The sequence below is a fragment of the Eschrichtius robustus genome, chromosome 12 (assembly GCF_028021215.1).
Source record: "Eschrichtius robustus isolate mEscRob2 chromosome 12, mEscRob2.pri, whole genome shotgun sequence".
In the NCBI taxonomy this organism is placed as follows: domain Eukaryota; kingdom Metazoa; phylum Chordata; class Mammalia; order Artiodactyla; family Eschrichtiidae; genus Eschrichtius; species Eschrichtius robustus.
The window spans coordinates 92940193-93084371 of record NC_090835.1 but is presented as its reverse complement, the minus strand read 5'-3'; positions in this window follow the sequence as shown (position 1 = coordinate 93084371).

Here is a 144179-nt window from a genome sequence, read left to right as displayed (position 1 = left end):
AGCCAGATTAGAAGGGAATCAGAGCACTTCCACAGCCCTTCTGTGTCCATGATTCTTTCTTCTGGGAGCCTCATGGCCGGGGATTCTGTAGTCTGGCTTTACTTTCCATGGCCACTCTAGGTAGTCTTTGTAGGATTTGTTCAGCCCAACACTTTTCTTTCTCCAACTATTTTTTCCAAAGCTGAATGAAACTGCTAGATTTATCAAGACATCTTGGGCTGCTTGAGAGAGAGAAGTAGACAATTCTGACTGTCTGTGTGTATGTCTTTCTGTTTCTCTAACTCTCTTCTGTATCTTCAACTGCTGGTTGAACTGTGAAATACTCAATCATTTGATTTGTCTACAAGGTACTAACCAACCACTGAGACAAATTTTCTTATTCTGCTGAATTGACATTAATGTTTATATATAGATATAGATGTACATGTACATATGGATAGCTAGAGATACTTGGGAATGAGTGAACTAGCTGGTTTCAGCACTACGATGATGTTACTAATGCCGAAAGTGTAATGGTGACAACTCCCACCCAGGCTTTTCATTCTGCCTTTGTCTAATTACTATAAACTCTTGAAGCAAATCCAAGTGATTGAGTGATTTGTTATTCTACTACTCATTTGTTCTTTGCCATTAAATTTGAAACAGTTATACTAAATATCTATACCAGTCTACATTTGAAAGCTTCTAAGCTAGGTGTTCCTAGCCTTTTTTGTTTAGTTTCTGTGGGCCTGAAATGTTTAACTAAGATCCCAGATGTTTACAAAGTGCCAAGGAGAAGAGCCCCACGAAGGGGAGAAGCATGCAGTTGCTACATGATAATTGTATATTGCTGTGGGTCTTCTGCCATGTATTTAGCTAATCTTCACTATTTAGATAAATATTTTGGGCTTTGATCCTGCCCCAGTGAGGAATAGAATCATTGATCTTTGATCTGCTCATCTAACTTCTGATTTTTAACTTCACAGAGTTCAGTGTAGTGATGCGCTCTCAGTCTGCATTATGCACAATTTCCAGCAACAAGTTGTCAGAACTGTGGCACAACTCCCTTTCCCGATGGTCCATCTTGCAATTGGACTATATTACTGTCCTATCTGATTGTCTATGCCAAAGTGGCTCTTCCTCATTGGAATGATTGATAACTAAATTTCTTTGCAGACACAGGGATATATCTAAAATCAACTGGACTCACAATCAACAGATACAGTGTATAGTAACAGAAAGAAAATTATAAGGATTTAGGTGAAACTGGTGTAAGTTTAAACCATAGACAATGAAAATAAACCTCCATAATATCTCATAATGAGTTCCTAGAAATAAAAAAGATAAACTATTTTTACTAATTTGAATTCAAATATACAATGTATAAATTAAATATATCATCATTGTTTATAATTATTTTAAATCTTTTTCACTAACTCTAATTTCTTTTAGAAATTTTTAAATTAAAAAATAATTACCATAGTTTTAAAAGATTATTCATGCTTCTTTTTTAAAACTAAGCAACCTGAAGTATAAGAAGCATCATAAATCAATCAACAAAAAAGACCTCAAATCCAAACACCCAGAAATAGCTGACTGACATTTCATGCCTGTCATTCCAGACATCTGTCTTATATGTAACACACAAATGGTCCTGATAAACAGAAATAATTTCAAAACATTTGGAGCATACTATACTTGTTATTCATTTGTTTTATTTTTCTGCTACAGGGTAGCTGATTATCCTCATGTTGGATCATTTTCGTTGGTTCTTCATGTCAATCATTATCTAATACTTTAAAAAAAAGTTTATTTATTTATGTTCTTCCAGTTCTATTGAGATATACTTGCCATACAGCACTGACTAAGTTTAAGGCGTACAGCGTAATGATATGACTTACGTACATCATGAGATGATGATCACAGTAAGTTTAGTGAACAGCCATCATCTCATGTAGAAACAAAAGGAAAGAAAAAAATACTTTTCCTTGTGATGAGAACTCATAACAACTTTCAAAAGTAACATACAGTAGTGTTAATTATATTAATCATGCTGTATATTATTTCCCTAGTACTTATTTATCTTATAGCTGGAAGTTTGTACATTTTGATCACCTTTGTGACCATGCAAAGATATTATATTATTATAGACCATATGCCCCACACTGTACATATCATCCCCATGATTCATTTATTTTGTAACTAGAAGTTTGCACCTCTTAATCTCCCTTACCTATTACTCATTCCCCCACTACCACTGCCTGCCATCCCAGCAACCACCTCTTTGTGTTCTGTATCTATGACTCTGTTTCTGTTTTGTTATGTTTGTTCATTTCTTTTGTTTTTTAGATTCCACATATAAGTGAAATCATTCAGTATCTGACTGACTTATTTCACTTTGTATTTCTGTGGTGTCAGTTGTAACTTCTCCTTTTTCATTTCTGATTTTATTGATTTAGGCTCTGTCTCTTTTTTTCTTGATGAGCCTGCCTAAGATTTATCAATTATTTTTTTTAATCTTTTCAAAGAACCAACTCTTAGTTTCATTGATTTGTGTGTGTGTGTGTGTGTGTGTGTGTGTGTGTGTGTGTGTGGTATTGCTTGTCTGCAGAACTTTTGGTCTGTCTTTCAAATCTACATGATAGCCTTGCCAGGTAGAGTATTCTTGGTTGTATGTTTTCCCCTTTTATCTCTTAAATATATCATCCCATTCCCTTCTGACCTGCAGTGTTTTTGCTGAAAAGTCAACTGATTATCTTATGGGACTTCCTTTGTAAGTAACTTGTTGCTTTTTCCTACCTACTTTCAATATTTTGCTCTTTCTCTTTAACTTTTGCCATTTTAATTACAAGATACCTTGGTGTGGTCCTCTTTGGGGTGGTACTATTTGGGATTTTCTGTGCTTTCTAGACCTGGATATCTGTTTCCTTTCCCAGGCTAGGGAAGTTTTTAGCTCTTATGTCTTCAAACATGTTCTCTCTTCTCAATCTGTGACCCCTATAATGCAAATGTTAGTATGCTTGATGTTGTCCCAGAAGTTTCTTAAACCATCTTCATTTTTGAAATTCTTTTTCCTTTTTCCTCCCCAGCTTGAGTGATTTCCACTCTTCTGTTTTCCAGTTCACTGATCCATTCTTCTGTATCTCCTAAGGTACTGCTGATTTGTTCTAGTGTATTTTAAAATTTCAGTTGTTGTATTCTTCAACTCTGTTTAGTTCTTCTTTATATTTTATAACTCTTTGTTTACCTTCTCACTGTCTTCATCCATTCTTCTCCTGAGTTCTTCTTTGAGCATTTCATCCAGTAGATTTCTTATCTCAACTTCACTTAGTTCTCTTCCTAGGGTTTTATCTTGTTCCTTCATTTGGAGCATATTCTTCTGTCACCTCATTTTGCCTCATTTGCTGTTTTTATTTCTATGTATTTGGTAGGTTTGTTACATTTCCTGACCTTGGAGAAGTGGCCTTATTTAGGAGACATCTTATGGTGTCCAGCAGCACTCTCCCCTCTGGTCACCAGAGCTATGTGCTCTAGGGGTACCCTCTATGTGGGTTGCCTGGGTCCTTCTGTTGTGGCAGGCTGACTACTATGGATATGACAGTAGGTCTGGCTGGTCCCCTGTCTGGTTTGCCTGGCCCTGCCTTGTGTGGAGGTTGCTGTACATTGGTGGGCTGGGCCAGTTCTTGGCATGGTTGACTGCATGGCCAGGGGAGTCCTATTCCTGGTGCCAGCCTACTGGTAGATGGGGCTGGGTCATGATGTAGCTGGCTACAGAGCCCTGGGGCATCTGTGTCTAGTGCTGACCCACTTGTTGGCAGAGCTATGTCCTAGGGTGGCTGGCTGCAGAGCCAGTTGTCCCGGAACTGGTGTCAGCCCATTGATTATTGGGGCCAGGGCCTAGGGGGTTCTGGGGCCAGTGAGGCCTAACTGGTGGGCAAAGCTGATTCCCAGAGTCTCTTGTTGCAGGGTCTTGGTGTTCCCAGAGCTGGTGTTTGCCTGTGATAGGCAGGCTCAGTTACCAAGGCGTCCTAAGGCTAGTGCTGGCCCACTGGTGGGTGGAGCCAGGTCCTGGGTTTCTGACTATCAGGATCTGGGGTGCTGATCTGGTGTTGGCCTGCTGGTTGCTGGGGCTGGGTCCTGGGCCCTCTGGTGGGCAGGGCTGGACCCCAGGGTGGCTGGGGGCTCAGGGAGTCCTACAGGCAGGTGGGGCTGTATCCCCCTTCCAGCTAGCTGCTTGGCCTGAGGCATCCCAGATCTGATGCCAAACAGCTGGTGGGCAGGGCCAGGTCTACTAAGCTAGAGGGGAGGTTTCCAAAAGGGCATTTGTCAGCCCCAGTGTTCTCATAGTAGGATGAGCGCCCCAAAATGGTTGCTGCCAACACTTATGTCCCCAGGGTGAGCTCCAGTTGCCTCCTGCATCTTCAGGAGGCTCTCCAACATCAGCAAGTGGGTTTGACCCAGGTTTCCTTCAAATTACTGCTTCTGTTCTAGGTCTCGGAGCATGTGAGATTTTGTGTGAGCCCTTTGAGAGTAGTGTCTCTATCTCCTATAGCCCTCTAGCTCCCCTGAAAGTAAGCCCCACAGCCTCCAAAGCCAAGCATTCTAGGAGCTCATCTTCCCAGTGAAGGACCCCTGGGCTGGGTAGCCCATTATGGGCCTCAGACCCCTTGCTCCTTTGGGAGAACTTCTACAATTATATTTATCCTCCTATTTGTGGGTTGCCTACCTGGGTTTGTGGGTCTTGACTATACCACATCTCCACCACTCCTACCCTGTCCTGTTGTGGTTGGTTCCTTCTTTATATTTTTAGTTGTAGAAGATCTTTTCTACTAGTCTTCAGGTTGTTCTCATCAATAGTTGCTTTGTAAATTGTTGTAATTTTGGTGTGCCCATGGGAGGAGGTGAGCTCAGGGCAGCTATCTTAGCCACCTGTCCCTTCAGATTATTTTCAATTTCAATTTCAGATTGTTCATTGCTAGTATAGATATACAATTGATTTTTGTACATTGATCTTATCTCCTGCAACCTTATTAAACTCACTTATTCGTTCTTAGTAACATTTTTTTAGGTACCATCATATTTCCTATTTAGACAATCACATCATCCATGAATAAGACAGTTTTACTTCTTCCTTCTGAGTATGGATGATTTTATTTCTTTTCTTGCTTATTTCCTTAGATAAAATAGAAAAATATTCTATTCTACAGTGATGAATATAGGTGGTAAAGCAGGCATCCTTGCACTGGTCCTAATGGTAGAGGGAAAGCATTCATCTTTTACCATTAAGTATACTATTATCTATAAGTTTTTTGTAGATGTCCTTTGTCAGGTTGAGAAAGTTACCTTCTATTTCTAGTTTGATAAGAGTCTTTATTGGGAATGGATGTTGGTTTTGGTAAAATGCTTTTTCTATGTCTATTGAGGAGACACTACGGTTTTTCTTTTTCATTTTGTTAATACAGTGAATTATATTGAGTTTTAAATATTAATCTGCCCTTGCATTCCTGGGATAAACCCCCCTTTATCATGATGCTTTTTACATATTGTTGGATTCAATTTTCTAAAACACTGTCTAGAATTTTTGCATCTATGTTTATGAATGATATTGACCTTTTTTCCCCCCTTGTATGTCTATCTGATTTTGATACCAGGTAATGCTGGCCTCACAGAATGAGTTGAAAAATAGTCCCTTTCCTCAACTTTCTGTAATACTTTTGTGGAATTGGTGATATTTCTTCCTTAAATGTTTGGTAAATTCACCAGTGAAGCCCTAGGGACTGGAATTTCTTTGAAAGTTGGTTTTTAACTGCAAATTCTAGGTATTTAATACATGTAGGACTAGTCAAGTTACCTATTTTTTTCTTAAATGAGCTTTGAGAGCTTGTGTATTTCAAGGAATCTGTTCATTTTATCTAAGTTGTCAAATGTATTGACATAGAATAGTTTATAAAATTCCCTTATCCTTTTAATATTTGTAGATTCTATATAGATATCAGCTCTCTCATTCCTATTATTGATAATTTGTGTCATTACACTTTTTTCCCGATAAATCTGGCTAGAACTTTCTCAATTAAAAAAAAATCATTCAAAGATCTAGTCTTGGGGTTAATTAACTTTTTCCCTATATTTTCTTTTTCTATTTCTTTATTTCTACTTTGGTCTTTATTATTTCTTTTCTTCTACTTTGGTTTTCAGGTGTTCTTCTCTTTCTAGTTTTTAAAGAAAGAAACAGATCATTCATTTGAGGCCTTTCTTCATTTTCTAACACAGGCATTTAATGTTATAAATTTCTCCTTAGTTACTGCTTTAGGGACATCTTACTCACCAATTCTGATATGTTGTATATTTGTTTTATTCAGTTCAAAATGATTACTACTTTCCCTTGTGATTTCTCCTTTGACCCATTAGATTATTTAGAGATATGTTACTTAATTTCCAAATATTTGAGAATTTTCTAGAGATCTTTCTGTTAATGATTTCTAATTTAATTCCATTGCAATTAGAAAATACTCATAGTATGACTTGAATTCTTTTATATTTGTTGAGACTTGTCTTATGGCCCAGAATATAGTCCATTACAGTAAGTGTTCCATGTGTACATGAAAAGAATGTTTATTATGCTCTTGTTGAGAATTTTCTACAAATGTCAATTAGATCAAGTTGGTTGATAGTGTTGTTCAAATTTTTAATATCTTTACTGATTTTCAGTCTAATTATTTTATCAATTATTGAGAGACAGACATTGGTATCTCTGACTATTTTGAAATAAATCCAGCCAGAGACACTTAGAGGCAAATTGAGTAACAAAATTAAAGAAGATGACCACATAATTATATTTTTAAAGAAAGAATTTTGGGAGTGGGACATCAATTAACACAAAGGAATGAATCGCTTGGCATAGAATTGAAGGCATGGGAGGAAATCATTGCTGAGCCCTGAAGCACACTCAGATAGGTAACAACTACTCTACTTCTGCATAAAGATTGGACCCTTCTATTAGTGCCAGTGATGAATTTTTTAATGAAACATGTTGAGAATATACATGAAACTAACCAACATGTAAAAAGAAGAATTTGTGCAGTAATGACAGTCTTTAGGGACACCCTTAGCTGCAATCACAAGCAGCAGTATGTAATTGTCATTAACCTTATTCCTCTCACTCTGCAAAAGGTCAGTTTATTCGTGAATTGTGCATCCACACACTCACACAGATAAGAAGCCATTAACAAAGCACAAGCGTTGGCGGCCCCACCAACTCTATCTCACCCAGTTAGCACATTTTGTAACATTCTGTCATAAAGTCATTGGCAGTGTTGGTGTTCGAAAACTGCATGGCTCAGATGTTTCTAAACCCTTTTAATCCATGACAAAGGCCTCCCTTTATTGTTGTTTTGTTTTCCTTTGCTGCCCTACAGCATGGCAGCCAGTGTGTGCTCCTGATAAGCAGTGAGCCATGCAGACGTGGTTCAGTTTCCTTGTGCACACTACCATGCAACCTGCCAAGGCCCAAACGTGGGAGGCAGCATGGCTTCCCCTCCCCCCACCCAGAGCCAATGCCAATGGCACCCTGCACAATGGTTAGCAGGCCAGATAGCTTCAGAAGAACACAAAATTAACTTTTCATGTCACAAATGACATTTACCGTTGCCTAGTTTGGAGGATATAATATAGCTAATGTAAATAATTTTATTCTAATCCAAGTGAGGTAGCAGCAAGCTTCAAACTTAGAACAAAAAGGAAAAGAAACTGCTACTATGATCATGAATTTTTTGAAAGGTTTTTTTCCTCTTTCTCTTCCTGGGTTTGCACAGCAGGGATAAAGAAAGGACTATACTGGTTCAGGACACAATGCTGATATTTGCTGTTGTTAACAAAAGAGGCCCCTGTGTGTCCAGGGGAGTGTGACAAAGGAAACAAGAATAGACTCTATAAATGGCGGTAGCCTGAATAAACTGGGTTCAGAAAGAAATGTGTGAAGGAATTGACAGTCAGGTGACTATGTGGCTTGAATGACTATCTCAACTGCCAAGTTTAGATGAAGAGCCAAGTCAGGGTACACATGGGGAGATTCTAAGGGATATCCCTGAGCTGCTGGTAGCTGAATGATGGGCCAGGGTAGACTCATGTTCCAGATGAGCTAGGAAATAGTTGGGACAGAGGAATCAAGGTAGAGGGCAATTCAGAATCCAATGGAGAAGACCAGTTGCTAAGAGAGTATTGAGAATCAAAGAGATTAAGAAATGGAGGCCTGTTTCTTGGGTAAGAGGTTAATAGCTAAGTCTGGACTTGGAGATGAGAATCAGCAGGAGGACCACTTCTAAAAACCCACCACACAGAAACAGAGACACGGATGTAGAGAACAAACGTATGGACGCCAAGGGGGGAAGGTGGCGCGGGGGTGGTGGTGGAATGAATTGGGAGATTGGGATTGACATACATACGCTAATATGTATCGAATAGGTAACTAATAAGAACCTGCTGTATAAAATATAAATAAAATAAAATTCAAAAATTCAAAAAAAATAAAATAAAAACCCACCCCACTGTGAGCATGTACCTTTTAACTGTAATGGCAAGTCCCTGCCACCACCCCTGGTTCCTAAAGGAGCTGACAAGATTTTGAAAGCAACCTCAGATCAGGTTCTGTGTACACTAAAGATCTGTATTTTTGACCAGTCATGACAAGAGCTGTGCATCTAAACTTTCAAGGTCTTTCCTGTTCTCCGCCTCAGTTTTCAAATGATCAAGAGCAACTGAAACTGAGTGGGGCCCTATGGGGCTTCCGGGCATGGAGGTCTTTTATTTTTGGTTTTTTTTTTAAAGGAATTCCTTTATTTTATTTATTTATTTATTTATTTTTGGCTGTGTTGGGTCTTCGTTTCTGTGCGAGGGCTTTCTCTAGTTGCGGCGAGCGGGGGCCACTCTTCATCGCGGTGCGCGGACCTCTTACTATCGCGGCCTCCCTTGTTGCGGGACACAGGCTCCAGACGCGCAGGCTCAGTAGTTGTGGCTCACGGGCCTAGTTGCTCCGCGGCATGTGGGATCTTCCCAGACCAGGGCTCGAACCCGTGGCAGGCAGATTCTCAACCACTGTGCCACCAGGGAAACCCCATGGAGGTCTTTTTTGTCCCCCATTCCTTGTAGGCAAGACTCCAGCCTCCATGACCTTCCCTGAGTTCCAAAGGGTGGATTCGAACAGTTGCTAATCAAGGGAGGAGCAGCCAGGAAACCACCTGAGGCGAGATTAAAGAGATCAGCAAAGCTCATCAAGATGAGGAGACCACCTGAGATGAGATTAAAAGAGTTCAGGCCCTACACACACCCTAATCTTGTCAGAGACCCTACCCCTGAACCATTGTTATAAAATCCCTCATCAAATCCTCTGGGGTTGGGACACACAGTTTTTCGAGGCAGGAGCCGGCTGTGTCCCCCTTTGCCTGGCAAAGTAATAAAGCTATCCTTTTCTACTTCACCCAAAACTCTGTCTCTGAGATTTGATTTGGCACCGGTGTACAGAGAGGCTGAGCTTTCGGCATCACTACAGTCTTCCTTTCTCTAGAAACATACAGTCAATGCCAGGGGGCTGAAGAGAGGAGAATAATTATAGAGATTTTGTTTTCCTGAGAATATCCTTTTAGCAAAACATAGTCCCAATCTCCACTTCTCAAGCTTCCTGCCACCACTCTACCCCTCAGCCTCATCCACGCCACACCTTCCCTGGCAATTGCTACCCTCCACAGAGCAAGGGCGGAAGTAGCTACCCCGACGTTTTAACAAGAGAAGAGTCTCTTCTCAGCCTGGGAGGTGAGAGCCCGTTTTCCACTAAATCTGTAGTAGACGACTCTGCGCTTCTGTCCATCTGTCAATCAGCTTTGCAATATGTGTTAGGCAAGTAACTGAGAGACACCCCCAATCCTCTTGGGAATTCAGCAATCACCCACTGTATCCCTCCTTCAGTTTGCTTCAGATTGCTTCCTAATCCATCCCCTTCCTCATCTCACACTGGGCCCTACAGTTTCACACAAGCCCTGAGTTTCTTTCCCCAAAGCCCCTCAACCTGCCACTTCCCCAGATCCACTGCCTGTAACAGCTCTTCTGAACTTGGGGTAACACCCAGTGAGTATACTCTCTCCAGTATAACTGATTGTTCAGAGGTTCTGACTAGAAAATCTGCTTCTCTTTCTCCTACCAGCCGTGAAACCACACCTCTGACATCTTTTAAGGTGTAACTCAAGTCACATCTCTTAGTTTGCCCTGACTGTGCAAGTCAGCACTAATATCTAAGCTCAGCTCTCAGCATCTCCTTTCCTTCCTCCCTTCCTCCCTCCCTCCCTCCTTTCCTTCCTTCCCTTCCTTTCCCTTCCTTTCTCTTCCCTTCCCTTCCAGCAAATATTTAATGAGATCTTACTGTACACCAGGCACTCATTCTTTAAGGAACTGGGTTACAGGAGTAAATAAGACATACAGGGTCTTGGTTCTTATGGAATTTACATTCTAGAAGGTGGAGACAGACAATAAACTATTAAATAAATGAGAAAATGATCACTCAAGGTATGTGATAGTGGATTGTGGATAATAAATGTGTTGAGGAGTGCTCATAGGTACTTTCATCTTGATCGGGTGGTAGCGAAGCCCTCTTTGAGGAGATAACATTTAATCTATGATCTAAAAGGCAGAAGGAGGAATCCATAATCCGAGCGTCCAGGGAGAAGATAGCATTCCAATGTGGGGAAATTACCAATGCAAAAACCCTAAGATAAAGGCAAATTGGGGAAGTGTAAACTTTTCCTCTATTACTTCTCTGCCATAACTATACATGTATTATGTAATATAATGTACAAAGAATATGCAGTAAACTTTATATAATGCTATGAGGAATATCTGCCTGGATTATATGTTTATACATTTTTTCTTCCCCAGGGGAGTCTCTCCAAGGCACCTAATAAACTTACCCAACCTAGTAAACTCTCAGTCATTTGAGGATATTGATTAGGAAGCGGATCTGTATTTAGGAGGAAGAGTGGCAAATGTGGGGGTAATAGGAAGTGAATCTCTTCTACAGCTGCTCTCTACACTGAATAATGCTTAAACTCAAGAGAGAAATTAATACACATTTCATCAAGGTTTACACTTAGGGCCATACCTAACTCTTGACTTTTTGTCATTCACTTTTATGGTGCAAAGTTCTTTTAGCTGCCCCCTTTCACAGAGTGAGCCCACGCTCCGCATAATCCATTAACCAGCTTACCCTGGCTCAACCGAACACACTGTAAAATTACTTTCAGTATGAGTGAGAACCCACCTTCACATTTTATGACTTGTACAATAAAAAAACAAGAAAAACATGCAGTTTATAAAATTATAATGTGCATAATATGGAGTTTTTAACTTAACGGGACATACAGGGAATGGTGTCATTAACAAGAAAAAAAAAAAGAAGAAGGAAATGCATAATTGTGCACTTAGTGCTGCCGCTGGCTGTGTTTGGGTCCACAGTGCAAAGAATGGAGCAAAACCTCACGAAACAAGGAATGTATATGTACTGTCACTTTACTCCTTAAACTCTAAAGTTTTCTGAATTGAAAAATAATGTAACAGCACAGCTTCCGTCAGTGAACAAAGGTGTGTGAACCTTCTTGTCTTGGCTTTCCAGCAGCAGAAGTACAACCAGAAGACCCAGATTTCAGTAAGGCTGAGTCACCACAGCAGTCACGTTGGGATGGATGGAGTCCAAGGCGGGATCCAGCAGCCTCCAAAACAGGTGTGTTTTGTGAAGGAGGCTGCAAAGAGCGGATCAGCTGTTCTGCAGTCTGGTTCAGGTTTCACACAGAAACAGGAAAGTGGTGATAAATTTGCACGTACACAGGTACAAAAGGTTCTCAACCACAGCTGGTGCATCTCGTTCCACTCTTCACAAAATCAAGGACAACACTGGTTGTTAAAAAGCCTTGGGATTTTCATCTGCTGAAAGCTGCTAAGAGTAAGCAAGATATAGGAAAGTGATGACAAATTGTGGATTTGTTACCAGTTTTTAGTACAAATATTGAACTACTGATTACATGGGAAGTAATCTTCTTTTAGTAATAAAGGTTCAGGAGCCAAAATGCCTGAGGGCAAATCCTGCCTCTAGAATTTACGAAGTTAAATAACTTCGGTGAAGTTATTTAAATGTGCTGTTTTTTCGGGTTCCTCATCTGTAAAATGGGAATATTAGTAGTATATACCATATAGAGTTGTTGTGAAAATAAGAGAGGTGGTTGAAGCGCTTAGAGCCATGCACAGCTCATATTAAGGACTCAGTAACTCTCTGCTAGTGTCCTAACGGGAAACCATGGCTACATAAAACACTAAGGCCCTGACAGAACTCTAGTCCCTGTGAGTCAGTTTATTCTACAGCAAGAAAATCACACACACACACACACACACGATAACAAACTTTAGTTGTGATATCCACCCACTCTCTGAAAAGAAATAGATTTAGAATCAGAATGACTTAGTTATCCTATGAGAAAGGCCTGGGAAAAGCCACCCTGCTTGTGAATCGTTACTATGTTCAAGTGGCTCAGAAAACCCCATGCAGCACCTTGTTGCTTCATCCTTCATCCAGTAAAGCAACTGCTCTTTTCCCTTTTGACATTAGCTTCTCAAATGGCAACTCAAGCACTGGCTGCCTAGTTTCTTCTTCACGTGGCGTTTAAAACAGCCTTGCGGACACGTCACGTGGAGGGCTGCTAATCATTGGTGGAGGGCTCCAGAGCTGTGCCCTTAGCAGCATCACCTGGGGAGCTTTAAATAACCAAAGCCAGGGGCCCACGTGAGGGTCAGACTGCGTGGGTGGGGCCCAGGCACTGGTGTGTTATAAATACTCCCCGGGTTATTCTGAGGTTCAGTGACAGTTGGCAACCACTGAACTGACAAATGCTCTTGTTTTACAAAGTGACATCTAGACCACTAAAGTGAGGGCCTAGGGGCTCATGAGTGGCAGTCAGGATTAGTCCAAGGCATTTTTAACCCAAACAAAATGCTAGTAGCCCTCAAATAGAGGGGGGATTGCAGGAGAAGAATTGCGTATCAGAATCACATGGAATTCTTTTTGAAGCATCACATCACCATCACCACCACCACCACCACCACCTCTGCCTTGTCCCATGTCCCACCCCTCATGTTGTCCCGGGATCTGATATGATTCTATTGCATCCTTGCTACTCAGCAAAATTTCCCAAACATCTAGACCTTCTGAGAAGTACAGATCCTACCCTATCGTGAAGTTGTAGCCCAGAATCTTTACTTTTAAAAAGCTCCTCAGCCAGTTCTTACATGAATCTAGGTTTGAGAAATACTCTTTAGATGCTCAGACGGTCAGTTCTTGAGGTAATAGCACATCATGCATCATTAATAAGACTTGGATTAAGGATGGGCAATGACGAAGGTACCTTGAAAGGAGGTACTAAAATGAGGATACAAAAGCCCAGGGGGCACAGGTCTGTAACAGACACCCCAGATCTGCCTCCCAGGTGTGGCCAGGGTTTGGTATGACCTCCTATAATCCCTTTTTATCCCAGAGAACTTAGTTGGAGTTAAGATTTCTTCGTTTTCCCTTATTTGCTCTGTCTATGAAATCTTGGTGTTCATTTCCACTGTATTTACACTGGACATTGTGGGTGGACATGGATATTTTTTTGAGTACAAACCCTGCTGCCAAAGCAGAAAAATCCTGACACACAGGGGCTTTTGATGACTTGCTGATACTGCATTTCATATAATATCAAGGTTCGTAAGAGGAAAAACAAACACTGGCTGAGACCCTGAAAGCAACACCACCGGCGTGCCCTCCCCTCGTTTCTTAGTAACAGTCGATTCTGCTTGTTACGGCCGTGTCGATTATTTGGGTGATGGTATATTTGGCTGAGGGTGCTGCTAAACTTGGGGGCATTGTGAATGGTTTTGTAATTTGGAAGCAGCTCAGCATATATGAGTTTGTGAATTGGGCTTAAGTCTTTTTAATGCCCATTCCCACAGCGCAGGTGAACTCACGGTCAATGGTTCCTAGGATTCTTTCAGCCAGACTGTTGGGCTATCTATCTTCCTAACTGCCCAATGAATATGGCGAACTCTATCTCACCAGTGGTGGCATCTTTCTAGAACAACTGCACGGACCGGTGCAGCCACAGCTCGCTGCCCTCCACAGGGACCTTCTGTTTGTGCTGGGGTCTGTGGGAGACAGCAGCCTGGATGGGGCTTCTCCCCAGAAGTCACAGATTCCTGCTTCTCAGGGCAGCAGCCTTACGTTCCAAGTGTGCTACAATATAAAAAATCGGCTTTTGCTGAAAGCCTTCCTTTGTCTGCTTTCTAGCCTAGTTTGCCATCCAAAAGATTCCACAGAGTTGATGTTTCCGTTTCTTTAATTCAGTGTTTGGGATGACACAGCCTCAGCCCAGCTGTCTCCCAAGCAAAGGGGTGTGTGTGTAAATGTTACCCAGTGTTCTCGGCCTCTTTTCTTTCTTTGGGTCGGAAGCAAGGCTGTCACATTGTATGTTGTTATTTAAGGGATATGCTGAGATGTTTCCTTTCTGTGGTGGAAAAGATCTTTTCAAGGGAACCTCTTTATTCCTCTGACATTTCCACTCTTGAAAAGCTGACCCAGTTCCCGCAGAATAACAAAAGAAGCACACAGAGAAAACAGATTCCCCTGGGGGACTGATAAACTCAGGTGAACTCTGGCCAGCTGAGTTTCCCTCAGAGAACTGGGCAAACTGCCAGAAAGCTGAGGAAGAGTCACATCTCAAAGATATATGGACAAATTAGGATCTGCTCGGCTTTGAGCTGCCTTTCAGAATTTGCCTTTGATATGAATCCACGTGAGAGTTCAGTCAATCCCACATCCAGCCTGTGTGCAATGATGTTTGGACATCTGGTCTACCGTGTGTCTTCCTTTAGTCCTAGAGGGTCCTACCTGGGGCCTAAGGAATCACCCTTACGCCTGGGTTTCTGAGCCAGCGTGAACAAACCACAGCAGCTTCCAAGGCTCTGGAGACTTGAGTCGGCTCACACTCACCACAGGTATTGGCCTCTCCAGAAACTAACACCACTCTGAGTTGTAGAATCTGGGAAGAGGAGGGAGATAAATGGACATAACACCACATCCTGTACACCTCACACAGCTTTAAACATTACAATTATTTGTCTAATCATCGCTCCGAAAATTCTGAATAGAAGTTGGTTCCTCTATTTAACGTATTTTCCACTCTTCCCAGAGCCTCTGTATTTACCAACATTTTAGCCTTTTTCTTCCCTGATAACTAGAGAGAGGCTCAAGGCCTAATTTCCCTCTCCTTTGTCTCCTCTTTTAAGGGTGAGTCTTAATTATAAAACCATGACTATATTTGTGACTGGCCTGTAATTAGCTTTTCTAAGCCATGAGTTATTTTTTGGCATTTTTTTTATACAGAGCAAAGAGGAATTCTTCTTTAGGATATGTGTTCTTTTCATCAGATTCTGTGAACAAAGAACATCAATAGATGTATCCAGTTGGCTTATCTAATTTGTTCCATATCTTTTCTTAGATCATATTCCCTATCCTTTATATTTTCCATTGAATTTCATTGACTCTTTGCAGCTATCTTTTTTTTCACTTAGTCATTCAACAAACAGTTCCTGTAAGTATCTGTAGGTATTGCCCTAGGGAATGGAAAAACAAAGAGGCTCCCTGCCCTCTAGGAGGTAATGGTTCAGTGGAAGAAACCAATGTAAGATCATCACAGCATCATCAATAACAGAACCAAGTACTAGAAGAGAGGCAGATTAAAAGTGCCTCAGGAGCAGAAGAAATAAGAATCCCTTATTCTACCAGGGAGTTCTAGGTGATAGCAGAACAGTGGGTTAACTTGTCCCATCTACTCATTCATAGTCCCTAGGTGAAGGTGAAAGTGAAATCAGGGTTTTCCTCTGTTTGAACTTGAATTAATTTTTTAAAATTGTGCAGAATTCGTGTTTAGCCGAAGGTAATAATGAGTTCAGTGGCATCAAAGCTATCAAATATCTCCAGTGAGGGCGTCTTGGCAATAATGATGGGAAACTGTATTACACACACACACACACACACACACACACGTGCCCGAGCGTGCATTTAGTTACACATACATATCCATTCTACCCTAGCGGCAGATTTGTGAATGGGAGAGGCAGGTGTGGAGCGATGGCGCTATAGTCATAGACCCTCTGATCTGCCTGTGTGTGCACCTCAGCCCCCTGCCTCAAGCGTCAGGAAGAGCCATCTCCATGCCCATGCCAGCTCCACAGGGACCAGGATCATCACGCCACCTCTGTCTCCTGCCAGCACATTTATCACTCAGTCAGTTTTCTGAGTGCCTAAGATGTGTTCAGCCCTAAGGAGGAGAAAAAAAAATATTTTCTTTAATGCCTTCTGTGTGCCAGGATCATGCTTCTGCCTTCGTGTATTATCATCCCATTTAAGCCTCATAATAATCCTACGAGATAGACATTGCCATTTCTAAATTTCTTTCCGGTAAACTAAGTCTCAGAGGGGTTAAATTGCCTGGCCAACATCATATAGCGTATAAGTTACCATCCTTTGCCATAAAAGATTTATGGATCAGGACTTGAACTATGTGTGTTGGAGTTCATTCTTACATCTGTATGCTAGCTCTGGGATAGAGATATAATACTGGGCCACCTTGGAGATATTTCTTATTCTTCCTTAGCCTCAGTTACTTTATCTGTAAAAGAAAGATAATAATTTCAGAGGTTTATTAGGATTAAATGAGACAATGTTATAAGGTGATTAACCCTTTGCCTGGTACCTAGCAAACACTCAATATATTCGATATAATAGCTATCCTAAAAATGGTTAAATTGGGAGTCCAGGGCTGTCTCTACTACATCACTTCCATAGGAAACCTTGGTGAGTCTTTTTTTTTTAAATGTATGACTTTTTTTTTTTTTTTAAATTTTATTTATTTATTTATTTATTTTTGGCCGTGTTGGGTCTTCATTTCTGTTCGACGGCTTTCTCTAGTTGCGGCAAGCGGGGGCCACTCTTCATCGCGGTGCGCGGGCCTCTCACTGTCGCGGCCTCTCTTGTTGCGGAGCACAGGCTCCAGACGCGCAGGCTCAGTAGTCGTGGCTCACGGGCCCAGTTGCTCCGCGGCATGTGGGATCTTCCCAGACCAGGGCTCGAACCCGTGTCCCCTGCATTGGCAGGCGGATTCTCAACCACTGCACCACCAGGGAAGCCTGTGAGTTTCCTTTTTCATTTTTTTCAGTTCCGCCCTTAATATCAAAGAGATGCCACCAGTTCAAGGCCAGAGCCTAATGGACCATGAAAGAACAGCTTTCAGGTATAAGCCACCAGCTGGGATGCTTGTTACTCATAGTCTGATCCTCTCTTTCTTTCTGCAGGTTAGTCCCTAGTGGCCCTTAAGGATAAAAAGAGCAGCTGTTCTGGGGCACACATCGCATGTGAGGAAGTTTTTTCTTTATTGAGTGGCACAAGCAGTAATCCAATTCCAAATAATACATAAAGCTAAATGATGGAGCCATGTGAGTATACCCAAAAAGGCCAAAATTCAACCAATGATTATTAAATGCCTACCTAAGCTAGACACTAGTCATACAAAGAATTCACAGTCCTTTCTACAAAGGGCTCAGTGTCAAGTCAGGAAGACCGACAAGTGCACAAGTTCCATGTAGGGCACAGAGTACTATCAGCCTTGCACAGAGGGTTGCAAGTTGAGGCTGCACGTGTCCCACCCCAGCATTCAGGTTGCCGTGCGGACGGCACATGAATGGTACTGAAGACACCTGGCCAAGCCTGTCAACCAAGCCATCCTGTGATTGAGCTCCATTCATATTAAAGAGTGAATATTTCCCCAAAGTTCCTTGACCATTTGTCTTGTCCTATTTGTATAATTTCCTCCCACTTAAGTACTTAAGCAAACTTTAAATATAAAATAAATGCTACTGGTAATTTCCCACAAAGTTTCAAAATGTGAAATCCTTGACAGGATTATGAGGCTTCCTCTGTTTACTCTGGTGGAGCATCAGAAGTGAGAATCAGGGCTTCCCTGGTGGCGCAGTGGCTGAGAATCTGCCTGCTAATGCAGGGGACACCGGTTCGCGCCCTGGTCTGGGAGGATCCCACATGCCGCGGAGCAACTGGGCCCGTGAGCCACGACTACTGAGCCTGCGCGTCTGGAGCCTGTGCTCCGCGACGAGAGGCCGCGATAGTGGGAGGCCCGCGCACCGCGATGAAGAGTGGCCCCCGCTTGCCGCAACTAGAGAAAGCCCTCGCACAGAAACAAAGACCCAACACAGCCATAAATAAATAAATAAATAAAATTAAAAAAAAAAAAAAAAAGAAGTGAGAATCAGATGAAGAGGCACAGAGGGGAATGCAGGGCCAGGACCTGCTAGCGTTGCCCAAAACATGAATCCACTTCATCTGGCTATGGGGGTGGCTGAAGGAAGATGCATTCCAGGACAGAAGGGCAAATCTGCGCTTTACAATGGGAGTTAGAAAAACCTGCATCAACATTATTAGATTTTTTAATAATTTCTTTGGATGTATCTAATATGCGTGTGAATGTGTATATTTTTCTTTTGAGAATTGTGAAGCACCAAGATGCTTGATAATACAACGCATCAAGACCCTTGGGTAGAGATACTTGGCTGCTATGTTTTAGTCTTTGCAAATACAATGACTATTTTGGAGATAGTTCCTTATGCCTAGTTCTGTGCCTGGCTTTGTGCTGGATACTGCAGGGCTGTGGAAGACACGATGTGTCTTCTGGGCGGCTGGTGTTCAAAGGCTGACACGGAGATCTCATCTACAATTGAAAAAACCTTGAGCAGGTATATAAATCAAATGATGAGAAAGAGTAACACTCTGAACCAGCATGGGGTAAATGCTGCATATAAATCTTTGCATTCCTGCAAACCTCGAAGGTACTGCAGCTACCCTCAGGTGCTTTGGAACAATTCCAAAATGCATAGTTTAGTTAAATGCGCCTATCCAGATGTCGAGATAAAACTAAGGCCTTTCCTGGACTCCGTACTAGAGAACTGCATACACATCTCTACATGACTAAGTCACTTCCTAAAGTATTTAGTGTGATGTGAAGTGCCTGGGAGAGAATTTCAGAGAAGCTGGAAATGGCTAAAAAGTTAGAAAAGAAGTATTATAAGAAAAAAATGACTAGATAAGACCATTCTACTTACAGAAGAGAGCTAAGTGAAAATAAAATCTCTTCTTGGGTGGATTTCAACAAAAACCTGCACGAGACCCCTAGAAGCCAGAGGGAAGCGGGTGCAGGAGTAAGTAACTTGAAGTGAGCTAGTGGGAAGGACCAGAGCATGAATCCAATTTTGTACTTAATCTCCTGGTAATGGATCCTCAAATCCCTAGTACTTTTCTGCAGATATTTGGAGAATTTGGCTAATATTTGCTCCATTTTCCACCGTACAGTGCCAGAAGGCAGATAAGATATTGGGTCTCTCCCAGCATACTAGTTCAAGTTCTCTGGAAAGTAAGTAACAAAACCTGACTTTGGCTGAAAGGGAGCTTACTTGCAGGGACTGGGGTAACTTATTGAATGCAATAAGAAAGCTGAAGTAACCAAATCAAATAAAACAATTTTGGGTAAGGGCAAGACCCTTAAACCTTCTCTCCAAGGCCCTGACTTGAGTCAAGGAGACTCAAGTCTTCTGTTCTCAGGCATGTCTCTCTTGCCCCAGGGAGAAAGAATCTGTTGGGTCTATGAGCAGCCCTGCATTGATTGTGAGACCAAGAGCAGGAATAGGGACACAATATAGACATGGCAGCTGGGCATCAGCTCCTATATTTTAGGAGTAGTTGCCAGAGGAGAGGGGTACCCTGTAAGCCATCCCCAGAGATGTCTACTGTTCCCAAGGAGGAGCTCTTTGTTACAACAGCACATGGAGTTGTTTCCAAACTCCATGGGTCGGGTTGAGGGTGGGGAGAGAGAGAGAAAGAGAGAAAAGGAGGATGTACATCAGAGGAAGAAGCATTTAGGTTTACTCCAACAGAGAATATTGTGATGGAGAAAATTCTTAAATATGGAATGTGTTACTCCCCCCAAAATGAACTGATCATGCTTGGAAATAGGATATATTCTCCTCTGCAAAAAATGGCTAAGTTGTGATTCTCCCGAGGTTCCTCTAGTACTAAGATTTTGTGATTTTGTGGTAAGATGTTACCCTATTGTAGAAGAACATTTATCAAATTATGTCCATTAGATGTTAATCATTACACGTTCTATGAAATACAGAGTTCCAATTTCAATCAGGTTTGAGAACTACTAAATTAAAGTTCATGTTTGCTGTTGTTGTTTATGTTTGCCTTCCTTTTTGTGGCTGTAGAATTCCTCCCAATATTAATATATACCATAGCTCTTTACAAGGGGAATAAGATTATAAATTTGTATACAGGAAAGACCCCTAGGTGGGGTTTGGGGTGGTTGCTAGGCAGCCAATCCACAGTACTGCTTCAAAACCCTAATCCAGTTTGGGGGTTATGGTTGGCTTCCCCCAGGCTGAGTTCAGCTGACATTGGAAGAATGTGGAGGAGTTTGAGATAGGTAGGTGAAGGGAGGAAGGTCTGGAGGAAAAAACATTTCATGTGCTGGGGACGGCCTATTGGAAGGTCCCAGTGCAGGACAGAGCTTTATGCACTGAAGTTACTGAGGGAAGCCCAGTGCAGTCAGAGTGTATCAAGGGAGGTAGACAGGGGTCAAAAAGGACTTTGGGAACAAATTAAGTAATTTGGATTGCTTCCTAAAGTCAGTGGGAAACCATCAGTGGATTCTAATCATGAGAGTGACCCTACTCCTCAGAGTCTTATTCTATTGGTCTTTCCACTCTTCCTCATGGATTTTGTGATCTCATGGTATCGATAATCTCTAAGTTCATTGCTAGACTCTTTTCAGAGAAAGTGAGCTATTCTAAAAGTTAGTTCGAACAACTATCATAGAGAGTTGCAGGCTGAGGGAAAGCAAGGGACTGACTCCCTCATCTGGCAGTTTAACTTCTCAGGGGTGATACTCAATGGTGAAAACTTGAAAGCCTTTCCTCTAAAATCAGGAACAAGACAAAGAGTATGATGTTCGCTGTGAGTCTGTCATAAATAGCTTTTATTCTGTTGAGATATGTTCCCTCTATACCAACTTTGATGAGAATTGGTATTGAATTTCGTCAAATGCTTTTTCTGTGTCTATTGAGATAATAATGTGATTTTTATCCTTCCTTTTATTAATGTGGTGTATCACATTCATGAATATTGAACCATCCATGCAGCCCTGGAATAAGTCCCACCTGGTCATGGTTTATGATCCTTTTTATATATTGTTGAATTCGGTTGCAAATATTTTGTTGAGGATTTTTGCATCTGTATTCATCAGAGATATTGGCCTGTAATTTTCCTTTTTTGTAGTCTCTTTGTCTGGTTTTGGTATCATGGTAATGTTAGAAATCTTACAAATGTTAGAAAGCTAAACAAGCAAACAAAAATATATTTTCTAAACTCTTGCAACAAGGTCTGGACATAGTCTGTGTTCTGCCGAGTAGATGCGTCAGCAACAGACTTGGCGGAAGTGAGCCATGAGAAGCAGTGCTGGCAGGGGCTGCGGAGGGGCAGATGAAGGGCGCTGGGTTTGTTAGCTCTTTTTGCATGCACGACTGCAGAGACATTTGGTCCTTTTGCAGTTGCGGTTCTGGTCAGGGTTTGAGTATCCCTAACATCAGAGGAACCTTGTGATGAGTAACAAGAGGAGGCAGCAGTGAGATTTCCACTAGAGCCGTCCAGTAGGAGATTGGATGTTTCTTCTGGCTGCTCTACTTCCTGATGGTTCTATCCTAGCTTGTTTACTTGTCCCTCGTGAACTTTCTGTAAACTTCTTATTATCCTCTAAAAAGCCTTTTCTTCTTAGTCTAGCTAGAGCAGATGCTGTTTCTTGCAATTAACTGAGTAATACAGATCTCCTGTTCTATACCCTTATTGTTCACTATACTTTTCCTTCATAGTATATATCACGACTGCAATTAAATAGTTGTTTAATTTTAGTGTATATCTGTCATCTCCACTGGATGATAAACTCCTTGAGGGCCAGAATTGGGTTGTATTTTCAGCACCTAACATCGTACCTGGTACATACTTGGTACTCAGTAAGTACTGGTGAACACATGAGTGAAGGAACGAATGAGTGGCACTTTGTCCCAGCTCTACCCCTTCTTAGCAATTTTACCTTAAGTAGCTCAGTTCCCCTACCTGAGCCTCAGGGTTCTGCAGAGATAGTGCTCTAATTCATTATATAGATCAAATGGGAGAAGATATTTGGAAATACTTTATGAACATTTTATTCAAATGTCAAAAGGTTATTATTCTGGGCTACCAAGAAACAAAGAGTAAAGAAGACAAACATAGTCTAATAATTTTTCAGAGTCCAACTATAACAGATCCTTTATTTTCTTAGTTTCTTTATTGCAAGTCTATGCAAGTCCACATATATGGGACTACTGTTCGAATTCCAGAGTCTTCCTAAGAGCTCCCAGATGTCCAGAACTCATAATATAAACATTAGAGAGTGATATTAAATAGCAAGGACATGGCACTGCTCTTTATAGCAACCCAAGGTCAAATAAACTTATACTGGGACACGTGGAGATTCTTCACTTGGAAGATTCCAGAAAGGCTTTGGGGAAATAAATGTTTATACAAAACAGAATAAGAACTCAGAATATATAAGTAGAATTATATTACCACTTTGGAACCCAGGCTTTAATTCAAATGATACTTAATCCTGAAGCAAGTGCAACAAAAACTCTCCCATTCCTTTGTCTGCCTGTTGTGTGCACCAAGTTGAATTACGTAGGACAAAGTGCAAGTAGACATCAAGTCATGATCCTGGGGGATTGAGCTGGATTTATTGATTTTTCTCTCATATTTTTCCCATGAAAATAACTTGAGTATCTGCTTTGACCCAAATCCCCTGTTGACCTGCTTTGAGGGCTTAGGTGAGAAAACTGAGGACTGAAAAGTAAAGAAGGCAAAACATCTTCATTTGTAAGAGGGAAAGAAAAAAAAAATTGTAGCAAAGGAAAATTGAACAGGCTTGTAAGGTAATTAGCAATTTTCAAATGCAGCAACGGGCAAAGGAAACAAAACGTAGAACATGTATTAAAAGTCAGGCGGTTGGTTTAGAAAATACAGCTGTAGGATCACACAGATTTTGACCATCCAAACCAAATTCAATTATCATGTCTGTGCTGCTTTTCTATTTCCGCCACTGAAAGGCTATTATTAGGTGCTCTTTCTCTTTTCTGCATCTCCAAGTATTGCCTTCGTAAAACATTCCAAAAAGTAAACATTAGCTTTAGGCCATTTGATTACTGGTTTCCCAGAACGCTATGTTCTGTCCTGTTTCTCTCCATATTCCTTTAATATTAAAAATAGGAAGTGACTGAAGGCAGTTGAATGGCTCTGCCTTGGAGGCTGTTCCCCCAGCCAGCCTCTCAAGCATTGTTGGGTCTTTACCCTCTAAAACCCATTTCGTCCTTATTACATAGACAGCCCTCTGCCAAGCAGAAAAAAACAGAAACTGAACATTTCTTTCCTCTCTACCAATTGCTAATTTTTTCAAAGTGCTTTGTGCTTTGTTTAACAAGCCTTCTTAGCTGTGGCTCGTTTTAAGTAAGGCTCATTTTATTTTTCATGCTAGATTAGCATCTGAATTGGGAGAACTGGCTATGAAAGTGTGTTTGAACAGGTGAGATAAACAGAACCTGGGATAAGAAGAAAGCACTACCTGGCCCCCTGTGGGCAGTACCCAGGAAGTGATCTGGGTTGATAGAGGTATCAGTTATGTTCACCGCAGATGGCACTCTTATTCACACGCTACTTCCTTCCAGCTCTGAGCTGACCCAGGGGAGATGATGTGTGACATGCCTTGTAGTAGGAGCCATTCCTGGGGGTTTCACAGAGAAGAGAATCAGCTAGGAAGCCAGACCCGTGTATTTCTTTGGTGGTGAAGATGGATATGAGATGAACGTAGGAACCTGCGTTCTGCACAGGAATTACTCCTACACTCCTCAAAAGAAACAGGGAGCAACGTTTGTCCCAGTTAGATTGTTTTCCCTCATCACATACCTCTAAAGCAAAATGTAAAGCAAGATGTGGAAAAAAAACCCACGTCATACAGTTAAGCCAAGAAAGAACTTAATCCTGAAACCAAATTCATTGTAACATAAATAACATTTCAGAAAACCTTAAATCATACATCACTTTACGTTCTTTTTGGGGCTTCTGTAACATTCAAAAATACATTTGTACACAGTTATAATTGTTGGACACAGACAACCTTGTCTTTTTCTTCTGAAATTTAACATTATTTCACACATTTTCATGAGCTATGTACCACCATTACCCATGAACTTATATGTAATGCTGACATGGAACACATTCTTTCATTCGTTTAATTACTCATCAAATATTTATGAGTGCCCCTACATAATGAAGACCTATATATAACCACAAAGAAGATTCTGAAAAATAACACACTAGGTTGCTTTTCAATAGTCTTAAAACCAAACTCTTTATATTTTATTTATTTTGCAAAGTCAGACTTGCACATCACTGAATTAAGACATTTTTCCCTAAAGAAAAAGTGAGCACTTATCTGGGCCTTAACTTCTATGCAAAATGAGGAAGGGATAAGTTTGATACTTAAGCTCCCTTACTTCACTGGAATTCTATGATCTGGGTTTAAGGAAATAGTAGGAACATAACATGCATTGTGTCATCAAACATCTTACAATTGCCCTTAAGAGTCATGATACTTTCTCTAAATCACCAGTGACAATTAAGCAAGAACATAGATCTTACATCTTAGCGCCCCACTAAGAGTTTAGTTGAGAATAGGCATCCTCAGAAACTGAGACCAGGAATTTAGGAACTGGGAACAGAGGGGCAAATACAAGGAGTACAATTTTTACTTTTCTGTTTCTTTCACTATGATGAGGGAAGACCAAGGAGGGCTTTGAGAAAACCAGAACAATCCCATTAAGTGATCCAAAGAGAAGAGCAAAACATGTTCCCTCATTAATAAATGTGATTTTATGTGCATGCCAGCCACCTATTAATCCAAATTAAAAAAAAAAAAAGTTCTTGGCCTTGGCGACTCCTGTCTGAGCCCATTGCTGTTCTGATTTCCCACTAAGATCTACAAATGATCAAGAGCTCAGTAATTCCAAGTGGTGTTTTCACAGGACCACCTCCTTCCATGATGTGTAAAATGCTCTTTCATGAAGACAGATGGACATAGTCTACAGGACCCTGCTTACTCCAGAGAAACTGTCTTTGAAAACTTTTGACAACCAGTGGGGTTGCACGTCTGTGTCTATTTAAGTGAGCTCGTTATAGTTAATATTTTTGTGACTTTCAGCTAGTTGTTCAATCATTTCTCAAGTGTGATACATTTTAATAAAAAATGAAACACTTTATGACACAAATATTGTTAAAATCCCAAGTTTGGCTATATTCTTTTTGAAGAAAATCTTCTGGAGCAAGGCACCTTTTTTAAAAAAAGGGGGGCATAGAGCTTATGATGTTTGTTTGCTGAAATCAATGTAAATGGAATAATATACACACCAAAGTTACCTTAAGAATGGCACAGTGCCCCTGTTTCTTTAGGAAGCCATTTTCTGGTCTGGCTTAGAGGATTTTATTTTATTGACTAGTAGTTTAAAAGATATAGTAAATCTAGTCTATCTAACATTTTACTGACCAAAATTATCTAGTAAATGGCACTTCTGAGTTTACCAGCAAAATGATAGTTGGTACTTACAATGATGATAGAGAGAGAACAGTGGGTGACAAGTCAAAAAGTCAGATGGCAACCAAAATGGTTGCTCTGAGTCAGGAAACATCAGAAAGTGACACTCGTCGAAGAGAAGAAAACTCTCTTTATTGTAGGACTTCAGGGTGTGATTCTGGGGCATTTTAATACTGGAATTAAGAGGCCCCTTTAGATGTTACTAGGAAGTGAAAATTTAGTCAGTGTACACTTGAAATGTTAACCGATTTGAGAGACGTGATAAGGAATTGCCATGGCGATGGACCTGAGAGGCACGGCTCTAAAAGGAATCTAGCAATGAAGAGTTGGAGAGTAAGAAATTTTTAATTGCTTCTTTTCCAGTGCAAAGATAAAGCTCACTGGAAAGCTGAAAGTGTTATGATGTTTGCCAAGTACATGCAGGTAATTCAGTAAGTCGCCACCACTGCATGGAAATGACCTAGAGATCACTCAGCTCCCTGTGTTCCATAAACCAGACATAGAATCTTAATTTGGCTCCCTGATAAAAGAAGGGAATACATTGATGGAGTCAAGCAAATAGGTCATTCAATTTGGTGGTAAATTATGACGCATTATAAATTAGTAGATTGACTTTCAGGTACAGCTTCACCTCATGTTGGTTGGACGACCACTGAGTGATGTAGGGACTTAGAGTCCTGATTCCCATCATGCAGTGAGATCCAGCGTAAATCGATGTTGACTCCCTGACAGAATTATGGTGTTGCCGCCAAAGTATTGCAAGCCTCTGCATGCATTATCCAGGAAAGATTAAATCACGTTAAATGGAAATTATGTTATATTTTTATTCCTTGAAAAGCATGATTAAAATAATAATAATATTAATACCTAATAGTCATTGAGTAAGTTAGTTATTACTATAGTTACTGCTTAGTGTCATGTACTCTTTTAAGCTTTTACGTATGTTATTTTTTTAAAATCCTCATCACATCCCTAAGAGTATCCCCATTTTACAGACAATGGAGGCAGAGAGAGGTTTAATAAATCACCCAGGATCACACAACTACCAAAAGGCATGGTCAAGATTTGAACCCTGGCACTTAAGATCTTCAGTCCATCCTCTTAATCACTAGACAAGCTCTCTATTAAATAAATGCTTCATTGAGTAGCTTGTGCCATTTTCCAACCAAGCCAGACAAAATTTTTACTAAGTTAATTAAGACTTCCCCATTCATAATAGCGTTCCCTAGCATTTCTTCACCCTGTTTTGACTTTGTTATTCAGGAATATATCTTTTTTCACGACTCCAATGTGTCTGAGATCAGAGTTTTCACATGTGATACAAGCACTCTTTGCCAGATCAACCTCTTGACTCCCAACAGCAAGTTTACTATGAGCAATTAAATACTCTGCAATGCAAAGATTATGGTTGGGTCAGTGAAAGCAGGGGAAGGGCGGAAACCGGCTGCAATTCTTGTTTGTTTTTCAGTGTGGATACCGAGACTACGTAAGGCCAACAACTTTCACCTTTTATATCATTTTTCTCCTTTGCCAATTATTGACCCTGGGAGTGTTAAACAAAAACTTTTCTTCCTTGCTGTTCTTGAAGCAAACACACCATTAAAACACAGGTGTGTTTGTCTCACTGGAATCTTTGCCATGGAAATTCTAAGATATTACCCAGGGAGAATAAGGTAACCTCACTGTGTCACTGAACGAGAGAGATGGGAGCCCTAAAGAGAGACACTAATCTCAGAGCGTGACCCTTAACAATGCATTCTGCATGGCTTGCAAGGGGCACCTGCACAGCAAGGCGTGTAAAACAAGTGCTCCAGCCACAGGCATTGCCTAAGGGGGACATTTCCAATGAGGGGGACTGAGGTAGTCAGGCCAAGCCAAGACAGTGGAAACCCCAATTTGTTTCTAACTGGTTTAACCCAAGGGTTTAGGCAGTAGTAACACCAGGTTGGTGAGACCGGGATGGGAGCAGGAGACACGCTAGCCTGAAGGGGTTGGAAATCTTCCACAGTACACTCTTTATTCAATCACTTATTTATTCATAAAAACATATTATTATTGGGGGCCAACTACATTCCAAGCACTGAACAACACGGGAGTTATCTCCTGCTCTCAGTAAATGTATAGCCTAGCTCAGGAACCTAGGTCGACCAGAAATCCAATTCCAAACAGCAGGCCCACCTGGGGGAAGTGGAAAGAGAGTGACAGTGAACACGGACAAGGTGAACAGTGTGAGGTGGAAAGAGGTCAGAGCATGTCCAGTCCAGGACCTGTGTTTGCAGGAATATCTGCAAAGACAAGAAGACCACTGGCAAGGCTCAGAGGCTGCAAGGTCAAAGACAGTTACATTTAAAATAGCTAGTCTGTCACCTAGGAGCAGAGGCTGATCTTAAAACAGCCTCTGTGCTATCAGCCCAGACTCAGTTCCTGCTGCAGGGCAGTCAAGGCTCCATAGACCTTGAGCCTGGGTTAAAGCTGGTCCCACACTTGCAGGTAAACTGCCTGCTAATCCAGGGGCAGGAGGGTTGGGGTTTGCAGGCAGTGCTAATGGTGCATTTGAAATTCCCGTGGGGTGATACGTATTCTTGGCATCAGATGAACTTTCCTTTAAATGTTCATCTCCTACCGATGTTAAGATAAGCTTGAATTCTCTCAGAGTATACCGAGTCATGGCAGAGAAAGGCGATCCAGATGAATGCTGCATGATGAGAGAAATGGACAAATTAACTCACCTAACATTCAACTAGTAATGAATTAATAGAAAATTAAAGGTCAGTGATGCTAAACACAAATTCATTTTTATGTATGATAAATAGATAGGTAGATAGATAGAGATAGAACTATATGTATATATGATATATAGAGAGACAGACAAAGATACAAATATATAATCTCCAAATAGATTTGGCTTCTACTGTGAGCTTGACAATTCTTGCTGGCATGTGACTGACCATAGAAAGCTATTTAACCGCTCAGCAAACTAAATTTTTGCCCATTTTACAGATAAAACAATTTGTTTTTTAATAATGTTAACTTGTCCACCAAAGATTTGCAGAGAGGATTAGATAGTTGCCGTATGTTAAGCAAGTAGCATGATGCTTGGCACATAGTAAGTGCTCAATAAATGCGAGGCATTTTTCTAATTAGTCATCTCAGCCAGTAACAATGAACTTGGAGAGGGTTAGCCACACAGAATCCCCAATCTCAAACTTTGCAGTTTATTAAGAAATGTAAAATCCATCTCAGAAGCAAATAGTGGACTTTGCTTAGCCCCAGGTTCTTTTTGCATCTATGGTGTAGCTCTAAGGATGAGGCCAGGTGCCAGGTGTGACTTGGGGATCTGTGGGAAACATGTTGCTATGCTCACCTGGCAATGGCAGTGAATTCTAGGACTGACAATACAGACCCAAGCAAATGGTATTAAACTGAGCACTTGAATTATCCTGATGCGAGAGACTGGGTGCAGGACTATCTCATATCCTGTTGTAGGTGCTTCTTGGATTTCCATCCTCACCTTAGCTGAACTGTATGGAAAGCCACTTGATACCTGTGAGGTGAAGGCAGCTAGGTAAAGAGTTCAGTGGCTGCAAATATGAATCTCAGCCCAGGTGCTGAGCACGGAGGGCTACAAAGATGCATGAAGCCAGGATTTGGGTTTTTTGTCAGAATTATTTTTCCCCAAGGTTTGTTGCAATTACCCCTTCTTCCTGGCTTTATTCCCCTGTGAAATAACATTGAATAGTTATCTCACAGCTGTTCAGGTTGCCTATCCACCCTCCTAAGTTGGAAGGTCATGCATGCTCCTTGTTCTTCCTTGTGAAGTGCAAACCCACGGCCCTCTGTAGCAGGCTCTTTATTTCCTCTATTGTGCTCATCAGAAACTCCTTAGCTGCTTTCCCGCTCAGATGCTGAATTAATAAATTACAAATGCCCGTTATCAAAGATTCGGAGGTTTTGACAAGTGATTTTGTTGATCACGAATGCAAGGTTGTGTTAGGGAGAACCTGTGTTTTCGGGATACAGAAGGTAGATCAGCCCTGAATCTGAAAAATAAACAGGCAAGTTTGATGAGCTGAAATTCATGGCAGAGCTTCTTAATATTTCCTGAGGTTCTAATCAAAGGAGCATCTTAACTGGTCCCAGAGGGAACTGGAAGATGAAAGGCGCTGACATTGACGCCCACTGTACCTTGCCTCATCACAACTTTTTTTTCCTCCTTCCTTTTGCCTGTTTCTAAAAATATCTGGGCAGGTAAGAATTAGTGGTAGGATGTTATTTAGACAAAAACAAAAACCCACTGCATAATGCACCATATCTTTAAAATTTTTAACATCTATTAAATTAAAAATCAAGGAAATTGACATAGATAGGATGAAAGAAGATACAGCATCTCTAGCTTATGCCAACTAAAAATAAGAATTATTAATGAAGCTCGGCTTTCTTCTGCTGTGCACATTAATTATTTATGATAATAATACTCTGCACTGCCATATTAAAGAATTTTCTTCACCCAGCTTCCCAGAAAACTCTTATCTTCTTGGGAAAAACAAAAAAAAGGAACTTCAACATGTTAAGCCCACAAAAGAATACATTCCTCTCGCTGTATTTATTATACAGGAAGATGAATATAGTCTTGGGTTATTAAACCGGAATGAAAAACACATCTTATTAGAACTTACATGGTGATTTTTATTCTCACTAGTTTCATATAAACTTAATGATGCAGACTGCATTTTTATGCTCATCTATTTTAAAATGGTGCCTGGAGCAAAAAAAGCTTCCACTAATGCCAGTTTGGTATTTCAAATACAATTTGATGTAATTTACTTCAAATATATGTGAACAGAAAAGGATATTGCTAAGTGTGTTTTCTAGATTCAGATGTGGGTTAGCTCATGGCAATGATTTGTCAACCCTAAGTTTTTTGCAAAAAAGGAAAAAAAAAGAGAGGGAGAGAATTTCTTTGGTTTATAAAATACAAAAAAAAAAAAAAGAAAGAAAGGAAAAAGAATATATTTCTACTAGTGTTAAGAGTGGGGGAAGAAAAATGCTGGGTTTTATGATAAAAGACTAGCTTTAACTTTATTTTAGGTTTTAATATTTATTAACTGTAAATGAATCATAATGCAATTCCCTCCAGTGATATGCTAAACTATCTAAACCCATTGTTTTTTATATTCACATATTATAGCATTATATATGGGTATGTCAACATCAAATCACGCAGTTTAGAGAGGTTTGGTGTATTTCAATCTTGGCAGATAGATACTAAATAAATGCTTAGATTTCCCAATCTGCATTTTTCTCTCCATGATTTTTAGAACTATATTTTAAAAGAACTTAAAAAATAAGTTTAAATATCACTTCTCTAACAGTTACTTACAGAAATAAGTCAAGACTGATTTTCTCGTGTGAATCTCAAGAGGAGAGTTCATGTCACCTTCTTTTTTCTTGTGATCTGTGTGTTTTCACGTCTGTTCTCCGCTGCTCTGTGTTGACGCTGGGTCATCCTACACGTGAGGGATGGCTGGTGCATCTGTTAGAAATGCCAAGGCATCTCGAAGCACCATGGTTGTCCAGGGTTCCTCCTCTACAGTAGCACTTTCTAATAAGATTATCGAGCCTTTGCTGAGTAATATTCCATAAAAAAGAATGAAATAATGCCATTTGCCGCAACATGGATGGACTTAGAGACTATCATACTATGTGCAGTAAGTCAGACAGAGAAAGATAAATATCATGTGATATCACGCATATGTGGAATCTTATTTTAAAAAAAGAAAAGAAACAAATGAACTTATTTACAAAATAGAAACAGACTTAAAGATGTCGAAAACAAACTTAAGGTTACCAAAGGGGAAATGTGGAGGGGAGGGATAAATCAGAAGCTTGGGATGAACACACACAGACTATTATATAGAAGATAGATAACCAACAAGGACCTACTGTATAGCACAGGGAGCTCTACTCAATATTCTGTGATAACCTAAATGAGAAAAGAATCTAAAAAAGAATGAATATATGTATATGTATAACTGAATCACTTTGCTGTACACCTGAAACTAACACAACATTGTAAATCAACTATACTCCAATAAAATAAAATTTTAAAAAATTAAAAAAAAAAGATTACAGAGCTTTTGCTAATTTGAAGGATTGAATCTTCTGTGGTGGCATTTCAAAAACAAATAGTGGGGCTTGCCGTTCTATCTTTACTCTGCTTCCTATTTGAAACTGGTTTTTAAAGGCCCAAACAATCATTGCTTCTGAGCCCTAAAATATCCCTTCCACTGAAACACAGTGTACTGAAAGGAGTGGGTCCAGTATTAGAATCTCTATTAATTTTCAGCCCTGTGGCACATCCCTGTGACACAGAAATCGAGTCTCTTTAAACTTGGGCTGCATTTTCCCGTTCTTGTTGCTTGGGGAGGGGGTGGGGCACAGAGCGGAGGGCTGGGCAAGAGGCCTGCCAGGCCTGCAAGGGGTATGAGGTGTGAACAGCTGCCCTCACCCTTCTCTTCCTGATTTCTGCAGAGAAGCAGCCTTGCTGGGAAGTGGCTGGGATTGCGAGAGGAAGAGGAAACACACCCTGCTTCTCCCCAGGGTGCTGAGGAAATGACAGGAGGAGAGGGACCTGCTAGCGGTGAAAGAAACCCAGGAAATTCTGGCGGCTTCTCTCCCAGAACCTCTGAAACATAGCCCCTGCAGCTGGGGTGCTTCTCAGGCCCGCAGCCTCAAGAATAAGGTCCATCACCATCAATGACGAGGCTCTGTGAGAGCAGGGTGCATTCTTCTAACAGGTAAGAGGCTGGGAGGGAGGAAGATACTGATCAGGGAGACTGTCTGTCACTGGCTTCACCGTGCCTGGGTTTAACCCAGTAAGTAACCTGGAATCTCTAGAGTCAGTTTCCCTGATCCCAGGGAGTTGCGGATGGGAGTGGAGAGTGGAAGACATGCTTCAATGGAGAGAAAGGGAAGAGAGAAGAGTTGGCCTTTGCATTTCATAAGCGTGTCAGTAACCAGTAACTAGTCCTCCTTTGCTGCACTAATAACGGCAGTTCTTAAGAAAACTAAACAAGCCTATATTTAGGAAGATCTGTACATTTCCAGGAGTCCTGCTTGTGCGTGTCTATGCCAAAGCTCACCCCCCTCAGATATGCAATGGTCAGTGCCATCCCCTTTGTCCTTGGATAGAGAAAAAGAACAGTTTTCTTAAAGTTCTGCAAAAATCTGAAGAATTATGTAATGCCTTTTAAAGCTACACCCTTAAAGTTTTCACCTTCAAACTAGAAACTAGAAATGATCAGCAACATAACTGTGTCCAAAAATCTGGGTTTTAGTGTGAACCCAGTAAGAAACCGACCTAGAAGGATTCAGGCAAGAGTGTTCCCATATCCGTGTTCACTTTACCTTCTCCTCATTAGCTGAAAGATGAGGAAACGGGGGCTCAGCAGGTCAAAGAAGTGTCCTTCAAAGCTTAAGAGACACTTTTCATATTGCAACTCAGGACACACACAACAGAAACAAGTGAACCTGAACAAAATACTTACCCTTCCTATAGATAGGAATATGCTGCTATTTTCTATTTTATTCTATTCCAATTTGAAACACTAAAATGAAGAACTGAATGACTGCTCATCCCACTACTGGGTTATATGCCTGGTTTGAAAGCCATGGGATCAAAAGCACCAGCCCCAAGCCCTGTAGTGCTTTAAGCTTTTCCAGAGTCCTGTGATCGATTTCCTTGTAATTGGGAAGCAAAGTGTGTGTCATTGACTGTCTGGCGAAGATACCTTTGGGAGAAGAAATCGTCCTTGTTTCGCTACTTTGTACGGGGAAGGAAAAAGCTAGCATGGAAGGAGATAGAAAGAAAAAGCCAGCTCACTGTTTTGGATGAGGGATGGTAAGGAACTGGGGTTGGAAAAAAACAGAAAAGGGAGACTGATAACATGGCAGGAGACTGGAGCCTGAGGAGAAAGGCGTCTAAAGGACCTTAAAGAACAGGAATGTTCAGCGTCTGTTTTACGTTGTTTGCTTTACTCCAATGTAACCCTTTCCATATCCTTGAACCATAGTAAAGGCTGACACATTCAAATAACCATGTTCTGGGTGGAAAGTGAAGGACCCCAGTTGTTAAATGGAATGCAGACTCTCCCACACCTACCCTCTGCTGAACCTAGTGTGCAGGAAGCAGAAGCCTACCGAAGGGTCAACATCCAGTCCTTCCAGAAAGCGACCGCTGGCAACATAAGGCGCTAGCTGCGTTCAGGAAGAGCAGAACAGGAGGAGACTGACACATTGATTATTATGTGGCTTTGGCAAGCATGCCGATTTTCTTAGTGAGAAATCTGGCATACATTTATTTAAATAATTAAGGGTTTATGTGTTTTATTTTATTTCTTCCCGTGGTTACCATACATCATAAATCAAAAGCTCCTGTCTTTAACCCAACTGAAACATTCTTTATTTCAACAGATGGCTTTTTCTTTCTTTCTCTTTTTTTTTTTTTTTTGCATTTTGGTATCATTTTTATTTCATTAAGATATAATTGACGTATAACATTGTGTAGGTTGAAGGTGTACAATGTGATGATTTGATATACATATATATTGTGAAACAATTACACAGTAAGGTTAATTAACCCGTGCATCACCTCACATAGTTATTTTTTGTATGTGTGTGGTGAGAATTTTTAAGATCTCCTCTCTTAGCAACATTTAAGTATACAATACAATATTGCAAACTGTAGTCATCATGCTGTACATTACGTCCCCAGAACTTATTCATCTTCTAACTGGAAGTTGGTACATTTTGACCACATTCACCCATTTCCTTCAATCCCCACCACCCTGCTCCTGCCTCTGGCAACCACCAATCAATTCTCTGTTTCTCTGAGTTCGGTTGTTTTAGATTTCACATATAAGTGAGATCATACAGTTTTTGTCATTCTCTGTCTGACTTATTTCACTTAGCATAATACCCTCCGATTTCACCCATGTTGTTGCAAATAGCAAGATTTCCTTCTTTTTTAATGGTTGGATAATACTTACTGTGTATTATAATACTCCATTGCATACACATAGATATATCACATTTTCCTTATCCATTCATCTGTCAGTGGACTTGGGCTGTTTCCATATCTTGGCTATTGTAAATAATGCTGCAGTGAACATGGGGGTGCAGGTATTGCTTCAAGTTAGTGATTTCATTTTCCTTCAGAAGTGAGATTGCTGGATCATATAGTAGTTCTATTTTTAATTTTTAGAGTAATCTCCATACTGTTTTCCATAGTGGCTGAACCAATTTACATCCCCACCAATGGTGCACAAGGGTTTCCTTTTCTCAACATCTTCTCTAGCACTTGTTATCATTTGTCTTTTTTATAATAGCCATTCTACGAGGAGTGAGGTTTTGATTTGCATTTCTGTGATAATTAGTGAAGTTGAGCAAATTTTCATATACCTATTGTTGGCCGTTTGGATGTCTTCTTTGGAAAAATATCTGTTCGGATCCTTTGCCCATTTTTTAAATTGGATTATTTGTTATTTTGCTATTGAGTTATATGACATCCTTATATATTTTGAATATTAATCCCTTATCAGATATAAGATTGTTCTCCCATTCCCCAGGTTGACTTTTCATTTTGTTGATCATTTCTTTTTCTGTGCAGAAGCTTTTCAGTTTGATGTAGTCCCACTTGCTTATTTTTTACTTTTGTTGCCTTTGCTTTTTCAACAAATATGTATTGAGGATGTCTTAGCTATTGGGCACTATTCTAGGGGCAGCAGAGATAAACAGGGTCTAGTTTCTACACATAATGATGATTGTATCCTAGCAGAAAAGATACGTTTAAATATCCAAACTACTAAAAAGTAACAATTGCCATAAACATTGCACTGTGAAGTTTCAAAGAATAGGTTATTTCTCAACTTTGAGATCGGGAAAGACTTCATAAAGGACTGGAGACATTATGGTTGGATTGTATTTGACAGTCAAAGACTGAAAGGTAAGAGAGAACCCACACTGGCAAAGGAATTAGAGCAAAAACATGGAATCAGTGTGATGAGATGTAAAATTGCCTTTTCATCTCTGTTACCCTAAAGCCTGGCAAAAAAAATAGACATTAAATAAATTATTTTTGAATGAACTAATGAATAAAAGTTTGAAACCTGACTTTAGGGCATCATTCAAGGCAGGCTTAGATGCTCAGACTTTATCCTGTAGGTTTTTGGTACAGCAACAGGACCACAGTCATGCTTTAAGGAGATGAGTTAGGCAGCCTTGAGAAGGGAAGAGAGAGAATTAGGAGTTGAAGGCTCTCATAACAGTTCATTAGATTTTTACCAAAACAATTACAACATAGGGGTAAAGGATGGCTTAAAAATACATTTTGGAGGTAGAATTATCAGACATTGTAAATATCTTTATGTGAGGAGCAAGTAAAAGAAAGAAGTCTTAGATTTTGAGCTTAGGTAACTGTTATAAAGAGAATTCCCATTGGAGAAGTTAGTTTGATAGTTTTAGATGTCATGTATGGAATGTGGTGTATGTATTCATAGCAATATAGAATGGCAAAGTCCTACAGCACTGTGTTTCTCTATAGGTATTCCCCTTCCTGAATTAATTCTGATTAACTATCTATGGGAAAAATAACTTTGAACTGTTCTCCCAGGAGAAAGTGATAGGTTTACATTGATTTATCCAATAATTCGTATATACTTATGTACTCAAACTAACTAGAATTAGGGGTGTAGTCTGAGACTATCAACAAGCAGAGTTAATTTGGCCCACATAGAGAAAGAATTCTAAACCCTAACTTCTTCATCCTCAAATAGACAAGCCACAGTCTAGTGTTAAGATTCCAAAAACAAATGAAAGAAAAGTGAAAAAGTTACTTATTGAGTCAAATCTAAGTTGTTAACTGATTATTTCACCTAGTTTGATAGATTTTTCTTTCACTGATGATTTGGCCTCCCAAATCTGATTTCTCATCAGAATTACCTGGAGAGATTTTTAGAACTACAGATTCCCTAGCACCACTCTTGGAAATTCTGATTCAGTAGGTCCATGGTAGAGCCCAGGAATCTGAGAAGTGACATCTTCTTCAACAGTCCTTCATTTAACATAGTAATATAAGTTAATTTTGCATACTCAATTTTGCAGTAGTTCTTTATCAAACATACTTTTATTTTATTTACTTTTTTTACACACTGTCTAAGTATGCTCTGAATGGAATAGAGTAAAATTTGGCATTATAAGTAAAACTTGTTTAGGTAACTGAATTTTGTGAATGTGGTCATAGGTAAGTGTTAATTACCCTGAGGGCCCACTGAAACTACTAAAAACTGAAATCAGGTTTCCAGTTTTGCTTTTGCTAAGGACTTTTCCACCCAGGACTTGCATAATTAGTTATTTTCGTTGTTGTTACAGTTGTTGAAATAACAAATTGTACATTTACCACAGCTAAATTGTATTTTGTTGTACTTTACTCACAAATTGTAGAGTTAGTAAATTGTAGAGGTTTTGTTGATTCCCTCTGCTATCCATTGAATTTGTGAGCTCGCCAGGCTTGTCATCATCTGCAGACTTGACAAGAATACCTTCTTTGTCCTCATGCAAGTTTTTAATTAAAAAATGTGGAACAGAACAGCGTGGAGAACAGCATCCAATGGGCATGTGTCTAGAAATCTTTATCTAGAGCCATATCAAATCTTTAGCCAGCACTCTTTGGAACCTAACATTCTACTAGATAATCCACCTTGGAGCTAGTAGATAGCTTGCCCTTGGAGAACTCTTGCTCCATCCTACTAGTAATTATCTTTGCAAATGATTGTTTTAATATTCAAATCTAGAATCTGATCTAAGATTTCAGTCACAAAGGGCATGCTCTTTCCAGGATTGATGCTAACTGTCCTTAGTTCAACCATGCTTTCACAGGTAGTCCGTCCAGCTCTTTTGAGAGTTGAACTGAGTAAAGATACAGATTCTTGCCATGCAGCAGTGTTTTCCCTTTGTGTGAAATCGTCACACCTATCCAGAGATCAGACCCCAAACCTTGACCGGTCATTGCCGTCCTGCATCAGTTGAACTGGAATTCATCCCTACAAACAAAAGACTCAGGGAACACGTGTGTCTTGTTCCACTGCCAATCTCAGTCATGAAAAGATGCTAAGAAAGTATCCCAGGTTTATTCAGTTTTACCTCTCACCACAATGAACTCTCATCATTCCATCCATTTTTGTTGATTATTGCTCAATATTTCTATTACACAAACACACAATATTTGCAAATTTTTCATTATCCTCCATAGAACAACACTAATGTATGACAGGAAATTAAAATATACAGAGGCTATTGGTTTGCTCAATGACAGAAACTTTTTTTTTTAAGCCTCTGATTTAGAACCAGACATTTAGCTTGCTGGCCAGATTTGGCCCACAGTCCATTTTTGTAAGCTTCATGAGCTAAGAATAGTTTTCAGATAATTCTTATATCTGAAAACTATAATAATTCAGATAATTCTGATTTTTATCTTTTTTTTTCTTAGCCTACAAAGCCTAAATAGTTACTATTTAGTAAATAATTCTGATTTTTTTTCTTACACAATAATTCTGATTCTTTTTCTTAGCCTGCAAAGTCTAAATATTTACTATTTAGCCTTTTATAGAAAAAGTTTGCTGCTCCTGATTTAGAATAGCCAAACTAATCATGAAACTCTCACGAATGCACTGAAATTTATTGATAACTTATATTTTACCTTTAAAAAAAACGTACTGCATCTCGAGTTGAGTGTCCTCTGAGGAGCTTCAGTGCACCTCCCGAGCTGAGGTTTCAGCTCAGCCATTTCACGAGGAACTCTGGTCTGAAGGGCCGGGGGCAAGGCCTCTGCACGGGGCCTGCTATGAGCAAGTGAAACAGACTAAACACAAAGGGAAAAAAGGTGGATGGGCTAGGCCTGAAGTAAGATTGCCAGATTTATGTCCTTTCCAGATAAAATCTGGATCCTCTAGCAACAGGAAGAGTGAAGAGAGAGGACCTTCCAGATGGCAGAGGAGTAAGACATGGAGATCACCTTCCTCTCCAAAAATACATCTACATGTGGAACAACTCCTACAGAACACCTGCTGAACACTGGCAGAAGACCCCAGACTTCCCAAAAGCCGTGTGGCTGACCGGGTCTTGGTGCTCTGGCTGGCTGTCAGGCCTGAGCCTCTGAGGTGGGAGAGCTGAGTTCAGGACATTGGTCCAACAGAGACCTCCCGTCCCCACGTAATATCAATCAGCGGGAGCTATCCCAGAGATCTTCATCTCAACGCAAAGAGCCAGCTCCACTCAATGACCAGCAAGCTCCAGTGCTGGACACCCCATGCCAAACAACTAGCAAGACAGGAACACAACCCCACCCATTAGCAGAGGGGCTGCCTAAAATCATAATAAGTTCACAGACACCCCAAAACACACCACCGGATGTGGTCCTGCCCACCAGAAAGACAAGATCCAGCCTCATCCACCAGAACACAGGCACCAGTCCCCTCCACCAGGAAGCCTACACAATCCACTGAACCAACCTTACGCACTGGGGGCAGACACCAAAAACAATGGGAACGATGAACCTGCAGCTTGTGAAAAGGAGACCCCAAACACAGTAAGTTAAGCAAAATGAGAAACAGAAATACACAAGAGATGAAGGAGTAAGGTAAAAACCCACCAGACCAAACAAATGAAGAGGAAATAGGCAGTCTACCTGAAAAAGAATTCAGAGTAACGATAGTAAAGATGATCCAAAATCTTGGAAATAGAATGGAGAAAATACAAGAAACGTTTAACAAGGACCTAGAAGAACTAAAGAGCAAACAAACAATGATGAACAACACAATAAATGAAATTAAAAATTCTCTAGAAGGAATCAATAGCAGAATAACTGAGGCAGAAGAACGGATAAGTGACCTGGAAGATAAAATAGTGGAAATAACTACTGCAGAGCAGAATAAAGAAAAAAGAATGAAGAGAATTGAGGACAGTCTCAGAGACCTCCGGGACAATATAAAACATACCAACATTCAAATTATAGGGGTCCCAGAAGAAGAAGAGAAAAAGAAAGGGACTGAGTAAATATTTGAAGAGATTACAGTTGAAAACTTCCCTAATATGGGAAATGAAACAGTCAATCAAGTCAAGGAAATGCAGAGAGTCCCATACAGGATCAATCCAAGGAGAAACACGCCAAGACACATATTAATCAAACTATCAAAAATTAAATACAAAGAAAAAATATTAAAAGCAGCAAGGGAAAAGCAACAAATAACATACAAGGGAATATCCATAAGGTTAAGAGCTGCTCTTTCAGCAGAAACTCTGCAAGCCAGAAGGGAGTGGCAGGACATATTTAAAGTGATGAAAGGGAAAAACCTACAACCAAGATTACTCTACCCAGCAAGGATCTCATTCAGATTCGATGGAGAAATTAAAACCTTTACAGACAAGCAAAACTAAGAGAATTAAGCACCACCAAACCAGCTTTACAACAAATGCTAAAGGAATTTCTCTAAGGGGGAAACGCAAGAGAAGGAAAAGACCTAAAATAACAAACCCAAAACAATTAAGAAAATGGTAATAGGAACATACATATCGATAATTACCTTAAATGTAAATGGATTATGACCCAGCAATCCCACTACTGGACATATACCCTGAGAAAACCATAATTCAAAAAGAGTTATGTACCAAAATGTTCATTGCAGCTCTATTTACAATAGCCAGGACATGGAAACAACCGAAGTGTCCATCAACAGATGAATGGATAAAGAAGATGTGGCACATACATACAATGGAATATTACTCAGCCATAAAAAGAAATGAAATTGAGGTATTTGTAGTGAGGTGGATGGACCTAGAGACTGTCATACAGAGTGAAGTAAGTGAGAAAGAGAAAAACAAATACCGTATGCTAACACATATATATATGGAATCTAAAAAAAAATAAAAATGGTCATGAAGAACCTAGGGGCAAGATGGGAATAAAGATGCAGACGTACTAGAGAATGGACTTGAGGATATGAGGAGGGGGAAGGGTAAGCTGGGACAAAGTGAGAGAGTGGCATGGACATATATACACTACCAAACGTAAAATAGATAGCTAGTGGGAAGCAGCCGCATAGCACAGGGAGATCAGCTCGGTGCTTTGTGACCACCTAGAGGGGTGGGATAGGGAGGGTGGGAGGGAGGGAGATGCAAGAGGGAAGAGATATGGGGACATATGTATATGTATAACTGATTCACTTTGTTATAAAGCAGAAACTAACACACCATTGTAAAGCAATTATACTCCAATCAAGATGTTAAAAAAAAAAAAGGCTCAGAAAAAAAAATGTAAATGGATTAAATGCTCCAACCAAAAGACATAGACTGGCTGAATGGATACAACAACAAGACCTGTATATACGCTGTCTACAAGAGACCCACTTCAGACCTAGGGACACATACAGACTGAAAGTGAGGGGATGGAAAAAGATACTCCATGCAAATGGAAATCAAAAGAAACCTGGAGTAGCAATTCTCATATCAGACAAAATAGACTTTAAAATAAAGACTATTACAGGAGACAAGGAAGACACTACATAATGATCAAGGGATCAATCCAAGAAGATACAATAATTGTAAATATTTATGCACCCAACATAGAAGCACCTCAATACATAAGGCAAATGCTAACGGCCATAAAAGGGGAAATCGACAGTAACACAATCATAGTAGGGGACTTTAACACCTCACTTTCACCAATGGACAGATCATCCAAAATGGAAATAAATAAGGAAGCAAAAGCTTTAAATGATACATTAAACAAGATGGACTTAATTGATATTTATAGGACATTCCATCCAAAAACAACAGAATACACTTTCTCCTCAAGCGCTCATGGAACATTCTCCAGGATAGATCATATTTGGGTCACAAATCAAGCCTTGGTAAATTTAAGAAAATTGAAATCGTATCAAGTATCTTTTCTAACCACAACGCTATGAGACTAGATATCAATTACAGGAAAAGATCTGTAGAAAATACAAACACATGGAGGCTAAACAATATACTACTAAAGAACCACGAGATCACGGAAGAAATAAAAAAATACCTAGAAACAAAAGACAGTGAAAACACAACGACTCAAAACCTATGGGATGCAGCCAAAGCAGTTCTAAGAGGGAAGTTTATAGCAATACAATCCTACCTCAAGAAACATCTCAAATAAACAACCTAACCTTACACCTAAAGCAATTACAGAAAGAAGAACAAACAAACAAAAAAAACCAAAGTTAGCAGAAGGAAAGAAATCATTAAGATCAGATCAGCAATAAATGAAAAAGAAATGAAGGAAATGGTAGCAAAGATGAATAAAACTAAAAGCTGGTTCTTTGAGAAGATTAAAAAACTGAGAAACCATTAGCCAGACTCATCAAGAAAAAAAGGGAGAAGACTCAAATCAATAGAACTAGAAATGAAAAAGGGGAAGTAACAAATGACACTGCAGAAATACAAAGGATCGTGAGAGAGTACTACAAGCAACTATATGCCAATCAAATGGACAACCTCGAAGAAATGGACAAATTCTTAGAAAAGCACAACCTTCCAAGAGTAAACCAGGAAGAGACAGAATATATAAACAGACTGATCACAAGCACTGAAATTGAAACTGTGATTAAAAATCTTCCAACAAACAAAAGCCCAGGACCAGATGGCTTCACAGGCAAATACTATCAAACATTTAGAGAAGAGCTAACATCTATCCTTCTCAAACTCTTCCATATATAGCAGAGGGAGGAACTCTCCCAAACTCATTCTACGAGGCCACCATCACCCCGATAGCAAAACCACACAAAGATGTCACAAAAAAAGAATACTACAGGCCAATATCACTGATGAACATAGATGCAAAAATCCTCAGTAAAATACTAGCAAACAGAGTCCAACAGCACATTAAAAGGATCATACACCATGATCAAGTGGGGTTTATCTCAGGAATGCAAGAATTCTTCAATATACACAAATCAATCAATGTGATACACCATATTAACAAACTGAAGGATAAAAACCATTTGATCATCTCAATAGATGCAGAAAAAGCTTTTGACAAAATTCAACACCCATTTATGATAAAAGCCCTGCAGAAAGTAGGCATAGAGGGACCTTACCTCAACATAATAAAGGCTATATATGACAAACCCACAGCCAACATCATTCTCAATGGTGAAAATTGAAACCATTTCCTCTAAGATCAGGAACAAGACAAGGTTGCCCACTCTCACCACTATTATTCAACATAGTTTTGGAAGTTTTAGCCACAGCAATCAGAGAAGAAAAAGAAATAAAAGGAATCCAAATTGGAAAAGAAGTAAACTGTCACTGTTTGCAGATGACGTGATACTATACATAGAGAATCCTAAACACTCTACCATAAAACTACTAGAGCTAATCAATGAATTTGGTAAAGTAGCAGGATACAAATTGATGCACAGAAATCTCTTGCATTCCTATACACTAATGATGAAAAATCTGAAAGAGAAATTAAGGAAACACTCCCATTTACCATTGCAACAAAAAGAATAAAATACCTAGGAATAAACCTACCTAAGGAGACAAAAGACCTGTATGCAGAAAACTATAAGACACTGATGAAAGAAATTAAAGATGATACAAAAAGATGGAGAGACATACCATGTTCTTGGATTGGAAGAATCAACATTGTGAAAATGACTATACTACCCAAAGCAATCTACAGATTCAGTGCAATCCCTATCAAAGTACGAATGGCATTTTTCACAGAACTATAACAAAAAATTTCACAATTTGTATGGAAACACAAAAGACCCCGAATAGCTAAAGGAATCTTGAGAATGAAAATCAGAGCTGAAGGAATCAGGCTTCCTGACTTCAGACTATACTACAAAGCTACAGTAATCAAGACAGTATGGGGCTTCCCTGGTGGTGCAGTGGTTAAGAATCCACCTGCCAATGCATGGGACAGGGGTTCGAGCCCTGGTCCGGGAAGATCCCACACGCCACGGAGCAACTAAGCCCGTGCGCCACAACTACTGAGCCCACGTGCCACAACTACTGAAGCCCACACGCCTAGAGCCCACGCAGCAAGAGAAGCCACTGCAATGCGAAGCCCACGCACTGCGACGAAGAGTAGCCCCTGCTCGCTGCAACTAGAGAAAGCCTGCACACAGCAACAAAGACCCAACACAGCCAAAAATAAATAAATAAAATAGATAAATTAAAAAAAAAAAAAAGACAGTATGGTATGGCACAAAAACAGAAATATATATCAGTGGAACAGGATAGAAAGCCCAGAGATAAACCCATGCACATATGGTCACCTTATCTTTGATAAAGGAAGCAAGAATATAAAGTGGAGAAAAGACAGCCTCGTCAATAAGTGATGCTGGGAAAACTGGACAGCTACATGTAAAAGAATGAAATTAGCACACTCCCTAACACCATACACAAAAATAAACTCAAAATGGATTGAAGACCTAAATGTAAGGCTAGACACTATCAAACTCTTAGAGGAAAACATAGGCCGAACACTCTATGACATAAATCACAGCAAGATCCTTTTTGACCCACCTCCTAGAGAAATGGAAATAAAAACAAAAATAAACAAATGGGACCTAAGCTTTTGCACAGCAAAGGAAACCATAAACAAGACAAAAAGACAACCCTCAGAATGGGAGAAAATATTTGCAAATGAAGCAAGTGACAGAGGATTAATCTCCAAAATATACAGGCGGCTCATACAGCTCAATAACAAAAAAAGAAACAACCCAACACAAAAATCGGCAGAAGACCTAAATAGACATTTCTCCAAAGAAGATATACAGATTGCCAACAAACACATGAAAGGATGCTCAACATCACTAATCATTAGAGAAATGCAAATCAAAACTACAATGCAGTATCACCTCACACTGGTCAGAATGGCCATCATCAAAAAATCTACAAACAATAAATGCTGGAGAGGGTGTGGAGAAAAGGGAACCCTCCTACACTGTTGGTGGGTATGTAAATTGATACAGCCACTATGGAGAACAGTATGGAAGTTCCTTAAAAAACTAAAAATAGAACTACCACATGACCCAGGAATCCCACGACTGGGCATATATCCTGAGAAAACCATAATTCAAAAAGAGTCATGTACCAAAATGTTCATTGCAGCACTATTTACAATAGCCAGGACATGGAAGCAACCTAGGTGTCCATAGACAGATGAATGGATAAAGAAGATGTGGTACATATGTACAATGGAATATTACTCAGCCATGAAAAGAAATGAAATTGAGTTATTTGTAGTGAGGTGGATGGACCTAGAGACTGTCATACAGAGTGAAGTAAGTCAGAAAGCGAAAAACAAATACCGTATGCGAACACATACATATGGAATCTAAAAAAAAAAATGGTCCTGAAGAACCTAGGGGCAGGGCAGGAATAAAGATGCAGACTAAGAGAGTGGACTTAAGGACACAGGGAGGGGGAGGGGTAAGCTGGGACGAAGTGAAAGAGTGGCATTGACATATATACAGTACCAAATGTAAAACAGACAGCTAGTGGGAAGCAGCCGCATAGCACAGGGAGATCAGCTGACTGCTTTGTGACCACCTAGAGGGGTGGGATAGAGAGGGTGGGAGGGAGAAGCAAGAGGGAGGGGATGTGGGGATATAAGTATGCATATAGCTGATTCACTTTGTTATACAGCAGAAACTAACACAACAATGTAAAGCAATTATACTCCAATAAAGATGTTAAAAAAAAAAAAGTACTGCATTAACATTTCTCACCTCCTTGCCACTGAGCAATATGTTGAAAGTGACCCAATATAGTCAGAGCTTGTTTAGGGGATAGAAAGAGACTCAGAACCATAGGGCATCAGGAACCCAAGGTCTCTGCCTCCTGATTCTATGAACACCCCTGTTGGGCATTCATTTGATGCGAATTAGTCAACAAAGCAAAAGAGAGATTCTGCCATAAAAGAGTACCCTTTCTCCATGGTTACCAAGAGAAAGTCTCCAAAGAGGCTAATCAGCTATATTAAAATGAAGATGACACAAATCATTGATGTAAGTAAGCAAAATGAAAGAAGCAAAAATTTTCTTTAAAAGAAGCTTTCTCTTTCCCCATGATAATTCAAACTATCCTCCCAAGCTTCTTAACCCTAAGAAGTGTAACATGAGGAAAAACACAGAAGCTATAAAATTGGAGATTATATAAATAAAAATAAAAGACATTCTCCTAACCTCGTATTTCCTACACTTCTGCTACCATTCAGTGATGTTGAAGCCCACGTTGCTGTGCATCCTCAGCTAAAGGTTAAGGGTGAAAAAGATGCACGTCCCCCTTCGTGGTACTGTTGTAGAGTTAGTGTTAAGACCAGTTGCTGTCAGATCCACTGATTTGGGACTCATCTTTCGACGAAGTATATATGCTGATGAAAAGCTGCTTTCGTTGCAGAGAGACTGCTAATTGTTTGATTATACAGGTCTTCACATTAATGAAGCACTATTCCATGGGTTTGGAGCATGGTGTGCGACCAAATTACCACCCCAGCACTCACGCTGTGAAATCTGATTATTCATTAGCCAGTCAGTGAGTGGTACCAACATCTTTTCTTTTTTCAAACTATCAAATGAGAATGACTGCTGTTTACCACTCCCACCCCCCCACTTTAAGAATGTGAGGATTTAAATCAGTTGCATCCTGGGGAAGGGGAGCCGCAGAGAGAGATGGGGCTTCCACAGGAGTTGTTTCACACGTTTAATGCGATGTATGGTATGACAAACAAGGAGTCATATGGAGTGGCACTTCCTGCAAAAATGGATCCCTGCTCACATCATCCAGCTTTGCATACACTCAGTCCTGGCCCTCCTTGAAACAAGGTCTCAACCACCCAAATGTGGTTGCTTCAGTGATCTGGAATTTTACCACCTCAGAACTGCTTGATGAGAATTACTATAAGGCAAGTGTTCGAAGTTAAAAAGGGGAAGGAAGTCTTGTGTGTGTTTTGTGTCTGTTTGCTCTTTTGTTTGCTTCTAAGTACTTTTATCCCCACAAAGAAAAGCTGAGTGGTCACAAGAAGACATAATTACCAGATTAATTTTTTAAAGTCCCTTACATTTTTCATAAGTGAACAAAACACTTGCTTCATTTAAACTGCCAACAAGACCATTTTTTTTTATTATGCCCTTGCTGTCTAAAGGCAAGACTGATAGAAATTTAGTGTGACAGATTTAAAGAATCCACCTCATGTATTTCAGTGCCAATATCAAAAGTCAGAGGAAGAATTCAGCCATGATCACTCTCTTTATAACTCAAGCTGGATTGGGTTTCCAAGACAAATGATAGGAATCCCTTCCTCTGTACCCAGGAAAGATACTGACCCTTTGGCAAACGGGATTATCTCTAATGAGATTACACTCAAAGTGATTAAGATGTGAATTGACACGCCCTGTGAGGGACAAAGAGATTCCTAAAGAAGCAGAAACAGAAGTGAGGGAAGTATAAGAGGAAGAGCCATTCCTGAGAGAAGCTACTCTTTTCTCAAAGACCGGAAAAGAACAAGGGACCAACCTTGTTTTCTAAACCCGTCCACAAGAAAATCACAGTTTGTGACCATCAATAAGAGGGTCTCAGAAGTGAATGAAAACTGGCACCAAACCTGTTGTAGACCATTTTTAATAACAGAACATTTAGAGGCTTCTCTTCCAAGTTGGTGGAGAAGCGCCTCCAGTAACTTTTGGCCTTGTTATGCCTCGAATGTGAACACTGACCTGAAGAAGCCCTCTCCAAGAATTCCCCTCTCCTGAACCATGGTCTTCCATTGTTAAAGGAAATGTAGAGATGCTGAAGCGAGTGTGCCCATTAATGGATGAAGAGACTGAGGTCCAAGGGGCTCAGGGCCTTGCCTGGGGTCCCACAGTTAATTCATGGCATTGACAGCTGGGACTGGGGCACAAGTGCTCGATCAAAGGCTGGAGAGCTAATACATAGAACAGGAACAAAACAATGAAAAGCATGTCAAACCCACAAAAGGAAAGACAAAGGTAGGGAAAGAATGGCAAAGGGAATATTAGCTGCTTTGAAAAGTTCTTTTAAAATAAAAACAAAACAATAGGTCTATCATTTAGCTCCAGCAACTCCTCTGAGGCCACCATAGAATACTGTATTTCTCTGTGTTACCTTAAGCATTCCATCTGCACCAGAGCCCACAGATCAGTTCTAAAAGGAAGGGACCCCTACCGCTACAGACACGAGATGAAGTGGAGTTGGGGGAGAAGGGGTTTCCAAAAGTTACTTTAGTTTCTGTTCTTATCTTGCTATATGACCTTTAGACACTCTTTTATCTAAAGGTATGAAATAGGTATCATAATACTTAACTGTCTCACTAGGGTGTTGTGAAATGTCACTAATTAATGTTTATGAAGCACCTAGAGACTTTGGAATGAAAAGTTCCACATACAATAATTATGAGTATTAACATTATTATTAACTTGCAGCATTAGTTACCAGCTGCATTGTCATTCGTGCTGTAGGTTTTTTGCTAAGAAAGACACTCCTAATATTTCTTGTATCTGCTCCTTTCTTCTTCTACAACTGGTCCTCACAAGGATTTTTAGGCATCCCAGTACATGAGTCAAGAAACCATCTAATTGAGACACATTGTTACAATTTCACATGTTTTTTTTCTAACTAAATCATTTCTAAGAAATCCTCAAATCAACCAGATTCTAGGTAAGCATAACAGTGGTTTTAGAACTGGTTTTGATTACAGTTCCCTCTGATTACCTAATAAAAGCTATGATATTGCTTTCTGGAAAACTGCATACATATATTTTGCAATCAATTTCAAGATGCTTATGGACCTCTGAATGAAGGAACTATGTCTTTATCACCTGCTATAGGCCAGACACTGCTCTAGGCACTTAGGAAACATTGGTGAATAAAATACACAAAGATTCCTACCATGCTTGATCTTACATGGGTGAGAGAAAAGAGATAATAAGAAATAAATGTAATAAAATAAAGTTTGTTATGTTAGAATGGGGTAAGTTTTATGCAATAAAGAAAAAATAGAGCAAGCTAAGAGGAATAGAGAGCACTTGGAGGGATTCTCTTTACAGCTTGAAATAGCGTAGTCAAGATAGGTGTCCTTGAGAAAGTGAGTTTTGAACAGTGATTTGAAGGAAATGAATGAATTAGCCAAGTGTATGACTGCTGGAAAAATATTCCATGGAGAGGGAAAAGCCAGTATGAAAGCCCTAAATTGGGCCAATGTGCTGGAGCAAGTAAGCAAGGGGAGGGGCAATAGGAGATGATGTCATTCTTGCAACGATGGTGGTTTTAACCAGGATGATAGCAATAGGGACAAAGTGGTCAGATGGTGAGATTCTGGTTAGATTTGAAGAAAGAGTCAACAAGATTTTCTGATAGTTTGGAGGCAGAGCATGAGAGGTGTGATGAGCAGATCAAAGCTGATTCTGAAGATTTTGGTCTGAGCAACTGGGAAATGGAGCAATTTTGGGGGTAATCCTATTCAAGGACCCTGCACCACCTCTACCCTTCAACATTAAGAACACAGGACCAAGAGCATTTCCTTTCTAAGAGAAGGAGTTTCTCTCTCTCTCTCTCTGTTAATTGAAGTATAGTTGATTTACAATATTATATTAGTTTCAGGTATACAACATAGTGATTCAATATTTTTATAGATTATACTCCACTTAAAGTCATAACAAAACAATGGCAATATTTCCCTGTGCTATATACAGTATATCCTTGTTGCTTATCTATTTTATACTTAGTAATTTGTGTCTCTTAATCACCTACCGCTATCTTGCCCCCCCTTCCCTCTCCCCACTGGTAACCACCAGTTTGTTCTCTATATCTGTAAATCTGTTTCTGTTTTGTTATATACATTTGTTTATTTTTTAGATTCCACATATAAGTGGTAACATAGAGTATTTGTCTTTCTCTGTTTGACTTATTTCACTAAGTATAATACTCTCTAGGTCCATCCACTTTGTTGGTATAGATATATACCACATCTTCTTTATCCATTCATCTCTTGACAGACACTAAAGTTGCTTCCATATCTTGGCTATTGTAAATAATGCTGCTGTGAACATTAGGGTGTATGTATCTTGTTGATTAGTGTTTTTGTTTTCTTTGGATACATACCCAGGAGTGGAATTTCTGGATCATATGGTAGTTCTATTTTTAGTTTTTTGAAGAAACTCCATACTGCTTTCCATAGTGGCTGCACCAATTTACAATCCCAACAATGTTTAAGGGTTCCCTTTTAGCAGCATTTCTCTTTTGTTCACTGTTGAACTGTTAGATTTTAAAACATTGCCTGACACATATTAGGGATTGAATAAACATTTATTGAATAAATAAAAGAACCCAACAATGGAGAGAATAACCTTCACAGAAATGCCTAATCATTCTTCCAATATCACTTTCTTGACCTTTCTAGGATTTAGATTAAGGGTGAATTTGTAGGGTTTTAGCTACAGTTTTGCTTTCCCCCCATCCCATTCCCTGCCATGCCAACTTTATTATTATTATTTAAAATAAAGTATAACAGGGAAGCTCAGAACTATAGAACCAAATAGCAGTAGGAATGGCAAGAGGTTGTATTTTCTTGTCCATCATCAAAGCCCAGGTAACTTTATTGCTAACGTCATTAACATTAGTTAGTACCCCTCTCTTCTCTCTAAAGATGGCCACTTCAGTCCAAGAGAGGTGTTTCAAAGATCAGTGAGAAAAGAGTCCAAGCCTAAGGGACACATGGGGTAGCAAAGAAAGCTGTTTAGGTGAGGGTTGCCCTGTGCTATTACTGTAGCACCAGAGAATTCAGAAGCCCCCAGACAAGCACATATTCTGCTCTGCTTTCACAAAGGACTGTCTAGTAGAATACATTTAAATAAAACATATGAGAAACTGCAACATCAGAGGCAACTCCAAAAGCATTGGGAGAGCTGAAGAATGGAGAAGGCTGAATAAAGCTATATTATAGTCAAGTCTTTTCCGCAGATAGCGTTACAATTCACTTGCTTGTCATGCCTTGAAGTTGAGTTAACTTCAAGTTGTTGATCTGCCACCACCCTATATATAGACAGTCACGATGTGCTCTGTGATGGTGACAGAAATATTTTATTTGAGCAAATAGCTTTGGATTCGACATACACTTATTAAATTCACTCACCTCCCTAGCTGAACGGTTGGGTAAGATTCTCATCCCATTAGTAGATTCTGTTGCATCTTCGTGCTAACTCCTACCCACAAGACTCAAAATGTCCATTGAGTTTGAAATTGACACAAAGGGTCAGGCTTAGAAGCCGAAATGTTAGGGTATGAAAATACCAACTAATATAGTTCAGTCATTGAAAAGTGAGAAAGCTGACATTCAGGGAGGTGAACTTGCTTAGGCTGAACTTGCTCAAGCCATACAGTCAGGCAAAAGCACAGCTGGATCCCATGTTCCCAGGGAGGGCTCTTCCTACCACACATGTGGACTCAAACTCTTCTTACTGACAATCCACATTCCTGTGAACAGGCAGGCTGAGAAGCTCCCACTTTTTTTGCTTTCTGACTGAGCCACACCGCTGGTAACAATTACTTCAAAGGTTAGGCAGTGAGCTGAATATCTGCTAAAGAAAAGTGCTTTCTCCTTTTGATGTTTGTATAATTGCTAGGAGCAGGGGGCTATAAACCTGGTTCTGCTGTTGGCTGGCTGGATAATCCTAGAGAGTCAGGAAACTCTGTGCCTCAATTTCCTCTTCTACAAAAGAAAAGCATTGTAATCCACTCACTCAAAGGCAGGCTCGAAGGTTTAAGACTCCATGAGTCAACGAATAATCTCACTTTGAAAGAGTAATATCTTTCTTTACTTATTTGAAGATTTATAGCAATTTAGCACCTTCCTTCCCTCTATAAAAATAACCTACTATTAGGAAAACAGATCTGCATATTTTGATAAGGGAATATAATGAAATAGACAACAATTTTAAACGATCCTTGTGAAGAGTTAATAATAATATAGCAAATACTTTTGTTATGCTGCTAACAAGAAATCAGAACAAGATTGTATTTATGACATTGTCCCAATTATAGGTGTTTTCTAACTTGCACAGCAGCAAAACATTGCTTGGGTCTCACAGGTGGGAGCATGGTGAATAGTTGGTTTTTCATTTTCTGCTTTGAGAGTTTCTTTACTTTCCATAAAAAGAAAAGCCACTTTATTTTCGAGGAAAATAAATAAGCTTTGTTTTTTAAAAAGATTTATGACCTTGGCATTTTGCAAGTACCTGAAAATTTACGCATTTAGCAAACATAGGCCAGTAGACTCTGCTCAGAATATAAATGAGCCCTGATAGGATAGAATGTATCTCATGCTTCTTTCAGATTCCAGCAGTTACTTAACAAATATTTTTGCCCTTGACTCTGGTGCTAGAAAAATCTAATCACAAGAATATGAGCTTAGAGCTGAGAGGTGGGGTCTTTTGCAGGAGCCAAGAGCCATATGATTCTCAGAAACCAATTTGAATCCCTACATAGTATAAGACACATGTCAGACAATAAATAAAACTGACTGACTTATGGCCAAAAAGCATCTGGCTTCAGCTTTCCCCTTATGCCATTTGTCAGGCCTGCAACTCTGGGCCCTTGTCCAGGCCAAGTGGTACTTAACCAGTGTATGGGCTCCTAATTAAGGATGTAGGCTTGAAAAGCATGAGTCAGAACACCTAGATCATAGAAGACAAATACATATGTAGTTCATGAGCTGCCTACTACTACTTCCATTTCCCTAACAAGTATTACTTGTTGGATAAAGGTTTGCACCCTTTATCCTTGGAAACAAACTTAGAGGCTTGGAAACAACATAATCAGTCACTACCAAACAATGGGGACTGATGTGTAAGAAAAATCCAATTCACCATCTCTTTCTTGAGTGAGGTCTTAAGGTAATCATACAGCAATGACTTATGAGGAATAAATGAAAAGTATTGAATGGATGGACAGAGGATGGATGGATGGATGGATAGATAGATGTGAATCTTGTAAAAATGTTTTGACAACTCTAAAGTTTAGGCTTCAGAATGTTGACTGAGGGTGGGGGGAAGATCTATTTCAAGGTAGCTTATTCACATACTTAGCAACTTAGTGCTGGTTGTTGGCAGGGGACCTCAATTCCTTGCCAGATGGACCTCTTCATAAGGCTGCTTATGCATCCTTACAGCATGGCTGCTGACTTCCCCCTGAGCCTGTGAGCACGAGGCAGATGCCACAATGATTTTTATGGCCTATCCTCAGAAGTTACACCCTATCCTTTCCTCAATATCCTATTGGTTGTACAGGTCAAGCCTATTCAACATGGGAGAGTATTACTCAAGAGTATGAGTACAGGAGGTAGGGAACATTCAGAGACATCTTGCACCTACCATACAAGTCCCTATAGCAGATTTTAAGAAGCGAATCCTTGCTCTCACAGAGCTTATAGTGTAGTTAAGGGGACCCATATATGTAAAAACAAACAACCTATTTAAATAAAGAAAAAAACCCCCAAAACTATGACAGACAACTAGGACTCACCAATATGTATATTCTCTTATTTATAATTTTATCAGAGTCTTCTTTTTTCTTTGTTAGTCTAACTAAAGTTTTGTCAGTTTTGTTTCTCTTTTCAAAGAACCAGTTCTTGGTTTTTAATCTTTCCTATTGTTTTTCTATTTTCTATTTTAGTTATTTTACTGTAATCTATATTATTTCCTTTTTTATGCAAACTTTGGGCTTAGTTTGTTCTTCTTTTTCTATATTCTTAAGGTGTACTATTAGGTTGTTTATTTGATATCTTTTTTTTCCTATTTATTTATTTATTTATGGCTGCATTGGGTCTCCTTTGCTGCATGCAGGCTTTTCTCTAGTTGCAGCGAGCGGGGGCTACTCTTTGTTGTGGTGTGCGGGCTTCTCATTGCGGTGGCTTCTCTTGTTGTGGAGCACGGGCTCTAGGTGTGTGGGCTTCAGTAGTTGTGGCATGTGGGCTCAGTAGTTGTGGCTTGCAGGCTCTAGAGCGCAGGCTTAGTAGTTGTGGCACACGGGCTTAGTTGCTCCACGGCATGTGGGATCTTCCTGGACCAGGGCTCGAACCCGTGTCCCCTGCACTGGAGGTGGATTCTTAACTACTGCACCACTAGGGAAGCCCCGATATCTTTCTTTATCTTGACGTAGGCATTTATAGCTATAAACTTCCCTCTTAGAACTGCTTTTGCTGTAACCCATAAGTTTTGGTATGTTGTGTTTCCATTTTCTTTTGCCTCAAGATATTTTTTATTTCCCTTTTCATTTCTTCTTTGACCCATTGGTTGTTGAGGAGTGTGTTAATTTCCACGTATTTGTGAATTTTCCAGCTTTCCTCCTGTTATTAATTTCTAGTCTTATATCATTGTGGTTGGAAAAGATGCCTTGATATAATTCTATCTTCTTGAATTTGTTGAAACTTGTTTTGTGGCTTAACATATGATCTATCCTAGAAAGTCTCATGTGTGCTTGAAAAGAATGTGTATTCTGCTGCTGTTGAATGCTTGGTCAAGTCTACTGTTGAAACTCTCTGTTGAATTCTTCAGTTCAGTCATTGTATTCTTCAGTTCTAGGATTTCTGTTTGAGTTATTTTGATGGTTTGTATTTCTTTGCTGAACTTCACATTGTTTTCCTAATTTTGTTTACCTATCTGTGTGTTCTTATAGTTCACAGATCTTCATTAAGAAGATTATTCTGAATTCTTTTCTTTAAAAATAAATTTATTTATTTATTTTTGGCTGCATTGGGTCTTCGTTGCTGTGCGTGAGCTTTCTCTAGTTGCGGCGAGCGGGGGCTACTCTTCATTGCCGTGCAGGGGCTTCTCATTGCAGTCACTTCTCTTGTTCCGGAGCACAGGCTCTAGGCACGCAAGCTTTAGTTGTGGCACATGGGCTCAGTAGTTGTGGCTCGTGGGCTCTAGAGCGCAGGCTCAGTAGTTGTGGCGCACGGGCTTAGTTGCTCCATGGCATGTGGGATCTTCCCAGACCAGGGCTCGAACCCATGTCCCCTGCATTGGCAGGCAGATTCTTAACCACTGCGCCACCAGGGAAGTCCCAAGGAGATTATTCTGAATTCTTAGTGAGAGATGTCATAGATCTCCATTTCTTTATGGTCAGTTATTGGAGCTTTATTAGTTTCCTTGGGTAGTGTCATGTTTGTTGGAGTCTTCTTTTTTAACATAAAGCTCATGGTCACCTGCTTGGGGTTATATACTAAATCGAATACAATCTTAGACTCTTTCTTGACTGTAAATTCTTCCAAGGAACTGAGTGTGCCCTACTCTATTTATCATCTATATTAAATCAAATGTCACCTTTCAGATGCCTTTATAGACTATTCCATCTAAATGAGTGCTCTCCTCACTGCTACCAGTTACTTTCATATTATTCTGTTGAATTTTCTTTATAGCACTTGTTGCTACTGGATGATTATTTTTATTTGCTTATTTACTTGTTTATCATCTGTCTTTTCCCACTGGAGTAGCAGCTTCTTAATATCAGGAGTCTTGTGTTTCTTGTTCACCTCTGTGTCCCCAGTGTCTCAAACAGTGTCTGACACATAGCTGGTACTCAGTAAATGTTTACTGGATAAATCAATAAATCTTCATATTTCTCACTATGCTTAATGACTGGCCTTAGAGGGATCAATAACTATTTACTAAATGAATGAAATTTGTAACTCCCCCAATACATGCTAGTATAGCTAAAATACATTTTTATTTATAAAATTCTGATTTATAAAAATCATTTTTCAGGACAACATTGATATTGCAAATCAAAATGACAAACATGGTGTATTTTCTCCCTGTCAAGCAGCTGACTTAACTTCGTAATTATGTTTTCTTCCTATTAACACTGGAAAAAGTCAGTGTTCTCTGAGCCCACATCAGCTGGCTATGTGATGAAGAAGAAGAGTGGAAACAGAGGTAATTGTCCCAGGTGCTGAGGGTATCTGGCTCATGCTTAATCAACAAACCAAGCCACTGAGATGTGCCTGGGTGGTCAGATAATATAAAGACTGGCATAGGATGAAGGAAGAAAGAGAGAGTTGGCCAAGGCAGCCAACTACCTAAATTTGAGTTCAGTATGGGAGACCCATTTTAAGCCACATGGAGCATTTACCCAGATGGGAAAGAAAGAAATGGAAATCTGAGAAGCAAACAGCAATCCTTTCCCTGGACTGGAGAGGTGATAGAAATTTGGACTTCTTTCCTGGGTTGTTTGGTAAAAATTATCAATGGCTGACATTTAAGAGAAATGAAATCTGATGAGGCAAATTAAATGCAGTGTGAATGATTTGCTTTTCCCCATAACTGAGTGGATAAACATGATTATTTACCTAATAAAGAATTCTTTGATGTTCCCAAAACAATCCTATTAGTTTAATAAATGGTTGAAAAATTATGATTTATACAAGCTTGGTTAATAAATATACTGTGCAATCTCTGCCCATTTATCATTGATTTCCATATGTTTGTACAGACAGCTGAGTTCTTTCTTTTCCTCTGAATGCTGCATTTGCAGAAAAATCAGGATTGAATTTAAAACATGAAATAATCATTGTAAACCGTCTAGGTAAATACTACTAACTCATTACTCATATGCTGAAGAATCAGGGCCAGCATCCAATAATGAGAATATTCCTGCTTTCTCTGTATTTTAGACGAGAGAAAACTGTCCCAGGGTATGCCTTCACCCCAAATACAGTGCCAGAGTTGGGGAAGATAGGAGAAAGAATCTTCACTTCATGATCACTTCCTGCCAAAAGCAGTTATCAAGGCATCAGAGATGAGCTCCCTAAAAGACTAAGAACAAAAATCTCTTACCTGCTCTCAGATATAAAAAGCAGTTCTGAGTCATAAGTTGTGTTATTGACTCAGTTGTGTCCTATTAATATTCATATTTTGAAATCCTAACCCACAATGTAATAGTATTAGGAGATGGGAGCCTTTGAGAGGTAGTTGTGTTTATGAGGTCATGAGAGTGAGACCCTCGTGATAGGATTAGTACCCTTATAAGAAGAGACACTGGACAGTTCTCTCTCTCCCTGCCAAGTGAGAACACAAAGAGTAGGTGGCCATCTGCAAGTCAGCAAAAGAGCCCTCATCAGAAACTGAATCCTGCTGGACCTCGATCTTGGACTTTCCAGTCTCCAGAACTTTGAGAAAATAAATTTCTGTTGATAAAACCACGTATTCTGTGGTATTTTGTTATGGCAGCCTGAGCTGACTAATCCAGGCGGCCACAGTATATTTATATATCTCATGAGCTTACTCTCTCTGATATGTCAGGTTTCTAAAATAAAGAATTGTTTTTTTTAATAGAAAGCTTAAATACCTTCACATGGCAGTAAGATAGTGAGCCCCTTTCAGTAGAAGTATGCAAGCAGATACTGGAGGACTGTGAGAAATGCTTTGAAAGAATTTGTAGAGCAGATGGAAGATTGACTTGTGGATCATGTTGATGCTAGTAAATATTGAGAACATGCAATTAAAATAACTAAATTAAGGTAATACATAAATTAGGTGAAAGCATCTGGACACTGAGTGGGAAGGTGAGGGAAGAGGACATGAAATGTATTTGGGAGGCAGTCTACTCCACATGCTGAGATGGTAGGGAAAGTATTCTTCCTGGAATGACAGATGAATATTTCAGGAGTTTTTGAATGTGGGAGATGTGACAGAGCTGTCATTGCTCCAGCCACAGCCGCCTAGGCCTTATTACGTCAACATCTGCCTACCCAACTTCCAACTTCCAGCAGCTCCCAACATCCACTCTTTGTCCTTGAATGAACTTAGTGACTCACTTCTAATGAATAGAATATGATAGAAGTAACAGTGGGTGACTTCTGAAATTAGGTCATGAAAGGTTTTGTGGCTTCCTTCTTGCTCCCTCTCTCAGATTAGTCATGCTGGGAGAAGCCAGAGGCCATGTCATGAGGACACTCAAGCAAGCTTATGAGGAAACCCACCAGGTGAGGAACTGAGGTCTCCTGCCAAGAATCTTGTGAGTGAGGCATCTTGGAAGCAAAACTCCCAGCCCCAGTCAAGCCTTCAGATAACTGCAGCCTCCGCTGACATCCTGATTGCAACCACTTGAGCCAGAGCCACCTAGGTAGCTGCTTCCAAATTCCTGACCCACAGAAGTTGAGATAATAAATGTTTATTGTTTTGAGCCACTGAGTATTGTTGTTACACAACAATAGATAACTGAAACAGTGAGACTGAGCTAAAATAGAGAACGAGCAATAACGTCCAAGGCCTGAGAGATGAGGAGCAAGACCAAATTGGCTTATGATTTTTAAACAAAAATTAGAATCACTGTATGTTATTTTCTAAATGACTATTTTTTTAGTTAACCTCAGACGGACACAATTTATTAATCATAGTTCTTTTTTACCATTGAGTATACTCATCCTTCCTCTACCTGTAGCCCTCTCTTATTTTGTTTTTAGTAATATAATGTACACTCATGAACCCTATATCCAACCCAAGAATTTGAATATAAGCATTTACATTCACCGACACGTAGTTATATACACATGGATGATACTTTTTTACTTTAAAATATATCCTGTTGTTTCCTCATTGCATTAAATATATTTCAACAAATTTGTTTAAGTCGACACAGAATTCCATCATGGATGTATCAGAATTTATTTAACCAGTTCCTTATTGTTGAATATTTAAAATATTTGCAGATTTTGTTATTAAAAATAAGATGGTGGTGAATATCCTTATTCATAAATTTGTGTGCCACAGTGATTAATTCCTTAGGATAAGTTCTCAAAAGTCTCTATGAGAAGCCAAAATCCAGCTCTGTTGCTATCACAGGAGCAGATATGCCTGGCATATTAGAAATTCCCCATCTTCCCACCTGAATCTTCTGGACCACAAGGCCTCTGGACACACCATGGAACCCACTTTCTTCAAAAAGACCATCAGAACTAAATGCAAAATGCTCCACATCCCTCCTTACCTCAATCAGCCAGAAACAAACCTCTCCAGTCTTTATCTTCTAATCACTCATCCCCAAACTGTGCTGTAAATCCCTGAATCTGTTTCACCCCTCCCCCTAAAAAAAACCCCACAAAAACAAGACAAAAAAAAAAATAACAAAAACCCTTACACTGTGCATTCTGGAAATTTCTCTTCAGTAATGTATCATAAATTTTAACCTCCTTTCTGAACCACTACCCCCACCCACCTCCTTTCCTTAATGGAAACTGGACTCTCCCTTAAGGATACTGCTGCTCCTACATCCCTCTCAGGTGGAAGTTATTTTCTCAGCTTACTCCTTTGAGACCATTACTATTCCTCCATCTTGAACAGCAATCATTCTGCTATGTATGGCAATTTCCTCCCTTCTCACAAGAATCATCTAGCAATTTCTTGGTTATTCCCCTCCTTCTGTAAAACATAAGCATGTGTCTTCTTCACCACAACTCCTGACATCACTTGACATGGCCTCAAGTTCCCCATGAATGACCTGTTGAATAGCTTGGCCTCTCAAATCTTAGGTCTTCTCAACTCCAATGTTCTTTTCCTCTGTGTTACACTGATTACATCCCTGGTCTCATCCTCACCAGAAACTATACCATGTAAGATTGTAAATTCAAATGATAGGGACCAAAAAATGGAAGCTACCATGCTTTGGTTGTACTGATCCAGATAATGGGTACAGCTGGACAGAACAGAGCAAGGCTTGATTGATGTGTGTTATAAAGGGCCTGAAGCTCTTCCCTGTGGAACACAGGGGATCTGGAATATAGAGATAAAAGGAAGAGAAAAACCCTGGAATTGCAGGCTGAAGTTCTAGAAGAAGATGGTGCTGCAGCAGAGATGAGAAGGGAGATGCTGGGGAAACTGATAAGCAGAGGGAATTTATACTGTTTTGCTATGACAAGAAATATAATTTGCCTTTTCTCCTTTTCAAGGCATTTCAGTAAAAAAAAAATTTTTTTTTTAAGTTTTTATGCTTCCTCGCATGTTGGCCTGATATTTCTTTTGAATGCAGCACCATATTGAGATTGGTCACTAGGCAACCCAACATCCTTTGAAGTATACAGACATTCCCCTCTCTGGCCCCACTCACTTTGCCTACAAGGAAAATTCTTTGACTTCATTGAGATCTCCAATCCCCTCAACCTCCCCCTATGTTCTCTAAAGTCATCAGCCCCCTTCCTATTTTCTTATAATTTCTTCTCAACTTCTCATTCTGTGTTCCAGCAGTACAATTACCCTTGGTCTTTATGACCCTCTTGAATAAACGTCCACTAAAGGCCTTCTCCAGGTCAGTATGATGTAGCTGAGTGATACTGGAGAAATGTCCATAATGCATATTTTTGTCAATATATATGTATGACCATCACCTTCAGATGGGCACTCAGTACTCCAGTGATTACATTGATTTGCTGAGCTTGATTTTACTGTCTGAGGAAGGACCATTTCACACCTACTCCACACTACCTTGACCCCAGGCTCTCTGTCTATACATTATTGAGGAATGGAGGTTATCACTTAGGAACTCACTCATCTTCCCATCTCCAGGTCTATGCAGCTGCCTCCATTAACACACATCACTTTTCCCCCAATTAGTTTCAACAGAAAGTGTCCCTCCAAGTATACTCCCTCTGCAACCTCTTTGTTGTCAAGTCTCTCTTTAGCCTCTTCAGTCATTCCTCAGCACTAGGCTATGAGAATGGTACTCTCTAGTGCTGGGCACTGTGAACAGCCTGGGTGCTACTATCTTCCCATCATTAAAACAAAAGAAACAAAAACAATAAATCTTTGTTGAATCCACAGTTACCTCCATGTTTTATCATCTTGCTATCCCTCTTCTTGGTCAAACATCTCAAAAATTATCTACACAATCTACTTCACCTTTCATTTTAAAAAAATATTTTAGATACATTGATATGTATGGAGAAAAATATAGGAAACAAAAAACAAACAAAAAAGCGTATGGAGAACAATATAGGAAACACCCATGTACCCATAACCCAGTTTAAGAAATAAAACATTATATATATTTTAAAATCCACTGCATATCTTTCCTAAATATCAACTCCTTTCCTTCCTCTAGAAAGTAACCACTATTCTAAAAACAGTGTTTATCATTTTCATGTATTTCTTTATTCTTTTACTCCATGTGGTGGTGTTGAACATTCACATATACTTTATTTAAATGGTGTCATATTGGATATGTTCTTCACCTTGTCTTCTTCATTCAGCATGATGTTTGTGAAGTTCACCTATGTCTCTAAAGATGAGCTAGCTTTCTCATTTTGGCTGATATGTAGTTATCCATTTTCCTAATGATGGACATCATGGCAATTATTTGCTGCTACAGGCAACATCATGTGAACATTCTTGTAACTGACTCCATGAGCAAATTTACAAGAAGTTCTTTTAGGATAAATATGTAGAAGTCGGACTGCTGGGTGGTAAGATGTGTACATCTTAAACTTTACTACTGAGTAGCGCTAGGTTCCTCCCCCAGCCTCAGAGAATGTCCGTTCCCAATGATCTACATCCTCACGAAGCAGTGTAGTCAAACTTGAAAACTTTTTCATTCTGATGGAAATGAAAAGTATCTCATCATTTTAAACTGGATTTTCTTGAATGTTGAAAAGACTGCATCTTTTCATATCTTCATTGACAACTTGGCCAATTAACTGCCTATTAATATATTTTATCCTTTTTTCCTATTGAGTTGTTTGTATTTTTATTATTGATTTCTATCTACTTTTATATATTCAAACACTAATCTTTGGACTGTTATATATGTTACATACATCTCTTTCAAGTCCATTATATTTTTAACTTTTTGTGGCTTATTTTCACGCTCAGAAGTATTAATTGTAATGTAATTGTATGTGTCCTTTTCTTTTTGGTTCACCCTGCTTGTATTTTGTTCAATATACCCTACCCCAAATTTTGTTCCTTGCCTTGAAGTCATATTTTCCCACTTTGCCTTCTAATAATATCATAGTATTCCTTTCACAATTAAGTCTTTCATGCATATGAAAGCCTTTCATTTTTGAAAAAAATCTTTCATTTTTTATTGTAGATAATAGTATGGATTTCTGTTATTTTGCATATATAACAAATTGTTCCAGAATGATTCATTGATTTATCCATCCTTTCTCCATTGAAGGAATACTAATCCTGTCCAGGATTATGTCTCTATATATGTGTGGTGTCTGCTTCTAGTCTTTATTTTTCCCATTGATCTTTTTGTTTATTATTTTGTTAATACTAAAGTATTCTAATTACTATATGTTCAATTCTGTGATGCTGCCAATATCTTATTGATTGACAGATAGAAAAGAAACAGAAATTTTGTGTGATCCAACCTAATAATAAGTATTGATAACCATAAAGTATAATATTTGGTAAAAGTCCTTTATCACGAAAGAATATACTTTTCTATTTCTGGTCATCTAGAGTACATTTAAAGGTGTGTTTTCTTTTTGTTTTTTTTTTAACATCTTTATTGGAGTATAATTGCTTTACAATGGTGTGTTAGTTTCTGCTTTATAGTGTGTTGAATTTTGCCAACTGCTTTTACAACATTTACCAAGAGGTATTTTCTTCTTAAATTTGTTAACAGAAGGAATGGTGAATTACATTTTTAAAAAATATTAAGCCATTCTTTAATTCCTCAGATAAATCAGATAGTTGAATACATTGCTGGATTTTTTTTGCTTTTAATAGTTTGTTGAAAATTTTAGGATCTATGTTCTTAAGTAAGACTGGCCTATAATATTCCATAATTACACTGTCATTTAATTTAAGTGAGTTTAGTTTTAAAATGAGTTTTGGGGCATTCCTTCTTTTCTTATTCTATGGAAGTGTTTCATAAGATCTGAATCTTGGATCTTTAGATGTGTTTTAGAACTTTTCTGTTAAAAACAACTGGGTCTAATGTTTTTGTGTAAAAGTTTAGAGAAGGTATATGTTTAACTCCCAGTTCAATTTCTTTATTGGTTGTAAGTCTTTCCAGAGTTTTCATCTCTTCTTAAGTCCGTTTTGATATTCATATTTTTCTAAGAAATTGTCTATTTTGAATGTCTTTATATTTTTTAGCCTAACGTTAGTAATACAGCGTCCTTGTTTTTTATTACTACGTCTGTAGTTTTGTGCCCTTTTCATTTTTAATACTGCGTATGTGTGCCTTTTTTCTTTTTCTTATCAGAAATTAATTTTATTTAGTTTTTCTAGAAAACCAACTTGGGGCTTTATTGATGCGCCCTATCATATCTTTGGTTATTATTTATTAATTTCTGCTATTTATAATTTCTTTCTTTAAACTTACTTTGGGTTTTCTTAAGTTGAATGCTTAGTGTGTCATTTCAATCATTCCTTTTTTTTTTTAAAGCAACCTAATTAAGGTATAAATTACATACAAGAAAATGCACACATTTTATATTTCACTGAGTTTTGACAAATGTGTAACTACCACTGTAATCAAGATATAGATCATTTCCAGTATGCCAAAATTCCCTTATGTCCCTTTGCTATCAACCCCTCACCACCACCACAACCTGGCCCCAGGGAACAACTGATCTGCTTTCTGTCAATACAAATTTACCTTTTTAAAAATTTAATACAAGTGGGATCATACAATATATTTTCTTTTGTGTCTGGCTGCTTTTGCTCAGCATAACGTTTTTAAAATTCATCCATGTTGTCACATATATTAGTAATTTATTCCTTTTTCTTTCTGAGTAGTATTTCATTATATGAATTATATTAAATTTCTTTAATTTATCAGTCAATGGAAAGTGGGGGTTTCCAGTTTAGGGGTGTCATGACTAAAGCTGTTATAAATATTTGTGTGCAGATCTCTTTGTGGATACATGTTCTCATTTCTCTTGGATAAATATTAGAATTGGAATTGCTGAGTCATACGTTAAATGTATATTTAATTTATAAGATATCACCAAACTATTTTCCAAAGTAATTACATCATTTTACAGCCACTTTGGAAAACATCAGCAATGTTTGAAATTTCCAGTTGCTCCATATCTTCACCAATACTTGGTATTGTCAGTCTTTCCGTGTTAGCACTTCTTAAAGATGTGTAATGGCATTTCACTGTGGTTTTAATTTACACTTACCCAGAGCCTGATGATGTTAAGCAATTTTCTATGTGCTTATTGGCCATTCATGCATCTTTTTACCAAGTATCTTTTCCCCATTTTTTTGTCTTATTATCATTGAATTGTAAAAGTTATTTTCATAGTCTAGATCCAAAGCCATTTATTATATATATTTATTGATTATATATTTATGTTATATATTGCTATATTTAAAATTATGTATATGTTCATTTTCATGAAACTAAGTTCCCATAAAGTGTGACTGAAGTGGGTTCAGCTTCACCATGCAGAATCATCCAGTCCGGTAAGGGAAAGATATATTTTTGCTGAAGAGTGTGGACTCTGAAGCCAGACTGCCTCCGCTCCATCCCCCGCTCTGCCACTTCCTGGCTTTATGAACCTAAGCATGTCGCCTAACCCTTCTCTGCCTTAGGTTCCTCATCTATGAAATGTGGGAAATAATAGTACCTACCTCTTAGAGTTGTCAAAGGATTAAGCATTTACTGCAGTCCCTAGCACACACTGCCTGTTACCTACTAAGATTGTTTTCTATTGTCACTTTGGCTTCTATACTCTCTTATACACAGCCAGCTACACCTAATCGAAGTAGAGTATCCTGAACTGTACAAATATTTTTGACACAAAGATTGGTATAACCGACATTAGCTCTGACTTCCACCCCAATAAATGAGATAATCTCAGCTACTTCTGCGTTAGTTGCTTGCTAGATGTTTTGGAAACTCATAAAGAATGCAAAGAAACAAAGAACTAGTAAGTCACTAACTTTCATTTATCCTAGTGAAAATTATTAGATAATGGAGTTGTTTAGCAATAATTAGGTAATAGCCTGAGGTAGTGGACACTTCAGTTGATTTATAATGAGAGAGGGCAACATGGTAAAAGCTAATGAGAATTTTCTAAGCTTAACTGGTCCTCCAAGACACTTAGCTGAGATTTTCCTAATTATTTCATTCCAGGGGGTTTCTGGGGGACACTGGCACTTAAAGATAGCTGAGGCCACATGCCGCCAGTTTCCATGGTGGAATCTGCCACAGCAAAACAGCAGAGGACTTTTAGGAAGTCCCAGCCGTCTTTGCTTGAGTACCAAAAGGCAGTACCCGGTGGTTGCCACTCTGGGTCCATAACCCTGGTAACTGGGGTAGCTTGAGAGTTCTGGAAGGTTCTCCCTGAGCTTTCAAATGTGGTCTAGCATAAATTATGAGAACTTCCAGATGACCCAAGTCTCCACAATAATCCCTGTTAGGTAAACACAGGGGTTGGGGGGAGGGGGCAGGTCACTTCTGCACTCTACAGCTCCTAGCATATCTAGGCTACCTCAGCTGTGAGGACCCATTCCCAAAGAAGAGGGCTCCCAAACAATGCTGTTTTGAAGAGATATGAAGAGAGGTGTCCCAAAGCTGTAAGGAACCTGGTACAGACACTCTGGCCCTAAAAGAACTTGCTGGCTTCAGGATGTGCTTATAGGGGACACCAAAAAATTTTAGAAAAAAATTGCACATATAAGTGCCTGCAGGGTCAAGTACTTAGCATAAGTCACTAAGGAGAGGTTAGGTCAGTGGGAAATTGCAAAGAATGTCCTGTCTCAGGGGGCTGCACCTGATGAGCTACAGAAGCCTTCTACAAACAGAGGCCCAAGGCTAATCTACTTCTTCAAGAGAAGCCAGCAGTCAGCTTGTTCATTGAAATCTTTTAATTTTTAAATGTTGGCAACTAATTTTTTTTTAAAAAAGCTAACCCAAAACTCATAACTGCAGGTCATATTTGACTTGTAGCTGCCAATTTCCACTTGTTTTAGAGCATGGATTCCTGACCCTTTTGTAATCCATCATGGCACAACAGCCTGGGGCAAGGCCATGGTGCCTGTGACCAATGGGCAGTTACTATGGTAATAAGCTGAAGGAAATTGACAAACGTAGCAAATGTGATATATATTGTTAAGGTTGTAGACAGTCAATACAAAACACCCCTTTCTTTCTCTACAGAGTTTGGAAGCACTTGAAATATGATACAGGAAACAGACAAAATGATGAAAATATCAACTTTCTTAATGATAAATAATGTGGTAAATCTCCATGGCTAGACATGATCCTAGTATCTCCAAGAGTTAGACTGATTTACCCCTGAATCACTGACACAAGTGGACGGCTATGGACTACACCTGTGAGGCAAAGCCCACCCTGCTAAGCTTACCCACAGAGGACACCCTCCCATAACAGGAAGATGAGAAAAGAAAAGCGCATCACCATGGCTTAAACATGCTCAGCCCCCTCTTCCAGACTTACCAATCAGAAGAGGAGAGACTCAGAGGGTGAGGAAAAGACAGATATGTTCCCATTTTTAAACAAAACAATGCTCCCCCAACATAGATCTGGGGGGAAAAGAGTCATTTCAGCTTGGAATGGGTTGGGGAAAGCTTCAAAGCATAAGTAGGTTGTGACCTGCTTCTCAAGGAATGAGTAGATTTTTTTTTCTTAAATTGTGTTAAAATACATATAACATGAAATTTACCATCTTAACCATTTTTAAGTGTACAGTTCAGTAGCATTGAGTACATTCATATTGTTGTGCTATGCTACCATCACCATCATCCATCTCCAAGACACTTCATCTTGCAAAACTGAACTCCATACCTGAAACTCAAACTATTGAGCAATGACTCCCCCTGTCTCCCTTCCCCCAGTCCCTGGCAACCATAATTCCATTTTCTGTCTCCATGAATTAGACTATTCTGGGTACCTCATACAAGTGGAATCATACAGAATTTGTCCTTTTGCGACTGGTTCATTTCACTTAGCATAATGTCCTCAGGGTTCATCGATGTTGTCACATGTGTCAGAATTTCCCTCCTTTTTAAGGCTGAATAATAATCCAATGTGTGTATATCCCATTTTTTTAATCCATTTATCTGTGGAAGGACACTTGGGTTGCTTCCACCTTTTGGCTATTGTAAATAATGCCACTATGAATATGGGTGTACAAATATCTCTTGAAGTACCTGCTTTCAATTCTTTAGGGTATATACTCAGAAGTAGAATTTCTGGATCATATGATAATTTTATTTTTAATTTTTGAGGAACTGCCATACTATTTTCCATAGCAGCTGCACAATTTTACACTCCCACCAGCAGTGTACAAGGGTTCCAATTCTTCCACATCCTCACCAACACTTGTTACTTTCTGGGTTTGTTTTGTTTCGTTTTGATAGTAGCCATCCTAATGGACGTGAGGCAGAGGAATGGATAGTTTCTTAACATGAATGTATAAGACAGTTTAGGGAGAAGGAAGAATGTGTGTAAAGATACAGAAGTAGGGATCCCAAGGAATATGAAGGGGATAGTTTAGCTGGGAACAGAGAGGAGTCTTTGTAGAAAACACTGGAAAGATTGTGAAGGGCCTTGGATGCCAAGCTAAGAAGTTCCAAAATTGTTCTATAGTCAATAAGAGCTCCTGGATGTTTTTAAGGGAAAATGACAATATGAGAGCAATATTAAAGAAGAATTGGAGGAGAACACCATTTCAAAATCTGCGGTAGTTCAGGAGGGGTCGGGGCTGGGGCAGTAGCAATGGAGATGTGGAAGAAGGGAAAGAAAAGATTGAAACAGCACTTTGAAGAAAGAACTGTCAGGTCATACTTACTGGTTAACTATGAGAAATAAATAAGAGAGAAAGAGGAGTGCAAAAAAAAAATAATTGTGTTATTTCTCATCCCCTCTGCACACATTTTTTTCCCTGCTTCTTGTTAATTACCATTCTTCCTAAATTTTCTTAGAAAGAAAAAAATCCCTCTTATTTCTATGTCCCTATAATTTTATTTATTTATTATAGCTAAATTTCTATGTACCTGTCTCTTACAGAAGAGCCTTTTTGAGCATTTAGAATTGCAAGTACCTTGTATCTTGTCCAGGCTCTGGGCTAAGGATGGCAGAAAACTAAATTAGAAATAGCGAGAGTCCCAGTTACATATGCAGCCACCGCACCAGTCTTCCACTGCCAAACCTCTAATCTGTTCCAGGTGAGAGAATGAACCTTGTGTGGTTAAGACATTGGTTTTGGTACATGTGACCAAATCTCACTCATTTATGTAGCCTGATTTATTCTCTATTACTAGAAAAATAAAAGCCTTTCTAATGCATCTTATAAAGTAGAGACTTCTTAGATGTTGTTTATTTTTTGATATAGAAAAATTCAGGGAGTCAGCAAGGGCCAGCCATAGGCTCTGACTTTATAGGCTTTAGTAAATTGACTGATTGCTTTCTTCAGTCATTTGGGAAAAAGCTTCGAATTTAGTAGATTTAACTGAAGTGGCTAGTGAAATGAAAATGATGTTTTCTGAGGATTTGGAAACATTCTAAACATTGTTATCAGCTCTCATTGAATCTACAGAGTTGACCAGGAGGTAGGTCGATACTTCCTGCTCTTCTTTCATAACTTTCAAGTTCCCTTCTTGAGACTTCTAAGTTTATAATTGTTAACATGTTTTGCTAAACCTGAAAACGATAATTCAGAACTGCTTTTGATTAGTAAATCAATACCTACACCCCAAAGGCTGTTTGTTATTTTTCCTTCTACCGCAGAACGCAGGTTCCCTGAAATAAACATGCCCATAATACTTAAAATGACTAAGAGCATTAATGTGAACACAGGCAAATGACCTTAGCAATTACGCCAGAAGTGTGATTTGTGCAAGAAAAGTGATTCTGTGGTGGGAACCACCTGCATTTATTCTCAACTAGTCAAAGCAGAGATGTAAGACTGTTAAAAAAGTATTCAAGGCAAACAAAGAATAAAGCAAGCAGCACAGTCAAAACTTCAAAAGACATGGATGAAACCGCCAATAAAAATTAAAACTTCCATACAAATAACCCAAAGAAAGTTTAGTATTAGTTGTTCTTTTTGTTTGTTTGTTTGTTTTTTTATACTGCAGGTTCTTATTTGTATGGAAATATGTTAATATAAATGTTTCAGACGTTACATGAAATTTCTAAAAATCTTATATGTTCTGGTATAATGTTATAAGTCATAATTCTAGTTATTACTTTAAAATGTATATATCAGAAATAAAAAAAGAATAAAACTTCCACCATTTTAATTCATCACATTCAGTGGTCTAAGAATTGTTATAATGAACTAGGCACTCCAATTATCTGAAGCTAATGGTTCATGTGGATGGTTTCGTGCTATAAATACGCTGAGACTTTTCACAGAAATGCCCTGTTGAAGATATTAAGGTGTATGTCCTCTTTCCCTCACCCCTCACTTCCTGCTGGGTGAATCCAGGAGCTTCTAGATAAAATGCCCACGCTGAAGTTTTCAAATCCATTTAATGAGGCATCAGGACTCAACTTGGCAAGGCTTTTTCCCCCTTGCTTCTATTCCACCTCAAACTGTTTTGATTCATGTGTGAGAAATTTACTTTTGCCAATTGAAAAACCCTTTTGTGGCTGCCAGTCACTAATCTCCCCTCTGACACATTCATTCAACCAGACTAAATCCAATATTGACATTTGTATCTAGGGGAAAAGAGGTTAAGCACTGAGAGGAAAAGCAGCTCCTGCACCCTGCCAAATGCTGTGCGGCATCTAAATGAGCTGTGATGGGTTCGACTCACGGGGTACCCCAGAGAACTGAGGGGGGCTTTGATCACATCCAGGGGCCGTCATTCCCTACCTAGGCAGCCAAATGGAGGTTGTTTGATGCTATCTATAGGTATCTGTAGCAGCCTAATTTAAATTCTCCCTAGCTCTCAGAAATCATTTTCTAATGATTTCTCAAGGGAAATCATCTCAAGGGAGTATCTTGAACACTTTTACTAGACTTTGCTTTCTCTGGCATGAAAAAAATCCACCACTGTAGTCCCTTGAACATTCGGCCGACTTCTAGGACATTCCCTTTCTTAGACTCTTGCCTTAAGGTAACAGGGAGGCGATAACGGTTCCTCCTACCAAAGCTATGAGAGGTGTTCTGTTTGGTTAGGACACTCTCACACCTCCTCACCCCCACCCAGGGCATATGACCCTGTCTTCAGGGTACAGTGATGCACAGTGACAGCTGCTTATCTAATACAGGCATTACTAGAAAAAGATTTTTCTTTTAGTGAGAAATGAAAAATACAGATTGGATTGAAATGTAGGAAAATAAATATATGTCATGTAAATCAAAAGTAAAAGGGTGAACTTGAAAGTGACTGAAGGAATTGAATGAAAATGGAGGTGAGAAAGTCAGAGTTCAATTTGCAGACAAGGGATACGATCCAGTATTCTTTCCACCCAATTTCTTTAATATCTTCTTTCATCATCCACCTTGCCTCATCACTGAGGCATTATTCCTCTTTCTTTATGTTTCTTGCCAAATTAAACAAAAAGAAAAATATTATCCAGAGAGGGTGCAATCCTTACAGCCTTCTAGTATTCACTGAGCGTCAGTGTGTTTTTTCTTCTTAATTACGAATATTCTCTGGTAGATAATATCAGACAGCAATAACATGGAACCGCTTAGACTCTATGCCTTCTTAATAACGTATTGCTACATTCTGTTGCTTTAGGAATGTTAATTGTGTATGAGTGGCTGATGGGGTGCAAGTTTGTCCACAGAATTCTAACACAATACTTTTTCATGTCTTTCTGCAGTTATTTACATATTATTTAAGAATGCTACACTTTAAACTGTGGGAACACATAACATAGTCACACATCTCTTAAAATATTTTTATATGACAATTTACATTTCATCTCCTATTACTTTTCAAAAGAAGGTCATCAGTAGTGAATTCCCCTCTTTATTTTTAAACCAAGAGTATTTAATCTTGTTTTCCCCCAACAGTTTATGATTTTAGTCTACCCCGCACCTCTCACAGCGCAGGCTGGTTTCATTACCTATTAATTGTCACGTCAGCTTCCCTTTGCTCTGCAGATTCAAGCCAGACATGCCAACTCCCGAGTTCCCAGCCTGCTGGTTCTCTTTCTCACCCACCTTTTAGTTGTGCTGATTGTCAAGCTCCATTAAGTAAGTTTTTATTATGTAAATGTTATAGTGTGCAGGATCAGCTATTCATCAGGACTGCCAACAACGCCACAGATCAGCCAGAAAAATGGTGACAACGTGTAGAAAACTAATTGTGTTCGAGGCAGGCAGAAGAAAACTGAAACTTCAATATGTATCGAAATGAAAATTCAATCTATATTAGGTTGGCTTCCCTGAGAGTGTAATCTTGGTTTGGGAGTACAGATACGAGGCAGAGATCAGCACAGACTCTTAGAGTTGGGAGGGACTATTGAATATCTTCTAAGCCAATATAGGTTTTCTACTGGGCCACTTAATATAGTTTAGCAGACAAATTTACTGTCAAACTATAATTGTCAAAAAGTTAAAACCATGACTCTCAGACAAATACAACATGAATCTGCGTTAAAAATTTTTTCAGCTGATTGTTTAGCCATTAAAATGGTAAAACTGATTAAAATGAAAATAAGAGGAACAGATATATTACTAGGAAAAATTTTTTAAATAAGTTTACTGAAATAGAGAAAAAACTGGTTAATGTTCTATGGAATTATAAAACCATAGCCTTTGGGATTTTCCTTTCTACTGGGCAACTGTTATTTGCATCTCTCCCTGAAAAGCTTTATAAGTTATCATGTACTGTCCAGTGTCTGAATCTTTAATTAATGGTCAAAACACAGGTATACTCCTTAGATAATTAAGTAATACTGGGGTGAACCTGTTTTTCTTTTTTAAGCCTCAGTTTGACATTAAAAGAACACGTTTCCTAACTTTTTGCTTTATTTCCAAGCTTTAAATAACAAGAATAATAAATTTCTAGTATATTCAGGGCCTGTGGTGGGCTGAATAATGTTTTCTCCCACCAAAGATGCACATGCCCTAATCCCAAAAACCTGTAAATATGTTACCTTACATGGCAAAAGGGACCTTGCATTAAATTAAGGACTTTGAGAAGGGAAGATAACTGTGGATCATCTGGGTGGGCCCAGTGTATCATGAACCTCTTTACAAGAGGGACTCAAGAGGATCAAAGGCAGAAAAAGATGTGAGGACAGAAGCCAAGGTTGGAGTCATGAGCTGTGAAGATGGGAACCAAGGAATGCAAGCAATCCTAGAAGCTGGAAAAGGCAAGGAACTGGATTCTCCCCTAGAACCTTCAGAAGCAAGGCAGCCCTACCAACCCACTTCACACTTCTGACCTCCAGAACATAAGATAATAAATTTGAATTGTCTTAAGCCTCTAGGCTTGTAATAATTTGTTACAGCAGCCTTAGGAAACCATTTCAGGTCTCAAAAGGAGAAATCTCATAGCATAGGAAGTATGAGACTAGGTAGAGAAAGGACAAAATCTAAAACTCCAAACTGTTTTCATCTGCAGCTTGTACACCTACAAATAGATCCAGAATAGAGAAAAGTTGGCTTAAATTTAAAAAAAAACAAGTTCAAAGAACTATTTTTACTAAGTTAGAAAACAATCTGGTTGATCAAAAATAAACAAATCAACAAACTGAAAATCCCACTTTGTTGAGTTTGCAAGTTTAAAGAAGAAAACCAAAATGTGTTTCATCATGCTCATCAACAGTATGACTGCATGATTAGCGCAGTCACTCTTCAACTCAGTATTTGTGGCGTAAGTTTTTAACTCTTTTAACTGGCTCCATAAACTTTGTGTTATTATACCCTATGTTCTATTATGTATACACAGCCATAATTCAGAGTTTGCTGTTTGAATCTCTTTTTTTTTTTTTTTTTAAAGGTAGATGCTGGAGTATCTATTTATTTATTTATTTATTATTTATTCATGGCTGTGTTGGGTCTTCACTTCTGTGCGAGGGCTTTCTCTAGTTGCGGCAAGCGGGGGCCACTCTTCATCGCGGTGCGCGGGCCTCTCACTATCGCGGCCTCTCTTGTTGCCGAGCACAGGCTCCAGACGCGCAGGCTCAGTAATTGTGGCTCACGGGCCCAGCTGCTCTGTGGCATGTGGAATCCTCCCAGACCAGGGCCCGAACCTGTGTCCCCTGCATTAGCAGGCAGATTCACAACCACTGCGCCACCAGAGAAGCCCTGAATCTCTTTTTGATATGGATTTCTAAAAGTGACTAAACTTAACTCTCAAACCTTATCAAAGTTCCTGTTTTGTTTTGTTTTGTTTTGTTTTGAAATCCAGATTCCCCAGTTCTCTGAACTGCAGGTCTGATCAGCAAGGTTTGGGAATGAGTGGTCTGCACTTGTCACTGCCCTCTGTACCACCATTCAGAATGTTCCCATTGCAAACTGCTCACTTAAGGCTGGCAAGACTTGGCATGATCTGGACCCTCTTGCTGCTCCAGCCTATCTGCACTTCCTGGCCTCACACTCTGGCCTAGAACCCACTGCAGCTCTCCACCCAGGAGAACTCACCTTGCCCCATCCACTCGCAACGCACAGGAACCATCTCCTCACTCTTCAGACCCAAGCTTGACATGGCCCTCCTCCCCAAGCCTCCCCTGCACTTCCCCAGGTGAGATGGAGACCCTGTTGCATGCTCTGGAGCACCTCCGTCTTCCCCATTACAATCTTTGTTTGCTTATTGGCTGTAAGGTCGCTGGAGGTGGGGACGGTGTCTACCAGTTTGTCCTTTGTTGGATTCTAAACACTTACTTTAGCATCTGTGCTTCTCTCATCTAGACTACTAATAGTTTGCAGTCCAGGAGTGGTGCCTGGACGGCACTGAGTAGCACTGGTCACTAGGGTAGCGGTGGCCCCACACCTGCTCCCTAACGCAGCCCCTCTTACTCACTCCCACCTCAGACACACCTGGAAAGCTGATGACTTCTGGAAAGAGAGAATTATGAAATAAATTATCTTATGGCATAAGACTTTAGGAGCCATGTGTTAAAAGAACTGATCCCCAAGTATCTCCCATGGAGAGCTTTATTAAGAAATTATGGGTGGGATTAGGGATCTCTGTTTTTCATGGCGACTCAGATGAATGTATAATTTGTCAAGTACAGGCATACCTTAGAAATATTGCAGGTTCAGTTCCAGACCACCACAATAAAGTGAATATTGCAATAAAATGAGTCACACAAATTTTTTTGTTTCCCAGTGCATATAAAAGTTATGTTTTCACTATTCTGTGGTCCACTAAGTGTGAAATAGCATTACGTCTAAAAAAAAAAGCAATGTGCATACCTTAATTTAAAAATACTTTATTGCTAAAAATGCTAATCATCATCTAATCCTTCAGCAAGTTATAGTAGTAACATCAAAGATCACTGATCACAGATCACCATAACAAATATAATGATAATGAACAAGTGTGAAATATTGTGAGAATCACCAAAATGTGACACAGAGACATGAAGTGAGCAAATGCTGTAGGAAAAGTGGCACCTATAGTCTTGCTCAATGCAGGGTGGCCACAAACCTTCAATTTGTAAAAAAAAAACCACATTATTTGCAAAGTACAATAAGGTGAAGCACATTATATGAGGCACACCTATATAAGAAATATCAGCACGAAGGAAAAATTGTGTACTCAAAGCACAACGGCTCTGTGGGAAAACCCTCCAAAAGCACAGGCCACATGAAGCAGAGGGACATCTCTGATGGTCAGAGAGGGAGATAGCAGCAAGTTTTCAGTCTAGCGTGGATCAGGCAAGGACAGAATGGTGGGCAGTCTTTAAGAGTTCAGCAGCATTCTTGGGAAGAGGCTATAGAGGGGACACCAGGGCAGAGAGACTCCAGAGGGGCAGGTGAGAGCCCCTGTTATGAGGGCACTTTCCGCTCCAGGCACTCTAGTGGGTCAGGAGAACTGGGGTTTGGGCTCTGCCCCTCAGTGAGAGACAGCGGTACTTCTGGGAGAGAAGCCTGTGTCTTGCTAATGAGAATACCCTGAATCATGACACTTGCCGCATCCCACATAACTTTCCAGTTTACACCAGGCAGGCTACATCCCCAAGTTGAAGAAGCAGGGCCAAACTAGTGCTTGCACAACGGGAGTCCCTGGCTGGACCAGGTTGAGTGCCTCACCCCAGGGGGACCCACTTGTGGCCCGGCTATTGACCCATATATTGAGACCTGACACATAACAGTCTATCTGACTGGGAGAGGTTAATCTGTGGGCCCATCAGCTGGGTTCTGTCCAGAAGATATAGAGCAGAGTGGTCAGTGAAGAAAAAGAAGCAGAAAGGGCTGTCACTGTTAATGTAACCCGATTTTTGCCCTCAGACTAACGAGATTGAACAAAACACAGGTTGTATATGTTACATTTATACTGCAGTATAATTATTTTCCTACCTGTCTGTTTCCTAAGCTTAGAAAAAAATCTACCTTATTTTTGTATCCACAGTTCTTACCACAGTGGCTGGTACGTACTAGGAGCTCAATTTTAAAAAAAAATTGTGTTTTTTTTAAAGAAAAAATCTGAAAGAGATGAGGTTACACAAGGAATGAGTTGTCAGGCAAGGAATAGGAATAAGTGTATCTTGCAGACAGAGGAGTGTACTGGATGGTTTGAGGGCATGGGTGTGACCGTGGTGTGCAAACAAGCAGGAGAATAGAAAGGCTGGAGGCCGAGCCGACGGGAAGACATTTGCCAGGCAAGAACCTGGACAGGAGGGCTGCAGAAATGGGAAAGATGGCACAGATACGCATGAGTGCATAAGAGATTTATTATTACACAGGAAACAATATTAGGTCGTTAAGAGGAGTGTGACTGCCTCGTAAAGTTAAATCTGATGGTATTACTGGAGTAAAGAGTGACCATTCCTTTAAGAAATGCTGCATTATCAACGTTCTTTTTTTTGTTGTTAAATTTATTTTTATTTATTTATTTATTTATTTACTTATGGCCACGTTGGTTCTGCGCGTGGGCTTTCTCTAGTTGCGGTGAGCGGGGGCTACTCTTCGCTCCAGTGCGTGGGCTTCTCATTGCGGTGGCTTCTCTTGTTGTGGAGCACGGGCTCTAAGCGCATGGGTTTCAGTAGTTGTGGCATGCGGGCTTCAGTAGTTGTGGCGCACGGGCTTAGTTGCTCCGCGGCATGTGGGATCTTCCCTGACAAGGGCTCGAACCCGTGTCCCCTGCACTGGCAGGCAGATTCTTAACCACTGCGCCACCAGAGAAGCCCCATCAATGTTCTTAATGGTACAGGGAATGAAACTAAGGGGAGAAAGAAAACACAAATATAAAGATTTTGAATAGACTGGATTCTGTACCATTCAGGCAAACTGTCAGGAATCAGATTTCCCTATCAGTGAGTCGGATACAAAGATTTTGATGAAAGGACTGCTTACAAAAATGTGGTCCCACCAAGAAGCCATTACTACCCCTAAGACTAAGGAAATAGGGAAGGAAATCTTAACAGAAACTCAGTGAGAACTGGAGAAGATACAGTACCAGAGGGTCACAGCTACTACCAGAGACACTGCCACAGCTGGAAGAAATGCCACAACCTCCCTTTCCTCATGTCCTCTGGTCTCCAGATGGTGCCTTTCATTGGTTGAACCAACCAGCATCCATTTGGCACTAAGCTAGGAAGATCCAGTCCACAGGGGTCAGCCCCACAGGGCACAGAGCCAGGCAGAGGAAAGCAGACAAACAGATCTGGAAGGCCAAAGAGAGAATGTGAAGGAGCTTTAGAATATTTGACAAATTTATTTCACTGACATTTTCCTTTTTAAGTATCTAGGCACTGAAGTAATAAATGACAAACACAAAAGTCTAAATATGTATAAAAGAGCTCTTGCAAGAAGTGTAAAACAAAATTCTCAATAGCAAACACATTGTGTCAGTTTAACTGGAAGCCTTTTTACTTTCCTCACAGTTTATAAAATACTGGTGAGTCATGTCAGTAGCATCGCTGCTGCTCTTTAAAAAAAAAAAAAAAAGAGTGTTTGGTAAGTTAGGGTACTTCTCATTGCAAGTAAATCCATATCTAGGCGGACTTCAGAGTTGGGTAGCTTTAGTAGCCCAAGGATGTCATCAAGCACATGGTCTCTTTCTGGCTCTCTGCTATGCTTTCCACTGTTATCGTATTCACCCTGGAGCTGGCTCCCTTCTTGTGGGTGAAATAAAGCTGCAAGCAACTCCTTGAATTCTCTCTCTCAATATGCATGGAGAGAGAAAGGGTTGTTTTGCCAAGGGCAAATGGATGCTTGGGAGGTAAGTGCTGTCTCTGCACTTACTAAAAATTTTTCCATTACTCTTAATTGCATTAGAAAACATGTAACACCTGTGCAATGGTTAAGAGTCTTACTAGCAAACAAACGAACAAAAAAATCGCTAGTGGGAAAAGAAAAGGATTTTTATTAAAGGGTGTTAGGTAGCTCCCAGAATCTTCAGAAGGATTGGAGGTCGAACCAGAGAGCTGGTCAGTCACGCAAGTTCTTTGCTATGGAAACACCCGGTAAATACCATTTGGCAATGTGGCATTCAGCACTGGTTGCCAGAAACTCTGCCAGCACCAACACCAAGAAACAGAACACCTTTGCCGCCACGCTTGCCAAGATAGTGGTCTCCAATGATGCCTTCATCTGCATTCACATCTTACATGTGGAAGTCTGGTTGGCAGAGCCCTGGCCTGCCGGAACCCTAGCTTCCAAGGGAGTATGGTGATGGGGTGTCTGGTGTCTACTTGGGAAAGGCAGGATTCAGTGTGGGTAGGGTTGAAGATAAGAAGAGTATCCAGAAGATTTTGTATCCACAGACACAAGTGACACTACAGCATGCAACACGGCTCCCTGCTCCTGGAGAGTCAGGAAAATGTACTTTAAGGCAAATGAATCACAGCCCAGAGAAAGAAGGGTGTGTTTATCAAACAATTCACACAAAATGCCTCACACAACAATTAATAAGGTGGCATTATGAACAGAGTGCCGGGGAAGAAAAACTTCTCAGAAACCTCTACTTCCATCAAGCTCAAAATCTACTGCATTATAGGACCAACACTGACCCCTGACATGACATAAATACTATATTTTAACACTTCCCATGTATTTTCTCTGCATCGCTTAGTTTCTCAGTTCTTTCTGACAGAATCCTTATCTTTCATAATATACTGCAGATATAAAAACCTACTAAGAATAGCAAGAGATATTTAGGGTTCATTTCTCTTTTTCGATGTGGCATGTTCACTATTAGGGTTCTTGAAAGTAGGCAACCATGCAGACAGGCTAACTGGGATTGCCCTTCCTGTCGTTTTTATAAGAATGACCTAATCACTTATAAAGAATTACAATAATGTTATCATGTAATTGATACCAACCATGTGTACCTGTGTTAGCCATTCTACAAACAGTATCTCATTTAATCTTCCCAAGAAGAAGAAGGTAAGTATTATTATCCCCATTTACCAGAGAGGAAACTGAGGCGCAGAGACATCATCTATCTTAGTCACACCATCTGTCTCCTAGCATCATCCACTTTCAACATCTTGTCACATAGAAACAGAGATGGCCTGCCTCAGAGATGAGAGTAGGATTCTTTTCTAATGCGTGCCTCCAACAATTGTTTTCTCCCGTCCTGAGATACCATGTCTGGTTTTAGCTGGCATCTCAGATGACAGTTTCACCAACCCATCTGGCCTTGGTTTCTTCCAGCCTTCATTAACTCTAATTTCATTATCACCTGTTCTGGTGTGACCCTGAGTTCCCCGTGCACTTCTCTCCTTTCTCTTGGGAAATGAATTTCTGTCTCAGCATTAGCTCTCTATCCAACTGTGTGAGCCCTGAGGCAAAGCACTCATTTGTATGTGAGTACTGTCCATCTCTCCTGCCGATGCCAGCCACCTCCTAAGGCTCTGACTTTTCAGTCATCTCTGGGTGCAGATGAGACCAGGGGGAATTTCTTACCCAGCATGGTTTTATGTGTGTGTGTGTGTGTGTGTGCATGCGTGTGTGCATGTGCGCATATCTCTCAGATAATTTTTGTTTCATTTATGACTTGTATTTTTGCATTTTATTTAAATCTCCTCTCACCCTTTTAATTTCATTTCAAGAATTCTCACACCAGTACCTAATATAGCTCATGTATCCTTTGGGAGAAATAATAAATAATTTTCTAGTTTGGTAACAAATTAGGTGTTGTTTGGCAGCATTATCTGATTTGTTCAGAAAAGCCAAATTTCTCAAAACAGTACGTAAGTGGGAAGCTATTCCAGCAATACCAATGGAGTACACATCAAAAGCTCAGAAGTCATACCAAATGGGAAAAAGATGTGAAAGCCAAGAAAAGGAAAACAAGAACCCTGTTTCTCCTTTCTCCTCCTTCCCCACCTAACCCTCCCCCCTCCCCCACCCTGCCAGCCTTCTGCAGCAGGAAGGTCCTCTGATTAGAGGCCAGAGAAAATAGCAGGGCAGTAACATTTTACTTCTGTTCTGTTGCCGATGAGCTTGTGCTACGTACGTCTCTCTGAGTCTCTCTGATCTTCTCTCTTCACATAAACATCTCAAGCAAAAATGGGGCAGTGGAATTAGAGAGTGTGAAGTCAGGGTACACACACACACACACACACACACACACATATATGTATACGTATGTATATACACCCTATTCCTCTAATTTTCATTCTTCTACAAATTCAAGGCAGTACTTTTTGTGATCTAATACTTTAAAAAATAAACTTGAATAAAATAAACTACTACTAAACATTAGGTGATATTATTACGTATGATACATAGAGTCTCCATTATTAATTACATTTTGGGTTTTGTATTTTATTTTTTCCTAGGAAGTAAATGTTGTTGTTATGACCATGGACTCTTTCCATTTAGTTTTAGTGGGCAAAAGAGGCATCATGAAGGCCAACCAAGAAAACAAGGATAAATACCATTATTGATTTCAAAAAATAAATAAACAGAAGATTGTGCTCCTCTGATCAAGATAGAAAACAAAAACAAGTACAATATGTCAAAAGAGAGAAGTCATAGCTATTTGGCAAAGGGAATGGCTAAAACAAAGCTGAATCTATCTAAGAAAAGTTATGTTTGATTAAAGTTTTTCCTCTGATTCATCCTAAGAAGTTATTTTCCCCTAAGGCCTGGAGTGGACTTTTGAAGGACACATGTCTGTTATTGATATTGAGTTCAGCCTCAGTACACTATTTTTAAAGCAGTCACAGTTGTAGCTGTGTGCCAGTATGTGTATAGCCTTCAGATAAGCAATTGACTGTGAAATAATAGTACATGGCTTTTAATATATACCCTCTGGTTATGGGTGTGCATACTAAACATACAGTATTTTTAAATATATGCATATACATATAAACACACAAACCCTGTGAGTTAAACCTCTCTATATCTAAATGTCCTGGCAGCTGCTTGAAATTTCCCTTCTACTCTCCCTAAGGTCTCAGGTGAAGGATTCATGAGCCAATGTCTCAGCTAGAACAGGTGTCTATCGCTGGGTAAATAGCAATTAGGCCCAAATTTCAGACTTTTTTTTTCAAATCCCTTTCGGAGGAAAAGCCCAGGAATAAATAGTTGCTGTAACGGCCAGGGGTATTGTGTAGCATTATAGCCTCCAGCTGGTCTATTACATACTATAGACAGGCAAAGAATACGAGCACCTGACAGATGTGTTCTGTTAGCTTCATTAGGAAAGAAACAAAGAAACTCCTCAATTAATAGCAGCGGAGCCAAATGAGGGTGGGGGGGAGCTTGAGGGGAGAGGAATCATAGCCTGTTATTTAAACAGAGTCAGGGAGCCTTTCTCTAGTGGCTTAATATGATTCATTAATAAAAACAGCTTTTTGAATGCCCAGTTTAAGTCAAAAGAAATCACCAGCATTTTTTTTTTTCCCCAGCAAAGGAAGGGCAAAATGACAAATTGCTGCTGTTAAATTCATTTCATGTGGGGATGGCCTTTCTCAAAGATCTCTTAAACTGCAAGGCTGGATGTTTGTCACATTAAGTGGCAGAGCAGTTCTCAAAAATCGACTGTGGCGCATCAGGGTCTCAGATGAATGGCCAGCAGTGCCCATCCAATAATTTTATATATCCAGACCAGGAAGCATTTAGTGTTGTTTAAATGAACGAGGATTTTTAAAGTAATGAAATGCAGCTCGTACCCTAATGAAAGGAAAATCTGTCCACAGACTCAGTTTTTTTTCCTCCTTAGAATGGTGTGAAATACAGGGGAAGCCCTGTGACAGGGGGTGTCACTCCTTGCAAGCAGAAGTCGGGTCGTTTCTCCTTTTATATTTCCTTTGCTGAAGATGTATGGTGAACTTATCACATAATATATAATTGTGAAAGGGTGAGCTACATATTGTGTTAGTAATATATGAGTTCTGAATGAAGATGATTCTTTTTCCACAGACGTTAGAATCTGCTGTAACAACCCAGCTTTTATAATAATAATTCTCCAGCTATGACTTTGGTGTGATATTTTTAAAAAGAACACCGTTTGCTTCCAGGAGGCTAGAATAGACAGTCTGACCCAGTTACTGGGCTTCAGGAGAGAAAAGTGAATTCTCGACCCCTTCCTCTTTATCCCCCTATCACCACCACTCAGTTTACATATCACGGAGTAAAAAGGACTCAGAGGCAGGAACCTAGAGAATTCAGGGAAAATTCTGGTCAATTATCCAGGTAATTCAGGCATAATCAAGGTCAAATTACCAAGAGTATATTAACCACCTGCATGGCTTTCTTATATGCTGAGAATTTGTGGATAGCAGGATTATAACTATCAAGGCACAGTTGGGGGAGAATAGCCATTGGAGCCCTGGAGTAACCTAGGCCAGCAAGGATGTGCTCCAAAATCAGAGCTGAATGCTCATCTGTCTAATTGGGGTGTTGTCCCGCCAAAGAAATAGAAATCAAAACATAAATGGTCATGGCCAAATATGATGGGCCAGGGTCTTTGTGATGGAAATGTAATTGTAAATCTTTATGGCCAACTCAGGCTGTGATGTCTTGATGCTCTTCAATTTTTAAAATATACTCTTGGCTTCTATTTGTGTTTTCCCCCTCAAATAAAAGCCTCAGAACAAGAAGGGCTAATATCTACTCCCAAATGAACAGGAATAAAAAGGAAAAACAGCAAGCTTTCCTGGAAGCAAAGGCATTTTTCACCCCATAGTCCCTTTGTACACTGCTAATATTTCACATTTGACACAAAGAATTGAAAGCATGAAGGAAAAAGTTCAGAATGTGGAACTGTTATGTTTAGACTTTAAGTCTTATGGATCTTAATCTTTAGAGACTGGTAATAGCTCCCGTGGTAAGTTACCATTCATTACAACTTAGAGTTTCTTTTCAGAGACCTAATGAAAGAAACCGTCATTAACAAAGGTTGGCAGAACTTCATGAAGCGCAATCTTTCCAACCTAAAAGCAGTTTTCATGAGAGTGCAGGAAATGTACAACCCCTCCCGCCCCTCCCAAAAGATGAGGTCAAAACTCAAAATCATGAAAACAGTCACTTAGGACAGGCTGACAAATTATAATCCCACCTGTGTGTTTGAATCATAAAATACAGTGTACATCAGCTCATTTAGAAAAAGTGCTTTGGATTTTTATTATTTTTCTTTCTCACTTCAGTGTCGAGCGCCATTTTCCTCTTTTGGTATTTTAAACGGCTCAGAAGCACTGATGTCCATTTGGTCTCACACTGTAAGCTCCTGGCAGCCAGGCATGGTGTCTATGTAATTTCCTTTGCTCAGTACATTTGCAGGCAGAACCCATGACTGTATTTCATTATAATCTGATATTTGAAAGGTATAGGGTTTCTGGTTTTATTTCTCTTTCTCTAGAATTAATGTTTGAAAAGAAAACTTTAAAATAGAGAATACTGTCATAGAAAAATGTCTTGTTTATTGAAATTTGTGCTTGTGGCCAACTATGTTTGTTGGGGGTTACAGAATTTGCTGCAAAGTGTGTTGAGATAGCTTAATTGGGACAGTAATGTGAGAAAGAATTTCATTCTGTTTTCCTGTTAGCTGAGGAAGAAACACATTCTTGTAGATTTTTTTTCCATTGGGAAATCACTCATCTCCCTTTAGCTGTTCACAGATTCCTGGGGCCAGATTCAGTTAGGTCTGTCACAGGCAGGCTCAGACAAATGCAAACGGGAAACATGTTTTCGAGTAGCTAAGTCTGGGTAGATTCTGCCACTTACTATACTGTCTCTTGTTGTCTCGAATACCTCCTCATCTGTCAAGCCTGCTGGTTTTAACCTTCCATTTTGTTGTCGGCAACTCTTCCTAGTTTCTCTAATCCTTGAATGAAATTTTATGTACATTTGGATTTAGAAAAAAACTTACAAATCTGTTCTACCGTGTTTGAAGTTCCTATTTCCGATCTTTTCCCCCATTCTGTCCGTTAGTTCCTTCAACTGGCATCGCAAAAAAAAAAAAAAAAAAAAGAAAGAAAGAAAAATAATGGACTTTTTTAGTACAGCATAGAAACCCTTTGGTTGGCAAAATTTTCAAAAAAAAAATAAGTAATAACCTCAAGACCTTCTCTTAAGGGGTAACCTTAAGAGAAAAGAAACATTCATGAGAAAAGAATAAATGCAACTTTAAAAACTTAAAGCAAATTCCATATGTGTAAAACAAGGTAAAAGATAAGGTAGAGAAATATCATCAGCAAGTGTGACCAAGTGTTTATCTTTTCTATAGAGAAAGTGCATTTAAATGGATCAGAACATCTGAGGGTCCCAATAGTCAAATGGGCACAGGGTGTGAACAGACAATTCAAAAGAGGAAAGCATTTAAACACAATAATAAAGAAATGCAAATTAATATGGTAAAATACGATTCTTCACTTTTGTAAAAATTTCTGTATACTGCTACTCAGTGTTAATAAAGTTAATGGGAAACTGAGATTCTTACCTTATGTTGATATATAAATTGATCCGATTCTATAAGAAATCATTTTGGCAATGTTTCAAAAGTCCTAAAAATGTTCATATTCATTTATCCTGAAATTCCTTTATGGAAAATACTTGAAAATTATGTAAGTTTTAAAAAATATTTATCTCAATGTGAATTTCAATAACATTGAAAATATGTTTATGACACACATATATATAAGTGGAATACACAACCAATAAAAATTATATATGCCAAAAGTTTTTTAATAATATAAGGAATGTTAATGGTATTATATTCAGAGAAAGAAAAATAGAATATAGTATTATAAATATTTTACTCTCAATTGAAAAGGTGACTGACTTTAGAAAAGATGCTTTCCTGCTTTAATCATATGTATATATAATATCTAATGTAAAAATACCTTTAAAAGACTATTATAAATGCAGTGAATTGTTAACAAATAGTGGTGGATTACGATAATAATCTTTTTTGAATATTTTGTATTTTAATTTTTTGTAAGAATGTGTGTGGAAGCAACCTAAATGTCCACCAACAGACAATGGATAAAGAAGATGTGGTACATATATACAATGGAATATTACTCAGCCATAAAAGGGAACAGAATTGAGTCATTTGTAGAGACATGGATGGACTTAGAGATGGTCATACAGAGTGAAGTAAGTAAGAAGGAGAAAAGCAAATATCGTATATTAACGCGTATATGTGAAATCTAGAAAAACGGTACAGATGAACTGGTTTGCAAGGCAGAAATAGAGACACAGATGTAGAGAACAAACGTATGGACACCAAGGCGGGAGAGCGGCGGGGGGTGGGGGTGGGATGAACTGGGAGATTGGGATTGACATGTGTACACTGATGTGTATAAAATAGATAAGTAATAAGAACCTGCTGTATAGCACAGGGAGCTCCACTTTGCTGTACAGTAGAAACTAACACAACATTGTAAAACAACTATATCCCAATTTAAAAAAAAGTGTGTGTTACTTTCACAATTGGGGGAAAAATGGGTTTTTAAAAAACTTAGCTAGAATTTTTTGCTTTTCCTATTTTCGATCTTCGTGATAAATGAAATTTATCTAAATATTAATCCTTAGAAGGGAAATTATTTGTAACCTATATGTGTGAGGCACTATGATAAGCAATTGGAAATATCTCATTTAATCTTTACGGTAACGCTGAAAATAGATATTCATCCCATTTTTATGTATGAAGAAACCCTGAGATTCAAAAAGTGTAAGCATCTTGCCCAAGCTCATATGGCTGGTAAGTACTAGAGCTGGTCTTTGAACGCCGTATTATTTCCACATTGCTACTGATGCTAGACACACCTAAGGTGACCTTCCTTCTAGGCTAAACCATTTATTAGGAAGAAAAATAATTACAAATTTAATTATCTAAGGAACAAGATTAAAATGCACTTTTAATTTGAGCTTTCGCATTGCCTTGGTTTGTTTAGAGATTTAACAAGCAGGAAAAGACTTCAAGAAGTGTCTTTTCTAAAATCAGCCAGTGTTGTTTTAGCTTTTCAAAGGAGAGCAAAACAATTAGCAGTCTATAGGAACCGTTGTTTTCCTTCTACATGTCTCATCTGGCCTTACCACCTCTGGTTGGAAAATATGTTCTTCACTGATAAAATGATAAAGGCACTCAGAATCTTTCCCACAGACCTTTTCTCTGTGATTGGTCTAAAAAGAATGGACAAAAGACTACCTTCGGGTCTGTATTAAGTGACTGAGTTCCTATTTCTTCTTAAGCTTCTTGCACATCTGTGCATCAGAAACAACTCATGGATATAGGTTCACCTGGGAAGTCTGAGATAGCTTTGCTCTTGTTTTCTTGTTGCTTTGGTTCCTTTGTTACTTATTTTATACCTAACTGACTACTAAAAGCCATTTTAAGCACCTTCACTCGTAGGGCAAAGCTCACAGGTGAGTAAACCAGTATGCTTCAGGTTTGTTTCTGGGTATGTCATATGCTTAAGCCAGAAGCCAGAATCTCATTCATGCCCAAAAGAAGGCTCTACCCTCTCTTCTCTTCTATCAACTTTCTCAAAAATTAGAGGAACATATATTATTCCTCCCCACTCACATATCTTCCCTTGACATTGGGGACAAAGAGATTAGAGCTGAACTTTTGTACCCTTGTTTTTTTATGCAATTTATGGGCAAATTCTTATCATCAAGGAATTAATGCAATCAGAAAAGTCTGTTTTAATCTCCATGCATATTTTTTATTTTTAAAAAAATATTTTCCTCTTTCATCTTTGCTTCACACATTACCACAAATTATGCTGGTTCTCTTCCTCTAGTGCATTCAGCTAGCGTACTGCTGTGTCCCAGCTCTCCATGTGGGTTCCAGCATCAAAGCCTTAGGCCAATTTTATTTCATTTGTATTTGCTGTCAGAACAATGTCTTTATTCTAAAATGACCTTCTCAAATCACCTCTCAGGTGGTTTGATAGAAGCAGCACACAGCAGAAAAATAATTTCTTTTTAAAAATTCATGTTATTTCTTTTATGTTTATACTGAATGTGAATACTGAATGCACAGCACACTTAGTTAAACAGCATCCTGTGTTCCATTTTTAAGATGAAAAGTACCTTTCGTTTTAAGTCTCCTGGAGACAACTGATCTGCTTTCCTTCTATGTAAGGGATTCGGGGAGGGAGGGGGAAATGGTATTCAAATTGCTGCCCAGAAATAAACATTTTTACAATATCATTTGTTTTAGGCTGCCAGATGACACCTAGATTGCTTCAAAAATTCTCACAAAATAAAGATTGAAGTGCATTTAGGGATTTGACAAGGCTGTAGAATTCCATCACGTCAAATTAGCATGAAAAGGAAAATGAGGGCGAGGGTGGACTTGTGGACTCAGAACCGTATCACCTTGCCTACCCACACTGCGTAATTGTGGGGCATTTGCAGGAAAATGCCTTTCCTTTAGCGCACACATTGTAGAAGGCGAAAGGGAGGGAGAAGAAGAGATTTAAAGAGAAATTGCAGTGAGCTGGCACGAGTGGGCAGGGGATCAATCCAGTTTGTCACACTAAGGATTGTAAAGAATCCATCTCAGAATGACACTGATGATTCAGGGTATTAAGTTCAGTTCAGAATAAGGCAAACCGCAGTAGTAAGCTGAGAAGTAAACAGGGAATTCAGACCTAGAGCATACTGAGAGAAGAGGAGACCAGGCACAGCATCGTGGCCAATTCTGAACGGCTCTTTTGCAAAGGAGTTAAAGCTCTCCACTCCCCTCGCCGTTTCTTTCTGACCGTTATGTCCGCCACCCTCAATCACATTTAAACAGTCAATGGCTGGCCTTTGCAGACGTCAGTCAACTGGATGCTGAGGAGAGTAAACTGTTGTGCATACTTGTGTCTGTGCAGGGCTAAGGGGAGGAAAACTTACAGGGGCGCACAGCCCATGTGCTTTCCTGAAGAAGTCTCGGCTGTGAGCCCAGCGAGTGCCAACCACCCACACCTGCCATCACTTCCGGCTTCTTCAGAAACAATTGCTCATTAACCCCCGTTGGCCCCGCAGAGGGGTGTATCCTCAGACCTTCACCAACTCCTTTGACCATCTATCTACCAGGTAACTGCTAGGTGACAATTCCTCTTTGTCCTTCTTCGCACTTATCCTAATTAGCAGGTATATATTTATTTGTGTGTTTGTCTAGTTTCTGTCTTACCTCCTAGGGTGCAAGCCCTGTGAGGCATGTCTCATTACCACTAATCCCCACCACGTTGCACAGCGCTTGGCACACAGGAGGCCCTCAGTAACTATATGTGGAATAATGAATGAATGGTTGGATGGATGAGTACATGAATTTAACAAATATGTTTCTAGGAAATAGAATATAGAGTTTCTATCTTACAGACCTGGTCAGGTCAGAAAAGAAAGATATTTTGTCACTTGGCTTCAATTATGAGGTTTTCTCATATTTTAACGTCTCTCAGATGGGATGAATCTTTATGGACCCTTAAAATTATAATCAGCAGAGCTGGGATTTTTTTCCTTTCTTAATAGTGCCTAATACAAGGGTGCATTTTACAGTCACTGGTATCTTAGCAGAGTTATAATCATAAACCATAGCCAATATAAAGGCAAATAAGAACACCTGTATGGATGCTGTCACTCATAAGTTTCCCAGGGTTCCTTCAGACCCAGGCTTATCAAACTTTACATCAGAATCACTTTGTTAAAAACACACATTTCTGGGATCAACCCCAGAGATTCTGATTCAGTAAGCCTGAGGCAAAGCCCAGAAATCTGCCTTTTTAAAGCCTTCCAGTGTTTGGGATCCACGTAATCCTCTGCTGCCATTTGATAAAAAGTTTTTAAATGCTTCTCCATTCCTAGCAAGGCAACTGGAAAGCTGTCAGTAATCCTTTACAAATCACTGAAGGTCTAGTCTTCAAAAAAGGACTAACCAGTGAGACATACATCTTCCTGCCTGAGGTCATTCCTACCTATTCCTACAGGAAGACACATTTAGTAATTGCTGGGCAGATTAATCGACTATGGTACAACTAGAAAATGCAACTGTATTCCAGGTTGGACAGTACCCTACAATGAATTCACATTAGAAAGAATAGTAGCTGGGGGGAGACCTTCAAGATGGCAGAGGAGTAAGATGTGGAGATCACCTTCCTCCCCACAAATACATCAGAAATACATCTACATGTGGAACAACTCCTACGGAACACCTACTGAACGCTGGCAGAAGACCTCAGACTTCCCAAAAGGCAAGAAACTCCCCACATACCTGGATAGGGCAAAAGAAAAAAGAAAAAACAGAGACAAAAGAATAGGGATGGGACCTGCACCAGTGGGAGGGAGCCTCTGCCGCCGCAGGCTCGCCCCGTACTTCGAACCCCTCCCTCAGCCCGGCCTGAGTGAGCCAGAGCCCCCGAATCAGCTGCTCCTTTAACCCCTCCTGTCTGAGCGAAGAACAGATGCCCTCAGGTGACCTACACGCAGAGACGGGTCCAAATCCAAAGCTGAACCCTGGGAGCTGTGTGAACAAAGAAGAGAAAGGGAAATCTCTCCCAGCAGCCTCAGGAGCAGCGGATTAAATCCCCACAATCAACGTGATGTACCCTGTATCTGTGGAATACCTGAATAGACAACGAATCATCCCAAAATTGAGGTGGTGGACGTTGGGAGCAACTGTAGATTTGGGGTTTGCTTTCTGCATCTAATTTGTTTCTGGTCTTATGTTTATCTTAGTTTAGTATTTAGAGTTTATTATCATTGGTAGATTTGTTTATTGATTTCGTTGCTCTCTTCCTCTTTTTTTTATATATAGATATATATATATTTTCCCTTTTTCTCTTTTTGTGAGTGTGTGTGTGTGTGTGTGTGTGCTTCTTTGTGTGATCTTGTCTGTATAGCTTTGCTTTAACCATTTGTCCTAGGCTTCTGTCTGTCCGCTTTATTGTTTGTTTGCTTGTTTTTGTTTTTTGTTTTTTTAGTATAGTTTTTAGCACTTGTAATCATTGTTAAGAGTTGTTTTTTGGTTTGCTTGCTCTCTTCTTTCTTTCTTTTTTTAATTACTTTTAAATTTTTTTATTTTTAATAATTATTTTTTATTTTAATAACTTTATTTTATTTATTTTTGCTTTCTTTCTTTTTTTCTCCCTTTTCTTCTGAGCCGTGTGGCTGACAGGGTCTTGGTGCTCTGACCAGGTGTCAGGCCTGTGCCTCTGAAGTAGGAGAGCCAAGCTTAGGACACTAGTCCACCAGAGACCTCCCGGCTCCACATAATATCAAATGGTGAAAGCTCTCCCAGAGATCTCCATCTCATTGCTAAGACCCAGCTCCACTCAATGACCAGCAAGCTGCAGTGCTGGACACCCTATGCCAAAAAACTAGCAAGACAGGAACACAACCGCACCCATTAGCAGAGAGGCTGCCTAAAGTCATAATAAGGTCACAGACACCCCAAAACACACCACTGGATGCAGTCCTGCCTACCAGAAAGAAAAGATCCAGCTTCATCCACCAGAACACAGGCACCAGTCCCCTCCACCAGGAAGCCTACGCAACCCACTGAACCAACCTTAGCCACTGAGGGCAGACACCAAAAACCATGGGAACGATGAACCTGCAGCTTGCGAAAAGGAGACCCCAAACACAGTAAGTTAAGCAAAATGAAAAACAGAGAAATACACAAGAGATGAAGAAGCAAGGTAAAAACCCACCAGGCCAAACAGATGAAGAGGAAATAGGCAGTCTACCTGAAAAATAATTCAGAGTAATGATAGTAAAGATGATCCAAAATCTTGGAAATAGAATGTAGAAAATAAATGTTTAACAAGGACCTAGGAGAACTAAAGAGCACAATAAATGAAATTAAAACTTCTCTAGAAAGAATCAATAGCAGAATAACTGAGGCAGAAGAAAGGATAACTGACCTGGAAGATAAAATAGTGGAAATAACTACCACAAAGCAGAATAAAGAAAAAAGAATGAAAAGAATTGAGGACAGTCTCAGAGACCTCTGGGACAACATTAAACACACCAACATTCGAATTATAGGGGTCCCAGAAGAAGAAGAGAAAACGAAAGGGACTGAGAAAATATTTGAAGAGATTACAGTTGAAAACTTCCCTAATATGAGAAAGAAAATAGTCAGTCAAGTCCAGGAAGCACAGAGAGTCCCATACAGGATAAATCCAAGGAGAAACACGCCAAGACACATATTAATCAAACTGTCAAAAATTAAATACAAAGAAAAAATATTAAAAGCAGCAAGGGAATAAAAAACAAATAACATACTAGGGAATCCCCATAAGGTTAAGAGCTGCTCTTTCAGCAGAAACTCTGCAAGCCAGAAGGGAGTGGCAGGACATATTTAAAGTGATGAAAGGGAAAAACCTACAACCAAGATTACTCTACCCAGCAAGGATCTCATTCAGATTCGATGGAGAAACTATAACCTTTACAGACAAGCAAAAGCTAAGAAAATTAAGCACCACCAAACCAGCTTTACAACAAATGCTAAAGGAACTTCTCTAGGCAGGAAACTCAAGAGAAGGAAAAGACCTACAATAACAAACACAAAACAATTAAGAAAATGGTCATAGGAACATACATATTGATAATTACCTTAAATGTAAATAGATTAAATGCTCCAACCAAAAGTCATAGACTGCCTGAATGGATAGAAAAACAAGACACGTATATATGCTGTCTACAAGAGACCCACTTCAGACCTAGGGACACATACAGACTTAAAGTGAGGGGATGGAAAAAGATACTCCATGCAAATGGAAATCAAAAGAAAGCTGGAGTAGCAATTCTCATATCAGACAAAATAAACTTTAAAATAAAGACTATTACAAAAGACAAAGAGGACACTACATAGTGATCAAGGGATCAATCCAGAAAAAGATATAACAATTGTAAATATTTCTGCACCCCACATAGGAGCACCTCAATACATAAGGCAAATGCTAACAGCCATAAAAGGGGAAATCGACAGTAACACAATCATAGTAGGGGACTTTAACACCTCACTTTCACCAATGGACAGATCGTCCAAAATGAAAATAAATAAGGAAACACAAGCTTTAAATGACACATTAAACAAGATGGAATTAATTGATATTTATAGGACATTCCATCCAAAAATAACAGAATACACTGTCTTCTCAAGTGCTCGTGGAAGGTTTTCCAGGATAGATCATATCTTGGGTCATGAATCAAGCCTTGGTAAATTTAAGAAAATTGAAGTTGTATCAAGTATATTTTCTGACCACAGCGCTACGAGACTAGATATAAATTACAGGAAAAAACCTGTAAAAAATACAAACACATGGAGGCTAAACAACACACTGTTAAATAACCAAGAGATCACTGAAGAAATCAGAAAATACCTAGAAACAAATGACAATGAAAACACCATGACCCAAAACCTATGGGATGCAGCAAAAGCCTTCTAAGAGGGAAGTTTATAGCAATACAATCTTACCTCAAGAAATAAGAAACATCTCAAATAAACAACCTAACCTTACATCTAAAGCAATTAGAGAAAGAAGAACAAAAAAAACCCCCCAAAGTTAGCAGAAGGGAAGAAATCATAAAGATCAGATCAGAAATAAATAAAAAAGAAATAAAGGAAACGATAGCAAAGATCAATAAAACTAAAATCTGGTTCTTTGAGAAGATAAAAAAAACTGATAAACCATTAACCAGACTCATCAAGAAAAAAAGGGAGAAGACTCAAATCAATATAATTAGAAATGAAAAAGGGGAAGTACCAAGTAACACTGCAGAAATAAAAAGGATCATGAGAGATTACTACAAGCAAGTATATGCCAATAAAACCTGGAAGAAATGGACAAATTCTTAGAAAAGCACAACCCTCTGAGACTTAACCAGGAAGAGATAGAAAATATAAACAGACCAATTACAAGCACTGAAAGTGAAACTGTGATTAAAAATCTTTCAACAAACAAAAGCCCAGGACCAGATGGCTTCACAGGCGAATTCTATCAAACATTTAGAGAAGAGCTAACACCTATCCTTTTCAAACTCTTCCAAAATATAGCAGAGGGAGGAACACTTCCAAACTCATTCTACGAGGCCAAACCAGAAAAAGATGTCACAAAAAAAGAAAACTACAGGCCAATATCACTGATGAACATAGATGCAAAAATCCTCAATAAAACACTAGCAAACAGAGTCCAACAGCACATTAAAAGGATCATACACCTTGATCAAGTGGGGTTTATTCCAGGAATGCAAGGATTCTTCAATATACGCAAATCAATCAATTTGATAAACCATATTAACAAATTGAAGGAGAAAAACCATATGATCATCTCAACAGATGCAGAAAAAGCTTTCGACAAAATTCAACACCCATTTATGATAAAAGCCCTGCAGAAAGTAGGCATAGAGGAAACTTACCTCAACATAGTAAAGGCCATATGTGACAAACCACAGCCAACATCATTCTCAATGGTGAAAAACTGAAATATTTCCTCTAAGATCAGGAACAAGACAAGGTTGTCCACTCTCACCACTGTTATTCAACATAGTTTTGGAAGTTTTAGCCACAGCAATCAGAGAAGAAAAAGAAATAAAAGGAATCCAAATCGGAAAAGAAGAAGTAAAGCTGTCACTGTTTGCCGATGACATGATACTCTACATAGAGAATCCTAAAGATGCTACCAGAAAACTACTAGAAATAATCAATAAATTTGGTAAAGTAGCAGGATACAAAATTAATGCACAGAAATCTCTTGCATTCCTATACACTAATGATGAAAAATCTGAAAGAGAAATTAAGGAAACACTCCCATTTACCATTGCAACAAAAAGAATAAAATATCTAGGAATAAACCTACCTAGGGAGACAAAAGACCTGTATGCAGAAAACTATAAGACACTGATGAAAGAAATTAAAGATGATACAAACAGATGGAGACACATACCATGTTCTTGGATTGGAAGAATCAACATTGTGAAAATGACTATACTACCCAAAGCAATCTACAGATTCAATGCAATCCCTATCAAAGTACGAATGGCATTTTTCACAGAACTAGAACAAAAAATTTCACAATTTGTATGGAAACACAAAAGACCCCAAATAGCCAAAACAATCTTGAGAACGAACAACGGAGCTGGAGGAATCAGGCTTCCTGACTTGAGACTATACTACAAAGCTACAGTAATCAAGACAGTATGGTACTGGCACAAAAACAGAAACATAGATCAATGGAACAGGATAGAAAGCCCAGAGATAAACCCACACACATATGGTCGCCTTATTTTTGATCAAGGAGGCAAGAATATACAATGGAGAAAAGACAGCCTCTTCAATAAGTGGTGCTGGGAAAACTGGGCAGCTACAGGTAAAAGAATGAAATTAGAACACTCCCTAACACCATACACAAAAATAAACTCAAAATGGATTAAAGACCTAAATGTAAGGCCAGACACTATAAAACTCTTAGAGGAAAACATGGGTAGAACACTCTATGACATAAATCACAGCAAGATCCTTTTTGACCCACCTCCTAGAGAAATGGAAATAAAAACAAAAATAAATGGGACCTAATGAAACTTAAAAGCTTTTGCACAGCAAAGGAAACCATAAACAAGACCAAAAGACAACCCTCAGAATGGGAGAAAATATTTGCAAATGAAGCAACTGACAAAGGATTAATCTCCAATATTTACAAGCAGCTCATGCAGCTTAATATCAATAAAACAAACAACCCAAACCAAAAATGGGCAGAAGACCTAAATAGACATTTCTCCAAAGAAGATATACAGATTGGCAACAACCACATGAAAGGATGCTCAACATCACTAATCATTAGAGAAATGCAAATCAAAACGACAATGAGGTATGACCTCACACCAGTCAGAATGGGCATCATCAAAAAATCTAGAAACAATAAATGCTGGAGAGGGTGTGTAGAAAAGGGAACCCTCTTGCACTGTTGGTGGGAGTGTAAATTGATACAGCCACTCTGGAGAACAGTATGGAGGTTCCTTAAAAAACTAAAAATAGAACTGCCATACGACCCAGCAATCCCACTACTGGGCATATACCCTGAGAAAACCATAATTCAAAAAGAGTCATGTACCAAAATGTTCATTACAGCTCTATTTACAATAGCCAGGACATGGAAGCAAGCTAAGTGTCCATCGACAGATGAATGGATAAAGAAGATGTGGCACATATATACAATGGAATATTGCTCAGCCATAAAAAGAAATGAAATTGAGTTATTTGTAGTGAGGTGGATGGACCTAGAGTCTGTCATACAGGATGAAGTAAGTCAGAAAGAGCAAAACAAATACCGTATGCTAACACATATACATGGAATCTAAAAAAAAAAACAAAAAAAACCAAAAACTGGTTCTGAAGAACCTAGGGGCAGGACAGGAATAAAGACGCAGACGTAGAGAATGGAGTTGAGGACATGGGGAGGGGGAAGGGTAAGCTGGGACAAAGTAAGAGAGTGGCATGGTCTTATATATCCTACCAAATGTAAAATAAATAGCTAGTGGGAAGCAGCCGCATAGCACCGGGAGATCAGCTTGGTGCTTTGTGTCCACCTAGAGAGGTGGGATAGGGAGGATGGGAGGGAGACACAAGAGGGAGGAGATATAGGGATATATGTATATGTATAGCTGATTCAATTTGTTATAAAGCAGAAACTAACAAACCTTTGTAAAGCAATTATACTCCAATGAAGATGTTAAAAAAAAAAAAAGTATAGTAACTGAACCACAGTAACATTACCCAGGAGGTCACGTTTGGGTGGTTTTGCAGAAGATGATTTAGTAATTCTCAGGTGAATAAGAGCTGAGAAGGAGGGTATTCTAAAACCTCGTTTATAGGAATTTAAAGGAGGAATAGCATTTGCAAGGCACGTGGATCTGGATGTCACCTCAAATCTTTTTTGGAAGCAGAGAGTCAACCAATAATTATAAATGAAAATGTTGGTGCCACTTTCCTTTTGTAAAAGCTTTTGATTTATTAAGGCAGGTGTACATCTAACATCAAATGCTTTCCTTGTAACTACTCATAAAAATGAGAATACTGCATGTGGTAGGAGCCTCTAGATGGCCCCCAGTGATCCTCATCTCCTGGTATTCATGCCTTGTGTGATCTGTTCCCCTTGAGTATGGGCCGTACCTAGTGGCTTCCTTCTAATGAATAGAGGACAGCAAAAGTGATGGGATGTTATTTCCAAGATCAGGTTACAGAAAGACTTGCTTCCATCTTACTCTTGTTCCCTTGCTTTCTGACATCCTTGCTCTGAGGGAGCCAGCTGCCACATTGTGAGCAGTTCTCTAGAGAGGTCCACATGCAACTGAGAAAGGCCCCCCAGTGAACAGCCTGCAAAGAACTGAATCCCGACAACAATCACGTGAGCGAGCTTGGAAAAAGACCTCACCCCACACCTCCCAAGTCAAGCCTTCAGATGAGACCAGAGCTCTATGGACTGATTGACTGCAAGCTTATTAGGAATGTTGAGCCAGAGGCATCCAGCTAATATGGGCCCAGATTCTGGATCCACAGAATCTATGAGATAATAAATGTTTATTGTTTAAGCTTCTCAGTTTGGAGTAATTTGTTACACAGCAATAATAAATAATCCAGTACTCTTTTTTTGCATTTTTATTAGAAACACATAATATCCTTGAAAGGTAAATAGAGCAGGTATTATGAACCCTATTTTACAGATGTAGAACTGAGTTCAAGGACTTTGTTACCTGGAAAGGTCTTTTAGCTCAGGGAGTTACTACTGAGACTCAAACCTAGACTCCAAATTTATTGCTTTCAACTACATTTCCAAGAGTATTAAATTAAGAATCTGAGAACTGAATCCTGATCCTAGCTCTACCAGTATTATCTGTGCCACCACGTAGCTCAGTTAACCCACTAGATATTAGATGCTTCATGAATACAATGAGATGGTTGAGTTGGGAGTCATTAAAGTCTCTCTTAGCTCAAAATTTCTCCATTTTATAAAAGGCAGACAAAACTATGTAACTGAAGTTATTTTGATGATTAGGGGCATAAAAAAACTCTTTCTCAGCTCCAGGCTCTGTCCACTGCTCCTGTGCTAATCATGATGTGTTGTTCTTGTTTCCAGCACTGCAGGTCCAGGAGGTGTGTGGACCTTCGTTATCCTGCCCTTGAACTTCCTCTTTCGGGACAGTCCCCTACCATGACCGTCACAGCTCCAGTGATGCCCAGCTATGGGGGCTATAAATACCAGGTGACATTTAAAAGGCTGATTTTTATTAGTAGGTTCTACTCACTAAAGTACTGAGCTGCCCATGCTCAGAAAAGCATAATCTCATTTTTGTAACTTACCTCTTTTAGTTAATACCTAATGATCTGGGGAGCCAGAGGCATCACCAAGAAAAAATCAATATAGAATATATTGCTTGAGTACTCTCTGAAAGAAATTCCCATTACATGATGAGTTAACAGCAAGTTATTGGAAATGTGACTACCTTTATTGTAAACGTTTTTTTTTTTTTTTTATCTACACACAAGAGGAGTAGGAGAGTAAATGTACTGTGCCATTATGAACCTGTCAGTCACATACGGATGAGACATCAGCTCCATCTAGAACAAAATTTCCTGCCACTCAGAAATCATGTTTAACATTAATCTGTTATTCTGATCTGTACTCACTAGGCTTTTGATGGACAGATGAACTTCATGAAATTTTTAATACAGTTATTTTCTAAAAAGCTAAAACTTGGAACTAAATTTATTCTTTGGTAAGAACCAACCATCATTCTCTAACGTCCATTTCCATAGTTTGTGCTACTCCAACCCGTCCTACCATGATTAAATAGCTAGTGAGACTCTGCAGAGACACTCACACGAGTATAGACAATCTGCTTAAGATTGTGGCCAAATAATTGCTGGTGGCAAAGTTAGGAGTAAGAAGGTACACTCTGGCACGATCACAAATACGTGCTAAATTTATCTACTCACAGATGCAGATGACAATGCATTTTAAATATTTGTTTTCCCTCAGGCAGGATAAAGATGGATAACTAAATAAAAACCAGCAATACTGTGTCCAGGGCACAGAATAAAAAAAAATTATTTTTCATGGGATGACATCCTAAATTAAAATAAACAAAGATTTAAAACACAAATGGGAGGGCAAAATGAGCTGATGAACAAACAAGAAAAAAAAAAAAAGAAAGTAAAAGAAAAGACATTTTTTAAAAATTACAGGAAATATATAATTCACCTAAACTAGGAACAATACCATCATCTTAAATAATAACAACCCCAGAAGTTTCCTTACCATTTACCCAGGTGGACACTTTCTTTTGTAGACCCCCTCCCCCAAACCCACCCCTGATGAACTGCAAGGATTAGTACAACTTGATGATTTCACAGAATGACACTACCTTCAATACTTAGAATTCAAAAGTAACCTCTTGGAAAAGGGTTATATACTGTTTGTTCTCCCAAATCACTAGGGGTTACCCACAAGTCAAGAACACATTTTTAAACAATGCAACTACCTTCAATACTTAGAATTCAAAAGTAACCTCTTGGAAAAGGGTTATATACTGTTTGTTCTCCCAAATCACTAGGGGTCACCCACAAGTCAAGAACACATTTTTAAACAATGCAACCACTTACCATTTCATACCATTTGCATATTTCAGGATACTTTAACAACCTGTCTCAGAATGGGACATACTTATAATTTTAAAAGTCTTTGTTAATTATCTGAAATTCAAATTTATCTGAACATCCTGCATTTTTATTTTCTAAGTCTGACAACCCTATCCCTAAGCCCTGAAAGGAAGCAGAGCAGTTAGCCAGCTAGTTGATGCACAGCTGAGATCAGAACTCAAATCTCAAGACACTTAACCCTGAGCACCTTCCAAAGAAGAGTTAACCTAGGAGGAAAGTTACAGCTAACCCAGTCTGAAGTGCAAGTCATTAACCACAAAAATTAATGGGTCAGGAGGAGAAGAAGAGGAAATATATTTCCCAACTGTCTCGGAAGAAAATTTTTCAAGGCAGCTGCAACTATTTGAAAATTATTTTAAAACAAATGTCTCTTATTTTCTGAAAATGTCTCTCCAAAAGTCGGTCTCCAAAAACCACATTAGATTCTCTTCACAAAAACTTTGACCTTTGCCTAGATGTGAATTCCTGGGAGAGGTCAGGTCAAATAGAAGTCACCAGAATCCAAAGGTAAGATATGTAAATATGTGGTAACATGCAGTGAATATTCAGCACCGTGGACAGTGGTTGCTATGGTGGTAGAGGATACATTCTCTTCGTTCTCACTATTCTTGAGTACTGTGGCTTTGGAGATTAGCTTTTCCCTCTGTGTAACCAGCTGCGTGTTCTCTCTAGTTTCCAATCAGTATAATGGGTTAGCTCACCACTGTGGCAGAAAAGGTTTTCAAACAGATGTAGACACCAACATCCAAGGCACCTTCTATCACAACTATAGGCCCTTCCTTTGGTCTTTTCTCCTGACCCTTTCCTCCTTTTTCAAATTCTCTTTCTCTTACTTTTTTTTTTCTCATCCTTTTTAAAAATTCTTTATTCCATCCCTTGTCATGTACCTTGTGCAGTCCTAATGGGGACCCTCATAACTAAAACAATATTGCCCTTCAGTAATCAAGATGGTATGGAAGAAGTAAAGGCAAGATCATGGAAACAGACAATGGATTAGTGGTTGCCAGGGGCTGAGGATGAAGGGTGGGGTTAGCTACAAAGGAAGGAAAGTGATGAAATTCTTCTATATCTTGATTGTGGTAATGGTTGCACAATGGTATGCATTCATCAAAAATCATAGGACTGTATATTATAATTATACTGCATGTAAATTACACATCAATAAACCTGATGATTAAAGAAAAGGACATCAGAGAAAAGAGTGATATATGTTTGGTAACTTCAGTGCAGACCATGGTCAGTCCTGCCCACCTGCTACATTGCTTTAGGACATCAGCTGAATTGAATTAATTGTTTGCTCTGGAAACTTCATTTAGAGAGGGACACTCAGAAACCAAAAACAATACAGGTGTTGGTGACTATGACTACAGGGCTAGACCTTTCAGTTTGTCTCCAGAAGGCAGAACTTGTGCTAATGAACGGAACTGAGAAGAATATGGAATTGAATTATCCAGGAGTAGAATGGGTTGCCTTCCTACAGATAAGGGGGAAGATATTCAAATAGTAGCTGTATAACATTCCATCAGAGATTATACTAAAGAGATTTGGAGTTAGATGGGAGGTTAGACTAGATGTCGGGTAACATCCCTTACAACCCTAAAATTCTGTGAAATTTACCTGAAGTCACATTTGTTTGTCATGCTTCATTTTTAGTATTCCTTCACAATGGATTGCTTTTCAGAAAGCAATTTAAGGCACACTTTCTGGTAAGCAATCATGACTTTTCTCCTTAGAAGACAAAAAAATATATTTGTTATTCCAGATTAATTCCTCATTATGTCAATAATTATTACTTTTATATAAGAAGAACAATATTTGCTTTAACTTTATTAAAAGTGCAGAACAAGTTGTTCTGTGAATAATGATGATCTATTAAAGACTCGTTTATTTGTTCCATGATTTCTACAGAAATACTGCTCAGCTAATACCTTAGATTGTGCAAAAAAGTAGCCATCCATACCTCAAACCAAGAAAATCTTATAACACATGGAACTTAGAGTGATTTGAAGTCTTAACGGTGACATTCCAACAGCCGCCAGGTTTTTTTCTTTTCCATTTTTCCTTATGTGGAAAATGGAGTCATGAACCTCCTGTCCTCTAGAGCCCCAAAATAAAAAATTTTGAATATTTAACATGTCCCAGTGGATCTGAGGTCCTTGGATGCAGTCTTTTGACTGTCATAAAATTGTCCGTGGTAGGGATGTTAAACTGTTGCCCTTTTAAGATTATTATCAAAAACAGGATAGACTTTTCCTTAAGTTAGCTACTCATTTTAAGTAAATAACTGGTAATCGCTTTAATATTAAAAGTACTTGAATGACAAACAACACATATAAGTCTCATGACAATCATGTGCTTAGATTTGCACAGTACTACATTCTAGAAAAATCACTGCAAGAATTTTTAAAGGCTCTGAAGAAATCAAGCTTCTCTGAAGAAACCACATATGTCATTTAACCTTTGTTTTTATTTTGGATATTGGCTAAGTAACTTACATTTTTTAGCAGTCTATATGTTAGTACTATGTAAAAAACAAAGTCTGGATTTCTTCCCTAATTATTATACACGGTATATATCATATTCATAGTGAAATCTGGCCAAAATTTTAATAAAAAACATTTTTGCTCTGTCTTTAAAAGTTTTAAAGCTCTATTAAGGATTCCAACCAGATTAGAGACTTTCTGGAAGGAGGTAAGAAAGACGCATTTTCTGTTAAAAATTCCAGTCAGTGTGCAGGGAAAATTCTAATTGTTCCTTATAATTGAGTTCAGTAAAAATATAAAAATAAGTGTAAAAACAAGTAAAGGAACAAAACCAATTGAAGTTCTTAAGATTATAAGATGCATGACAGCAAATTTCAGGTTTGTTAGTTCTCTTTGCTGGAGTGGAATTTCGTATACAGAATATAGAAATCATTGAATATTGATGGAGAGATGTAGGCTTTCTCACCCTTGTTATATAATCACATAATATATAACTCTATTAAGACCACCTAGAGGGGTGGGATAGGGAGGGTGGGAGGGAGACGCAAGAAGGAGGGGATATGGGGATATATGTATATGTATAGCTGATTCACTTTGTGATACAGCAGAAACTAACACCCCATTGTAAAGCAATTATACTCCAATAAAGATGTTAAAAAAATTTGTTTTAAATAAAAGGAGAACAAAGAAACTCTATTAAGCAACAGCATGAGCAATATAAGAAGCAAAAGACAAGTACAATATTCACTCTAAAGCCATGGTTCTCAAACACGAGTGTGCATCGGGATCACCTAGAGAGCTTGTCAAACCACAGATTGTTAAACACCACCCCCAGAGTTTCTGATTCAGCAGGAATGGGTGGGGCCCAAGGATTTGCATTTCTAATAAGTTCCCAGGTGATGCTGATGCTGCTGGTCTGGGCCACGCTGAAGAACCACTGCCACCAGAGAGAAGATAACGGTTACCCCTGTAGCAGGAAGGGCACTGGTATGAGAATCAGGAAACTTCAATGCCAAAGGCAGGCTTAAGGGTGGAAGATCTGGAGAAAGATGCCTGTGTTTGAATCCCAGCTTCTAAGCGTCATTTGTTTTCATCTATAAAATGGGGACAATGATAACTCCAATGTCATTAAATTATATCATTAGTTTAAATTACTTCGCATAACGCCGGATGTTCTCAAGAATCATTAGCTAGAATTATTATTAGGTGTGACTTTAGGAAAGACACATAACACATATAAGTTACAGTTTCAATAGAAAGAGAATTGTATTAAATGATGTTTAAGAACTTATCACTCTAAAACCCTATGATTCTAAATATATTTTCCATTCTCCTTAAGACAATTTAATATTAATACAATTTATTATATCTTATGCTCCTCTAAGTGATCGGGAGGCATAAGAATAAGGGTAACACAAGTTCCTGCTCTTGCCCCTGAGAGGCTCCCAATCAGGTTGGAGAGAAAGACCACATATACATAAAACAGTTAAATAATAATAATGATAGTATATGATGAAGTGCCATAGTTAGTGGTTCAGACAGTTCAGAAAAAAATGTAGGCTCTCCAAATTTAAAAAAGGACTTGGGGGGACTTTCCTGGAGGTGCAGAGGTTAAGAATCCGCCTGCCAATGCAGGGGACACCAGTTCGATCCCTGGTCCGGGAAGATCCCACATGCCACAGAGCAACTAAGCTCGTGCGCCACAACTACTGAACCCATGTGCCACAACTACTGAGCCCATGTGCCGCAATGACTGAAGCCCTTGGGCCTAGAGCCCATGCTCCACAACAAGAGAAGCCACTGCAATGAGAAACCCGTGCACCGCAACGAAGAGTAGCCCCTGATTGCCCGCCACAACTAGAGAAAGCCTGCTCGCAGCAGCAAAGACCCAACGCAGCCAAAACTAAATAAATAAATAAATATTTTTAAAAATAAATAAATAAAAATAAAAAAGGACTTGGGCCTTAAGCTTCATACTGAAGGATATGTAGGATTACAACAATTACTACTACTGCTACTACTACTGCTACTATTACTACTACTAATAGTTTAGTTCTTTTTATAGCTGTAATAATAATATAGTAATATTAACATCATAATGTAATATAATAATAATAATTTACACAGCTTCCAGAACAATCTATTATATGTCACTGCAGATATTATCTCATTTCATAAATGACAAAAAACAAGACTTAAAGTCATTTAACCACAGTTACACAGCTAATATGGTGGGAACTGAGAAGCATTCTCAGCTCTTCAGACGTCATATACTCTTTCCGTTATACAATGGAGTAGACGGTAATTGGAGATTGGAGAAAAAAATGAGCCTGTGATATTCAAGGAATGAGTTGATATATCTTGACCAGGAGATTTAATTTAGTAATCAACAGCCCAGAAGATTAGTTAGAGCTAGAGCTGGGTAGGGCAGATGGTAATTATGGGAACCCTTGAAATTCATTTTGAGGGTTTACATTTTATTTTGAGGTCAGTGGGTTATTACTGAAAATTCACTATTTATCACGGGTACAAGTTAGATTTAAGGAGAAGCAAGGTGATCTATTTCATTCATCCATTCATTTATTCAACAATAACTTACTGGGCACTGAATAAGTGCCAGGTTTTGTGCCAGGTCCTGGGACTACAAAGATGAATAAGATATGGTCCTGTCTTCAAGAAGATCTTTGTCTAGTGGGTGAGAAAGAAATGTACATTGAACATTATAATGCCATGTGATAGATGTAATACTAAAAGTAGAAATCAGTCTAATGCAAACCTACGTTTGACTGCCAAAAGTTTTATTTGTAGTGTTTTCTCCACTTAAGTAGTTTTAGCATTAAATCAGTTACTAATGAGTGTCTCTAATTCATGTAAAAGAACTCCAAAGCACACTTTGGTATGAATCCTAGGACAGCAGATACAATTTCTACTTGAAGAGGAATGAAATTCCTCCAACAGGGTAAGGGAAGGAGCAAGAAGAACTGCATATAATGTGGTATACTTAAGCTGGATCTTAGAAGATGAATAGAAATACATCCAGCAGACTAAGGGGAAAGGCATCCCAGGCATTACAAAGGCCTGGGGCCCTGAAATAGCCCAACCTATTAAGAGATTTGCAAGAAAGTTGGCTTTGCTGGTGCCTGGACTATGGAGATTGCAATGAATATAGATAATAAATAAGTGTGCTTCTTAGAGAATTTAAATGCAATTAACTATATTAAATACCTAACAATCTCCCTGGCACATCGTAGACCCTCAATATATGTTAGTTCTTTTCCTCTGTCTTCACATCTACTTCTTTTTTTAAAGATACACATAGGTTTGAATAAAAACACTTAACCTTTTTATTCACAAGTGTCACAACTCAAAAATGGCAGATGTGATCGTGACCAGATATTACAGCATCCTTTTAAAAAGGTCTACTACTATCTAAACCTTCGAACTTTCTCCCCTCAGGGTGCATCTTAGAAGCCCTGGAATTTACTCTGAAATGCAGATTCCTGACCCACACCCACAGAATCAGAATCTTTGGTGGTAAGTCAGACCCAGGCATCCTGCAGAATACAAGCTCCACAGGTAAGTCTGATGTGCTGCCAGGTTTGAGAATCACAGCCACAGCACCAGGGATTCATAAAAGATCCTCCAGTTGTGGGACACTGCAGTCACATTGGCTACTAATTTATATATATATAAGTATATATATATATATATATGTTTGTAGTCCATTTTAAATTTTGAGAGAAAATTTGTATTCCGTGAAATGCACAATCTGAAGTTTTCAGTTCGAGTTTTGATGACTTTTGACAAATATAAATCCCATGTCACCCATACCCCATCAAGATATGGGACAGTTCCATCACCCTAGAAATTTCCCTCATGCTGCTTCTTAGTCGATCCCTACTCTCTGGTACCCAGAATCAACTCTCTTCTGATTTTTATCATTAATGATTAGTTTTGCCTGTTTTAGAACTTTGCATGAATGAAATCATACAATATGTGCTATTTTGTGTTTGGCTTCTTTCACACAACATAGTTTCTGTAAGCGTTATCCATGTTTTTTGTATATCTGTAGTTCATTCCTTTTTATCGTTGAGTAGTATTCCATTATACAAAATATCATAATTTATTTTCCATTCTCTTGTTGATGGACATTTGGACATTTCCAGCTTTATGAGTAAAGCTATTATGGACATTCTTGTAAAAGCGTTTTTGTTTTGTTTTGTTTTGTTTAATTTTATTTATTTATTTATTTATTTATTTATGGCTGTGTTGGGTCTTTGTTTCTGTGCGAGGGTTTTCTCTAGCTGCGGCAAGTGGGGGCCACTCTTCATCGCGGTGCGCGGGCCTCTCACTATCGCGGCCTCTCTTGTAGTGGAGCACAGGCTCCAGACGCGCAGGCTCAGTAATTGTGGCTCACGGGCCTAGTCGCTCCGCGGCATGTGGGATCTTCCTAGACCAGGGCTCGAACCCGTGTCCCCTGCATTGGCAGGCCGATTCTCAACCGCTGCGCCACCAGGGAAGCCCTAAAAGCATTTTTATGAACATACTTTTTTTGTTTATCTTGAGTAAATACTTTTGAGTGGATTTGGTGAGTCATAGGGTAGGTATATGTCTAACTTCATAAGAAACTGCCAAACTTCTTGCTGTTGACTTTTGAGCTGTTCTGTGAACCTTACAACTTTTCCCTTTGACCAAAGATTGCATTACTATTACTACCTCCCAGGAATGAATCTGAACAAGAATTGGGACCTTCCCACGTATAGCTGTGAGACTGCTGTTTGCTGATCATGGCATGTACGCATGAGATTTTTTAAGCCCCTTCCTGACAGCTGCAGCACCCCGTGATTCATGAGTGAAATTTACATGGTCTCAAAAAGAAAAGTTAGCAAAAAATCCTAAAACCCTAATGCTGTAAAATCAACCTTTACACTGTCAATGGACAAAACCCTAACAGAGGACCATAACAATGGTCCTCTGTTAATTACATTAATTACCATGGTAATTAACGTATACGTTACCAATTATATGGTACATCTCACATAATACATCAAATACCAAGATGGGGGCACGTAGCGCTAAGAGGAGCAGAACTCCAGTCTCACCTCTACCATAACAGAGGACAGTGTCCTTATGAAGTGAAACTTTTGGAACTGAAAGAATTGAACTGGAACAAGTGATATGTAGCTGCCAGATAAAGTAACTTTTTAAAAAGATAACAAAAAGTCCAGCCTAATTTCATTATTTTATCAGCTTCAGTTTCCACTCCCCAACCACAGTTTTTTTTTTCATTTGTTCCAGAAATATGTTTTATTACATGATATGTTAGGGTGGGAATGAGAGGAGCAGGAAGAAACAGCTGTGGTAATGGCAATTACTTCCTTCCAAGACATGATAGTTCAGTAACAGTGACAAAACTCTATCTCTTTATCATAATTCCCCCTTCCCAGAGAGTGGACACATTACCTGAGCTTCATTTCCCCAAAGTGCACCCCTCAGCCCTTCAATAGTGTGCTGGAAGCATATTTATTTTATACTACAGCATACTCAAATGAGCCAAAAAAGAAAAAAAAGGTCCAGCCCATCTGCCAGATTTGGAAGAGAAGGAGACATATAGGAAGAATTTGTGCATACAGGTCAAAGAGAAAATAAAAGGAGAATGTTCTAGAAATATTAAAAGGTTTTATAAGCGTGAGGTGTTACTCATGGTAGTATATGAAGCAGAGCCTGCATCCTCCATGGTTCAGGGGGCAGGCGCAGCGGGAGAGGGGAAGTGAATGAGCTGAGGTAGAATAGAAATGAAAAAATGAGCATCTAAAGAAAATCTGTGGCAGCACCATATACGTTAATGGCCTCACTTTATAGGTCTATGTTTTAAGGTAGCTTTTTTGCAGTTGAGTTTCCTGCCCTCTTCCCTAGGTGATGAGCCTCAGCTTCTCCCAGTTAAGAGAAAAAGAAAAAAAAACGATTTACAGCTACCTTCCGGATAACAATACAGAAAGCCCACTCTGCAGGTGACCATGCTCAAGGTATGACTTGCAGAGCAGAAAAGGGCAGATCTCATAGCTGAAATAGCCACGAGCAGCTTCCTTCCTGGAAGCAGAGGGGAAATTAAATAGATAGAGAGGTAGATAGATAGATAGATAGAATGTAAATAATAAAATAATGTGTATATATATGAAGTAACATACATAATATACATAATTAATGTATACATTACCAATTATATGGTACATCTCACATAATACATCAAATACCACGATGGGGGCACATAGCGCTAAGAGAAGCAGAACTCCAGTCTCACCTCTACTATGAGCTTCAGGGCTTTATCTCAGCACGAGGAAAAACAACAACAAATGAAGTGCACTTTCCATCCTTTCAAAGGACAGTTGTCGGGAAAGGAGAGCTGAGTTGCCAGGTAGGAGGAGAGAATTGGCAGGGAGAGACATTATAGCAAATTCAGAAATGAAACATTCTTGACTCCTCTTTTCCCTGGTATGTCATGTTTGATTCAGGAAAGGAAAAGAAAGTTGACCTTGGATTAGTTACCTCCTTGGATTTTCCTCCCACCAAATTCTCCCAAGCTCGGAGCAGCTGCCCGTTCAGAGCTCAGGGTAGCCTCTTCAACCATTATTGGCCTAACCTGGCTTGTCAGGAAACCAGCAGCCCCCTCCAGATCAGGCCTGGTTGCTCTGTTCTGGACCAGTTCTGGAGAATAATGTCAAGTTCTTAGTAGCCCTTGTAGCTCCTACTCTAGATTCCCATCCTCTCACTGCAGGGGCCAAACCAACTCTTTGTCTGCTGCCACCACGTGTATTTATAGCAGCACCTATAGCAGCACTGGGAGAAGTGATTGAGGGGCTTTGAGCATAGCTGGTGGAGGAAAGTAATAGGGGTGCGGATAGAGCTGTCTTTCCTTCGGGGCTGTCTCCATCTGTCTCTACCTCTACCATACCCCACCCTACTCCGACCAAAAAGTGGGGGGAAAAAATCAGGATTTTTTTTACTGTCCATTGCTTCGTGTTTTATTTAAAAAAAAAAAAAAAAAAAAAAAAAAAAAGCCCTGTCAGAACCACAGGGCCCTCCAGGCTTCCACAGCGTCATTCCCTGTGCCTGGATCACTCCCCGACCCTTTTTTTTTTTTTTCCCCCGGTCTGGTCCAGCCTCATCTGCCCTCCTCCTGCTCTGCCTGGACAGCAGTGCAGGGGCAGCAGCCTGAGGGGCGGGATGATGAATTCAGAAACATGGGATAAGCAGAGAGATTAGGCTGTCAGCCTCCGAGGCACTTTCCTGCTGAAGAGGAGATAAGCACAGAAAGGTGAGTGAGAACACTGGCCACAGCAGATGGTGCATGCGATTTGGAGAAGAGAGATGGGGAAGGGAAGGCTATGGGGTGTGGGAGACAGAAAGCGTTTAGGGGAAGAGCTGGTGGGGAGAGGAAATCGTCAGCAAGCAGTATCTGGGTAGAGCCTCTGACCTTGAGACCAAAATGCGATACCATCTCCTTAACCCATTAAGATGGCTACTATAAAAAATAAATTTTTTAAGAAAGGGAAAAAAGGTAAAGAAAAAGCTTTGGTGGGGATGTGGACAAATTGGAACCCTTAGGCGTTATTGATGAGAATATAAAATGGTGCAGCCACTATGGAAAACAGTGTGGCGGTTTTTCAAAACTTGAGAATAAAATTATCATGTGATCCAGCAATTCCACTTCTGAGCACACACCCTGAAAACAGGGATTCAAAGAAGTATTTGTACCCCCATGTTCATAGCAGCATTATTCACAATAGCCAAAAGGTGGAAGCAACCCCAGTGTCTGTTGACAGATGAATGGATAAACAAAATATGGTTATATACATACCATGGAAATATTTAACATTTTAAAAGGAGGAAATACTGTCATGTGCTATAATTAGAATAAATCTTGAGGACATTATGCTAAGTGAAGTAAGCCAATCACAAAAATACTATATGATTCCACTTATATGAGATACCTGGAGTAGTCAAATTCATAAAGACAGAAAGTAGAGGTGGTTTCTACAGGCCAGGGGGAGGAGAGAAAAGAGAGTTATCGCTGAACGGGTTCAGAGTTTCAGGGTTGCAAGATAAAAAGAGTTCTGGAGATGGATGATAGTAATGGCTGCACAACAATGAAAATGTACTTAATACACTGAAAAATGGTTAAAATGGCAGCCTGGGATACCCAACCTAGGGCCTCCTGAAATGTATGCTGGGCTAGAACTTCTTCCAAATCCTAACGTGTCAATATGCTCTTACGAAGATTGCTATGTCACAGCTTATATTTTTATCATTGCAATAATAGTACCAGTTAAAAAGTATTCAGAGCAAGTTTTTTCTCTTTTCAGTGTTTTCCTCTCTCGGAATTGCCTCTTCCTATTAATAAAAAGAAGTTGAAGACACCGCCCCCAAAAAAGGGTTAAAATGGTAAATTTTATGTAATGAGTATTTCACCAGAATTTAACATTTTTTTAAGTGGAGGCAGGAGAGGGAGGGAAATATCTGAATACCTTGGGATCAGGGCTGTTTTTGCTATTTGTGCTGTGAGGCTATTTTTCATGGTTATGGTCTCTAACCAGAGAAACCGTGTAAGTAATTCATCCAATAGTCCCAACTTTCTGGTCACACCCTTCCTCACACTCGATGTCTCAGAGGCTGAATTTGAATCTGTTGTTCAGATTCCATTGCTGACACTAGTTGCCCATATGTGGACAGAATTTTAATCCTTCTCATTTTAGCTTTATTCTAGCCCTTTCTTCCTGCTTTAGCAAACCCTATCGAGCAAGCACATACGAAGGACCACGCAGACAGGTACTGTTTTAACCTAAGAGTCTCCTTGTGCTTGTCTTCCCTTGGGTAGTCCAGATACGCTCTCTTCCGAAAAATATCGATCAGCCGTTTCTGCTCACTCAGCCTGAGCGGAAGACTAAGTATGAGAATTCCAGCTGGTATTATACATTCTATTAACATTATGTTAATTAACTGAAAAGCCACACATTGATTTTCCTTGAGAGGTTCCAAGGATCAAATATCAATGAATGGACCCAGCCAAGCCTAATTTACTAATGGATTTTTAACTTACGTAGAGAGAAAAGCTTCAAGGGAAAAGTAATTTTCCATTTGCCAGAAGAAATGAAGAACCTACCTTTTCCAACTGGTTTAGAGAATTTCCATATTCCAAGAAAGCCCAAAATAATTTTTATACCTAAGCCTTATGTTTTTTCTTTAACTATTGTAGAAAAGGTCTAATGGAAAGAATCTCAAACCAAGACCCCAAGTTCAATTAATTATGGAATATCCGGGAATGTGGATCAAAATGGACATAATTTGCTGAACTTGGGCATTAGTATCTATTCTGACAAGGCTCTTAACAATGCTACATATCAAAAAATGTTTAGTGCTTGTAAAATGCCTACGTATTTAGGAAAGTAAAAGGAAAATTCTAACAATCTAGTATAGCACCCAGCTGGGCACGGGGACCCAAAAGTAAATGAGACACGTTCACTCCTGGAGCAGACAGTCTAATAAAAACAGGCACTGGGAATCCCTTCAGTGAATGGCAGCAGGTAGAGTTTAGTGATCTGATTTGGCAAACTTCTCCCTAAACATCCTTTTACTCACAGTCAACATTATCATCATCATCCCTTAGACGGGTTTCCAGGCAGGTTTCCTTAAACCATGGTGGTGTGGGAGGTATAAAGAGTAAAATACTAGTAACAAAACACACCCACAATACATCTCTTGTGCCACAGCCCCAAACATCTTCTCTGGTTCAAGAGGATACTGGGGGTTCCCCAGGAGCTCCTGATGGCCTTTCAGTGCCTTCTGTGGCTCCAGCAGTGTTGTCTTGCCATACTTGTGTCACTCCAGTCCCAACTAAAGGAAACTCCTGTCTCCTCCTGTGTCAGAGGGTACTGTGGTTTACCAAAATGTATTTCCTCTTTCCCCTGGGCACAGCTACACTACACTTCCCAGCCTCCTTTGCAGGTACGTGGCCCCATGATTGAGTTCCAGCCAGTAGACTATGGGAGGAAGTGAAGTACCACTTCCTGGGCTGGCCAGTAAAACCTCCCTCATGATCTCCTGCTCTCTCTCTTGCCCTTTCTGACAGCTAGTTGTTCATGCCCAAGGCAAATGTTGAAGATGCCAGAGCCTCTGTTGGCCTGGATCCCTGAATGACTGCATAGAGTAAGGTTTTCCCTACCCTCTTGCCACGACCCACCACTCCAGTCAAATTCACTACCACCACCCACCAACTGGTGTTTATGTCAACAAAACATGGACTATTACTTGAAGCCACTGAAATTGAGAATTTATTGTTTCAGCCAGGGATATATTTCCTGAAAAGGTAATGAAGCTTAAGTCTGAGAACCCCTCACTTCCATGGTCCCCTTCAAAGAACCAGGAAAGGTCCCTGGCAATGACTTCATGTGATCATGTTTTTTTCTAAGATTTGCAGAAGTAAAATATGTTAGCTACAAGTGGTGAAGACCACGTTCTCTTTCCTCTTTGATTTCCCTTCCATTATACTTCACTTTTTCTCCAATGGCATTGGAGTGGCCAGGGGGCATTTTTGGAATCTGGTTAAGGGGAGTTTATTTTGGATTCAATGGGATCATTTATCTGGTTCAAAGTCACTTCCAGGTATATTTAAGTTATTGCTAGCTGCACCAATATAGAACTGGCTTTCCAGGAATTCTCCTACTGCCCTCTGTGCCAACTCAGCTGACGTTCAAACATGAAGGAGCAGGACCAGAGGCCCTAACTCAACATTGTACAGATTCTGTGGTTCCTGGCACCAGAGGGATGGGTAGTAGAGTACAAGGTTTGAAGTGTACCCAGTCAGAAGCTTCTCTGTGGGAATTCCTTCTAATCGTTAGGTATGTGAATGTGTAAGCAGACAATTTGGTTCTCATCAACACCTAGTCAAAACAGAGATTGTCTTTTGTGAGTGTATACAATTATAAATGTGCTGTACATTTTTTCCCTTTTATTGTAGAAATCACTCAAAATAGAATCTTTCAGAAATCTTGTGTTTGTTGAGCACAAGCTGTAGGGAATATTACAAAGAGTGCATCATTTGCATTGTCTTCATTCTTTTATTCATCCTAACAATCAATAATTGAGAATTAATTCTGATTAACAATTCCAGAAGAAAGACCGAATTATGTTTTCATTCTCTCTGTAGAAAGTGATATTACGAAATCATTGTCGTATGAAGAAATGATCAAAAAGTATGCCACCCAAGAAAGTAAGGAAAAAAGTCTTAAAGAGATGGGTCAGACAACTAGTAAAAATATGTTGTTATGTTTCTGGGCTTTGCCCTATTTATCAGCTTTTTTAAAATTACTTTTTATTGGAGTACAGTTGATTTACAATGTTGAGTTAGTGTCTGCCATACAGCAAAGTGAATCATTTATACATACAGATGTATCCACTATTTTTAGATTCCATTCCCATATAGGTCACTGCAGAATATTGAGTAGAGTTCCCTGTGCTATACAGTAGGTTCTTATTAGTTATCTGTTTTATATATAGTAGTGTGTATATGTCAATCCCAATCTCCCGGTTTATCCCCTCCCCTTTCCCCCTCGGTAACCGTAAGTTTGTTTCCTATATCTGTGACTGTTTTGGAAATAGGCTTTTTAAAAGTAAGTTATTGGGATTTACCTAATTATTCTAAAAAAAATAGTCCATTTTATGCCAAGTTTTGTATTTGTAACTATGTATTCTTTTCTTAAAGAGCCCCCAACATTTTATAACCTTCAGGCCCCACTGAGTCCACCCCTGACACAGCATCTAACATTATTCTACAGGCACACCTTCGGCGCCACCCAGGTTACTGTGCCTCATGGGGGACCTGCTCTCAGTCTCAGTACTCTAGGGCATCTCCAGGGAGAGGCCTCTTCCCTTGGCCCACTCTCATACCAGTTCCCTCTCTCAGGGAACATGGGGCACATTCCCTGAGGCTGACAGGAAGACAGTGCAGAGGCACTTTCTCATCTGTGCTCACAGTGATCACTCCCTCCCTTCCAACCAGCATTCCTGGACGCAGCATGGGCACCTGTGTTCTAGCTCCCCATCAGAGACAGTGCCTGGTGTTACTCTTGGGCTCCAATTGTCAGATTTAATAAAACCAGTCACTGTGGCTCCCCTGAGTTGTCAGGCAAGCCCAAAAACCTGGCCAACGAGCCAATTAACCTTCCAGACTTGCCCAAACGTGTCAGAAGTCATAGCCGCTACCCAGCTCGGATACTTGGCTTGCAGTCCTTCTAGCCAAAGAAGTGTTTCTAAGTAATGCAGTCTCATTTGATCCTGTGAGTATGTGAGTAGGATTCCGCCCTATGTTATAGACCAGGGAACTGGATTTGGAGAACTTCAGCGACTTCCCCATGGTCACAGAACCTATGAGTCACAGACTAAGTGTGGAAACTCAAACCTTCTGCCACCTGAGTCTGTGCCCTGCGGCCCCTCAATCCATTAAGATAAAAAGCACTGACTACAGAAGAACTGGGCAAGGTGAACGTGCTAAAACATTAGCACAGCTGCTGAGAGTTTTCAGGAGATTTGGGGCTGTTGTTTGTCTTTTTTTTTTTTTTTTTAACATCTTTATTGGAGTATAATTGCTTTACAATGGTGTGTCAGTTTCTGCTTTATAACAAAGTGAATCAGTTATACATATACATATGTTCCCATATCTCTTCCCTCTTGCATCTCCCTCCCTCCCACCCTCCCTATCCCACCCCTCTAAGTGGTCACAAAGCACAGAGCTGATCTCCCTGTGCTATGCAGTTGCTTCCCACTAGCTATCTATTTTACGTTTGGTAGTGTGTATATGTCCATGCCACTCTCTCACTTTGTCACATCTTACCCTTCCCCCTCCCCATATCCTCAAGTCCATTCTCTAGTAGGTCTGTGTCTTTATTCCCGTCTTGCCACTAGGTTCTTCATGGCCTTTTTTTTTTTTTTTCCCTTAGATTCCATATATATGTGTTAGCATACTGTATTTGTTTTTCTCTTTCTGACTTACTTCACTCTGTATGACAGACTCTAACTCCATCCACCTCACTACAAATACCTCCATTTCGTTTCTTTTTGTGGCTGAGTAATATTCCATTGTATATATGTGCCACGTCTTCTTTATCCATTCATCCGATGACGGACACTTAGGTTGCTTCCATGTCCTGGCTATTGTAAATAGAGCTGCAATGAACATTTTGGTACATGACTCTTTTCGAGCTATGGTTTTCTCAGGGTATATGCCCAGTAGTGGGATTGCTGGGTCATATGGTAGTTCTATTTTTAGTTTTTTGAGGAACCTCCATACTGTTCTCCAGAGTGGCTGTATCAATTTACATTCCCACAAACAGTGCAAGAGTGTCCCCTTTTCTCCACACCCTCTCCAGCATTTATTGTTTCTAGATTTTTTGATGATGGCCATTCGGACCGGTGTGAGATGATATCTCATTGTAGTTTTGATTTGCATTTCTCTAATGATTAATGATGTTGAGCATTCTTTCATGTGTTTGTTGGCAATCTGTATATCTTCTTTGGAGAAATGTCTGTTTAGGTCTTCTGCCCATTTTTGGATTGGGTTGTTTGTTTTTCTGTTATTGAGCTGCATGAGCTGCTTGTAAATTTTGGAGATTAATCCTTTGTCAGTTGCTTCATTTGCGAATATTTTCTCCCATTCTGAGGGTTGTCTTTTGGTCTTGTTTATGGTTTCCTTTGCTGTGCAAAAGCTTTTAAGTTTCACTAGGTCCCATTTGTTTATTTGTGTTTTTATTTCCATTTCTCTAGGAGGTGGGTCAAAAAGGATCTTGCTGTGATTTATGTCATAGAGTGTTCTGCCTATGTTTTCCTCTAAGAGTTTGATAGTGTCTGGCCTTACATGTAGGTCTTTAATCCATTTTGAGTTTATTTTTGTGTATGGTGTCAGGGAGTGTTCTAATTTCATACTTTGACATGTACCTGTCCAGTTTTCCCAGCACCACTTATTGAAGAGGCTGTCTTTTCTCCACTGTATATGCTTGCCTCCTTTATCAAAGATAAGGTGACCATATGTGCGTGGGTTTATCTCTGGGCTTTCTAACCTGTTCCATTGATCTATGTTTCTGTTTTTGTGCCAGTACCATACTGTCTTGATTACTGTAGCTCTGTAGTATAGTCTGAAGTCAGGGAGCCTGATTCCTCCAGCTCCATTTTTCTTTCTCAAGATTGCTTTGGCTATTCGGGGTCTTTTGTGTTTCCATACAAATTGTGAAATTTTTTGTTCTAGTTCTGTGAAAAATGCCAGTGGTAGTTTGATAGGGATTGCATTCAATCTGTAGATTGCTTTGGGTAGTAGATTCATTTTCACAATGTTGATTCTTCCAATCCAAGAACATGGTATATCTCTCCATCTATTTGTATCATCTTTAATTTCTTTCATTAGTGTCTTATAATTTTGTGCATACAGGTCTTTTGTCTCCTTAGGTAGGTTTATTCCTAGATATTTTATTCTTTTTGTTACAATGGTAAATGGGAGTGTTTTCTTAATTTCACTTTCAGATTTTTCATCATTAGTGTATAGGAATGCAAGAGATTTCTGTGCATTAATTTTGTATCCTGCTACTTTACCCAATTCATTGATTAGCTCTAGTAGTTTTCTGTAGCATCTTTAGGATTCTTTATGTATAGTATCATGTCATCTGCAAACAGTGACAGTTTTACTTCTTCTTTTCCGATTTGGATTCCTTTTATTTCTTTTTCTTCTCTGATTGCTGTGGCTAAAACTTCCAAAACTATATTGAATAATAGTGGTGAGAGTGGGCACCCTTGTCTTGTTCCTCATCTTAGTGGAAATGGTTTCAGTTTTTCACCATTGAGGATGATGTTGGCTGTGTGTTTGTCATATATGGCCTTTATTATGTTGAGGAAAGTTCCCTCTATGCCTACTTTCTGCAGGGCTTTTATCATAAATGGGTGTTGAATTTTGTCGAAAGCTTTCTCTGCATCTATTGAGATGGTCATATGGTTTGTCTCCTTCAATTTGTTAATATGGTGTATCACGTTGATTGATTTGCGTATATTGAAGAATCCTTGCATTCCTGGAATAAACCCCACTTGATCATGGTGTATGATCCTTTTAATGCGCTGTTGGATTCTGTTTGCTAGTATTTTGTTGAGGATTTTTGCATCTATGTTCATCAGTGATATTGGCCTGTAGTTTTCTTTCTTTGTGACATCTTTGTCTGGTTTTAGTATCAGGGTGATGGTGGCCTCGTAGAATGCGTTGGGGAGTGTTCCTCCCTCTGCAATATTTTGGAGGAGTTTGAGAAGGATAGGTGTTAGCTCTTCTCTAAATGTTTGATAGAATTCAGAGAAAAAAGAGTTGACGCTTGCACCAATAATACATATGAAATGTACTATTTCTTTGTTGACCCACTTAATTCTCGATTGAGAGGGAACCAAATAGATGACCCTATAATGCTTTTCTATCTGAAATAATCATCAGTACTACATAACCAGGACAACAAAGTATGTCTTTTTTCTCTTACCATTGATATTCATGTTACACAAAAACACCAAAATGTACTCTTAAGCGATTGTAATATCAATTCATCTGCATTGCAGATGAAAGAATGATCCCTAAATCTGTTGTAGAGTGCTTGTAAGAGGGGAGATGGGAGAAAAAGACGAGGATCTGACCTTAAACAGAGAGACTGAACAGCTCTCACACACTAGAGGCATAATTCACAGCAGAGATGACTGTGTCGGAAATATTTCTTGATGGGTCTTTGGTTGAGGAAAGTGAGCCCCGCCCCCACCTGCTACTCCCAGGGGCCAGCTAGGAGGAAAGATGGGACTGGAAAAGAGCTACATTCCTTGCTAAGAAAATAACAGAATTAGGAGTTGTTCGTTGATGGCTTGAGAGAAACTGGGGTGAGGTAGAGGTGGGAACCAGGAAGGATGAAGGAGGAGAAATAGAAGGAAGGTCTTGAGGAAAAGAAAGGGGTCTGAATAGAGTCCATAAGCAGAAGCCAAAGTGGGAGATGGTGGCTCAGTAAAAAATGCCCTGAATTAAGAAAAGGCCATGGAACCTTAAGCCAGGGAAGTCTACGTTGCAGTTTAAAGATTTTTCTTGCAGTGTACTCTAATGTCATCACCCCCCATCCCTTCCGTTTCCCCTAAAACCTTCGGTCAGAATCTGCTCTCCTCAACAGTCCTTGCTGGGACACTTTAGAGAGAAGGGACTGGGGTTGGGTCCTGCATGAGAAAGCCGATCCAAGAAGAGAATAGTCTCAGAGCCAAGAGCAATGACAGCTGCAGCCCTGGGAGCCCTGGAGAGTGAAGATCGTCAGAAAAGGCAAGAAGTATCAGAGAATCCTTCTAGCAACATGTGAGATGGAGACTCAAACCATCTTATTTGGATGTTAAAGGATGACCACGGAATTTTGCAGAAATTGGGGATGTCATAAGCATAATATAAAATAGCTCACTCATAAGGCTGATATTAGTCTTTGAGTCTTAGCGTGAAGCAAAAGTCATCATGCAGGAACAGATCTAAGACTAAAAGCAAGGGACACGGCTAGTGGCAAGGCTGGGATTAACTCAGTGCTATCTACCTCCCTGTTCACAGCCCTTCCCAGAATGTCATCTGTTATGGGCTGAATTCTGTCCTCCCAAAATTCATAAGTTGAAGTCCTAACCGCTAGTACCCCAGAATGTAACTGTATTTGATTGAATATAGGGTCTTTAAAGAGGTAATTAGAGTAAAATGAGGTTATTAGGATGGACCCTAATCCAATGACAAATGTTCTTATAAGAAGAGGCGATTAGGACACATAAACACACAGAGGGAGGACCATGCAGAGGAGAAAGCCATCAACAAGTCAAGCAGAGAGGTCTCAGAGGAAACCAACACCTCAATCTTAGACTTCTAGCCTCCAGCACTGTGAGATAAATTCTATTTAAACTATCCAATCTATGGTACTTTATTAGAGCAGCCCTAATAAGCTAATACAACCCTCCCTCCCTTGGTCACAGGTCACTGAGGTCAGACAAGTCCTGTCCCCACATGTCAAGGTGGCCAAAAAAAAAAAAAACCAAAGCATGAACAAAAATACTGAGATAATTTTCACTTTGTATTTTGAGTAATTTGATCCAAACTGAATTTACTCTGTATATACAAGGTATTTTTGCACATAAATGTGTAGTTTCAACAAATAAAACCCTATTGCAGGCTAAAACCAACAAAAACAAACCATGCTGTCTTTTTCGCTCTAACATCCAGGAGAGCAAAACATTTGCATTATGTAGGAATAAAAAATATTTCTAAATTATTTTGTATTAATCATACAAAAATTATTTTGCAGTTCATTCAATGTTTGATTCTATATTTCTAGGAGTTTTTACATAGCATCTAAGCTTGTGAAACCTAGTTCATCATCGGGTAGTTTGGAGCAGTTGTGGAATCGTTGGCAGCATATTCTTTGTCATGTTGCCTTTAAGGTATTTGTAAGTTTGGAGTCAGTATAATTGATTTCTACACTTTAAAGTTTACCTAGTGAATCATTATGATCTTCAGCCTTTGTCAGTATCAAAAAGACAGTATGAGAACAAGAGGGTACCCACAAAACTCTGCATGTATACAACTCTAATTGTATCCAAAAGGCAACATGATATATGACTTGGAAAATGTATCAGTTGTCACTCTGTCTGAAAAACTTTAGTCCCACTTATAAGAGTGTACCGTTGACCCTTGAACAATATGGATTTGAACTGCAGCGGGACCACATATACATGGATATTTTTTTCACTAAGTACATGCTATAGGACTACATGATCTGTGGTTGGTTTAATCTACGCACGTGGAACCTTGGATAGGGAGGAACTATAGATCCAGAGGACTGACTGTAAAATTATAACCAGATTTTCAAATGTAGGGGGCAGGGGGCATCAGTGCATCTAACCTCCAATTTGCTCAAGGGTCAACAACATTTAAAAGTTTTCCCAAAACCAAATTACATGCATCCCAAACAAATTATCCTTCCTCTCTCCTCTGATTGCTCCCTTAGAATTAATGCACATGGTAGACTCAGTTTTTAGAGTTTCCTATTTGATCTCCTGGGTATGCAAAGCAAAGATTTCAACTCTCTCAGACCCACTTTCTCCTCCTCCACACTGGCTCTGGGGTTGTTGAACAAAAGTGGCAATCAGTCCAAAGAAATGCAGAACTAAATGGTGTTGGGTCAATTGGATACAGAAAAAATAAAACATAATATATCTTTTATCTCACAAACAAAATTATTTCCTAGACCAGCGCCTCTTAAACTTTAATGCACATAGGAAGGTGTTGTAAATTGCTGTTGGAGGACAGAGGGAATGAAAGTGCTCACCAAACTGAGAAGGTATCTTGAGACCAAAAAATGAGGGAGGCAGTTCCATATAAACAATGGATCCATTTATTACAGAGCAACTTACTCACAGGGTGAGATTGGGAGGCCAAGGATCTGGAAGCATCCACAGCTGCACTCTGCACCAACAAGGGGCCATTGGGACAGTTTTATAGTTAATCTAGGATATAGGGTACGTGCTTGGAAATAGTACGTGCATTCCTAAGTCAAGATTTATGAATGTGTAACTAGTCTCGTGGGTGCCGGGAATACCTCAGCAAAGGTCTTCATCATTGTTTGGGAACTAACAGAGCATAGAGGCCACCTGGTCCTAATGATTATTAAACATTATCTATTAACTACAAAGCCCTTCATGACAGAGAAGTGATTTGCTACACAGTACAGTCCTGGGTAGGGTCAGTGGAGGGACTGTACTGGCCCAAGATGGCATCAGTTATGCTAACAGCCATACAGTTGCAGACATGAGGGGGTCTGGGATGGGTCCTGAGATTCTGCATTTATGAAAAGCTCTAAGGTAACATTATGCTGCTGATTTATGGAACACACTTTAAGTAGCAAGATTCTAGATATATATATATATATTTCTAAATCTATAGAGATGTAACTATATAAAGCATTAGAAAAATGTAGGACAACATTTTTATAATTGAGCAGTCAGAGTTTCCATAGTAGGTTTAAAGAAAAAGACAATTAGGTTCAATGCATAAAAAGTTTAAACTTTTATACAATGAAAACTTCTGTACGATAAAGTTGAAGAACAGTAAAGAAACTGATAGCATATTTCCAACACATATAACAAAACTTCCTATTCAGAATATATGAAGAACTCCTTAAAATCATAAAAAAAGATTGAAATCACAGAAGAATTACAGTTTAGCCATAAACATGTGTGAAATTGTGTCAACCTTTCTGGTAATGAAGGAAATGCAAATTGAAACCACATGAGATATTTTCTATTTAACCAGTTGTCAAAAATTAAAAACTATGTTTTTTGGCATTTTATAACCTGTCATTGTTAAGGTTAAGGCAATACAGCTCCAAAAATGGGAATATTTTTTATCATAGATTCCAATTTAGAGATGAGGAAACTGATGCTTAGAAATGTGAAGGGATTTGCCCAAAATTACTTACTGTAGTAGCCATTTAGAACAGTAACCTCCTAGCTGGCAGTTTAGCTTTGGAGATAAGAGATATCAGAGTTAAAAATTTCAGTGGCATGCTGCAATCCATAAAACAGCAAGACTCATCATTCTATCCCATTTACCATTGTTGGTAATGGCGCCAGTGCTTTACTTTCTATAATAGATGATGAAAATGTAGAATTCAGTTTTGTTTTGATCGTATCTTTCTTATGTATATAGTATAATATACGTACATATATATAAACAATTGAGATTACATTGTGAAATAACTGTATAAAACATTACATAAAAATATGTATTAGCATTATATAAAAATACTTCCAGGGAATTCCCTGGTGGTCCAGTGGTTAGGACTCTGCGCTTTCACTGCCCAGGGCCTGGGTTCAGTTGCTGGTCAGGGAACTAAGATCCCCCAAGCTGTGTGGCAAAAAATTTCACTATTAAGAAAATACAATTTTAATGATTTCTTAATGGTTCATCACAGGGTAGATAGAGTATGTCATAATTTATTCAACATGTGTCCAACATTGGACATTTGGTTGTTTCCCCTTCTTCCTTGCTTTTACTATTCTAGAAACCATCTTGATAAACAAGTAAATCTATGTTAACAACTCAATTATTATTTCTTTAGGAGAGTCACTGAAAAGTAGAAAGTGAATCAAAAGGTCGAAACATTTTAAAATCTTTTGATATATATCAGCAAATTCCTTTCCAGAAAGATTATGTCAATTAAGGCACGCACCATTGGTGTATGAATATTATCTTTTTAAATGAATAATGTGATTGCTAGAAAAAAAAACTTTAAATTTTTAGTTTGTTTACTAGTAAGCTAAACATTTTTGCAGGTTTATTAACCCATTTGTGTTCTGTCTACGAGAATTTTCCATCCACTTCCTCTGCCCTTATGGGTCTCATAGTTGGGTCTCAGTGTCTTTTTTGCCCATATACACTTTTTAGACATTTAGAATATTCACTTTTTTCCGTCATATTTGTGGCAAGTATTTTTTCCCACATTTTGCCCATGTTTTCTTTTTCATTGAGGAGCTTTTTTGCAAGGCCAGTAGTTCTATATTTTTCGATCTGTAACAAATTCTTCTTCAGTCCCAGTGCTACCATTGCAGGTCCAAGTTCTCATGATCTTAATATTAACTCGCAGGGAATTCCCTGGTGGTCCAGCGGTTAGGACTTGGTGCTTTCACTGCCGAGGGCACGGGTTCAATCCCTGATCAGGGAACTAAGGTCCTGCAAGCCGTGTGGCACGGCCAAAAAGAAATCGCAAGAGCCTTCTAATGACCTCTTCTTTCACCCCTTCCCTCCCAAACCCATCCTGCTGGACAGCACCAGATTTCTCATCCTAAAACCTGTTCCGAATCATTCTACATGTGAAAGGAAACGACTTGCTTGCAGGCAGTATAAATGAGTTCATGCTGGTGAACCTGCCTTTTGCCTATGGAGAGAATCAATACCTTTTCTAGCCTTATCCATATCAGGAAATGGTAATTACTTAATTTCCTCTGGGTACCTCTATTAAGGACTGAAGCCCAAGCTGTTCTCCTCCCAGGGTTATTTTAAGCAGATTTCAAAAAAGTTCTGTCTTTATTTCCAGATCCACTTATTGATTGGTGCAAATAACCTACCAGTTCCTATCAAGTCAAATTTGCTCCTGAGTTAAAACCTTTTGCTTCCTGATCATCTTCCCTCAAGCAGCGTGGGACTCTTGTTCTGTTCTGAGCTACTCTGTTCTTAAGTCAGTGTTTTAGTTCAACATCTCCTGAATAGCTAGACAGAGGCACCCATGTGCCTGTGTTTCCCCATCGTCTCTCCTCGCTACTCTTGAGAACAGACCATAGTTGTCTGTTCCGCCAAACACCGGAGACACACTGTCTCCTTCAGAGGGTCATTTCTAGGTCATTCTCATGAAAGGAGGGGGTTAAGTTGAAATGAGTGTAACAGCCAGAGGACTGGTCTCAAAATGAGATATGAGTCCCTGGGGTCAACTCACCAGGTGCCTGCAAGTGTCTAGAGAAGCAAAAAAAGGTCTCTTCAAGGACAGAGATGGAGTCAGCAGCCAGGGTCCTTCAGAATGAGTGCCCCTACTCTGCAGCCCGTGAACTTTTCCTCTCCAGAGACAGTGTCGGAAGGGGTCATAACCCAATTCTCTCACCACGAAAGACACAGACTTTTCCAGCTCCCAGAAGAATGTGGGGTGAGAGTGTGAGTCTCCTTCAAGTTCATTGCCCTGTCTTCTCTCTCTGCAGCCCCTCACAACTTGTGGGGGGCGGGGGGTATCTGACTAATAGATTTGAGTCCTGTAACCTTCTGAAAATGCTAATGAGCAAGAGAAGGGCCCCAGGAAGCATCAAAATGCTGACATGACTAGGGATGCCTTTGAACCTGTGCAGAGAGATGTGGCATATTTATCAGGCAATTTCCCAAGCAGGCTGTGTCTCCTTGAAGATGCCACAAGCACATGAGCTCCTGGGTATCACAAATCTTGTGTTTAATGGCAAGATTAGTTTCGGTTTAAGTTTCTTTTGCTCCACCATCTACTGCTACAAGTTGTCCAAATAAGCACAAATCTGCTTTTTCTTTGGAGATCGTTTCTGGAGGAAGGAATGATAATGGGGCAAGAAAGGCAATAACTAACTTTTTTTAAGCTCCTCTTTGCTTTACATATTTTACTCAATCTCTGCCTCTATTCTTTCCTTGCACTACCCACTTCCTGCTATCTCACAGAATTATAAATTCAAAGAATTGAGAAGGACCTTGGAAACTGTAAGACCCAACCTCCTCATTTTACGGATCAGGAAACTGAAGCCCAGTGAGGAGAAATGAGTTGCCTAAGATCACACTTCTACAGAGTGGAGATCTCCCCAGGCAGAATGCCTTTGCCACCATCCAGGTTACCTAGAGACCACCACACCTCCCCAACCTCTCCACTGCTCTGCTTTCCCTCAGCACAAAGTCTACATGGCCTAGACGTCTCTAGAGCACGTATGATGTGATGGAGTCCTTCTCCAGTTGTTTCACAAATAAGAGCAAAAACAAACTTTCATCTTGGACAGTCCTTAGAAATCTTCCCCCCCTGAACCCTCAGGTTCCTAACCTGTATTGAGTGTCAAGAATTATACGTGATCCCCAGGGAGGGCAGTGCTTCTGTATACAGGTCTTATGTTCCCAGTTAGACTGTAGGAAATTGAAGCATTCTTCCTTCCCTCCTCTTCAAGCCATATTCAGTTTGATGGCTGAATTGAAATCTGCAATGAAAAGAATCCAAGCAACTGAGATCAGACCACTACACAAAGGAGGGAGTGCAGGAGGGAGACGATGAGAGGAGGGGGTATGTGTGGGGGCCATTCTATAGAAAAAGGAGGGTTTAAGTCCAACTTTGTTGGAGTCCTGCTTCCATACAGTCCTGCTGTCCTCACAAAGATGGTTTTTGCTTCACCCAATTTTTGTCAGCCCTCCATCTCCGGTCTGGGGCTGAATCCCACAGGGCACATAAAAGGCATACCAGGACTCGAGGATTCCCCATCCTGGAAACAAATCCAAAGCTGTTGCATCCTGTGGCCAAAGCACAGACCGAAAAAATGCTGCCTGGTCACCCCTTCTCATTCTGTTCAGGCCACTGGACGCAGCATTTGCCAGCTCCAAACTCACTTTTTGTCCAAAGACTCAATACACCTATTGAGTGGGTATCCAGGAATGGCCTTTCCTCTGTCCTTTTCTGGTGCCTCCAGGCAGAAAGCCCAGCAGGCTCTGTTTTGTAAGCTGAGCCCCAGGCAGGGGAGGACTGGGCCACGTCAGGACTGCCCCTCATCTGCATTTAGCTCTCTTTCTTTGTGTCCTTGTCCTCTGCCACAATAGTGCCCCGTTTACTGAGATCCACCTGTGCACAGCACTGTGCTGATTCCTGAGAGGAACAGGATAAAGGGAATGGGAATTTTGAGTCATGGTAGGATTTCCAAAGAGCAACATCCAGAAGTCTTGTGTAGACCAAAGAATCCAACCACCAGGTACCACCAGCAGGCATCTTTCTGAAGGGGGTCTTCTGCCTACAGCCTGTGGGTAAACTGTTTCTGCCACCTAATCTCTCCAGTATGTATAGCTGAGGATTGCCTACTTGCTTATTTATTTGCTTGTTTGAAACTTGGGTGAATTCCCTCTTCTTATTGATTTATATTCCCTCTCACCCCCTCTTGTCTCTCTAGCATCACCTCCTCCCAATTTGCAGTGTTAAAGACACATCTTTATTCATAGTCATGTGAACACATAGAAATATTTATAAGGATACATAAGAATTTTTCTTTTTGTATTTTTTTTTATACTAGGTACTTTTCCTTGCTATTTGATTTCTTACTTTAGGGTGCATGAAAAACATTACCCCTGGTGAATGGATATAGTTCTAACTCATTCTTTTCAAGAGATGCATTGTATTCCACAGTTATGTGTGCCTCAACTCGTTCAATCATTTCTCTACCAATGGTCACTGAGGTTGCTTGCACTACAAATACTGCCACTATGAACAGTGTTGCTGAAAAGTCCTTGTTCCTATGTCCTTAAATGTTGAGTTTGTGTTTCTATAGGATAGCTTCTTAGGAGTGGCATTCCTAGGCCAATTACATGTATTTTAAAGTGCAAGTAATTATAGTAGATATATTTTAAATACATGTAATTTTAAACGCATGTAATTGTAACTGAAACAGATGTTGCTAGATTGTTTTCCGGAAAGACTACGGTGTTTCCCATTCCCACCAGCAATAAATGAGAATGCCCCTTTCCCCACTTTCTAGCCAGCACTGAGTTTTAGTTCTATTTCTTAACTTTTGGCAAATAGTTGAGTGAAAAACATTTTATTACACTGGCACATCAATTTGCATTTTCCTGATTACTAGGAAGATTGCTCATCTTTTCACAGATTTATTGGACATTTGGATTTTTTTCTCCTATAAATTGTCCACTTATGCCCTTTGTCCATTTTTCTACTGAGATGGTAAATTTTTTTTGCAAGTGAGTATGAGCTCTTATATATGTTGGATTTTAACCCTATGTTATGTTTTACACATCATGTAATTTATCATTTGCCTTTCTTTTGTCTTATAAGTAAACATAATCTTATATTTCTTTCATAGCTTTTAAGTTTGTTGTCTGACTTAAAAGTTCTCTTCCCTACCTGAAGTTATCTCATATTATTTTATATTTTTTCTAAGTTTTAAAATTCTTTTGTATTTAAATATTTGCTCACATATTTTTTAATGTGTTTTTTTCCTAAATTGCGTGAGGGAGGGGTACAACTTCCTTTTCTTCTTAATGGATAACAGTTTTGCCAGCACTATCCTTTAGTTGCTAAATTGAAATATCACCACTGTTACATACTTAATTAGCCTTTGTCTCTATTCCCTTCCACTGATCTGTCTTTTCTCATGCCAGTATCACAGTGTTTTGATAACTGTGAGTGATTTGAATTATTTTAATATACACTAAGTCTAGTTTCCTCAACTTTTTCTTCATAATTTTCTTGCATATACATAACATGTAATTGGCATTCCTATGTGGCAATTCTTGTTGCCTTTGGCTTCTGTCAAGTTGACCGTGAAACACCTGCATATCAGTGCCTTAATTTCTAGCTGGAAAGAGATACCATTTTTATAAAGTAGGGGGTAAAATCTAGGGTCCCAGAAACAGAGTTCATCATGAAAATTTCTGGGCTGAAAGTTATCCATTTTGAAAAATGTTGCATCTTAGGTCCAAATATAATCTTTAGTCTATATACTTATTGGAAAAAATGTAGAGCACACAAATGCCTGGGGACATAGTCCAGACCACACAGCAAGTAGAATGCTGTGGGGATTCAGACAGATGAAGGAAGCAGAGCAGGGGTAGAAGTCAGGCCAGTTCCTTGGTGAGGAGTCTTGCAAAGTGATGTGGTTTGGGTTCCACCAGTAATTAGCTCAAAAAACACCTTTGACAAGCTACTCAATCCAGGCTCCGTTTCTTAGCATACAAAACAAGGTGGTGTCACCTGATTGTTTTCAAATAAATGTGTGCTAGAGCATTGTGATTAAAGCACGGGCTCTGGAGTCGCCCCAGGCTGGCTGCAAATAAATGTGCGCTAGAGTGTTGTGATTAAAGCATGGACTCTGGAGTCGCCCCAGGCTGGCTGCGAATCCAAGCTCCGCCACTCCTCGAATTAGTTTGGAACTTTTATTTACTCTCTCAGTTTCCTCACACTTACATTTAAGATGAAAATTAGTAACTATTTCGCAAGGATTTGTGAGTTAGATGAACTGGTACATATAATTTGCATAGTGCCTGGCAAGTAGGAAGCACACAACAAATGTTAGTTATTACCATTTCTATTATTATATGTCTAGAGATACTTCCCCCCCAGCACTACCCCTCTGTTTGGCAGGGAGGGGGATATTGTGCAGGTGGGGTTCCTGGCTCCACCTCTACTTGACTTAGGAGTAAGCCTTAGAAGGGTTATTTATCTGTCCAGTTAGGGTTCTTTGATCTATGCCCTAAAAATAGACTGAAAGCCAATGGACTAAATGATCACGCGCATCGCTTCCAGGGCTAATGTGCCAGTTGCCTGTCTCCATCATTCCTAGCTGTCCACCCATGATGAGGCCTAAAATCTTGACCTGAGATGTTTTATAGAATCACCATATTATCACCATAATTCACCTAATGGCAGCAACTCTGAGTGCACTTAGGATGTTCAATTCATCTCCACAGACTAGATTTATGCTCTGTAATTTTAGAAGAGGCAGAAATGTCACATACTCCAATAAAAATAACAACAACAACAATAACAACTAACACGTCTATAGCACTTACTGCCGGGTACTATTCTAAATACACAAAACCCAGGAGATGGGTGTCTTTAATTTTCACAACTCAGTGAGGTAGGTCGTAATTGTAGTATAGAGCAGCAAAGTGACTTGTTATCAGTCACACATCTGTTAAGTAATAGAACAGGGACTTGAACTCAGGCAGTAGGGCTCAAGGGTGACTTCTTTGTCGCCCTGCCTCTTCCATAGTTTTTACTTGGAATCAACCATTTTCTGTATTTCCATCTGACCCGGAAGCTCTGTTTCTGGATACCCTGCTTTTCTACTTGTCCCCACGGGCTGCAGGTGGATTGCTGTTTGTACAGTTTTTCCTGTATGTGTGTTACATGTGTCATGAGTTGCTCTTACTATTTGCTGAGGACCTACCATGTGCCTCGGGTCAGGCACTGTTTAAATGCTTTACATATATTATCTCATTTATTCTTACAACATCCCTATGAAGCACTATTGTTATCTCCATCTTTCAGCTAAGAAACCCAAGGCACAGGTACAGTGTCAGGGACACACAGTTAATAAGTGGCAGGAAAAAAATTCAAACCTGGGTCAGCCTGATTCCAAAGACTGCTCTGAGCCATGACTCCACACTGCCCCAATTTACAAAGCCATAGAATGCTTTGATTACCATGACTCTACCCTCCCCCAACTTACAAAGCTATAGAATGCTTTGATTACCATCTAAAAAGAACTTGGCAAAGAGGTGAGCCTCTCTTGTCAACCAGCTTCCTCACCCAAGGGAGCAACTCTGCACCCTCATCTGCCTTCCCAGCCAGAAACCTTGGTTGATTCCAGGACTGCTCAGTCCCTCCCTGTCCCCAAGTCACACAACTCACGCGCCATGAAATTCCGCAGCTGCTTCTTCCTTCCTTTCCTCCCACAGAGCTGAAGCTTTGGTCCCAGAGCTAGGCATGTCTCCCCTATATGGTCAAAAGCTACCTCTCCACGCAGTTACCAGAGAAATGTATTTGATAATGATTGTGCTGTATGACTAAGTAATATTTATTGATTTTCCTGGTGGCTGCTTAGGCAAACGCACTCTACTATCTTTTCACTGACATGTTTTCCAGAAAACATTTTATTTCGCAAGTAGCAAATCTGGAGGATTAATTCGTACCTGGATGAGACATTAATCCCTAATGTGGATTTCTTTAATACGTATCTGGTTAAGACAATTTTGTAAAAAATCACTCTACTGAGTCTTTCAAGAAGTTACCCTTCTCAAATGAGTATTGAAGAGTTAATTCTATAAATGTGTGCAATCATGATGCATTCATTTTTTTAAATCTCATAAACACAAGTAGAACAGCTTTCACATCTTTTTATCACTAAATGTTTGTCCTTTTTCCTTCTGCTTATCTAGAGTCTTACACAAAAATGCATAAACAAATATTTGAAAGTTCCCAATGGAAACACATTAAATGGTTTCACACTGAGAACTTTAACAAACTGGAATTTATACCCATATTTTCACGTCCAAAAGTTCAATTGTTCTGAACATATTCCAACAATCGTAAGCTCTGGAATGAAAGCAGTCAAAACTGAAACCTTGGATTTCTGTTGTCTGTACTGTATTCAATATGGACTCCCTTAGACTTAAAAAAAATTTTCCCACTCCACTGCGTGATGGCCCCATGCTTTATATCTGATGCTGGTCAGAGGGGACATGCCCTGTTTGTCCATGGGCATGACCCTTACACCTCAAAGATAGGCCCAGTGATTTCCAGGCCTTCTCTATGACGTTGTCAGAAACATTCCTTTTTCCCTTCCAGATCTATTATATTTTAATTTTTATTAAGGCTAAATATAGATGCTAGTGAATCTTAAAATTAACAAAATAATGGCTTGTATGGTAATAATAAGCAATAACCAAACCAATAAGCTTACTAGTTTATTCTCACTCACAGGTGTTTAGAACATGACATTGTTGTTTGCATTTCATGTTTGAGTTTTAAGTGTTATATTTCATACCAGAAGCCAAGATGAATGAATGAATGCTTTTTTGATGGAACCCACTCTGCATTCTCCCTTCTGATCCTGAAATCCCTTCTATAGAACTTCTAAGAGGTGGTCTCCTCTTCAAGTGGGCTTGAATTCTTCCAGCGACAGAGAATTTACTACCTCATTATTTGCCGCAGTTTAGTGAGTTGGTATTTACCTTCTTGTACCCCCTACCTAGGGCTAAAAAATATGCATAATCTTTTTCCCACATAAGAGCCTGCATGACTAGTACCAAAAGGAATAGCAGTATTTACACCTAATCTTGAAAAAAATTCAACAGACTTGTCTAAAGTTATTTTGTGGTAATATCTTAGAACAACAGAAAATGAGGCCATTAGTCCACAAAGATCACCAAAAGTCCACAAAGGTCCATGAAGGTCCACAAAGATCCACAAAAGCTTTATTTGTCTCAGAATGTGGCTTCTCTGGTTTGTTTTGCTCTCTGATGGATACAGACGCAGCTTCTAATGTTTTCTCTGTGTCTCGGGCTTTCCCTTTTTGTGTCTCTCTTTATTTTTCCTGAGACATTCTCTTTCTCCAGTCCATTTTCTTCCTTTTTCTTCTGCCCCTCAATCTTGAACTTTTTAGGAAAACTAAAATTTAAAATAAAATTTTAATTTTAACGTATTGTACTTAGTGACTAAAGTTTACATAGTCTGATCTTAATGTATGAGTGATTTTCTTCTTTAAGTTAAAAAGTTAAATTTTTAAAGGGTGAAAAATAAAATCATAGATTTATATTTGTATTTGCTTATAATTGCATGAAGCAACTCTACAAATATACCTAAAAAACTAATTTGGAAAGCCAACTATAGTGGGTAGGATGGAAAACTAAGCAGATGTGGGGAGAGAAGTAGGTATGAGAGTTTCCACTAAACTCTTTATAATATTTAATTATCAAACTATATAAATGTGTTGTGTTCAAAAAATTAAATAAAAATGTCAAACTAAGTAACCACGCTGAATTTTTCCTCTTGTCATGTGGAACACCCAAAATAAAATAATTCCCTACTTCTTGCATAAATTCTGATTTTATGTAACATGTCTTTTTTAGAATTAGAGTTGAAACAGAGAGGAATCTATTATTTCCCTCGTATCAAAATTTGCCAGTCATGTTATTTTTGCCAGAATATTTCCATAGGTAAAATATATTACAGCTAGATAAATATTTCCTCAATGGAAACAATATTTTCAAAGTTGCCTAGAAAGTAATCAGTCATTGCCTATTAAACTATAGTTAAATCAAGTGTGATGATTAATTTTATGTGTCAATTTGTCTGGGCCACAGTGCTCAGACAGTTGGTCAAACATTATTCTGGATGTTTCTATAAGGGTGTTTTTGAATGAGATTTACTTTGAGTAAAGCAGATTGCCCTCTGTAATGAGGGTGGGCATCCAGTCAGTTGAAGGCCTGAACAGTACAAAGACTAGCCTCCCCCAAGCAAGAGAGAATTCTGCCAGCCGACTGCCTTTGGACATGAACTGCAGCTCTTTCCTGAGTCTCTGGCCTGCCAGCCTCTCCCATCAGATTTTGGACTTGCCAACCCTCACAATCACATGAGCCGATTCCAAATTTCTCTCTCTCTCTCCTGTTGACTATTTCTCTGGGGAAACCTGACTAACACTTCATGCAACTGAATGTACTTATTCAACAAACTATGATTTGTGTGCCAGGTACTGTGCTAGTGCTGGCACAGAAAGACGACTAAGAGAGAACCCCTGCCATCAGGGAGCCCATGAGTCAAGTGAGGGAACAGGTAAGAAGTTGGTAGAGCGACTTCCTTGGTGGTCCAGTGGTTAAAAGTCCGCACTTCCACTGCAGGGGGCGCGGGTTCAATCCCTGGTTGGGGAACTAAGATCCCACATGCCACGTGGCCAAAAAAAAAAAAAGAAGTTGGTAGAATGAAGTGTTGCAGGTGCTACCCCCTAGTTAGTATTAGGGACCCCAAGAAGGAGCAGTCAATCTGGGGGGTGGGATCAAAGGAGTTGCCTAGAGAAAAGGATAGCTGAATTGATCTTCTTCTGCACCTTTTTGGTGCAAGGTGTTAGCAATGGTCTGCAAGGCCCAGAACCCCTGCCTGCTGACCTGGATTTACCTGACCTGCTTTGTGTCTATGGCCTAATAGTCACACAGGAGCACTGTAACGAAGAAAAGGGACGCGCCTGCCAAGCTTTGAGTTTATCAGATAGGAGCGCTCCTATAAATACCAAGTAGAAGTAGAATGAATAAATTCCACTCTTTTCCTGTTATTCTGGTTTTTTTCAAAGTTAGTGCAAGCTTTTTGATAACTACCCTTTTGATAACATGCCCGTATATTTATGGAAATCCAGCTCATGGTATATCGATGCAATATTTATAAAGTTCATTTATCAGATATATACATTTAGAAACGGTCAATAAACAATTCATTAATTTTTAAACAGAGACAAATGGCATACTTATTCATTATTCAGTCACTTATTTACTTTATTAAAGTTTTAAAATGAAAAAAACTACCACTTTTCCTTTGCCATAATACTCATAAATCTACATGCCATAGAGGATGCAAAATATGAACATGTTATGTACTTTCATAGATTATTAGTTGAGACATCTTATATCTTTATAAGAAAATCACAAGAATGTACACAGCTTTCTACCGCTCATGAAAAAGACAATTTTGCCTAAAAATCTGTTTTCAGTATCCAAAAGTAAAATATTTCCCCAAATCAAGATCCGATTTCTGAAGGCTGCAATTTGAAGCAGAGTAAGAAAATGGAAATATCTAAAATGAATTGAGGCTAAAATCATTAAAATGGAGGGTTTTTAGACAATAACAACAAATAAGATTTGGAAAACAGAAAGCATAAGCTGTTTGATAGCAGGGTTTGATGCTGAATTTATAGGATGTAACTCTGCCCAGCACATAAAGTTAATGAGAATAAAATACTCCCTAAGCCGCCCTCTGAGAGTCATAGGTGAAACAGGACTGGGGGAAAGCATAGCAACCCCAGCCAAGCCTTCCAGGAAGTATGGAATAAATCACAGATGAAATAAAATACCTGTTTTCCAGCTGTCTGGTTCCTGGGTCCAGCAAGAGAGACAACTCTCTATACCCCCAAAAGGCCCACCCAGCAGCAGGATGAGCAGTGCCCGGGCTCTTTCAAGCTGGAGCACCCTTCGTGAGGCCTTGGCCCTCTCCATCCAGTTAGAACAGGAAACGCACTGGGCATTTGTTTTCCTGATACATACAACTTGGTGAGGTGTTCGAACTCTGAAATAGAAGCAGGCAGGCACTGGACAAGCTATCGCCGACTACAGGTAGGCAGATTTTGTCATTATCATGTTGATTTTTATTTCTCCTGATAGTAAGAAGTGTGCATTTGGGGTGTGTGTGTGTGTGTGTGTGTGTGTGTGTGTGTTTAATGGTTTAACTTTACTAAAACTAAGTATTTTCCACAAATCTCCAGAATGAAATCACTCATTAAAATACTAAAAACAGAAGAACATTCTATAAACTTTCAGTCAGCCCAAAAAGGATAATAACACTGAACATATATACCAAGTTCAGAGTTACAACTTTTTGACAATGTAGATACTTTGAGGAAATCTTATCTGTTGTCATTTGACAGAGTTTATTGTTGGTTTAACTTTAAAACAGTAATATCTAATTTTAGAAGCGCATGTGAAACATCTGCCTTAGACCAGGTACGTGCTAGGTCATATCCTCTCCGGACTCCATGTTTCGTGAAGCCAGGGGCTGGGCTAAGTTTGCAGATCCAGCCTCGCAGGGTGCTTAGAGAACCAGTCACTCCACTAGGAAGTCAGTCTTTAAGTAGGTGTTTTCATCTCCGTTTTATAGATAAACAAGTTCAAAGCAGTTAACTATAACTAGTCACACAGCTAGTCAGTAACTAGTGACACATGTGATGATCTTTATTCAAAATGCCAGGACTTCCCTGGTGGCGCAGTGATTAAGAATCCACCTGCCAATGCAGGGGACACGGGTTCGAGCCCTGGTCCGGGAAGATCCCACATGCCTCAGAGCAACTGAGCCCAAGAGCCACAACTACTGAGCCCACATGATGCAACTACTGAAGCCCGCGCCTAGAGCCCGTGCTCCACAACAAGAGAAGCCACCGCAATGAGAAGCCCACGCACTGCAATGAAGAGTAGCCCCTGCTCGCCGCAACTAGAGAAAGCCCGTGCTTAGCAACGAAGACCCAACCCAGCCAAAAAAAAACAGCCAAACCCCGAGTGAGATGACAATCCTCACATGGATAGTCCTCACTATAATGCAATACTTGCCTTGGTGAGAATTAATATCAGATCTTCAGCTCGGGTAACGGTCACTGTTTCGGGGCCTGTTGCATGTTCTGTGAATATCCTTAGAAGGATAGATGCTGATGGCCCCAACAGCATTCTTGCTGCCCTGAAACCAGCGTGGTTTCAGTGTATTTACCTTCATGACCCAGCGAGGCCCTGTTAGTATCATGTTCAAGCCCAGAAATGAGCAAGATCCCTGCTGGGCATATTTCTGACCACTTCCAAACTTCTAAGTTCATTGGGGAGGAAATTAGCAGGCAGTAAGGAAAAGGACCTAGAAAAAAATACAGATGGGAAAGGGCCAGCTCACACATGGCAGCCAAATATCTAAGACTATCGTCTGCCAGAAGATTTACATGAATCAACAGAGCTTTCCTGATGTTGATTAGAGTGGTGAAAACTGGACCTCGGAGGAAAGATTAAGTGGATTATTGTATCCAGGGAAGAAATGGTGGGGAAATGGCATAATTATAGTCTTCAGGTACACAAGGAGATAAGTCTCCATTTCCACTGACCACAGAAAAAATAGAAAATAAAAAAGAAAGAAATTTACGCTGAAGCAGGAGGCATTAAGATTGCCAATAAGAAAACCTAATTTCATCAGTACCCCAGTGATTCTCAAACTGTTTGGGCTTGTCCTTCCTTGTTTTTGTTTGTTTTTATAACAGAGTTTTGAAAATCACCCAAGGGGAAAAAAGACTGGGTGACATATGTACACACACATTAAAATTAATGGGAATTGAAATTAATTTTGTTGCTAGTGACCCAGCCAGAGTTTTACTGCCACAATCTGGCCGACAGGGCAGGCAAGCTTGGTGGGGAGCGTCATTTGAGATAAGGATGTCCCGACATGTTCTTGTGCCTAGGCTAAAACATTCACAGTGGGGCTTTAGAGACAGAAATTTCCAGACTTCCCACTGATTGAGAGTGACTGGAGGTAGCAAGGTGTTCAGGAAAGAGCCCAGACCAGGGCTGGGCAGACGTGGCTTCAGATCCTTGCTCTTCCTCTTTGCTGTAAGACCTCGAGCAAATTCTATAACTTCTCTGAGCCTCAGTCTTTCCAACTGTAAAATGGGAAGATAACACCAGCCTTGTTGAGATACAAGAATTGCATGAGACCCAGCGCAGAAAAAGCCAGGTATGCAAAGGACATTCAAATATTAGCTACCTTCCTTGCCTCTCCCCAACCTCTATTAAATTACCCCTGGGGTGACCATGCTAAGGGGACTGCCTGAGCAGACAGTGGTGTCCTCACGACCCTAGGATCTTCATTTGTCTCTTGAAAATAGGAATACAATACCTGGCTTCTGCTTTACCAAACAAGGAAAGTAAAAAAAAAAAAAAAAAAGTCTTTCTTACAAAAGACAATGGTTTAATGTAAAGTATACATGGTTAGAGGGATGGTAATAAAAACTACTTTTCCGTTGAGGTTGGGGACCCACTGGCACCACAGGCTGCTCACCATCCCCACCCCAAGGAGGAGGAAGACAACGCAGATCTTAAGCTTCCCACCTGGGTTATTGGAGGTGTTTGGCAAAAAGTGAATCTAGAATTTGACATCAACCTACCTCTGGTCACACTTGTGAGGTAGCCCAATTTCAGCCTCACAGCCAACTCGGCACACGTGTGGATATGCATTTGCAAACAAAGATGGGAGCTTAATCATGGATGTAGGCACTTTCATCACACAGCTTCCACAGGTAAATCTTAGCAATGATTGAGTTGCATTAGCATTTCCCTTACCAGATCTCTACCAATGATTCTTTTGCATCTACCACTACCCATCATGGCTATACCCAAAATCAGTTTGCTGGCCTCTCAGACCAGCATCCCAGAGCTCTCGTGAGGATAAGTAATCTAGTTGCTCACTAAATATTTGTCAAATATGGATATACCAATTCCTTAAACAGGCAAGGGCTTCACATACTTTCTGAGCATGAGGCCCCCTTCTAAATGTCAACAATTTGCAAGGACCACCTGCAGCTGGTCCAGCAGAGTAGTTATACTTTTACTCTCTGTTGATTAAATAGGACAAAACGATATAATAAATTTACATAATCGCAAAAGCATCCACCCTCAAGAGACCAAGCCTTTAACGACAGCACGCTGGGTCCACTGGGGATGGTAATGCTGCCTTCCTCACTGTGTAATGGGAGTAACGCAAGCCTTCTTGATTAATGGACATGGTGAGCATTTTTTAAAATTAAATATGATAAATTATCAGTAGATTCACAGTGATGTTAACCTGACACGAACTCAGAATCTCAATTTGATTTCAATTTGGCTCATATGATCAGTGTTTCTAGGCAGCCTAATTTGGTTTAGATGTTGATTTTTAATTTGGTTCTGTAGAGCACTGTGGGATGAACATATTTCCCAAAAGGAAACAAATAATGTTAATTCCAAGGGACTTCACCCTTAATAGCAAAGAATTCTCTAAAATATGAGACAGTAAAGGAAGCTGAAAACTGTTCCTTTTTCCTTGTCACTCTGTAAAAACTCACCATGAGCTGTGCTTCAGGCTCTCTTCTGGACTCACAAAGCCCTGGGTGGTCTGGTCCCTATCAGTCTTTACCTTGCCATTTCCCAGTGTGCCCTGCCTTGCTGTCTTCACTCTAGCCACACTGTTCTTCTCATCCCCTCACATACACATTGTGTCTCTTCTACCTCAGGGCCTTTGTACATGCTCTTCACTTTATCCGGAATGCCTTACCTTCTCCCATTTCACCCTGCTAACTCCCACTCATCCTTAAGAACTCAACCCAAAAGCATTTGTTCTCCAGGAAGATTTCTCTGAAATCCCTGGTGTGAAAGAAAACGTGTGTGTGTGCGCGCACGTGCGTGCACACGTGCACACTTCAGCAAGGTTTGTGGATGGAAAGGGTAGGGAAAGAATATAGTTTCTCCTAGTACCTGTATCTCTCATCTTCTTTACACTTTTCAGTTTCTACTTTACATTTGTTTTATAGTTGTTCTATTTTTATGTCTCTGCCACTAAACTCTAAGACCAACAAAGATGGAAACCATGTCTGTATTTGTTCACTGTTGTTTCCCTAATACCTGAACTGCTGCCCAGACATAGGAGAACCTCAGTAACATGAGGTACCTCGTTTGTTGAATAAATGACTATATATATATAATTATTCTCTGCATTTAAAAAATCATAATTGATAAAGGGAAAGGGAGAAAGTGACACTGAGATATCCTGGTTGAGCTAAAGGCATATAGATTAAAAAGCAGGAAAATGACTCAGGCATTTTCCAGCTACGTGATCTGAGCCAATTATTTAATCTCTCTGAGCCTCAGTTTCCTCAAACATAAAATTGTAACAATAATGTCTACTTCAAAATATTGCTGTAAATATTAAATAAGATACCTATGACATAAAAACTGATTGGTTCCCATTCCTTTTATTATCTTTTTATATTTGGCTTTGCAAAGACCAAGTGTTAAATTCCACAGTACAATATACTCAGGGGGACCAGTTCAGCTGGTCAGTGTTTAGAGACCCCCAAACACATTCTACTTCTCCGTACAGCTGAGTGGGCAGATTTTCAATAGAGCAGGACACAGAAGGAGATTTCTAAAGCCAAAACATGCTTTAGGAGTTAGAGATCCATTTTGGACTACTCTTTCCATTTAATGACACTTTGGAACCAGGAGCCCTTTGTATAGATTAACTATTGTGGATTTCAACAACATGTCTTCATTTACCCCTGGTTTCCCTCTTTCCAAGTTAGTGCGTCATTCGGGGAAAAGCTTCAAAATAGCTTTGGAAACAACTTTAAAATAGCATCCAGCGAGTCCATTTATTTTAAGTACACAAACAGGCAAAACCAATCTAGGCTGTCGGAAGTGAGGGCAGTGGTGACCTTTCGGGGGAGGGGCTGTGACTAAAAGGGAGCATGAAGGGGACTGGGAAGGTTCTGCGTATTGATCTGAGTACTGGTTACCCAGGTGTGTTTACCTTGTGAAAACGCATTGAACTGCACTCATAAGATGTACACATTTTTCTGTCTGTATGTTATATGTTTTATTCCGGCTCTGGGGAAACTGTGCTGAGACTTGAAATTGCCCTATTCCTCTCCTATGATGGCTGTAATTAAAATACCAGGGTCTGGAAGTCAGTTTGTGCTTTTCTCTCTCCCTCTTTCTCTCGTTTCTCCTTCCTTTCTGACCCCACCCCTATAGAAGCGCGCACACACTCACACACACACACACACACACACACACACACACACAGTCTTGCAGTCACTCACCGTAATGACTTGTCTGAATACTGTATCCACAACTGATCTCACTTGTTTCCAGCTCTCATTTGCCAAAACTCATACTATGGAAGATTTTCCTGCCCTTAGCAAAAGGAATTTATTGCAAAAACTAAGTGGCTCTGTATCTCAGACATTTAGCGTCTCTTGTCACCCTACCTAGCTCAAACATACACACACACACACTCCATTCACACACAGCAGCCAAACGGACAGCTCCAAATGTCGTCACTCCATTATGGACCGAAAGTCTGTGTCCCCCCAAATTCATATGTCTCCCAATGTGATGATATTTGGAGGTGGGGCTCTTGGGAAGTAATTAGATTTAGATGGACTCCTGAGGGTAGGGTTCCCATGATGGGATCAGTGTCCTTATAAGAAGAGCAAAAGAGACCAGAGCTCTCTCTCCACAATGTGAGGACGCAGTAAGAAAGCGGCCGTCTACACGCCAGGCAGAGGGTCACCACCAGAACCCAACCATGTTTGCATCCTGATCTCAGACTTGCAGCCTTCAGAACTGTGAGAAATAAATGTCTATTCCTCTAGAATCACCCTTGCTACCAAAAGACACCTCCCTTTCTAAAATCTTCAATGGCGTTCCAATGTTTTTAGACTAAAATTCAAATCCCTTGTCACTTCGCACAGGCTCTGTGAGATCTCTTGTTTCCCCCCTCATCTTGCTGTTCTAGCACATATACCCCACTCGTCTCCTTTCTATTCCTCACTGGCCTCTGGGTCTTGGCCCTTGTAGTTTCCTCTGCCTGGACCTCAGAACTCCATACAGATGGCCACGTCCCATCCTTCCAGGGGCAACACCAAGGGTACTTCTTCTTTTTTTTTTTTTTTTTTAAATTTTATTTATTTATTTATTTATTTTTATTTTTGGCTGTGTTGGGTCTTCATATCTGTGCGAGGGCTTTCTCTAGTTGCGGCGAGTGGGGGCCACTCTTCATCGCGGTGCGCAGGCCTCTCACTATTGTGGCCTCTCTTGTTGCGGAGCGCAAGCTCCAGATGCACAGGCTCAGCAGTTGTGGCTCACGGGCCCAGTTGCTCCGTGGCATGTGGGATCTTCCCAGACCAGGGCTCGAACCTGTGTCCCCTGTATTGGCAGGCAGATTCTCAACCACTGTGCCACCAGGGAAGCCCCAGGGTACTTCTTCTGCTAGGCCTTCCTTAGCCACCCCTGATGGCCAAGTTCATCATCCAGTTAATTTTTTAACAGTGCTCACCACTATCTGATGTTCTTCTTTTCTTCTTTTTTCAGCTTTATTGAGGTATAATTAACAAGTAGAAATTGTATGTATTTTAGGTGTACCATGTGATGTTTTGATACAGCTGATATTTTCTGTCATTGATTTGTCATACGCCACCTCCTGTTAGAATGTGGGGGGGGGGGTCTGTGGAGTTGGGGATTTGCTTATCACCTCTCCCCACCATCTCCCCTCTGGCCTAGCAGTGTGCCTGGCACATACCAGGAACACAGCTCAAATTTATGGAATGAGGGAATGACTGAATAAACATCAAACTGTGTTTTATTCTTGCCTCTGCTTTTTCTCCGTCATCAAGTCCCCACCCTGTACCCAGTTCATTATCTGACACCTCCACGTCTGGGTCTCTGCCCTAAAGATCTACCTCGTATCCTATTCTCTCAAGCCTGGTCTTCCCTGGTGGTCTAGTGGTTAGGATTCGGCGCTCTCAAGCCTGGTCCCTGCCTCACTCCTGCCAGGCCCACCCAGGTGGCCCTCCCATCTGCTGCCAGTACCCCAGGGAGCCGACGCCTGCCCTCCCCTCGTTTCCTGTGTTCCCCCCTGCCCCCCCCAGCCCCGCCCCTTCCCAACGCCCACCACCGGCCGGTGCTTCCACATGCCACGTGCCTCTGGAGTCCAGCACGGCCGGCCCCGCCCACAAGCCCGCCTGCTCCCTGCAACCTGGCACTGGTGGCTGCGGCCAGCAGTTTGGCCGCCGGGGTCCTGATCCTGCAACTCAAAGGCCTTGGAGCTCCAGGTCGGGCCAATTCCGTCTGCTGAGTGTCACTCCGCCAGCATCCTGTCCTCCCACAGTCACTCCCTTTGTTGAAACCCCAACATTCCTCCGGGACAACCTCCTTCCAGCCTGACTTTTTCTATATCAACTCTTTCTCAGCAGCTCATTGGATTACTTTCACAATTAGAAAAGCCAGCCATGAAAACACGTATTGAGCATACGTTTTGTGTAATGTATACTGTCAGACACTAGAAAGGGTACAAAGATGGTACAAACGATGACTTCTCACCCCTGTGAGCCTCACAGTGATCTAGTGGGGGTGATGAATCAAGTGTACAAGGAGCTGGTTTGCAAGGGAAATGTGGTGAGTGCCATGAGGAGGGAAGATACCTGCGAACATGATAAAACACAGAGATGAGGAAACCAGAGACCGGGGAGGGGTCTCATAGACCAGAGAGGATGAACTTAGCCTGTGAGCCCAGCGTGACAAGCCCCGGGTCCGCCAGCCGCCCCCCAGTGGCTCTGAGACCCAAGCAGATTTCCTGGCCCGAAGTCGATGCTCAGTTAATCCATGTGGAATGAGTAAATGACTCTAGTACAACCCTTCTTATTTTACATAAGAGGAAACTGAGGCCTCCAAGAGTTAAATGAGTTGTGAAAAAGTCATAAAACTGATTAGTGTTTGACCAAAGCCCAAATCTGCCCCCAGCCAGGGCTCTTTCATCTGCATGGCTAACCTTGGCCTTTTTCTTCTCTGAGCCAATGGGGCCAATTTATTGTATCTTTCCTTTCGGTGTCATTTTTATATCCTCTTAAACATCTTCTGTAAGAGAAGAGCAGGTTAGGCAATTCTTGGCATTCAAAATAAACTTTCCCCATGTTTGAAAAATTGATCCTAAGAACACAGGGCACTATGCTTTACTTAGGATGCTGCTGGTGTATTTGATTATTAAATATGAAATAAATACAACTGCATATGGTGCCACCTTGCTGGAGAGAACGTACACAGTTTGATGTTCTCCCATCGACTTTTATCCTTTTGGCAGGGTGTCCTGAACTAAAATATGGCATTTTTCCAGAATAATTCTATATCTCTGTAATATAGTACATAATCTGCATATTGTGAGCTTTCACAGCACACACTTAAATATGGCTATGTGGTGTTTATTGTGGTAAAATATACATAAAATTTACCATTTTGACCATTTTAAAATATATAATTCAGAGTTAGTTAAATACATTGACAGTGTTGTACAACCATCACCGCCATCCATCTCCAGAACTTTTTCATTTTCCCGAACAGAAACTCTGTGCCCATTAAACTCCCCATTCCCTCCTCCCCTCTTCCCTGGCTACCACCAGTCTACCTTCTGTCTCTATCAGCCTAACTACTCTAGGGACGTCATACAATATTTGTCCCTCATGTATGGCTTATTTGACTTAGCATAATGTCCTTAAGGTTCAACCATGTTGTTGCATGTGTCAGAATTTCCTTCCTTTTTAAACCTTGAATAATATTCCATTGTATGTATGGACCCCATTTTATCTCTTCATCTGTGGATGGACACTTCGGCTGCTTCCACTTTTTGGCTATCGTGAATAGTGCTGCTATGAATATTGAAGTACAAGTATCTGTTTGAGTCCGTGCTTTCAGTTCATTTGGGTGTACACCCAGAAGTGGAACTGCTGGGCATATGGTAATTCCATGTTTATTTAACTTCTTGAGGAACCTCCACACTTCCTTCCATAGCAGCTGCACCATTTTACACTCCCACCAAGGTTCAAGGGTTCTACTCTCTCCACATCTTCACCAACATTTGTCATACTCCATTTTGCTTTGGATTTTTGTTTGTTTTTGTTTTTAATAATTATCATCCTAATGGGTGTGAAGTGGTATCTCATTACAAGGTTTCGGTTGCCTCTGTGTGTGTATATGTATGCATGTGTGTGTGTGTGTTTCTTGCTAAAGATAGAAAGAGAGTAGCTTCCTCTCTTGGGGCTACAAAAGACCTCTGTCATTAGATCCAGAGCTCTGTGCTCTCGGTAAGTCCAGGACAGCAGTCCCCAGAGAAAGGACATAACCCTTGATCTCAGCCCAGAGGCTGTGAGCAAGTTCACGAGAGTTTATAGAAGCATGTTAGGCTGAGAAGCTGGCATCTTTCCATATCTTTTCAAACTCACTTCCTAAAGAGTCTCCCTCTTGGAGAGAGAGGGAGTGGGGTGCAGGCGAGAGGAGACACAGGATCAGGGTCATACATCAGAGCCCAGCATGGCCAAGCAGGGGACACACAGGCCCACAAGGGTCTTTATTAGGACAAGGGATTGGGGTCGTCTCACTGAGTTGCCAAAGCTAATTATAGGACAGGGTCCAGCTCAAACTCAAAGATAGAATCAAATGCCAGCAGGGTAGAAATCAAGAATCCAGTAAGGTTACTGGGGACGTCAAAACCTCAGAGATTAGGATCTGGATTAAAGTAGAGGCAAAAATAACAGGAAACAAGGTCAAAAAACCAGAAGGTCCAATTTGAGCTTCTAAATTGGGATCAGTTACACAGGAAATTAGAGGCAGAAAAAACTGAGGAGGCAGTAGGGTTCAAGGTCACTGACTAAGACCTGTTAAGTGCAGAGGAGCAGATTTCCAACATGGCTTTGAGGTCACCCAACATCCCTGGCTGTGCCCGGTGGCATGTCTTCTTCCACCTAACTGACAGCCATTCCCGCAGGCTCACCTACCGTCACTGGAGGGCGATAATACCCTCGAGGTCTTTCTAAGGAGCTGTTAGGCACACCGTAACATGTATTTCCCATTTCTTCAGTGGAGTGAGCAGAGCAAACAGAAAAGTTAAGAGCTCTGCCCCTTCCCAAAATGGGTCTGCCCCACCGCCAAACACACAGGAGAAAAATGTTAAAACTAGTTATGGGGGGTGATGGATCCTAGAGAAAAGTCAGTAGAGAATTTGGAGACTTGGGTGGTATGTGGGATTCTAATATGGCCCCCAAGGTGACGTGCATGCATAATGCTCTCCCCTTGAGCAGGGGTGGGACCAGGGAACATGATGGGATATCACCCCAGTGCAAATGGGGGGTTATCCTGGGAGGGCCTGACCTAATCAGAGGAGCCTTTAAAAGAAAATGAAGCATCAGAGAGATCTTCTCACAATGGCCTGGAAGAAGATGACCACCATGCAGGGGGGCCACACCACCAGGCACCACAGGCAGCCTCTGGGCGCTGAGAGCCAGCAAGGAAACAGGCACCTCAGTCTTAAACTGCAAGGGAGTGAATACTGCCAACAACTTGGATGTGCTTGGAAGATGACCCAAGCCTCAGGTGAGATCGCAGCCCTGGCCGACACCCTGCTTTCAGCCTGCGAGACCCTGAGCAGAGGACCCAGCTAACCCGTGCCCGGACTTCTAATCCAGAGAAACCGTGGTCAGAATTTGTGGCAATCTGTTATGCAGCAATAAGAAGTGAATGCACCTTGCCTACTGGATGGAGGACATAAGCGGTAGGTATAAGCTGAACCTTGAATGTCTTTGATTTGCTCCCCGTCATGTAGAAGAATAGATCAATAGTCACTTCACAGACGCACAGATCCATGTGAGGCCATAGCGAGCATGATCTCCAGCCCTCAGAGAGGCTTAAGTGCCTTGCTCAAGGCCACGCTGCTAATTAGTGGCAAATAGAGTGGTCAAACTTCAACGTGCCCTTACCTGGAAGTAGTTCTGCTGTAAAATGGGTCAAGAATGCAGAGTATTAGATACTGCAAGAGTCTTCAACACCATCTTGTCGAAGCCCCTGCATTTTAGACAGGAGGAAACTGAGGTACGGAGAGATGAGGGGATTTGCAACATTCTTTCCAATTCATGAAGCCGTGACAAAGCACAGGTTCAGCCACCTGACAAATAATGGCACGCGTGCAACTGCGCTTCCAAACAGAAATCAGCGGCGTGTGCCAAAAATTGATCCCCAAATTAATAAACAGCTAATAAGATGCATAAGAGATACTTGAGCTCCCATGTCAGCCAACCAAGTTGCTCCCAGCTCGCACTGGACCTGTTAAATGGTCACTAAAATGTCCAGGGCTTTATCCTTTCCAGGAAGCCTCGGCTGCATTGAAGGAGAAAGTGGGGAGGGCCGGCAGTGGAGGCAGGGATGGGCTTGTTAGGCTTTTTTTCTTAGAAGCTTCGAAACAAAAGAAAATATCGCTGCTTCGCCAGTCAAGGACCTTTTGTGGAGGTTGATGTACGTCAGTCAGATTTGGGTGTGTGTGTATGTGTGTGTGTGTGTAAGCGAACAGCCTGTCACAGCCTCATTTTCCACGATGCAAGTCTCCCCTAACTGATAACACTCTAAATAACAGGTGAGTGACTCCTGGCAGGAAGGAGATTGTCTGACCTCATTGTTTGCCTTTTTCCCCCCTCTTTGTTCTTCACAAATAAAGGTTTTTTAATAAACTGAAAGGTCCTCCGCTCTTGCCTGATGATAAAATGAAAGGAACCAGTGAGGTATGGTACAACGTGGCAGCAAAAAAGGAGAAGCTCATCAGAAAATAACAAAGGTGCAAGTTAAAGATAAGGCAGCTGTCAGAGATTAATCCTGCCCGCCTGATTGT